Source organism: Lathamus discolor, chromosome 8 (assembly GCF_037157495.1).
Source record: "Lathamus discolor isolate bLatDis1 chromosome 8, bLatDis1.hap1, whole genome shotgun sequence".
Lineage (NCBI taxonomy): Eukaryota > Metazoa > Chordata > Aves > Psittaciformes > Psittacidae > Lathamus > Lathamus discolor.
The window spans coordinates 8836232-8973735 of NC_088891.1; the positions used below are offsets into that span (position 1 = coordinate 8836232).

The 137504-nt window shown below is 48.8% G+C and overlaps 7 protein-coding genes and 1 long non-coding RNA gene across 11 annotated transcripts; 4 read left to right on the forward strand and 4 right to left on the reverse strand.

Moving 5' to 3' along the window:
• Positions 1 to 5582: 5582 nt before the first annotated feature.
• On the reverse strand, positions 5583 to 14005 carry RHCG (Rh family C glycoprotein). Its single transcript, XM_065688637.1, has 10 exons — positions 13582 to 14005; positions 10117 to 10303; positions 9530 to 9680; positions 8636 to 8783; positions 8089 to 8255; positions 7303 to 7440; positions 6820 to 6956; positions 6184 to 6308; positions 5930 to 6003; positions 5583 to 5831 (listed from the first exon to the last, which is right to left on the reverse strand). Exons 1-10 carry the CDS (start codon positions 13790 to 13792, stop codon positions 5766 to 5768), a joined length of 1404 nt encoding a protein of 467 aa, XP_065544709.1. The 5' UTR covers positions 13793 to 14005; the 3' UTR covers positions 5583 to 5765.
• Positions 14006 to 19120: 5115 nt separating this feature from the next.
• Positions 19121 to 36492, forward strand: TICRR (TOPBP1 interacting checkpoint and replication regulator). Of its 2 annotated transcripts, XM_065688486.1 has the most exons (22): positions 19121 to 19821; positions 20303 to 20564; positions 21145 to 21386; positions 21610 to 21853; positions 22373 to 22505; positions 23227 to 23369; positions 24607 to 24819; positions 25424 to 25572; positions 26128 to 26222; positions 26587 to 26680; positions 26851 to 26930; positions 27240 to 27482; positions 28011 to 28107; positions 28346 to 28403; positions 29068 to 29208; positions 29717 to 29807; positions 30324 to 30385; positions 31094 to 31249; positions 31958 to 32115; positions 32311 to 34591; positions 35656 to 35769; positions 36024 to 36492. In XM_065688486.1, the coding sequence occupies exons 1-22, from the start codon at positions 19183 to 19185 to the stop codon at positions 36137 to 36139; spliced, it is 5811 nt and encodes a 1936-aa protein (XP_065544558.1). In that variant the 5' UTR covers positions 19121 to 19182; the 3' UTR covers positions 36140 to 36492. The 2 variants fall into 2 exon arrangements, with proteins under 2 accessions (XP_065544558.1, XP_065544559.1); XM_065688487.1 differs by lacking the exon at positions 35656 to 35769.
• Positions 36493 to 38147: 1655 nt separating this feature from the next.
• Positions 38148 to 47990, reverse strand: KIF7 (kinesin family member 7). Of its 3 annotated transcripts, none has more exons than XM_065688433.1 (19): positions 47681 to 47990; positions 46389 to 46589; positions 45747 to 46158; positions 44813 to 45344; positions 44275 to 44412; positions 43910 to 44137; positions 43454 to 43653; positions 43052 to 43158; positions 42639 to 42767; positions 42173 to 42375; positions 41861 to 42058; positions 41501 to 41626; positions 40855 to 41031; positions 40356 to 40571; positions 39873 to 40079; positions 39400 to 39598; positions 39169 to 39318; positions 38571 to 38950; positions 38148 to 38473 (listed from the first exon to the last, which is right to left on the reverse strand). In XM_065688433.1, the coding sequence occupies exons 1-18, from the start codon at positions 47979 to 47981 to the stop codon at positions 38571 to 38573; spliced, it is 4104 nt and encodes a 1367-aa protein (XP_065544505.1). In that variant the 5' UTR covers positions 47982 to 47990; the 3' UTR covers positions 38148 to 38473. The 3 variants fall into 3 exon arrangements, with proteins under 3 accessions (XP_065544505.1, XP_065544506.1, XP_065544504.1); XM_065688434.1 differs by having other exon boundaries at positions 38571 to 38947; positions 43454 to 43656; XM_065688432.1 differs by having other exon boundaries at positions 43454 to 43656.
• Positions 47991 to 48884: 894 nt separating this feature from the next.
• Positions 48885 to 51807, forward strand: LOC136018995 (ras-related and estrogen-regulated growth inhibitor-like protein). Its single transcript, XM_065688726.1, has 4 exons — positions 48885 to 49100; positions 49521 to 49574; positions 49996 to 50072; positions 50429 to 51807. The coding sequence occupies exons 1-4, from the start codon at positions 48962 to 48964 to the stop codon at positions 50852 to 50854; spliced, it is 696 nt and encodes a 231-aa protein (XP_065544798.1). The 5' UTR covers positions 48885 to 48961; the 3' UTR covers positions 50855 to 51807.
• On the reverse strand, positions 51770 to 58288 carry PLIN1 (perilipin 1). Its single transcript, XM_065688725.1, has 9 exons — positions 58146 to 58288; positions 57408 to 57466; positions 56191 to 56389; positions 55983 to 56065; positions 55375 to 55627; positions 55030 to 55229; positions 54383 to 54535; positions 53597 to 53830; positions 51770 to 53004 (listed from the first exon to the last, which is right to left on the reverse strand). The coding sequence occupies exons 2-9, from the start codon at positions 57450 to 57452 to the stop codon at positions 52627 to 52629; spliced, it is 1545 nt and encodes a 514-aa protein (XP_065544797.1). The 5' UTR covers positions 57453 to 57466; positions 58146 to 58288; the 3' UTR covers positions 51770 to 52626.
• Positions 58289 to 61132: 2844 nt separating this feature from the next.
• PEX11A (peroxisomal biogenesis factor 11 alpha) lies at positions 61133 to 66465 on the reverse strand. Its single transcript, XM_065688330.1, has 3 exons — positions 66294 to 66465; positions 65871 to 65986; positions 61133 to 64350 (listed from the first exon to the last, which is right to left on the reverse strand). Exons 1-3 carry the CDS (start codon positions 66347 to 66349, stop codon positions 63785 to 63787), a joined length of 738 nt encoding a protein of 245 aa, XP_065544402.1. The 5' UTR covers positions 66350 to 66465; the 3' UTR covers positions 61133 to 63784.
• A 27-nt stretch (positions 66466 to 66492) lies between these two features.
• Positions 66493 to 79654, forward strand: WDR93 (WD repeat domain 93). Its single transcript, XM_065688331.1, has 16 exons — positions 66493 to 67410; positions 68152 to 68347; positions 68966 to 69030; positions 69258 to 69336; positions 70204 to 70331; positions 70880 to 70918; positions 71809 to 71896; positions 74051 to 74234; positions 74494 to 74564; positions 74863 to 74949; positions 75286 to 75417; positions 75959 to 76172; positions 76865 to 76925; positions 77649 to 77805; positions 77932 to 78100; positions 79130 to 79654. The coding sequence occupies exons 1-16, from the start codon at positions 67147 to 67149 to the stop codon at positions 79245 to 79247; spliced, it is 2052 nt and encodes a 683-aa protein (XP_065544403.1). The 5' UTR covers positions 66493 to 67146; the 3' UTR covers positions 79248 to 79654.
• A 13761-nt stretch (positions 79655 to 93415) lies between these two features.
• LOC136019026 (uncharacterized) lies at positions 93416 to 103447 on the forward strand. The gene is made up of 3 exons (XR_010614711.1): positions 93416 to 93469; positions 94928 to 95082; positions 102931 to 103447. It is a non-coding gene; the product is annotated as an uncharacterized LOC136019026 (long non-coding RNA).
• The last annotated feature ends 34057 nt before the right edge of the window (positions 103448 to 137504 follow it).

Genomic DNA, 137504 nt, shown 5'->3' on the forward strand with positions numbered 1-137504 from the left:
GGCCAAATCAGGCTTTTTGCTGGCCATCAGCACTGAGCATCTTCCAAGGCCATGTCCCCAAGGTCCTGCTGCGCCCCAGCCCACCACGACATGGGGGCTGTGGTTGTGTGGGGTGCCAACTGCAGCCTGGCTGGGGACACCTCATGCAGCAAACCCCCTGCATTTAGGGCTGAGCCCCTGACCCCAACACCCCAATCCACCCTCCAAAGGCATCTTTCCTCCCAGGGTGAGCTGCCTCAGCAGGGCACCCCCAGGCCTCGCCAGCGAGCTGTTATCTGCCAGCCAAAGCGGGGTGTGTGTGAGAAAGGACCCCCCCCCCCCAAAAACCCCAAGATGTCCGGTGTGAATCTCCTGATCCCGCTAACCCGAGGGCTCCGCTGGAGCTGGCCGCGTGCAAGCAGCGGCCCCAGGTCTCGCTTAGCAACAGGGCACGGAGCAGCCTGTGGCTGGCGGGGAGAAAAAAGGGTCTTTTCTTGTCGGTGAAAGATTCATCGTTGGGCTGAAAGTGGCCCCTCCCCTCTTTCAAATACTTGTCAGCGGGGAGAATACAGCTTAGATACTGGGCTGATCAGATCATGGCTAATCTGTTATTCCTGGCCGCGAAAACTGCCAGAAGACTTTCAAACAACTTCACTGGGAGCGTGTGCGGCGGGAGCGAGCAGGAAGGAGATGCCGAGCCGCTGGCAGCCCCACTCCGGCATCCCGACGGCATCTCCTGCGCATGAGGTGCATGAAGCGGGTCCCCACTCTGCGCTGGCAGGGCTGGTGGCGTCCTCTGAGCCATGGGCAGGGATGGTGGAGGTGAAGGGGTCAGTGGAATGGAAGAGATAAGCTCACAAAAGTGTCCCCTGTGGTGAGAACCAGGCTCTCCTGGTTGAGTGGCTTTTCCTCCCAAACAAGGTGGTTTAGAGATGTTTGTCACTGTGAAAGGATGTTTGGCATTTGCAGAGAGTACTAAGAAAAAGGTGTCCAGCTTGGGGAAAGGTGTTTTCCTGGTTATTCCCTCCCTCTGGAATGAGATGTTTGCAAGGGAGAAAATAGACCAGACAAATCAAACAACTCATACCCAGTGGTCTGCAGGAATGTCATGTGATAGCCCAGATCCCACTCCTGTACATGGGGGTACATCAAAGAGATGAAGTTAGCAGAAGTAAGAACACACTCAGAAGTATGTCCTACATATTCTATGCCCAGCACTGGGGTCAGTGTGGCAGCCAGCCCAGGGAACAGAGGCAATGCACCCAAACTGCCAGGAGCATCTTTCTCCCTACAAAACCAGGGTAGATGGAGCTACTTCAACCATTGCCACTGCACACAGAGGTCAGACCTGACCCTAGGCCTGGCACACTCTGCTCTGCCTCTCCCCAGGTGCTCTGCATACCTATGCATCTTGCCCGTTTATCTCTAGTTCTTTTGCTGTCACTGCCTTGCCCTGTGGTAGATTGCTGCCAGCCTGCCTTTAGCCCTAGCTCTACCTCTTCTGAGCTCAGCACTAACTATGGTTATTATGTAGGATGTGCTGTGGCGATGGACCTTTGGTGGGACAGTTCTGTCTGAGTTGGAAAGGAAAACTGCCCCGAAGTGGCCCAAGCTGATGAGAGCCTGTGGGAGGAGGATGGATGTCCAGGAGCCTGGGGACTGGCCCACACCCCGGCAGGCTCCTCTTAGTCAGGAATAATTAATTACCTTCTTGAGGATCTCAGCTTCAGCCCTTCCCTGCTCATGCCCCAGCCCAGGAGAGGAGGGAGGGAGGAGACGGCAGCGAAGAGGGTAGAGAATTAATTGGACATTGTGCTGGGAATCGCCTCCTGGTCGCTGTCAATCTTGGGAGTGAACAGCCTCTTGTCTCACTCAATAGGAACTTTATATGCTCCTTTAATCCTTCAGTCTGTATTGTCAGAGCTTCCCCCCTCCTCCTGTCTCTCCTTCCCACCGCAGGACTTTTGATGACCCCAGCTGTCTGAGGCAATACAAAGAAGCCCCTTAACTAACACCCTGTGATCTATACAGGCAATAAAGAGGCTCCCCTTGACAAGGATTTGCAGGCAGAATATATGCAAATGCTGGGAGGTGTGTGGGTGGGGAGGTGTGCCCAAAAAGCCACCGTGCAGTGGGGCATGGCTCCCGGCCCTGCGGATGCCATGACCCAAGTGGGGATGTGGTGCAGGTGAGGAGTGGCCAGTTAAAACCAGGGCTGGACAGGGCTGGGTGGGCACTGTACACCCTGCCATGGCCTAAAGCAAACAGGAGTGCCCCATTCATCTGGGCTGTGAGGCCAAGACATCCATGGGCTCGTAAATGGGGGGCTCCCAGCCTGTGGCCCCCTTGTGCTTTGCTCCTTGACGGCCACCTCCAGAAGTTAGGAGGCCATGCTCCTTCCCACATTAGCACATGAATGGGGTTAGGGGTGGGGGGGAGGTGGGAAGGGGGGCAAGCCCCCACTGTCCACTCAAGCAAACAATTTGGCTAGCAAATTGACATAATTACAAGGGACAGAGAGAAAAGAAAGGCGAGCCCCCTCCCCTGCGCTCCAGAGGGCCCGACCCCTGCCGAGTTACTTAGACCCTTTGTGCGACTCAATGCTAGGTACTGATGAGGGGACGTATGCCCTTTTCAAGGGCTCTAAGCGACCGGCTGCCCTAATCTGATTACAATTTACAGCACTCCTTCAAGAAGGGGCTGGAGCGGCGCTCACACAGGCGTGGACACGCTGGGTCCGACATGCACACGCTTGCGCCAGCGCAAAGGTAGATGGACGTGCACAGCAGAGGTGGATGGACACAGTGGCACCATGGCACACGTGTGCGAGGGCACACTGACGCCATGAGCAACACAGACAATGTGGTTTTCAGTGTCAGTGTCGCATGGTCAAGAAGGCTGAAGGCACATCTGTAGGAACCCAGGGTTCTGCACACATGGACACACTGCCAGCAGGTGATCCACCACAACCAGTACATGGGGAATGCAGCAAGCTCATTTCAGCCCAGATCTGAGGCTTGGACTGTGTACCTGCAGCCAGACACACCAACACACGCATGGAAGCATGTGCACCCCTTCTCCTGGGCAGAGGCACAAGGTTCCCACCAGAAGTGGGGGACAACAGAGGCAAGCTTTCCCCAGATCCTTTGCAGCAGCTCCCAGGAGCAGGAGTACAAGCAAAGCCACCACCTGCCTATTAAAAGTGGGATTAAACGATGCTGTTCCCCCCGCTTCCCGCTCTCTCTACCATCATCCCCTTGTGGAAACCACCACCTTTACATGAGATTTTCCTCTTTATTTTCCAACTTCTTTTCTGCTCTGTGCCCATAGATCCCAGGGGATTAGCAGCCAGGCTGGGCCTTCCAGCCTCCTTGAAGGCAGGTTGTTTCAGCCACCCCCCCCCATGGGAACCTGCCCCAGGACAACTTTGGTCAATGCCTCCGGTGCTTCCCAGCCAATTTGTACCACCTAATCCCCGCGGGTATCGACAGCCCCTTTCTCACACATCCTCCTGCCTGCTGGAGCAGCCCAATCCTCTGCTCCCCGCGCTCCCCCGTTGAGAAACCCTCCGTCCACCGCTGGGGCCGCGACCGCACTTCAAACGCGCCAGCCCGACCCCGGCATTGTTTGCCAGGGAATTAAAAGTGCAAGGCCAGCCCCAGCGAGTGATTTAGGTACTGAGACCAGACTGAGCCCTGCAAGAGCACGGGCAATAAAACGCTTGGCTGCCCAGCAGCCTGGGCAATTTAAGGGTCTTCCCACGAGGAGGAGGCAGAGCCCAGAGGGACGGGGAGTGTGATCCGGGCTCCAGCACGTGCACATGGGGCAGGAGCATCTCCTGGTGCTCACAGGCCTGCCCCACCAGAGATACCGGCTGGCCACCTCGCTAACGCAATGAACGTCACTCAGTCATTGCCATTACTGATCCTCACGGCCCTGTGTAGGCTGCTGAGTGGAAAGACTAGAGACCATGGGGGCCAGATGCACAGCTGGATGCTGGCTCATCTGGAGCACGGCCAAAGCTCAACTGGTATGGGATAGCGAGATGCTGGTCCAGTGACACAGTAGGGAATGTGTGCCTGAAAGGCCTGCTTTGCTTTCAAGGTTTTGCAGACTTGGGGCAAAGAGTTCAGAACTCCGTTTTTGAAATGAGATCAACTAGAGTGCTTGTTAGTAAACATCCCGGGGGTGGTTTGTGATGGGGTCTCTGGATGAAGCTTTGAGCAGAAAAGGGCTGTTAAATCCTTCCTCAGTGCAAAGAGGCTGGGAGGAATTCTCCTTCCTTCAGCAGACCCCAGCACATGGAATCAGGAATCGTCCTTCATTTTCCCACCACTGCCCTGGCAAAAGGATGCAGCTCAACACACAGTCAGCCTCTGCAGGGACTGTTCTCGGGGGACCATTTCTAACACCTTTCAGACCTTCCTTTGCCACATAAAAGCATATACACTATACCATAAAAGCATATACACTATACCACCAGCTCGTGATGGCCCCAGCTACAGTATTTCCAAATTCCCCTTTAGCCAATAAGCCCTTTCCCTGCATCCCATAGTGCTGCTGTGCTCAGGACCACTCCTATAGCGGATTTTAGGCCTTATTATGTTATGATGTTTGTTACCCTTCTTTGTTCAACAGGGAGGTTATTTCAGGCCAAAGAGAGGCAACGCAGGTTCCGAAGAGCGCATCTCCTGCGCCTGCCTGTCCCCATCCCCGCGCCATGGCGGAGGAACAGAGTGTTTCAGTGCCTCCTCCTCTGTCACAATGTTTTTCAGCTCCACCAAGCAAAGTGTCCAATTAGAGCAGAGCCTCTTGCTTCCATCTTTGCCGACATTTAATTAACATGCTGCTGCTGGCAGCCGCTGACAAATTCCAGAAACATGTTGTAAAGGGTTTTTGTCTTTACCCAGCATGGAAAATGAGGGTGTCATATCCCAAGGGGATGTGAATAGCTACTTTTGACTCCCCCCCTCAGGTGTGAGAATTACAGCTAGACGCAGTGAAGAGACCTATCAGCCCTCCTACCTCCTTTTTATTCCTCCCCTTTTCCTTTCCTGCTCCTCACATCGTAACACCTTGGAAAACACACAGCTTTTAGGCCTGATTTCATTCCTGTTTCCTCCAACTCTGGTTGAATCCTGATGGCCCAGTTAAGAACCCAGGGCTGTGCTCTGCCTTTGGGCTCTTCCCATGAGGATAGCACCAGTGAGTAGAAGGAATGCTCTGATGAAGCAGTGGCTGAAACCAAAGCAGAGGACAGGGTCGTGCCAGCCCGCACTGCGTGCACAGACAGGGCTCCCAAGGAGCTCATGGAGGCCTCAGTAGAGTAGGTAAGGAGGAGGTGATGGCGGAGGCATGTAAGTGCAGCCAGACTCAAAGCTGGCCCTCACCCAGGCCTGTGCTTCCCACACGGGCTCAGCTACGGCCGTGGCAAGTCTGGCTGCTGCCGTTTATGCCGACACAAGCCAAGCCCCTCTGCCTGTGCTACCCTCGCAGTGCCACCGCCTGCGCACCCATACCCACGCGTCCCAGCACCTCCCCTTGACCACGAGCAGCCCAGATGCCGTCGGCATTTGGGTGACATCGCACCCTGCACCACTACCAACAGAACACGCTTCCATTTTATTCACAAAGCTCGTTACAAAAGCAGAGAGAAGGGCAGAGCCGGGCATGCTGTCCTCACGGGAAGAACACGAACCATCGCCCGCCACAGCAGGCCGCGGGTCCCTGTCATGGCGGGCAGCCCCGCTCCGCCCTGAGGGGGCAGCGGCCGCGTCTCAGGGGGCTCATGGCGAGGCGGGCTTGTCGGGGTTGTGCATGTGGTACACATCGCTCTCCTCGTCCTCCGGCACCTGCGGCGGACACAGCCCCCTCAGCGCCGCGGGGCGACAGCGCCATCTTGTGCCGCCCGCCCCACAGACCCCGCCGGGGCAGCGAGCCCCCGCCTCACCTCCCAGTAAATGTCGTCCTCGAAGCAGTTCTCGTCCGAGGCATCGCCCCAGATGGGCAGCTTCAGGATGGCCCCTGGAAGCACGATGGGGCCGTGGGGTGCAGTGCGGGGGCTGCCCCCCACCCGTGCCGGCAGCACAGGGGGCCCCGCGGGAGCACCGAGCCCCATTCCGTCCTTTTTGCCACGGTTTCCGTGGCTCCTCTGCGGTGGTCCCGCTGCTGGGTGCCCCCGGCCCGGGCTCCCCTCCTGCTTACCCACAAGGGCACCCCCGGCAAAGGCCATCAGCAGAGACACCACGATGCCGGCCGCCTGGAACCCGCCTTGGACACTGGGTGTGCGTGTCTGGTAGGGGCCCGTGAAGTCAAAGGCCTTGATGAACCTGCAGGAAGGGCCTGGCAGGAGAGCCCCCCGGGCTCCGGCCCCGAACCATCACGGACTCCTCCCGGCGCCCCATCCCTGTTCTGCCGCGGCCCGGGGGAGCGTCACAAGGACACCAGGCACTGCCCGCTTCCTTCTCCTCTGCCCCCTGGCAAAGTTTTACCCAGGAGGAGCCCAAGTAGAAACATTTCCTCTGTATTTCAGACCTTCAACTTCACCTGACCCCACAAAACAATGCAGGCACGGAGGGAGGAGGCTTCCCCCCCCCGCTGTGCTCCGGAATAATGCCAGGCAATAGCGTTGTGGCTCCTTTTTGAGGCCACCACAAGCCAGCTGCCAGAGCTGAGTCTTCTACACGTCAGAAAGCCCGACACGGTCAGCGCACCCCATGTTTTTGAGGGGGAAAGGGGCAAATACGGACAATTAACAAGGGCTGTTAATTGCTCCTTGCTCCCAGACCCAGGAGCCCCTGGTAACGTCTGTTCTCTGGGAAGGTTTCCAAGCTGCCTTACCCTTCCTTTCCATACACATCCTCTGTGGCCGCGGCTGCAGTGATGGCCCCCACGATGCCTCCAATAAGGCCTGGCATGGCGTGGAGGTTGTGGATGCCACACGTGTCCTGGATGCGCAACCTGGACTCCAAAAAGGGCTGAGGGGAAGGGAGGTACAGAGAGATGAGGGACACGAGCACAGCCCTGGAAGGGATTAGTTCATTCCATGGGGGACTGGGATAAGTAGAGAAGGAAGAGTGATACTGTGTCCCATTAAAGAGCTAGGGGCTTGTAGACATAGATGTGAGGCAAGCACAAGATAAAATAACAACATATCCTCCAAACACTCTCCTTTGGGGAGACTGAACCTTCCTGAGCACTTTGGGGGAGTAAATGAAGCCGGACGTGCATCTGCATAAGAGATGGTGTAAAGCAGTAACCCTCACAGGGAAGTGAATCCATTTCTGGCCTGCATAGCAGGCAGACCCCTAAAGCAGCACTCACCGTGAGGTAGACATACCCCACCGTGGACACAATCCCAGAGATGAACCCAACAATGAGGGCACCGTATGGAGTCAGCATCATCTCCGCACTGGTGCCCACGGCCACGCCGCCCGCCAGTGTTGCGTTCTGGATGTGGACCTGCAGAAGTAACCACCCTGTTTTGGCATCTCGGGGAGACTGCAATTGCTCAGGGATGGTGCAAATGGCAAAGTGGACGAATCAGCACTGAAAACGTTCCCAGAGGAAACCTCGGGGCCTGTTTTCCTGCTCACTGGTGAAAAACAAGAGGAGAAGACGCAGCTCTGTCTGCAGCATGGGCGCACAGACTCCCACTCCCCGTACCACACACGTTCTTTGCATCCACAAATCCGGGTGGGGAGTTGTGATCAGATGGAAATTGTCTCACCCATGTGTCACGCAAGCTCTGCTGTCACAGAGACATGTCACCCACACACATAACACGTACAAGTCAGCCCCCCGATTGCTCACGAGCTGCTGCGCAGGCCCTGCTCAGCTTGCTGGAGAGGGCTGATAAATATGGCTCTGCAACGTGCCCATCAGTAGCAAGTCCAATCCCTGCTGTGGCTTAGGTCCACCACATGCAGGCATCACCGTGCACCTCAAGCACTGCAGGACTCACTTCCCACTTGCTTATTCAGTGTAGCCTGAATGCTGGTTTCACCATCACACCCTAAAACCCAGCATCTGTTCAGCAAAGGACAAGTGCCAATCATTTCCTGGACCCTTGATCAACTTCATTATAAGTCCCCTGAGTTCCCAGCTTACCATGTCAAGCTTGCCTTTCTTCTGCAGCATGCTGGAGAAGGCCACTGTAGTGAGGACACAAGCAGCCAGTGAGCAGTATGTGTTAATGGCAGCCCGGTGCTGGGCGTCCCCATGCTCAGATACTGCTGAGTTAAAACTGGGCCAGTACATCCATAGATACAGGGTTCCTGATGGGATGGGGAGGAGGGGACAAAGAAGGGTAAAGAGATAATATGGGAATTGAAAAAAAAACCTCTAAAGAAGATCTTTCCTCCCAGTGGGAAGTTAAATCTTGTAGTTCTGCTGCACTAGAGTTTCATCCCTCATGATGGGACCATCGGGCAGAGAGGGGGACCCAGAATACATCCTTGTCTTCCCAGGTACCATCTCAGCCCAGCGACTGATGAAGGGAGCTGAGTAGCTTTGAGAGGCAGAAGACTGAGATACAGAGCTTCTCTGCCCCAGATCCTGGTTTCAGTTTGCTTTTCCCAGAGACACCTGAGGGACCAGCCCTCTGCAGCCAAATGGTCCACATGTACCAGCACCCCTGAGGCAGGGGCTGACTCACCGATCATAGCGAAGAGGTCAGAGTGGTACACAGAGCCCTGCTTGTCCTTACTCTGCTCCAAGTTGGGTCTGTACAGGATGCATGTCACTGTGAGGCCAAAGTAAGCTCCGAAGGTGTGAATGGTCATGGAGCCACCTGCATCCTTGACCTGCAGCCATGGGAGAACAGAGGTTTGCTTCTGCAGTCACTGCTCATTCTGGAGCTGAGGTCTGTTTTGCATCATGCCCAGATTGTCCTCCCACTCTTCCTTCCAGACTGCACTTAGTCATGGGGAGAGGTGCACAGAAATGCTCTGGTCTTGCTATCTATCCTGCTTTCTTGGTCCTGTGCATGACCATGACATTCCTTTTACCTTCCTCTTGCAAGGCATCAGGGCAGAAGGGAGTTTCTGATGTGTCCTAATGGCAAATGGATTGCAGCAATAGCCAGGTTGGCTTCTAGGTGCACTCAGTTCTTCTGACAACTTGTTCGCTTCTCAGCCCTCTAGGCCCTCTCTCAGAGAGCAGGAACCCTGCCTCTGTCAGCAGACACCTCATCCTCTTTGTCACTTAATTTCCTTCTACAACGCCCATATTCCAGCAGGGGAAACAGATGAGAGGGAAATCTCAGGCACAAAGAGAGTGACTGGTCCTTTGTACTAGGACTCGTCTGCTGCTGCAACAGTGGGACCCATTGCCCTTGAATTGCCAGGCTTGTGTGTAAAGCCCTAGAAGATCTCCCTTCTCAGGGAGGGATGACCCCCTCCTTCATAATCTGTTTACTTTTTCTGCCTGAATGCTTGCATTTCAAATGCTTATGAGGCAGTGGCTTGGTGGAGCCATGGCAAAGGGAGACCATTTGGTGAGATAAAGAGAGGAAGGAGCAGAACCAACCTGGTTCCGCCTAAAGGCTTACATGAAGCAGGTTGAGGAGGATGTATTCATTCACTGCGAAGAGCGTGACTTGAAACAGAGTCATGATAAGGAGCTGTATGGGGCTGGTTTTGCCCAGGATGGCCCCAAAGGCAATGCACACAGAGCCCACACAGAAATCAGCATTGATCAGGCTGGAAAAGGGGAAGGCAAATAGTGGTTTAACACAGAAATACTCTTGTGTAAATCACCCTCATCCACCCCAGCTCTAGAGATCTGTCATTTAGGAAGCAGCCCTGGATTTCCCATTGGCTTTCCTCCCATCCTTACATACTGTCCAGAAAAGGTGCTTTCCCATATTTCAATAACATGGATCATATGCGTTCCCAGCACTGGCGTCCATGGTGCCCAGTTTGGGATTAAGGGGTGATGCTCATCTCACATTTCCCTTTGAGCACCTTAATGGCAGGTACATTTGGGCTGAAAGGTGGAAAGCAAGTGGAGGTATGTGGAGGGAAGACAACATTTATAGAGACTTGATTGAACATCATAGAGGGACAGATGCTGGCAGCTGCTTGCCTCCCATCCCAGCTTTTCCACTGGCCGGCACCCCAGAACCCATCTCCTTACTTCTCCACTCCAATGAGTATCTTCCCATTCTCAAAAGAGTGGAACCAGCCTTGCATCAGGAGAGCCCACTGGATCCCAAAGGCAGCAAGGAGGAAATTGAAACCCACGGCTCCGAATCCATAACGCTTGAGGAACATCATGAGGAAGCCAAAGCCCACAAAGATCATCACATGGACGTCCTGGAAAGCTGTACAGAGTGAAGGGACCGTCAGCTCTGGGGTGACAGCAGGGCTGTGAGTGCCATTTGAAGTGATGAAAGGAAACTACCCGCATCAGAGGCAATAGGGGGGAAATTCAAGAGGGAAATGTGTGTTTGTCCCAAGTCCCCACATTTCTAAGTCTGAGAATGGCTCAGGTTTCGTAAACTGGATTCTGGTTGAAAGGCTTTGTCTTGAAAGTGTGCATGCAAGAGAAGATCAGAGACTAAGGGAGTGTACAGAAGAAAGCATTTTAAATTCAGCTTAGTTTTTCCCTTTACAAAACCCTCAGAAAATGCAAGTAAAATGAGCAATGAAGTTTTATTAAAAACACACGGATGGTCATTTTGGGTAGGCCCATCTCGTGCAGGGTCTGGGGAAATGGCTCAGAGCAAGAAGAGTCCAAGAACAAGGGAAGTTCACAAATACATTTTTCAATGTCGCTGAAATCAGTGGCAAAATACCCTTGAGACCAGGATCCTCTTTGTGAGATTTGGAGTGCTTAAACCAGAGAGACCCAGTTCTTCCCATAAATGCTCTGACCTACTAACTCGAGCCCCTCAGATGCCCTTCCCTGGGGGAAATCAAACCTGTGTGAGCCTCCTCAAAGACCTTCTCGGTGCAATAAACCTGCTGTATAAACCTGCTGTACTTTTAATGCTGCACGTTTCTAGCAGATAAGCATCGCTTTGCAATTAAGTGAGCTGAAACTCTGCAGAGGTACAACTGAACCATGCAAGCTCTCACAGTGGAGGCCTATGAAAAGAGCAGGAGACTCAAAGGTGGGATCTCCTGCTGGGAGACTCCCACCTGCACACCCTCACTTTACAACAGGTAAACATAGTGTTAACAGAGCTACTCCAGCTCTGTGTTATGCCGCACACAAACCATTATAGCCGTTAAAACTAGTAATGTTTGTGCACCTCAAAGAAGGTGTAAGCTCAGGACAAAGGTCGAGAACCTGCTATACCCCAAACCTGTGCTGAAATCCAGCAGCCCCAGATCCACTCCTGCAGGGACAATGGTGTTGTACCTGCTGCTTCCACTAAAGGCTGGGTGAGGATTTGGGTGAGGTGTTGCTCTACAGAAGCCGCGGCTTTTGTCCTTTGGTGCTTTACAAGATCTTGCAGCTTGTTTAAGGACAAGCGTTTGGACAGGCTCCAGCAATGCAGTGTCACATTGCAGGGACAGGTTAATCTGCTCCTTAGAAATGCACCCCATGCTCATGAAATCTCTCATAAAAAAAAAAAAACAGGAGACAAGACCTGGAGCTGGCACCATTCAGCACAGGTCACTTCAAACACACTTCTCCGAGTGGTGAAAGAACTAGTCTTCCTAACTCTGGTTTCATCATACAATCCTACAGACTCTCCCTCTGCAGCTGTATTTACTCTTCCCACCTCTCTCCTCCAGTGCAATCAGCACAATACACAGCCAGAATTATCTGCTGCCATTTGCATTATATATTCCCACTTTCATCCTTAGAAGCAGAAATACACAGGTCAAAGTTAGGGATTGTGTGCCCTCTGAAAACACAGAGGATCCCGATTGTGTGTTAGACCCTGTACAAACCCAGGAGGAAGAGCACGTCTTTCTTCAGGCTGCCCCCAGTCTAAAACCTTTTTCTAACCCTTGCAATTCTTTTCCCTGAAGAAGAACATCGGCATCACTCAGACACAATGAGTCTTCAGGTGCTGCCATGCCCTAAAGGTTTTGTGACCCTGCTTGTGTGGGAGGACAATTGGCATCACTACCAAGAGGAAGTGTTTGGGCTTTGGGAATGCTACCTGTACGAAAGAATCTGGTTTCTTTTCCCTAAAGAGCAAATGAGTCACCCATTAAGGAATATCAATGTGCGATTCAAAATGAGAAGGAATTGTCACACTGACAGGACCTGGCAATGGGCACCACAGTCGTGCATAGGCTCCCCTCTGCCTGCCTTCCCCATCATCTCTGGGCTTGGAGGACCTGCCAGTTCATCACTCCTATCCCACTGCCACTTGGGACAGGTCCTATGGACAGCAGAGGTTGCAGGTGCATTACTATAACTGGTCCTTGGGTGTTCCACCATCACACTCTCTCCTGAAGAGCGCTGGATGGACACGGAGATCAAAATGCCAGGGCTTGGCCACCTTACCATGTTTGTCCATCTTTGCAGAGAGAGAACATTTGTATTTAGATAATGGACAAAGACCAGTTGTGCTTTTGGGCATGTGAACCCTTCTTCAGGTCTGCAACAGAAACAATGCAAAGCTAAACTGAACTAAGCAGTTGTTCTTGGGTTCATTTAATTGTGTGAATCCATGCAGCCATCTGAAGGGGAATATTTGGCACTGCCAAGCAGGGGTGAGATAAGAGGACAGAAAAGAGATGTGATGTCCTTAGCTCCTACAAGCTCTTTCTTGGACCCCTGATGAGGACATCCCAGCACATCAGTGACAAAAGCATCCCTCAGCCACTGATGTTGCCTCTTGCCAACCAGCCTGAGGTTAGTCCTAAGATCACCCACTGCCATACCCTAACCCGGAGGCCAGCTAAGCAGAGGTTCTCCGTAAGCAAATCCTGTTCTGAAGTTGCTAATCCTCAGCAGCTACAGGTTGCTATAGCTCCTTTGATTTAGCAGGTGTTTTTAATGGAAATGTTCTAAATAGACGCATGACTCAGGCCTGTTGCTTCCTTGGAAACAATTGCCTACAGAAGCAGCCTGTTCTGAATGGCTCAAAGAGATGACCAGCCCTGAAGATCAAAGCAGGCCAAAGGCACTGCATGACCAGGAGGGCTTTAACCACCTGAATAATCCATGGGGCAACATGGTGCAGCGACCCAAGAGCCCTGGGAGCCTGGCAGGTTAGGAAGACTCCGGCATGGAAATGCCAATAGCTAAAGGGTAATTTACAAGCGAGGGGGAGGATGTAGGAAGGGGAGGAAGATGTCACAGGATCTCAACAGCCGTTCCTCCATATGCACGGAAAAGCTCACTCTGATCCAGAGCTGAGGGAGGGGGCAGCAAGCTGAAACTTGCTGGGTGCTGGGAACACGTCAGCCCTATTCCTGGAAAAAGGATATCATGGAACCCTGCTGACACAGCCCCAAGAGGGGCCACAAGGCTCTTCTCTTACTCTTTGGTGTATTCCAAACCAGCCTCAAGGCAAGAGCTTGACTTTCTGGCAATCAGTGGAGACACCGCTTCTGGCAGGCTCTACCATGGGATGGAATGGGATGGGATGGGGACCAGCCAGCACCAGGACTAGGCTTCCCAAATACTTACATGGGTATCGGAAGTAGAAATCGTTCTCTATGTCACTGGTTATGTTCTTCTTCTGCTTCTCTTCCTCCCAGTGTGCATCAGCTTCGGGGCCGAAGCGCACAAAGACCCCGAAGAGGACGATCATGGCCACCTCCCAGAGGAGGCACACGAGCGGGAGCCGCCAGCGCATGTACGTGTTCTTCGCCATGCCCTGGTGCCTCGGCCTCTCCATCCGCAGGGATCCTCGGGGGCTCTCGTCCCCTGTGCCTGGCCAAGGCCGGCGGCATATATAGGAGAGGGCGAGGTGGGGCCCAGGGAGGTGCCTGCGGCAGGATCACGTTTCAGAGTCCGGGAGCTTCAGCTCCTGTCGCTCTCCTTCCTCCGCGGGAGGAGGGACAGGTTCCCAACACCTTTCCTCCTCGCTGCTCAGGGCACCTCTGAGCCCTGCCTCCTCGGGGACCAGGAGATGTGGAGGGCAGCAGAGTGGGGAGTGGAGCCCGGGCGTCCTGCCCCCTGCTCTGCCTGGCCACACACCTCTTCCCTGCCCCTTGCAGGAGCACCCTGATCCTGAGCATCCTGCCTCCCTGCAGTGGGTGCTGCCCTCACCACCCCGCAGCGCTCCGCAGGCACCCTTCCCCAGTGAGCACCGAGGGTGAAGGCAGGGTGCCCCTTGCTGCAGCTCTCTGCTGTCCTCCATGTCTTGCAGGGCACTGCAACAGCCCCAAGAAACCCTTTGTCCCAGGATGAAACTGTTGGCTCCTTGCTTTGCAACATGCTTTAAGACGGCTGACTGCACTCTGCAAAACCGTCGTGGAGATGAGCAGGAGCAGGCTTGCCATCCCATGCAGGGCAACTCCCAGAGCCTCTTGGGCAACACCATTGTCACCAGGGTCTGTTTCCTCTCATGAGCCTCTGCCCTGGGTGTGGAGATGGGGGGTCACAGCCCTGCTGCAGCAGGGGTCTGCCTGCGGCTGCCCACCCCATGACCAGAGCAGTTAGCTCTCTTTGACCAAGAGCAAATGGGGCTGAGCCCAGGGATCACACTCCCTTGTGATGATCAGAAGATGGGGTGTGGGGCCACCCCACATCCCTGCAGAAGCAGCCTGAGTCACTGGGCTGGGTGCAAGCCCCACTGTTTGCTTTTGGGAAAGCAGTCTGTGGGGGAGTCCCAAGAGGAAGAGGAAGATACATGCTTCAAACCAAACACCAAGATCCTGCATTCATGCACAGACTTTCAGTGGCTCTGTTAAAGGCTCTGCCATGGATCTAGAAGGATTTAAGTGACATGTGCCATGAGTTCCTGAAGTGATTTACCCAGCACATCCTCCCAGCAAGACAAGCTGGGTGTGCATAAAACCAGGGCAGTGCTCTGAGGCATTGCTGGAGATGGAGCTGGAAACCTCAGTGCTCTAGCCTGAGCGTCCCATCCTCTGGTATGGGGCCTCCTTTAATTCATAAACATAAACACAATACTCCTTTTTTCCCCATGGTTTTGAACCATATGCTCTTTTCCTAAAGAGCCGGGCAAATCCTTCAAAGGGATCCCAGCTCCTTCCTCTGCCTGCAGATCTCAGAGATGCCTGTCAGTCAGTCTTCAAGAGATGAAAGACAGCAGCCCAGGCAAGCTGCCCAAATCTGCTGATGGCATCTAATTGTGTCCTGCAGGCTGAGCAAGCAGCACTGATTGCTGTGGTGATTAGGCAATAATTTGAGTTTATTGTTATTTTTTTTCCTTGTTTGCTTTCTTCTCCAAGTGACAGATGGCAGAAAAATGCTGTGGATGGTCTTGAAGAGAATGACGACCATACAAAATCATTCTCCAACCTCATCTGGGCCCCATGCTGGCTGTAGGACAGAAGCAGCATTGGGAATAGCTGGGGAGATGCAGCTCAGGAGCACTTCTGTATGGCAGAGGGACCAGCCAGTGGTCAGACACACACTGTGGAGGGGCAGCAGTAAGACAGCAAGTGAACCTGGACAGCAAATAAATACTAGACCATGGCAGAGCATCAGGGGTGCACTGATCGGGGCTGCAGATCAGTGCTCTGCTTCTCAGCAAGGGTCCAGACCAGCACCCGTCTCTTCCTGCCCACGATGTGGCTGAGGAAAAGAGGACCCCATCTACCTTGACCTTGCCCTGCATGAGCAGAGCTTCATGTGGCTGGGGTCACTTGGTGAGGACTCATAAAGCAAGTGGATGTTGCTGTTGTCCTGAGGACCGGCCCTCCCTTCAGCAATGCTGCTCAGGGCCCACACAGTGTATTTCTGGGTCTCCCATTACATGTGGTTTCTGCAGGACAGTTTCAGGTGTATGCACCAGGAAAGAAGAGATCTTCAGCTGGAAAGAAGCTGAAATCCCTAAACAATACCTGAGCCCTAATCGCTAGAAGCAGAGTTGATAGTTGCATGTTCTCCTGCCAGCTACGTGATAGGACCAGTCTTCAGCCCTGCCCTAGGGCAGTTCTTAGACACCTTGAGAAAGGCAAGACAGAGGCACAGAGGAACATTTTATAACAGAAGACATGTTGGTTAGGTAGTGTAGCCACCAGCAATTATAGTTTGTGATTCTTCTTTAGCAGAAGGAACCAAACTGCAGAGCTTCTCTAGTCCACGGTCTCACTGAAATGGCAGCGTCTCCAGAAAAGCAGCTTGTGAAACCCTTGCATGGCACAGGAGGCAGCAGCTTTGTCCCCATCCCCTCTCCCCTGTGTCTGGAGGCAGAGGACAAAGGCTAATGGCTTTTCCCCTGGCGCGATAGTCTCACCTTGCTGCACTGCCCCTTCTTATCAACCTGCAGATCAGCACTTCACCTCTGCTGTCCCATCAGAGCTGGCATGCTCCATTGCCTGCCCATGCTGTGACAGCCCATTAAAGGACCAGCTTCTCTCCAGGCTCTTTGCAGGGCCAGGCTAACACTGGAAAGGCTGACAGGGCCATGCCTACTTGGGTGCCTGCAGTGATGCTGGTGCAGAGCTTCCTGCACTGGGTTAGATCAAGTACTTTGCATCTGTCCTACAAGGCTCCTAACTGCCTGGTAGGATGCACGGGGCAGATTTCCAGGTGGTCCATCACATATACCAAGCCTGCTCCACCAAATTTAGACCACCATGTCCAGCACCTATAAGAGGGGCAAGGTTTCCCCAAAAACTTGGGGGAATAGGGGCAGGTACATTTGTCCTTCTGCTCTGGAGACATGGGACTAGATCTTGGCAGGGTTGTACAGGGCTGGTCCCACCTGGGTGTCTCCCAATTTTTCACCTTTATGAGCACTAAAACTATTTGAAAGATGTAAAAAACAAAATCTAGAAGCACACAGAAATCCCTTCCTCCTGTGGAGGCCTCGGGGCAGCTTCCCCCGAGAGGAGAGAATGCGGGCTCCTTGGGTCACTGTGAACTGTCCCAGCAGTGCCTGCCTGCTTACCCTCACCTTTCCCTTCTTTATCTCCTGGCAGCTCCAAGGATTCACTGGAATGAGGAGAACCAGGTAAAACCAGGTAATCCCAGGGAACAGACATGCCCACATGCAGCAGGCAGTGATCCTCGCTCCTGGCTGGATCCACCCCAGAGCACACACTGTCTTGCCTAGCTCACTGGGGAGCAGAACCCACCAGCATCAAAGGTGACTCACTGCTTGTGCAGGTCCTTGAGGAGTATCCCAAGGGTGAAGCACCTGAGTTAATCCAAACCCAAACCTTTTTTGGCTTCCTCAGCAGAATGGCAAACAAACTTCCCCTTGGGGAGGGACAGAGTGGTGGGATGGGGGGAGATCACAAACTCATTTAGGTCTGAGTTCTCTCAGGCCTTTTTTTAGCCTTCACCATCAAATACCAGTCAAAATAAAGCAGGACTTTTTCTAAGTTTAACAAAAATGAATCCCAACTGGACCAAAGAGCCAACCAAACGTGAGCCCCATTTACAAACAATGCTTCTTGTGCTCTCTCCTTCCTTCCAAGAAGCTGCATTTATCAGCAAATAAATGATTGTCCAGAAAGAAGCCAAAGGCTGTGTGCGAGAGAGAAGTCAGTGTCTTTGGGGAGCAGGCAGGAGGGCAAGCAGAGGCGTGAGCAACTCCAACTGTCACACAAGGAAACATGTAGGTCACTGGGGCTCAGCCACCATCTCTGATGGCTTTCCTCAGAGATGGATGGCCTTGGAGAGCAAGAAAGGAGCAGGGGACTGGGCAGCCGGCGGCAATTCCCATGTCAGGAGCTGCCAGGCTTTGCTGGGGAACTCCCCCTTGCCCCCAGTTTGTTTGTGGTCCCTGTTGGACAGTGATAAGGCAGGTTCTGGTCACACTCTGCTAACTGTCCTCAGCTGGTTGCTGGGACAGGCGCCAGTGGCTGGGCAATTCAAGCAGGAGCATGGTGGGGTGCTGCTCTTCAGAGCTCCCACAGGGGAGTGATGCATTGACAATGTCTTGTACAGCCAAGAGGAGCAGGGGCCCCCATCTCACAGGCTGCCCACCACCCTTCCACCAGGCAGCCCTGGTGCCCTTCCCTTGCTCTCGGTGTGCAGCCAAGCGGGTCAGCTCCTGGCTCCAGCTCATTACACCTGCCCAGTTCAGCAGCACAGTGAATGGTGCTTTGCTGCCCACTGGTCTTTGTTGCTTTATAAATACAAGTGCTGCTGGTGACACTGGTTTATGCTGGGGCATTCAGGCTCTGCAGAGAAGGGTGCTGTGGACATCTGGGTGGCTCTGGTCTGCGGGGTGTCCTCCTCCTGGGTCCCAGTGTGATGCATACACACATGGATCACTCTGTGACTGCTGCCACGCATGGGGTAAGCGGTGTGCCAGGAAATGGGGCTCAGGGGCAAGGGGGTCAGTGACAACCCAGGGACTTCATCCTCACCCCCCAGCCATGAGCTCCTGTTCATCCACAAGCCCCTGCCTTTGTACCCATAGGGGGTAGATTGGTCTGGACTGGGCTAAACTGGACTGGGTTGAGCTGAGCTGTATTAAGCTGGACTGTGCTGGGAGGATATGGGCTGGACAGAGCTGGGCTGGAGCAGCTCATCCCAGCCTAGTTCATCCCAGTTTATCGCAGTCCAGCTCAGCTCAGGCCTGGCCTATGCTGGGCAGGACTTGACTGGGCTAAACTGGGCTCGACTGTGCTGAGCTGGGCTGGGCTGGACAAAGCTGGGCTGTCCTGCACTGGGCTGGGCTGGGCTGGGCTAAACTGGGCTGGAATAGAGCCCAGTTCAGAGCTTTCACGGCGCTAACGTCATCGTGAGGTCATCGTCCTTACTGCCAATGAGGAGAGAGTAAGACAGTGACGTAACACCCAGGCGCGCCCCGCCGCCTTTAAAATTTAAACCTGAGCTCTCCGCTCTCTGGCCCCGCCCTCTCGTGTCGTCACGGACCCCTTAGCCAATCGAAATGCCGCGCTCTCCTTCTATCTGTCTACGCACGCCGCGGCAGCCAATCAGCGGAGAGCACTGCTTGAACAGCCGCGGTGGCCGCCAGCGCGCGCGCCGTGTTGCGCAAGCGCGTCACATCCCCGCCGTGGCCGCCGCCCAATAGCGAGCTGCGGGGCGCCCGGGTCCGGGTGGCGGCGGCGGCGGGGGGGGTGCTGGGCCATGGCGGCCGCGCTGTGACGGGCCGGGCGGCGCGCCGGGCCCGCCATGTCGTGCTCGCACAGCGTGGTGTTCCTGCTGGACGCGGCCAGCCCGGGCCCGCGGCTGCGGCTGCAGCGTGGGGCGCTGCGCCTCCTCACGCAGCTGTGCTGCCGGTTCGGCCTCCCGCGCCTCCGCTGGGCCTTCAGGTTCTTCGACTCGCTCGGCGGGCGCGGCGGGGCCTCGCGGGGCGGCGGCTTCCGCCCGCCCGATCCCCGCGCTTGGGCCCGCTTCGAGGAGGAGCTGGCGGAGCGGGTCGGGGCGCGGGGCCTCGGCGCCGTCCTGCCCGGCCCCGCGTCCCGCGCCGCGCTCACCCACCACGGCCTCAAGGAAACGCTGCTCGACTTCCAGTGGGACCGCCCCGAGATCGCGTCCCCCACCAAGCCGCTGCGCAGGAGCCGCAGGACGGGGCCGGCCGCCGCGGAGCCCCCCGAGGGCTTTGTGAACGCCGTCTTCCTGTTCTCCCCCTGCCCGCGCTCGCGGAGGGACCTGCGGCGGTTCGTGTCCGGGAGCGACGCCGCGGCCTCCGCTGCGGACCCCCCCGCGGCACAGGAGCTGGCGGAGAAGCTGCTCCCCAAGAGCGTGCAGGAGCTGATCGCGGAGCAGAGGATCGCGCTGTTCTGGGTGGACACCGCTGAGTGCGCGCAGGTAACGCGCTGGCACCGCACAGCCCCGGCCAGGAGCACCGGTGGGGTCTCTTCTGCGCTGCCTCCCGGATAAGAAGGGATCGTGTCCAGCAGGCGACTGCAGACTGATGGTGGTCACCCTCCTGGAGATGGGATGCGGCTGCAGCTGGCTGTGAAGTGTTCACTGGGGGATGTTTTGGGGTTTGAGTTAGGGGGCAGCTGCAGCTATTCGGAATTGCAGATAATCAGTCTGGGAGACTGGACTTGAAGCTGAACCCGTTTAAAGTGCTGGCAGCTCTTAATTTAGTGGGAATGGTATTTTCCCTGTTATATTCCTATGGAGGCTGATAAAGCCCATAAACCCAGTTGGGAAGCACTGGGTTTAGATGCTGCGTAGTCATTTCATATGTGAGTTGTTCTCAGTGCATCAGTACTGACTTGTTCGTGTGGATGTTCTCTCTCTACCAACACTAACTGGAAACGTCTCTGTTCCTTGATTTCAGGTGGTGGAATCCCCAGATCACGTTGGATACTGGACAGTGTTGGAACTGATCTGTCAGACCGGAGGAACCATTCTGCCAGCTGACACCTTGGTGCATTTTTTGAGTCCCCACAACTTTGACTTCAGTTCCCCAGTGCCACAGACTGTCCCTTGGACCACGCTGCTGCCCTTGGATGCGACTTTGAACTGCTTGTTCTTGAAGCCCTCTGTATTCCAAGCAGTTTTCCCCCAGCAAGAAGGAACATTGTTTCTCAGTATGCCTGGTAATAACACCCAGATAAGTGGCATAGTAACTGTGATGTGCCAGGGCCTGTACCAGCTTTCCTTGGGAACAGGAGGTGTAGAAGTAACTTCAGATATCTAAGGGCTTGAGTTTAAAGCGAAAGTCCTGCATGGGTTCTGGTTCCTTTGATATGAGAGCTATTAGCACATATTTCTGATTTAGTCTTTTCAGTTTTCCGTGCTTCCATAAGCCTGGATGTATGAACAACTGCTTGCTGGTCCCACCTCATATAGGTGTATATATGCTTTTATGCATGCTTTGCTTCAGCTTCAATTTAACTAAACTTAGAATACAAATAAAAAGCCCCATCAAAAGAAAGATGAGCTTCAAAGCAGCATGTGGTGTGCTTTGGCTCTTTTAGTGGTCCCTGGGTGCACTCAGCTTCTCAAGAGCCTGGGGAGGTCAGTTCTGCAGCCACTTACTGGAGAGCTGTTCCCTGTTTAGCCATGAAACTTGGGATTTTTTTGCATTGTAGTTCCTTCACCTCAATGAAAACTTTTTTTTTTTTTTACTTGTTTTAGAGTTTTTGCTTGATCTTATCCTTTGCTTATCTTATCCAGGAGGAAAGAAGCAAGAAAGCTGTCCTGTGATCCTGGAACCCCTTGCTATGAGCCAGTGGCAACTGCACTGTCCAGTCAATATCTTCCTGAAAGGCAGCTTGTCAGGTTGGAGCTTGGCACAGGCTGGGCACTTCCTCACAGAGAGCTGGATACTGCAGAGCTCACAGGTTGAGCAGGCAGAGCACAAGAGGTCACTGTTCCAGCAGCTGTTAAGGACTTTAGTGACTGAAGAACTGCACATGGTAACTTTTCCTTTGCTTTAAACTAACACCTATTCTAAAGTGAGCTGTAATAAAAGGGGTGACAGTTTATCATGTTGTGACACTGCACATTGCTCATTCAGAGATAAATTCAGAATGTTCTTTAGGAGATTGTGTAAGTTTACAACCTGCTTTTAAAGTGTCTGTAGCCCCAGGTCTCTGTATTTCTAGGTAATATAAACTTCTCCTCTCTCTTTTAATGCAGGTTGCCGAGGTATCGCTGTCTACAAGTTGGTGCTCCTGCACTGCTGTTTTGTCACCCCTCTCTGAGAGCACTGCAGTTCTGACTGTACTTGGTACTGAAAAGACTGCTGAAGCTCAGTGGTGCAACCTTGAAGGAGCTGTAGTGGAGAACTGTCCCCAGGACCATGATTTTCATCTCCCAGATATTGTAAATAGTGTGTTGAGTAAAATTGACACAGTGGTGGAAGATTCTTCGGCCAGTATGGGTAAGTGTCAGGAAATGCAGAACTTGCCATCTTTTGATCATCTCTAGATCTGTTTTGGAGTGGAAGGATTGAAAGTTAATGATTTGCTTTGTGAGGAGTCTCTCACTTTTTTGGGACTTGCTTATTTTGCCTTGTCCTCTGTGGCTCATGCCTTCTGATATTATGCAGAAATCTGCAGTGATGTATCTTTCTGTTTTATTACCATTAGCTTGTAGATAAAGTGCAGCTATGCTGTGCCTGGGGGTGAAATATTTGAGGTTTTCTGAAATGAGTCACAAGCCATCCCTGGCCAGTAGAGCCTTTGGGAGTGGCTTCAGGGGGGGTTGCTTCTAGCTCAACTCTTTTGTGTTAAGAGTGAATCTTCTGAGTCTCCACACCTGACGTATTGGCCATTAAATTGCCCTTCCAGGACTAAAGGTTTGGAAACCTCTGCTTTAGAGCCTCTCTGAAGGCAAGGGCCTTCTGCCGCTTCATTTAGCTCTTTCTAATAATTTTCTCTGTGTGTGTGTCTGCTCACAGAAGAAGCTCCTGTGCCAGAGTGGGTCCAAAGGGAACTGTCCTGTACAGGGGGCTGGCATCCTTCAGTGCTTGAAGCTTGGTATCCTACATCAAATGCTTGCGGAGCAAGCTCAGATCTGATGGAGTCATTCAGGTATGTTTCTGAAACATGTCTCTGAGTAGGAGACATTGAGGATTTCTGCTTCCTGATACATAGTATGGTTGTAGCGTTGCTCAGAATTCTGGAATTAAATGCTTCTCTTAGTACTTTTATTTCTGTACTCAGTTTTCTGGGTGCTTTTGCTTCATTATATCTTGGTGTATGGACAAAAGGATCTGGGAACAGGATATTAGAGTAGTACTTCGAGTGGATTAAGATTTTGACAGTTTCAGGAGGGATACAGGCAACTTAAAATGATCTAAGCTACTTGGGGAAATGTCAGGCTTTAGCTCTCCTTATGCTGTAGGATTCACTGCAAGGTACTGAAGATAGTGGTTGTATTATCACAGCTGGTATCTAGTAGGAATGAATAATCCTGCTTTCTTCAGAGAGTGGCTGAATGGAACAGTACCTAAAGCCTAATGCAAGATAGCTTAGCACAAAGCTGCTCATGTAGTTTTATGGCATGGGTCAGTGGCATATCCACTGTACTTCAGGCAACTCTTGTCACACTCGTTTCCAACTTTGTGTGACCCTTTTGAGGGGGCTGGTGGGGGTTTTTAGTATCTGAAGAGTTTTGGGGAGCAAGCATTGATAGTGTACTAGTATATGTTACTGGTGCTTAGAAGAATGTGATTCCTGTCCACTGGGAACAAGGAATAAGCTTCCCACCCCCTTCTTTTTGATAACTGTGTTGAATGGGTCTTTTATATAGGCTCCTGCAGGTTCCTTGTGCCAGCAGGAAGGATGATGTGGACCAAGCTGAAGTGGAACTCTTAGAAAGTCTATCTGAGCTGTACCAGAGAAAATCCAGTGAAACATCTGCTGCAGCTGGACCAGGAAATAGCAGAAAGAGGCGTATGTATGCTTTGGGCTTACGTGTGCCAATTGTCAGTTAAGGATGATAAAGACTTCTTAGCAGGCCTTTGTAATACATGAACCCTGGAGAGCTGTATTTTCCTGAGCAGTGGCATGCTTTAGATTTTCTTTTCAAATTTGGAGACGGCATAATTTACATATTGATGTTAGGATTGTCCTTTAAGAACAACCCAAATGCTGTGATGCAGGGCTGCTCAGTGACTTGACAAAGCTGTTCCAGAGCAGCATGCAGAGCTCTGCAGTTTCCCTAGTTGTTGAAATAGGGACTGCTCCAACTACTAGTAAATATTGCAACCTCTCAACTTTGTTCTAATTTGGAGAAATAAAACGCTTTCTTCTAGAAGAGAGTTTAATTGTTGCATTTCAGTACACTAACCACAGTTGATGTATTCCGAAATCTTCCTCTGATGGCTATTTCTGTGATGTAAGATTGCTTTCCTATAGGTGTATCTCGTATAGGTATAAGTTCTTATGCAGAACAAGTTTTCATCTGTATTTTACTTAGAGAAGTAGTGTCGTGGTTTAAACTGATCCACACAGCTCGTCTACTCACCCCCCCGACCCGACCCTCCCCGCTCCCGCAGGGATAGGGAGGAGAATTGAGAGAATGTAACTCCCATGGGTTGAGATAAGAACAGCCCAGTAACTAAGGTATAACACAAATCACTGCTGCTACCACCAATGATAATATTGATAAGAGAAAATAACAAGAGAATACGATACCACCGCCGAATGAGTTTGACCCCCACCGAAGGGAGAGTGTGCCCTTCCGGGTAACTCCCAGTTACCTCCTTGGGCATGACGTGCTGTGGTATGGAATACCTCTTTGGCTAGTTTGGGTCAGGTGTCCTGTCTCTGCTTCCTCCTGGCCTCCCTCGTCCCCAGCAGAGCATGAGACTCACAAAGTCCTTGGCCAGAATAAACATTACTTAGCAACAATTAAAAACAATCGGTGTTACCAGCTCTCTGCCCAGGCTGGAAGTCAAAACACAGAGCTTGCACCAGTTACTAAGAAGGAGCAAAACGGCTCCTGGTAAACCCAGGACAAGTAGCTACATGTACATTTATATAATGGAGAAGTACAAACCCTCTGTTCCACTAGAAGATTACTGACCTTACTTGACAGTAACACTAAATTCTGTATTGTGCTCTGCCTTGGGTGGAGTTCCTGGTCCAGTGTGTGTGACAGTAGCGCTCTCTTTCTGTGGTGTTGAAGGTGGGGTTCCCCGAACTCCAGTCAGGCAGAAGATGAAGACCATGTCCAGATCCCTACAGATGCTCAATGTAGCAAGACTAAATGTAAAAGCTCAGAAGCTTCAACCTGATGGTGAGCCACCAACAGTGAACGAGAAGGTTCCGTGGAAGCTTTCAGCAAAAAGATTGAATGAGAAGGTGGAAGAAAAGGAAAAGGTGCTTAAAACATCAACAGGTGTGTATTGAATTTCAGTCCTCATGTTTGTAGGAGCTTATATGGGATTTTTATGGAAGAGAGAGCAAAGGATAATAATTGGAGTATTAGGTGCTAGGGGGCAGATCAGTGTTTGGGTTTCTGTATCTTCAGCTTGGCACAGAGTGGTTATTCTTTTCCACCCTTCTCCAACTTAGTTTCTATGTATATTTACATTCTAGTGTTCCAACTAATCCTGGGGTTAATTTCCTGCCTTTTCTCCATCTGAAAAAAGCAATAAGGAACAATCTTTTTGCTTTTTATTGTTAACCAAAAGTAGTAGAGGGAAGCACCCATCAAGATGTAACTCTAAATGTCCTGTTTAATCATCATGCAGAAATAAAGGACATTTCTTGACTGCTGCAGTAGCCCAAAAACTTGCTGATCTACTTGGAGCTAAGCTTGCCATTTGTCTTGGGTCTGAACCTGGGAGTGTTTATGTTGTTGTGTGATCTGGATGCATCTTTGCTGGTGGAAACCTTTGGTGAGCTCCTCTGTTTTCCTCTTCAGCTGGAATGAGTATTTCATCAGTAAGATAATTCAAATCTTGTTCACCACCATTTAACTTTGACCATTTCCCTTGCAGACTTCAAAACTGAGGAGGAACTTCAGTCCCACTTAATTGCAAGCTACCAGAAGGCTGTTGCTGAGGGAGTTCTTTCATCTGTGTGTGCCCAGAATATGATCATGACCATTAAAAGGTTCTTGAGAATACAGGATGCCAAAGAGAAAGAGGTAGGTAAAGGCATATGGGTTGTTGCTGACCTAGAAATTAAAGTTTTTACTATTTCAGGCTACTTTTCCTTCATGTTACCTGAAGATTTTATGCACAGTTGCATGTAGTCAAAACCACTGCTAACTACTTCTACCTGTGCCACCTCAATAGTGAAAATACTGTGGGTAGCTGTAAAGAACACAGGAAAACCCAGTTCAGTTACTGGCTTACCCCTTTGGTAAAGATTTCAACAGCTGTCTTTCTGTGACCTCATTATGAATTCTGATTCTTAACAGTCTTTAACACTAGTTATAGACTTAAAGTAACTCATTGAAAAATTAGTAAACTTGTGAATAATTGTAAAAAATACTATGAAAACCAAATCCATAGGCCTGAAGTTGCAAGCAGGTGACCTCTGGTTTCAAGTTAGAAGTTGTTCCATGTCTCATGTCATTGTGACTTTGCTGCTGAAGGAAAAAGAATTCCTTCCCTTGAAGGAGAAGGAAAAAATGAAGCTACTCCCAAAAGGCAGAGAACTGATTTAAAGTTTTTGCTGTAATTATGTATATCTGCAGGTGGCCTGTGTGGAAAGAGTCAGAAACCATCTCCTGAAGACCAGCAAAGTGCTTAGACAACAGCATGGCTCACAGAAGGAGGCCAAAGTCAGAGAGTATGAGATGCTCTATTTACTTCAACTGCTGGGATACTGTGGAGTTGGTTAGCAATTTTTAATGGTGGCTTTCTTTTGTGCAAGTGGAAAAGTGTTTAGATGGGGTAAATATTCCAAGGACAGTCCCCAGTCACAGTAAAAACACCCCATTAAATTCAGATACACGTATGCTGTGTGCTAAGTATTGCAGCCTATATCTGAAATAAGGCATCTCCCCTGCCACCAAAATGAAATGCTAACCAAATTATGCTGTCAAAAGGAGCCACTTCCGTTCCCACTGCTTTCTTGAGCACAACTTTTGCAGTAAATACGCTGTTTCCACCAGAAAAAAGGCAGTGTATGATATCTTTTTTTTTTTTCTTAGGTGCCGACTTCAGGTATTTTTACGCCTCGAGTTATGTCTTCAGTGCTCTTCACTGCAAAGCAACACAGATGAAATGGAGCAGCTGTTAGAAGAGGCAAGTACATTATAGACCAGGTTGTGTTTCTGGATGGCACTAGATATACAGACCTGGAACCTGTAGTTTTATCTTCATTTTACTGTAACACTTAATATTGCTTGCTCAAAAAATTTGGTATTGCAACTATCACAACCTAATCCATTTTCCCCCTTAACTTTCTCTTTCAGATGACAGATATGCTGCGCATTTTGTGTCTCACTGAAGATTCGGGGTATCTTACAAAGTTTCTAGAGGAAATATTAGAATTGTAAGTTCTTCAGCATGGCTTAAGTGTTACTGGGGACTGGTTTTGGTTGGATATGTTCTTTGAGTAAACAGCAATCTGCAGCTTTGATATACTGCATCTTGTAATTGTCGAAAGTTCAAACATTTTCTGTTTGTTATACTTGATTAAAGAAAAAGTAGCTGATAAGTAAGCTAATGGAAAAAAAACCATTTGATTTTTCAGTTTGTTTTAATTGACATTTGAGAACAAAGATTTAGTTCAAACCTTGGGATTGAAACACTGCAAGTTTTGTGGGGGATTGTATTTGATGTGTGTTCTTTGATGCTCTAGGTATATGAATTCAATGCCAAAGACCCTTGGAGATATTTACTATGGCCTTGGTACAGAAATACCCGCGAAGCTGGCATCTGTTCTGCCTTCAGACTTCTTCAGTGATGACTCCATGACTCTGGATAGCAAATCTCCAGGTCTTCCACTGTCTTTATCATCTGCCTTAACTCCCACTGCTGTTTGTCCACGCACTGAGAGTGATCAGCTGGAGGAGCTGCGCACCAGATCTGCCAGAAAGAGGAGGTAATTCCAAATAGGAAGCAGTTTGTTGCAGCCTGGGCTGTGGCTGAAGAGTTATCTAAACGACAGCTCAGATATCTGTTGCTGGATGAATAGTTGGGGGAAGCCGCTGATGGCTCTGCATTAAGGGCTCCTGTTTTTCATTTTAACTTGCCATGGTTGGCTGTATGAAAGTGTAATATTGATTCTGTATGTGCAGCAGAGTTTGTGAGCATCTTCCATGAGAGGATGTTCTACTGTGCAGTAGGTGACCACTATATTGTTAAAACTGCAATTTCTGTAGATCTCGATGTTGGGGACCCTAAGCACGTTTTTGCAAATGGTGAAATGAGTTTTAATACCAATCTTAACTTTAGGTATAGCTCTTCAAATTGCAAATCATCTTTCAGTGTTGTAACATAAGTAAGGTGTAATCTGCAGTCTGAATTTAGGTAAAGACTTCATATCTCTAGAGTCAAACCTAAGTTGTTATTAGGTTGATAACTGTGCTTCTGATCTTATTTTAACTTAAGCTTTATATATTCTCTAAAGGAAAAACGTGTTAGCCAGACACAGGAGCATGACAGAAGCACCACAGAACTTGCGTCAAATTGAGATTCCCAAGACAGCCAAGATTCCCATCCGAAAGGTAAAACCCTTGTGTGTGGGTTGCTTCTGTCAGGGATGCAGCAACATTGTGAAGTGACACTTGAGTGCAAAAGCACTTGCTCTGCATCCGTTTAGCCAGTTGTCCTGTATCAGCTGTACAGAGATCAAAATTGTTTTGAAGGAAGAATTAGTGTGGTTCAGAGCTTACAGCTAATATTCATAATAAGTAAACATAATGTTACACTTCTGGTGAGGCTAATGTATACTTCTTGTTTCAGGAGAGCTTGCGTTCTTACCTTGCCTCTGAGAAGCCCCAGCAAAAAGAAGCTGTGCAAGGTATATTGACTTCTAGCTTTGCCATGGAAAGTTGCATCTTCAGCTTATGTTCTCCCTGTAAATTTTAGTGAGCCATGATGGAATTATGCTGAAGCATGCTGGAAATACGGACAAAGTTTTGCTCAATTCTGTAAAAACTTTGAGGAAGAATAATGGCTGTATTCTGTGTGCGTTCTCAATCATGTGTCCTGAAAGGAGAACCTTTCCATTCTTCCTTGGACCTTGCGATAACTTTAGTCTTCTCTGTCCTGTAAAGAAAACGAGGACAAGAGTGAACTTCTGTATCTGGGAAACAGGATATCTGTCTGGAAAATACTTAAAATTAAATCCCACATGTTCTCTGAACCAACATGTGCTTCAGTTGAGACTTTTGTAGCTCACTTAATGTTCCTCCATATGGACACTGACTGGCTGCTTTTCCTGCTATGGCATCTGCTTATTGCTGGAATAATGCAACTTTGTAAGACAAGTCCAGGATGGATTCAGAGGAATATGGGTTCCAGTAGCAGAAAAACAATTTTCAGTGCATTTTGGTCTCTGAGAACTTGTTTTTCTGTTTCCATCTCTAGTGGCCTGACAAAATTGTCCTCTGATTTCTTTTTCCTCTTTTTTCCTGTTTTTACCTTTTTAATCTGATCATTTCTTGCTTTGTCTTATGTCACAGAGGTTACGAAGGTAAGAAGGAACCTCTTCAATGAAGAGATACTTTCACCATCAAAAAGGTCTATGAAAAAGATGCCTAGAAGCCAGTCAGTATCTGCTGTGGAAGGCTTAAGATACAAATGCAGTGATGAAGGCACTAAAGGTAGGACATGACTGGCATGTGTAGGATTGTTCTGGAAGAGCTTTTCCTAAAATCCCTATTCTTGCATCCTCAGTTCTATGAAATAATTATGACATGTGTTTAATGAAGGAGAAAATATTCTATGTCATTGCTGTGATGGTTGGAAGGTGAATAGGATAGTTTGGAAACTGAAACCTATTTTTTTTTTACTGTGTTTCCTGTGCCTCAGAACTGATGTCAAAATGCTTGGTTATAAAAGGATCTGTGAATGAAAGGTGAAGAATGAAAACTATCTCAGTAGGTTAATTATGTCTGACACAAAGTACTGTTGATAATACTGTGGGGAGTGGGAAGGAAGTGTAGACACTGGACTCTGAAATAATAGCTTTTGAGTGCTGGGAGAGTGCTGCACGAGGATCCTATATTGGCTGTCATTTTTAAACTGAAACCTAGACAAAGCTATGTACTTATTTGTCCTAACTGCTTTATAACTGGGTGATGTTACAGCTCTTGCTTGATTTTTTTTTAGATTATCGCAAGCTCTTGACCAAAAGAGTTGCAGAAACACCACTACATAAGCAGGTCTCCAGGAGACTACTACAGAGGCAGATAAAAGGCCGGTGAGTAAGCTCCTCCTGAATTTCTTCAAGTATTGGATGTATAAGTAATGGCTGTCAGCACAGGGACCAGGTATCTTCTTTGTGATCAAAGTGTCACCTTCACCTCAGGTAGTAAGAGAACAAGTGGAGGCTAAGTTCTGTTGTCTGAGTGGGGAGAAATACTGCTTGACTCATCATGTAAGTCGGGCTGCTTTAATTCCTGCAGCTAACTTCTGTTTAGACTCAGTTGCTGTTTCAAGGGCTTCTGAAGAAAAGGCCTGTGCTGTGTTTTGTGGACTCTGGGCTGAAATTCAGCCTTTGCTTCCATGTGGTGCTCTTCCCTATACAGCTGTTAAGTTGCCCATACTCAATCCTGTGTAAACAGGAGGCAAAGTGCTTACTAATTGCTCACTTAGAGTAGCCCACAGAGCAATACGTCAATGTAGAATAGAATGTGCTGCTTTTTGGCCTGTGTGAAGTTCTGGTTTTGTGAGTGTGAACAATATGCCAACTCCAAAATGTTTGCTGTTTCTCAAGGTCATCTGATCCAGGTTGTGACACTGGTGTCGTAGAAGAATCTCCAGAGAAGGCCATAAATGGTAAACGCCATTTTTTTAATTTAGGTGGCTTTGCTGTGTTGTAGTGTGTAAGTTATAAAGGGATAGTGACTCTTTAAAAGGGAAACACATGAAGGAATTTGAGGGTGAACAAGATTCTGAGCTACTGTACTTACTGTCAAACCAGCACACATTGGGTTTTTCTTGATTTGTCGTCTTCAATGTGGTCTGCTGTGACCCTAACACTGCTCTGATTTCTACTGTAATAGCCACTTGGCTCTCTGGAGTGATTGTTATGTCGGCTACTGCTGTTTTGTGTCTCCAGAAAGGAAGAAAAGAGCATGGCTGAGCAGGCAGGAAGATGAAACCACTAGTAAAAAGAAACACGAGAATCAACTAGTCATTTAACCTGAATGTAACTTGCATTGAACATGGCTTTTCTAGCATTGCTTTCCATATAATTGCTAGAGAGGAATGAGAGTTACCATGACTTAAAGGAGGAAGCATTATGATGTGAAAGATTATATGCATTAATATTCCAAATCTCCAGGAAAGCTAAATCTTTCTTTGCAATGCTTGCCTGCAAGTGTGGTATTTGAAATGCATTTCTTTGAAATGCTTGCCCTGCATGTGATACTTGAGCTGTATGGAAGCTTCTTTGTGGTGTGTTCAGTTACAAGCTGTTCCTGAAGATGTCCTCATTGTTGAGGGAAACAGAAGTCTCCATCTCCAATCTCCTTACCTTTGCAGAAGCAGGGTTGAGAAGAAGCCCACGCATCAAACAGCTCTCTTTGAATAAGACCTGCTCTGGAGTTTTCTATTCCACTACACAGCCCAGCTCACAAAATTCACAGCTTGTCCATCAAGGACAAGAAGAGGAGAGCTCTACACTGCGGGATGTAGAAGGTACTGAATGGGATTTGAGCAGGCTGGTGTTGCTGATCTGAAAAGCTGGCATGGCTAGCTCTGATTTTTATTTGATTTGGCTCTACAAGAGATTGCAAGAAGCTAAGATTTATCATGTAGTATCTTGTGTAGACAGAAATTAATCCCTAGTAATTTCTTCTAATTAGAAATCTGAATTTGGAGGATGGTGAGGCAGCTATTCCTACACTGCCAACTTAAGAAACCAGTCAGGCCCATCTACCCAAACACTGCTGATTGTCAGTCTGCATTCCTCAAATGCAGTGAAATCCATGTAAAATGTGGGACAGAAATCCTAAAGCTTTCTTTCAGTCTACTCTGGTAACATAAAGCAATGACTGGTGGGGTCTTCTTTGCTGGCTTTCTCAGTAGGATTATCAGCTATAAATGGTGACATTAGTTCTTTATATTGTACTAGAATCCTTAGTCACAAACCAGAACTTTAAGGTACAAGCTATAAATACTATTAAGGAGCTGAGCTATTTTGGACTTACTTTTTCCTGTTAGAGCACTTTTTCTGCAGGTGGACATTAGTTTCATATTGGGAAATAACGAATTCTGGAGGAGCTTTAACACGTGGCTAGAAAAGAGCATGCCAGGGCTATAGGCTTTGTACATCTGAGGTGATTGTGACAGTTGTTTGTGGCAGGTTACTTGGTGTTAGTTGAATTGTACCATTCTACTTTCTAGGCACAAAGCAGCATTCACAGAGTGCCCCTGTCCAGACCCCCAAGAGGCTTTTCTTTGGTGCTGTGATTGACACATGTAGTCCTGCAGCGAATCCTTCACCTGGAAGGAGAAGAACAAGAAAAGATTCCTTACACTCAGAGGAGCTGACTGCTTGTCAGGTAGAAACATGTACCTCTCTTTCTATCCCTTTTCTCTATTCATGTTTGGTGAGACCTGCATAGCTTCAATTTAGTGTTTGTTAAGTCTAAATGTTTTTTGTTTTAAATCTTGAAGTAAATATCAGGAGGGGTAGATAATACTGCTGGCATAGAACAAGCCTGATTCTTCATTTATTTATTTATTGTCCCCTGCAGACTCCTAGAAAAACACCTCATAAACCTGCCCAGAAGCCAGTGAATTCTGCCAGTAAGCTGCCAAGGAGATCACCTCGCATCCTTCTCAGGGCACCACAGAGGATGGAGAAGACTCCTGGCAAAAGCCCAGCTGCAAAGAAGACTGCAGTTAAGTGTTTGGGAAAGTACTTTTCTCATCCTGCACAAAACGTCAGGTCACCATCTGCATTAGCTGAAAGCAAGAGCGTTCACTTACTGCAAGGAACTTCTGAGGACTTTTCTTCAGCAGAAAGACTTTCCCCTCCTTGCAAAGAGGCTGGCTTACACAGGCCGGAACAGGAAGGATTCACAGGGCTCAGTGCCTCACTGTTACCTCTGACAGATTCAAATCCAGCTGCTTCTCCCTCTTCTGCCATGCAGGAAAGATGTTCTACAGAACTACAAACTCCAAGACGTTCCTTGAGGTACCTCTCAAAATTAGCATCTCCAGTTGGTACTCAGAGGCAAATCCTCCCAAAGGAAATTCAGGTGCAGTCAGATCCATTATCTCGAGCAACTAAAAGTACTCCCAGAAAACCTGAAGATCCAGGTTCAGAATTACGTACCAGCCCACCAAGTACAGAGATAGCACAGCTTGCTGTGAGGTTAGAGCCTCCCTTCAGTTCTCTCAGTGAGCGCTCCATGGACACTGTAATAACATGCTCTCCTTCCCATGTGGAGGCTAGGGAATCTGACTGGGAACTCTGTGCATCCAAACCAGACTCTCAAAGATCTCCAGGAATTGCTGGCACTCCACTGAGGTCTCTGCTTCACACATCCAAGCAGGCCAAATGTGAACTGAACACTGGAGGAGAGAATTTCACAGTTGCGTGTGCAACAGCTGAAAATAAGGACAACTGTCATGACAGTGGTGGTAACGCTTCTGTAGAAAGCCTTCAGCTCTGTCAGTTCCAAGCTACTCAAAATACCCCTGTATTAGAGACAAATAAACAGATGGAGGTAGTGTCTCAAAAGTTTTCTCCCAGAGAGGACTCTGAAAACTTGGAGAAGAATCTGTCTCCAAAGCCGTCTGCTGGAGAGCAGTTCCATGCACAGAATGCTGAGAGAGAGGGTGAGCAATGGTTTAAGGAAGGGAACTCCAGTGCAAACACCCACGAGTCGTTCCTAAATGGTTCTCAAACCGTTAGTGAAGACTTGGAACCAAAAACCTTGAAGGAAGAATACACGGGGCTGAAGGCTCCAAGACTTAAGAGACACTCTAGGTTTGCCTTGAATACTTCACCTCCTATGCCAAAGTCTCCTCCTGCCTATTCTTTGCGCTGCACTGCAGACCGGAGGCAGCGGGAAGCTGCAGCACGGATGGGAAATCCTCAACTTCTAGCCAAGTTCTCCACTCCTAAAAGTCATTGCAAGCTGCCTTCTGCTAGCCCACCAACCTACGAAGTTGAACTTGAAATGCAAGCTTCAGGCCTGCCCAAACTTCGCATCAAGAAAATCGGTTCTTGCTCATCGTTAGAAGTTCAGCCTGAAGCAAGTGCCAGCAAACCCAAGGCAGGAGGAAGCCCCTTTGGTGAACTGGGTGGGACCTGGTGTAGCAAGCACCCAGGAAAACTAGCAGCTGCTTGTGTTTCACCGTCCTGCTTCCGCTCTTTCCACAGTACACCTGGGAAAGGTGCAGGACAGACCTACATATGCCAGTCATACACCCCAACAAGCTGTGCCTCTAACACCTCTCCATCCCCCTTGGAAGCAGGGATTCCCTGGACACCTTCTCCAAAGCAGAAGGGGAAGACTACCCCTGATGCTATCAATGACTGGCCTCGGAGAAAGAGAGCAGTAGGCAGCACTGCTAATGTTAGCTGTGCTCAAAGCGAGAGGAATGCTGATGAGTGGAAAATGATGTCAGCAGGCAGAGAGGTGAAGATCTCGGAGCACTGCAGCAGCAAAGGAACAAATACTCTTGAGGAATTTGAGGTGGAAGGGGTTTGCAGGCTCCAGGACCTGGCATCTCCTGGTGACTCTGAACCCAAGGCTGATGAGGACTCTCCCAAGGGAACCTTTGGCCTGAAAACGCGGAAGCGGGTCTTAATGTATCTGTCGCCAGAGAAGGAGGAGAGTCATAATGCCAAGAGACCTTGCCCTGATAGGTGCAGTGTGGATCTCACTGGCTTTCCCTCAGATGATGGCAACAGAAACAAATCGAGGGTAGACTCTGTGCTTCCTGAGAAACCAGGAGCATGCGTGTTCATGACCCTTGAGCAGCACAGTTGCGTAGGGGATGACGATGTCTTCCTTTTGTCAGGTAATTCAGTGGCATGAGTGACCCTCTATTAGAGTTGATATGGTTAAAAATAGGAGGTAGACAAAAACAAGAGCACGGTTATTCTCTGACTACCTGAGGGAGAAGGTGGTGGAGAGGCAGAGTGGCTTGTAAATGACATGGAAGTTAATGATGTGGAGAGGCAGACTGTATGTGATGGAGTATTAATGATGGGAGACAGATCAGAGAAATAAGAAGGAGCAGGAGGCTGGAGGGGTGAAAAGGAAACTGGAAACTTGGGGAGGGAGGATCCCAATTGCATTCAACTGGCAATTTATGTGGGTTTATGTTGATGCTGCTAGCTGTTTCTGCCCAGCATCCAGCACTGAAACTGTCTTAAGCCTAAAGTTTGGCTGCTTCAGTATAGATCGGAGCCTTGGTGGGTGAGTCCTGTGGATGTTGGTATTTATTGGTGCTTTCTGTCTGTGCATGGTGGCAGGCCCATTGGAAATGGGTATCAGAAAGGATTGCCTTGCTAGGAGTTGTGTTGCATTGGTTGGTATTTAAGCTTAAGGTACCCCCTTGCTTTTGCTGTGGGTACAGATGATGCAGCTGACCATGGTGAAACGGGCTGTCTCTGCTCTCTAAGCAAGGCCCTGTGAATTTCAAATACTTAGCCCAGTATTGTTCTATAACTAAATGTTATAAGGGACTACAGCAGATACTGTTCTACAGTCGCTGCATGCCCCGAAGCTTTAGTCTTTGTTTCCTTTTTCAAGGAAAGGTTTGTATAGAGGCAGTCTTAGTCATTCAGCAGATATCCCTGAGAAAAAATGGGCAAATGTTAAAGCAACGTTGGTGCATATTCAGGACAGGAAATGAGTGGTATTTAGCCTCAAGCTAGTCCTGTATGAGATAATTCCAGGCTGCTCTTAACCTTTCTTCATGCAGAAACCCACTCTGCCAGCCTAGATTTTCTTTCACATAAACTGAGTATCACTCGTAGTGATGGTAGTTCTGAGGTAGAACTATGTCTGTGCGTGAGACTGATCTGACAGTACCCTTAAGTTGTCAGTTTGCTGCAGCATGTCCCTGTGCTTCTCCAGGCTCAACCCCACCAGTGAAGAGCATGCTCTCTGCTAGCAGCCTTGTAGCACTGACCCAGTCTCCACTGCTTTGCCAGGGACAGACACCGCCGCCTCGGAGGAAGGATGTTCAAGGTAACCCCTGTGCCATGAGGAAAGGCAGTGCTCTCTGCCTGCAGCTAAATGACAGTGTCATTTCAGTGTCTCCATCTTGCATGCTTCCAAGAAGCTTGGCATGAACTGGGAAGTGTGGGAAGGAGGTAGCAGTGAAGAAAGAGTAGCTTAGTAAGAAGCGCATCTTACTGTTCCTTGTATCCAGTTGGTATTTCTTGGAGCCACCAGTAAACTTAGGCAAAGTGTAACTTTAATTTCTTCTTTCTATTTTGTAGAAGAATCTGATGCCTTCCAAATTGCTGCCAATCAGGAGCTGTCTCCATTCCACATCCCGGCTTTCAGGAAGCGTCCCCTTAGCAGGACTTACTCACGGAAAAAGCTGCTCAGCTGAAGTTTGGAGCCAGAACAGTATGGGAAACTTTGCATTATCCCTGCTGTACAATGTGCTTTATAACAAGGATCTTGTATTTGGTGCTGGGCTTGGAGCTGTCTTGTGTTGGTAGGAACTGGATGCAAGCATATGGCATATGACAGTGGAAATAAGGACCACTAAAGAAGTGTGGTGTGCTTGAATTAGTTTTTACCTCAATTACAGCATCTCTCCATCCAGTCAAAGCCTAGCTAGGCCTTTTTGGCATTTATGCATGTGGTAGCTGAGTTTTGCAGTGAAGGTTCAATTCTGCCAAAGAGGGAGAACTATCACTTTTCTACAACTTCCTTGTGAAATAAACTGATGTGAATTTGCATTGTGTCACTTAATCAGAAATCTGTCTTTAGCCCAAGTGATGGGTGAAGGATTGGGGCTGCAGGAAGGATGGTGGTGGTGAGTGGGTACACAACAAGCTGCATGCTTCTGCTCTGTATCTTGTCCTGACACTTACTGGATCTCTCTGTTGCTGAGAGCTTAGTGGGAAAAATAACAAGCAGATGAACTGCATTAATGAGTAAATTACTCAGAAATACTTGACAAATGCCAGAAGAGTACAGAGGAGGGGAAAGATAACAGCTGGGAATAGGGAAGAGGAGGAGGAGTTTGAATTTTCCCTCTTTGTAGATCATGCATGGTTTGGTGTATGAGCTCCTGGCCACAGCCGGGTAAGCTGGTGCTGATGGAGTTAACTGCATTGTCCTTTTCTGCATATTGCAGTGGGCCAGAATTGGATGGAATAACAGGAGATGACACGTCAAAGACTGTTCTTTACCAAACTCTGTCACTGATTAAATAGTGACTCAATTGTGCTAAACTGTGACTTGTGCTTGTGTTCTAACCCCATGAAGACAGCAGGAGCTGTGACTGTGCTCAAGATGCAGCCTAAAAGGGGCTGAAATTTTGCATTACTTTCCAAGGGCTGATTTTATTTTTTTTTTTTTTCCCTTGGGATAGTGACCTGTTTGTGCCCAGCAGGATATAGGGGAAGTCACCCCACTCTCTAGTGGATGCACAGGAAGCAGAGAGCTATGAAGATAGTGTGAGGTCACCCTAAAACCTAAGGTCACCATGGCAATGCAGAAGTTTGTTACCTGACCTTGAGGGGCTTAGATGGTATTGGTTGGAATTTGTTTCCTGGAAATACTATTTCTGCAGGAAAACTAACTTTGCTGATGGGGAGGAATGGTGTGATTACCAGTGATTGTTTTGCTTGTGGGAGAGATGCACTTGCTTCAGGGATGAGGATGGATACACAAGTATAGAGCTCCAAGATTACTACTTACAAGTAGGATGGATTCTTCTTTTACCTACTGGAGATCTTTGTTCTCAACAGCAGGAAATAAAGTCTCTCAGCAACACACAGAGCCCTCAGTAATGTCCACCCTCAAAGCAAGATCAAGTATGTAAGAGGAAGATCAGGTGGGTCCTACTTGTGATGTTGGCTTTGAACTTTGTGTGTGCTACTCCTCAAATAGTGGTTGTGGTTTGGGCTGAAGGAAGAAGCTGGCTGTTTTGGGATCAGATAGCCAAGCTGCTGTTTCCCCCCTTAAAGTGGGAACCTTGGCTTTCATTCCTTGCTCTGCAAGGGTTAAACTTAAGTCCCCCTTCCTGAGGTAGATGGTGTCAGTATTAAGTTGCAAGATTGTATTTAATCTCCCTTACATTCAGCCAGGAATTTTTCCTCAAAATAGTCAACATGGCTTGAAGTAGCTTATAGGCTGCAGCACTAAGACACAACCAAAGACACTTTTATCCTTGATGCTTCAGACAATGCTGCTGCTGCCTGGAGATGCTTTTGCTGCAGCAACATGATATAGAGAGCTGACCAGCTCTGGCTGTGAGCATCTACAAAGCTGGTATTTAAGAAAACAGGGACAGCAAGCTAGTTCCCTTAAAATCCTTTCCTACATACCTGGAGTAAGTGACCAGTTAGGACCATTAAGGACCCTCTGACAAGTGGCTGCTTCATAACACTCTGCTTTATTAGAAAAGTTACAGTAAAAATGTAAAAAAAAAAAAAAAACCCCAAATTTGCTACAAAAGTGTATGTACAAGTTCTGCAGGAGTGCAGAGTATCTCTGAGGCCGCAGAGGTTTCCAAGCTGTAAACATGTTTTAGTGTTAGAGGCCAGAGTGGAAGGTGTCCATCTCCCACTTCCCAGTGTTTAAGCTGCTGAGGGTGCAGGAGAGGTGTCCAGGCAGTGCTGTCTTGGATGGGCAGCAAGGTAGGCTGATGGGCCCACACCTTCTATGCTTCCCTCCTGATAACAAGTCACCTCTTCTCTTCCTCAGGCCTCTGAAATGTAACAGGTCTGTAGCCAGGGTGGCTGGAAGCTCAAGTCAGCCACATCCCCTCCTCCTTGCCCCAAGCCAGGTAAGTGTTAAGGCTGTACCTAGAGGGGGTTTTTCCTCACGTCGATCATGGCTGGGTGGTGAGGCGCTGCAGTCAGGCTGGCTCTGCGCAGCTCCCGCCGGGGCTTGGAGGCAGGAGGGAGGCTGCGGGGAGGGTGCACCTCATGGGGCTGCCCTGCTCTCGGCAAGTGCTCCACATCCCTTTGCCGAAGGTCCCCAGGGCCGTCGCTGGGCAGGGAGGAACGTCTCCATGTCGCTGGCAAAGGCGCATGCACAAGGTCCCTGCTCTCATCCCTGACCCGATGGCTTTCTTCAGTGATAGCCAGAGGCATGGGCTGTTCCCCGAGGCTGGATTCCTCACAGGTCCCGAGTGCAGGGGGAGCTCTGTCCCCAGCTCCATGAATGCTTCTCTCCATCCCTGCTGGGAGATAGTACGGGTACACTGAGAGGAGTATCCACATCTCTACTCTTCTCATCAAAGTACCTCCAGAGTGCTTGCTCAAGGCCAGCAATAATCTGCACTGCTCCTGATTCTGCTACAAGCTCTTGCTGCCAGGGGAATGAATTTAAACTCCATTTAAACTCCCTTCATTTTAACTTGGTAGGAACAGCAAAGCCCCAGCCTGGCTTTCCTCTCACCTTTGGTCTGTCCAGGATGGACACTCATGCTGTTCAGCCTCTGGTTCAGCTCCTGGTTTGCCCACATATAACGGCTCAGCTCTTTCTCCAGCACCTGGATCCTTGCCTCATACTGCAGCTTGCTGCTGGCCAGCCCTTCATCCATGTGCTCTACAAGGGAAAACAAGGTCATTGCAAGCCCTGTGAAAGACAGAAGCAGCGTCACTGCTGTGTCAGGAGCTGGGTGGTTACCACGGCTCTGCTGGAGCAGTAACTGCATGTTCTGCTCGTGCTCCTTCTGCTGCAGGGTGAGCTGCCGGTCCATCTCCAGGCGCTGCCGCTCCACCGCCGCCTCCAGCCAGTACACGAGCTGCTGCTGCTCCTCCAGCTGCATCTCCAGCTCCGAGAAGGCAATGTGCTGCCTGTGCTGGTCCTCTCGCAGTGTCACCACCTGGCCAGGGCCAACAGCAAGGGACACCTCAGCTCCTTTAGAGCCTGGGAAGGGTTCCTGCCCCATTGAGCCTCATCTAGTACAGGAATGAAGGTTAGTAGTTCTGGGATATCACAGCTGCCCCAGGAGGGAACAAAAATGCATGGCCACCGCAGGGATCCATGACTCCTAAGAGTAGTTCAGCCCCTCTCCCAGGGGGTGGGCCATGTGGGGATCACAGTGCTATGGCTTTGTGGCCTGACTTTACAGGCAAAAGAGGGCAGTTGCGTCCTACCTTGTCAAAGTACTTGCAGAGCAGAGCTCGGGTCTCGGAGGAGGAGAGATAGCTGAGCTTGGCCATGAGGTTCATCTCACACTGGGACAGCAGACTGGCTGAGGCCCGCAGGACTCGCTGCCTGCATGTGATGGACTCATTTTTGTATTCAATGGCTGCATCCAGAGCCTCAATTGCCTCGTCCAACTGGAACAAGATCCGTTCTTCCTGCCAGGGCAGAGCTGCAGTTACTAGTGAGCAAAGGGTTTGCTCTGTCTCATAGAATCATAGAATAATTAAGATTGGAAAGGACCTTAAGATCATCTGCTTCGAAGCCCTAACCTCACCATGCCCTAATCTCACTTGTCATGTCAACAGTGCTGGCAAGAAGTTGGGATATGCACAGTCTGGGGATGTGCAGGAGCATCTGCTAATGACCCCATGCTCAGGTCTTTCCTTCTCTTGCTACCTCATGCTCCTGCATGACAGCCCAAGCAGAGTTACCTCTTGGGACAGCAGGGTGCCGTGGCGCAGCTTGTTGTCGAGCTCCAACCTCTGTTTGAGCAGCTGGTCCTTCTCCTGGCGCAGGCTGTTGATCTCCTGTCGGATCTGCTGCTGGTTGTGGGCACTGCCATGACGCAGCTGCCCGTTCTTCTCTGTCAGCTCCTTTTCCAGGTGTTCCAGGCGGCTGGACACACGCACTATGTCATCTGTCAGGGCCTGCAGCAGAATATGCTCAAGGAATCTGCTCTGGAGGCAAGTCAGGCCCTCAGCCCCTTTCTACTCCCTCCATAGGTCGAGTGACTCCACAGGCACACATAAGCTAAAGGCTATCAAACCAACTAGCTCAGAGGCCTCTTCTGTAGAGGCAGATTTCTTCCCCACTTCCCACCACCTCATCCTGACCTGAAGCCCCTTGCCAGACCCAGAGTGACACCCAGGGCTTCCAGCCTCCCAGCTCTGCTGGAAATCAAGGGGTTGAGGTGTCACACTCTTGTCCTACCTGGCTGGAGCGCAGTCGTTTGCTCTCCAGGCCATTCTTCTCCTGCAGCAGGGCTTCCTTTTTGGCCACAATAGCTTCCCGCTTCCTCAGCTCATCTTCCAGCTCATCCAGGGCCCGGCGCTGCTCGAGAACTTTGTCCATCTCTGTGTCCAGCCACTTCTTCTGTTCCTCAATTTTCTGACGGAGGGAGAGCAAAGGGCATGCGTGTGAATGCAGACAGCGGGAGCAATGCCAAGGACTGCTGGACTACAGAGCAGTGGGGTCTAGATCAGAGCAAGAGTCTTGATTCCATCTCTGCTATCCCTGTAGTCCAGACTTCATTGGTTTTATCTTTCCAGCTCCTCCAAGAGGCAGAGCTAAGCTAAATCCCCCAGGAGTCACTGGGGCTGCATCTCCTACCACCCTTCTGCAAACAGACAAGACTTCGCACTTTCTTTACCAATGCTGAGATTTAGAAGAGGTCCTGGTGGTAAGACAAGTCCTCTGCTACTAGATACAAGTGACATTACACTGTCCTCCTCAAGGGCAGGATGGGCTATGTCTCATCTCAAGCTGAGCTTCTTGCTTCCAGACTCTCCTGTCAGCCTGCAGTGTGCCACAGGCCCTTTTGCACAGGAAGGAGGAGGCCGGGTCACTGTGTCTGTACCTGCTGCTGCTCCAGGCTGATCACGGAGCCATTGCTGCCGCTCCGCCGCTTCCTCTGGAAAGCCGCGATTTCCTCTGTCTTGATGCGCAGGATCTTCTGGTGCTGCTCGTGCTTAAGTTCCAGCTCCTATGTTGGGAAGGGCAGCTGTGAGCACTGACGGGGAAGAACCTGTTTGCCCTACAGGCTGAGGGACAGGTTATATTCTCTACTAGCTCTTTTGATACTCTTAAGGGCCTATGCTCTCCAAGACAGCCACAGACCCCATCAGAGCTACCCCGGCCTGCCCAGCAGCCTGCAGAGCCCACCCATCACCATCCTCACAAATACCACAGCGGCAGAGCTGCTCCTGCCTGTTCCTACCTTGACTTGGTGCTGCCGCTTATTCACCTCCGTCTCCAGGCGCCGCTTCTGCTCGCTCTCCTCCCGCAGCCGGCGCTGCAGCAGCCCCTGCTGCCGCCGCATCAGCTCGATGTTCCTCTCCAGCTCCTGCACTCGCTTCTCGCTCTGGGCCGACAGCGACACCAGCCTCTCCGTCGCCTGCTTCTTCTTGCCGAGAACCTGGTGGAGGCAGAAGCTGCCCTTGGGCTGTTGTCTCCCCCATGCCCTTTGTAGGGATGCCCCCAGCACTGCCCCTGCTCACCTCCCCGGGTGGACAGATCCCTTCCCACTCACCCGTGCCTTGCTCTGCGCAGCTGCCACTCGTGTGCGGTACTCCTGCAGCTTCTGCTTCTCCCTCGGGTCCCAGGGTTCTTTGTCCTCCAGCTCCTGGAGCTGCTTCTGGCTGTCACTCAGCTCTGCCCTCACTTGCTCTGCTTCCTGCTCCAGCTCCCCAATCTTCTGGCAGTACTGTCTGTTCAGAGCCTGGGCATCCTTGCCTGCAACACATCCCCTCTGCTGTGACCTCCAGGCTCCTGCCCTTGCAGCCAGCATCCTGCTGAGGAATGGACCTTTCCTCTCCCCACTGGCCTACTGAGATGAATGTTCCCTTTCCCTTAACTACTCCACAGAGGGATGGAGAAAGAGGGCTCTGCTGCCTACAGGTGAAGGAACTGAGCATAAGCAATATACGATGGGAATATGAACCAAGCATCATGACTAGCAGATATCATGGGTGTGCATTCCCACCAGCAGCTCTCACCTGTCTTAATGAGCTCTGTGATCAGCTCCTCCTTCATGCGGATGTTGATGGCCAGCTCTCGGATCTTCTGCTGCGCTTGCACCAGCCTCCATTCGGAGTCCTTCCCTGGCAGCCGCCTCCTACAGACCTCTGCAACACAGAGGCCTGGGTAAGGAACGTCCTGCCTTAGCAGCCAGGTGATAGAAGGACAAATCCCATCTCTGATCTGTAGCCAGGACCTGGCACAGCATTGCCAAAGTCACCCGCAGCTTCCACCAACGCATGCAACTCTTGCCAGACCCCAGCAGTTCAAGCTTCTCCTTAACAAAAGCAGCTACTGTCATCCGCTGCATTCATGTCCTCTGGGCTCACATCAACAGCACTCAACAATGCACCCCCAGCCGGAGGAAGAGACTGTCCAACCTTTCACTTGCCTTTTGACAGCTCCAGCTGCTCCTCCTGAATGGAATGAGCATTGCCTCCGCTCAGCTCCTCGCTCAGCTTGCAAATCTCTTTCTTGCTCCAGCTTTGGATCCCATTTCTAAAAGGAGCAGAGGATTTATCAGCTGGGTCTGGGCACTGCTGGAGCTGTTCCCAGTAAGGACTCTTCATGAACCACAGGCTTCAGAAGGAGACAGGAACAGTAGTGGGTGTTGGGAAAGATGGTAATTGGCTCCCCAGCGACCAGGCAGCTGTCAGCAGCAAAATCACTGACCCCAGAAGCAGCATTTAGCATTTGCGCCTACATCCTGCATGAGAACTGTGCTGCAGAGGTGGGACAGGCAGGTCTCAGGACTGCCAGGGCACTGCACAGTGCTAGGGTAATCCCAACTCACCGGCGCTGCAACAGGGACCGTTTCTGTTCCCACTGCTCCTCCTCCTCTCCCGAGGACAGCTCTGATGGTTTCTCTGGGTCCTGGACGAGCTCTCTCCTCAGCACCACATCTTTGAGCTCTGGATTGCCAGCTGGACACTGTGCGTGGTTGGAGTTCAAGGCCATTGGGTCCCCCTCCTGCAAGGAGGGTTTGCTGTCGAGCTGCTGGGGCAGAGAGGAAACATGCTGTGTGAGAGCCGGTGTTAGAAAATGCGGCTCTCAGCTGGGCACTGCTGCTACACACAAAGAGAAGCAATACAATGGAGTAAGTATATTGTCAGGATAGCTGGTGTGCTGCTAGACCCTGCCTTCTGTTGCTCAGACACTGAGCAAATCTGGGACCCACGCATAAAATCAAAGTAAAAGCCTCAGTTTTGAAGCTGTGATGTTCCTTAACAGCACAGACTTGTGCCCTCACCTTCCTGCCATGGGCTTTTCCACTCTGCTTAGCAGGAAAGGGCACCGAGGGAAGCCCGTTGAGGCTGTGGGAGGGGGCAGCATCCAGTGGGGCTGTGTGAGGTCTCTGGCCGGCAGTCACCAGGTGAAGGTTTTCCAGCAGCCCTGGCACGCACAGGTTTGGCATTGCCATCTCCAAGTGTATGTGCAGCTCTGAGATCTTATCCTGCTGCTCCTGCAGCTTGTCACTCTAAGAAGCAATGAGAAAAACTCAGTTACATACACATGGATCCCACTGCAAAGAAACCCAAAAGCTGGGCTGTGCTCTCTTGAGAAGGAAGGGGAAGACTGGGGCAGGTCCCTGCCAAGAGCAGAGCCCAGGAATACCTGCAGCTTGTACTGCTCCATGGCATCCTCCAGTGCAGCCAGGAAGTCACGGTTCTCCTCCTCCAGACGCTCCACTTGCCTCTGCAGCTTGGCCACCTGCTCATCTTTGATGGACTCGCACCTCTTCTCTGTGTTCACCTGCTCCCCATGAAATATAAGAGAGGCAACATCAGCATCCACCTTTGTCCTTACCTTCCTTTCCCATGCTGGACTCTGCAAGGGCACAGCAGCTCTGCAGACCCAGATTCTTCCTGTGAAATAGATCTCTCAACCACAGCTAAATCCATGTTCTCCCTGCCTGCTGCGAGGACATCTTTCTGCCTCTCTATGGCCTTTTGGCCAGGTTGCTTCTCTCCTTCTCCTGACCTTTCTACCATGCTGTGCTGAGGCTGTTGCCTTCAGTGGCCATCAGATTGTAAAATCACAGAACAGCCTGGGTTGGAAGGGACCTCAGAGCTCATCTAGTTCCACAGGCAGGGACACCTTCCACTAGACCAGGTACAACCCAACCTCAGAGCTACAACATCCCAACCATTACCTGGGCTTTTGCCACCTTTGAGCCTTGTGCCTCGGGGCTCTGGTCTTCTGCAGAGGTGCTCTCGATGCCGCTATCCAGCCCGGCCGAGGTCAGCTCGCTCCTCTCACCCTCCACCGTGCACAGCCACTCCTTGACCCGCAGGATCTGCTCCACGGTGAGGTTACTGTCCTCCTGCAGCTCCATCAGCAGCCGGTACGCGGCATCGGTGCAGGTGCGGTAATGGGCACACTCAGCCAGCAGCCGAGCCGTGGGGTCTGGCGCGCATCGTTTGGCGGTGGATGAGCGGTTGATGATCCGAGTCTCGGAGCGGTGCCGCTGCTCCAGCGCCTTCTGCAAGCTCTTTATCTGCCGGTGCAGCTCCTCCACGTGCTCCGTCTCCTTGTGGCAGTTCACCACGGCCTTGTTCTGGATGTTTTGAGCCCGGTTGGCGTAATTCAGGGTGTTGAGGCTCTCGTCGAAGTCGGAGGAGGATGGGCTGACACAGGCTATCATCACAGTCTGGGCATTCCCCCCCAGGGAGTCCTTCAGGATCCTGGAGAAGAGCACAGTGATTAATATAGCTGAAAGACACAATAATGCAGGAACCAGGTTTCCAACCCTTTTCAGAGGTTGAGTCCAAGGAAAACGATGTTCTTGCTCTGTGTCTGGTTTGGCACCAGCAAAGTGAGCAGAATCACAGTTCCTAATAATAATTATAACTTGCAGTGTGGCAAGTTTTCAGCTGAATAATTCCTGAGGTTGGGAGCTCCCTGAGCAGTCAACCTGAGAGCCCTGGTGTGAGAGCAGAAAGGAAAACTGCAAGCTCCTCCCAGCTAGCCTGGGGACAGTGAACCAAGCCTGGTGAGCTGGGCATAAGAAAGGTAGGGAGAAATATCACCTCCTTCCTGCTGGCACAACAACCCGTGACACATGGGGGTCCCGCTCCCAGCTGTACCTGGTGATTTTGGAGTCCCTGTACGGGATGTGGCTGCTCTTCCTCCGCGGGTCTCCCAAGGCACTGATGACGTTGCCCAGGGCCAGGAGGCCGCTGTTGATCTGGATGCTCTCCTTCAGCCTCTCCCCTGTGTTTCCTGTCTTCACAATGCGTTCTGAGCCCGCCAGGTCCACGAAGTGAAACTTGGAAACCAGGACCTGTCCTGAGGCGGGGACGGAGGGCGGGTGGCGGTGCAGGGGGATGCGGCCGGCCCCGCGCCGCTGCTCCATGGTCACTGTGAAGATGGTGTGCGAGCGGCTCGACTGCTTGTTGATGTGGGTAGCTCCCGTGTGCTTGGCTGTGTTCCCCATCTCCAGCAGGCTCAGCACCTCGTCCAGCCCTTCCACTTCTGACTCCTTCACTCCACAGAGCACTGCAACAGCAAAGGGAGTTGTGGCTGGGAGGGACGGGCTGCCTGAGGATACAGCTCCTCCCCACAGCCTCATGTCACCACAGACTAGCTTTCCACACCAAACAGGACTAAGCACAGCAGTCTGCTGAAGGAGAGGGATGGAGGGAGAAGACTTGGATCTGCCTTTACAGGCAGATAACCCAACCCTGGCCTCGGCCCTGAAAAGTGAGCCCATGCACAGCTACACATACCGATGTTCCCCTTGTCATCCTCCCGGATCTGGATGTCTTTGCTGGCTGTATCCACCTGCAGCAAGTCCCGAAACTCCTCCTTGTACACTTCCAGGTAGGACACTCGGACGGTGTAGTCAATGAGGTCATTCTCGTCGATGAGCCTGAAGGTCTCAGCCATGGCTCGCGGGATGATGCCCTGCTCATCTTCATTGATGGAAGCTGGCATAGAGATGCAGATGGTCATGGGGAGCCCATGGTGGCCAGGGACAGAGCCACGGGCAGGAGCCTGCCTGCAGCATCTGTTATTTGGAAAGGAGCAGCCTCACAACCATCCCACAGCCTGGATTAAACATCCCTCTGAGTGTTTCCAAGACACAGGACCTTGGGGCAAATCCTATCCCACTGCGGTGCTGGATTCCAGCAATGCTGCTTGTTTCCAGTCCTTCCTCAAGAAGGAAAAGTCCCATTAGTGTTTCAGCAGGTAGCAAACACCATGCCTACAGCATGCTGTCCTTTGAAGCTAGCCTGACTCCACAACCTTTCCCAGCTCGGAGAAGTTGGGGTATTTCGTGCTTGCAGCCTACTCGTGCTTGCAGCACTCTGAAAGTTAAATGGTTTTGCTTTTGTCTCTAACAAAATGTGATAAAACAGCAATCCCCAAATCTGGTGCAGTATAGCCGCAGCTGGGAAACTGGCAGTAGACTGGAAGTATGGAAACAATTTAGTGTTTACAAACTGTGCAGTTAACTAAAGCTGGCTGAAGGACTTACAGCACATTCTCTCTAAGGTATCATAATGCCATTCAACTTCTAGGAGGGAAGGGTTTCCTCTTCCTCCAGCCCCTTCCCATGAACAACCTATAGCATTAACCCCTGCAAACCTCCCTCTCCTTACAGCTAATTCTGGGACAAAGCTGATGGATTCAACCCAGCTGAAGATAGCGGTGCCCAGGGAAGATCACCACCACCTCCAGCGGAGACATGGTCCTCTCACATGTCCTACAGTGGTGGAGGAGAAAACCTACACGCGGTGCTCCCGAAGGTGGTGCTGTCCATGGGACAGGTGGTTACAACAGTGGGGGAAGTGGGAAGGCTGGGGATGGGCTTGGAGGGCTGGCAGGGCGAAGAGGGAGGGCAGGGGGGAAGGCCGGGTTGGGGTGGTGATGGTGGAAGTGATGGTGGGGAGCGCAAAGGTGATGATGAGATGGGTGGGGATGCGGGGCTGGTGGGCTGGGAGGGAGCGAGGCGGTGGCTGGCTCGGGGGGGGGGTTGCCGGTGGGGCAGCGGCGCCGCGGGCCGGGCGTTACTCACCGACGCTGGCCTCCCCGATGGTGTAGGTCTTGCCGGAGCCGGTCTGCCCGTAGGCGAAGACGGTGGCGTTGAAGCCGCGGAAGAAGGCGCGCAGCAGCGGCTGGACGCAGGCGCGGTACACGGCCGCCTGCCCCGCGGCCTCGGGCAGCACGGCGGCGAAGCGGAAGCGGCGGCGGCCCAGCGCCACCTCCCCGGTGCCCGCGTCCCCGCGCAGGCAGGGCCGGAGCCCCCGCAGCGCCTCGCGGGGCAGCAGCGGCCGCACGCGCACCGCCACCCGCACCGCCGCCCGCTCCGCAGCCATGGCCCGGGGGGCGCGGGGCCCGGCGCGCAGCGATGGCGTCAGGCGGCGGCGCAACGGGGAGCGGCCAGCGCGGGGCGGGGCGGGCACGGGGCGGGGGCGGAGGTCGGGGTGAGCAGCGAGGGGAGCCCGGGGTGCTCCGGCGCGTGTGCGGGTTCGCTCGTGGGGTGCTCACTGGGGCTCCATCGCTTGTGGGGTGCTCACTGCTCACTTGTGCTCCATTGCTCGTGAGGTGCTCACTGCTCACTGGGGCTCCATCGCTCGTGAGGTGCTCACTGCTCACTGAGGCTCCATCGCTCGTGGGGTGCTCACTGGGGCTCCATCGCTCGTGGGGTGCTCACTGAGGCTCCATCGCTCGTGAGGTGCTCACTGCTCACTGGGGCTCCATCGCTCATGAGATGCTCACTGCTCACTGGGGCTCCATCGCTCATGAGATGCTCACTGCTCACTTGTGCTCCATCACTCGTGAGATGCTCCGTCACTTGTCAGACTACTCTCCACCACTCATGAGATGCTCCCCATCACTCATGAGGAAACACTTCACCACTCGTGAGCTGCTCCATCACTTGCGAGACAACATTCAACTCACAGGATGCTCCACCACTCCTCACAGCCATTCCCATGTGGGATCACAGTGGGGAAGGGACAATGGGCTGCGTGCCGCTGCCGAGGGACAGTGTGCTGGATGCTCAGGCGTGGGCAGCCTCCTGGGATGCAGTTTGCGGAGCAGCTGGCGCAGACAGACGGTGCTTCCCATGCGCCTGCTGTGCCGGGGGCTGGCAGGACACTGACGCTCGCTGGGGATGATCTGAGCAATAGCGAACTTTTCCATCCGGCCTCCCGCAGCTCCCGCTGCACCGCCCCTGCGGCGGTGGGGAGGGGACGGCCCTCGCGGGTCCCCTGGGTGCTGTGGGACGCGCTGGCTCCTCGGCTGCGCACAGAGGAGTCGCACACGGTGCTGGGATTGCTGGCGAGGCACGGCCATGGGGCTGCGGCTCCCGCTGCGCCGGAGCACCAGCTTCACCCCCGACCACCCTGCCCTCATGGAGATGGCCGGCCCCACTGCCCTGAAGATGGAAACAAACGTCCTCATCATGGGAGCAGATAACGTGGGGAAATCAGGTAAGAAGTGTCCGTGATCTGGGAGCAGGGGGTCCAGGCAGAGAGACCCCCCAAGAAAGGCTTAAAACTGCAGCAGCATCTGGAGAACAAAGCTGCAGAGAGAAGCCCTGTGGAACAAGCTGGGGAGATGGGGCTGAGTACAGTTGTGTTTTGGGTACAGCCGTGATCTGAGGGGGGAAACTGAGCACAGCCTTGTAGGGTGAGCGGTGGGGAAGGTGTTTTCCACTGAGCTGCAGTTTGCTGATGCTCTGGTTTGTGCTGTGCCTCCGCTCACAGACCTGCTGGTGGCTGGGGGAAAGCCAGGGGTCGTTCCTGCTAGTGGGAGTTTGCAGGGGAACGGTGCGTGACTGCTCTGGATTTGAAAAGGAAAATCCTTCAGGTTTAGGGTCATTCTGATGGTTGTTATCCTTCCCTCTGCAGCTCTGACTGTGCGCTTCCTGACCCGGCGCTTTATCGGGGAGTACGGAGACATGGGTGAGTGCCAGGGCATGGCCAGGCTGTTTCCCGTTAGGGATGGGGATGAGGTTCTGCCCGCAGGATTTCATTGTTTCCCATCCCCTCCTGCCTTTCTCCATTGCCTTTGCCTGCTCCCTAGGAGTTCTCAATGGTTGTCTCTGTTCAGTGACCCATCTCCTTGCTCCGCAACTGCTCCTCTGGGGTGCAGAAGGGGCTGGCTGGCAGCTGGTGGCACCAGTGTGCCGGGGCTGAGCGCTGGGGGCAGGCTGATGTGAAGGCCACCGTGCTCCCTGGCGCTATTGCTGCACAAAAAGAGCCCCGGGACGTGTCCTTGTGGAGCACGGTCTCCCGGTGTGGACGTGACAGGCTTTCCCCAGAAGACCTGGGTTGAGGGAGCCTCTCCTGGGTCCATGAAAATGACTGCTCTTTTCTTTGGCAGAATTCCTCTACAGCCACAACCTGACCATGGATGGCCGAGAGATTCTCTTCCACATCTGGGACGTCCCCAATTCCCAGGTGAGAGGACCCTGCTCCCGTCACCCATTTTCATCCCAGGGGCAAAACCCCTCTACTGAAAGTTACCTACGAGGAACCACAGGCTGGGAGCTAGCACTGAGCGAAGCTGCTGTGTCAGAAGGTTTGTAGGCAACTGCAGAGCACAAGTCTGCATTGTTGCTGGCAGGGTAACAATCATCACCATAGCCCATGGTCCTCTGGCTGAGGGCTTTAGAGTTGATACACTAGTATTACCAGCCGAGACTGAGCACAGGAACGAAGTGAAAGTGCTGCTGTGAGATTCCCCATGGTGTTATCACCTGCAGCCTGCAGTGCTTTGCAGCTGGAAAACCCCCCTTCCTTTCCTCTTTCCCCAGGAGCAGGCAGAGGAGGGCTCCTCGGAGGAGAAGCGAATCCAGTGGGCAGACAGCTTTGTCCTGGTCTACAGCATCTGTGACCGTGCCAGCTTCAACATCCTGCCCCTCAAAATCCAGTTCATCAAAGCGGCCAAGGAGGGGCAGAGCCAGGAGAAGGTGCCCATCGTCATCGTGGGCAACAAGCGGGACCTGCACCACCAGCGGGTGGTGTCCAGCGAGGAGGGCCGGCTCCTGGCCCTCTCCTTAGACTGTGGTTTCTATGAGGTCTCTGCAGCCGAGGCTTATCACGGGGCCCTCATGGTCTTCCATGGACTGGCCGAGCGCATCCCTGACACCAAACTGGCACTGAAGAAGGGTACAGGGATCCGTGGCATCGTCAAGACCATGTCGGCTGTGTTTGCCCGTAAGCGAACAGACTCCCTCTGAGCTACGGCATGGATGTTGCTTCTCTCTGTGCTGGACCAAGCCTCCTCCCTTGGTGCCCATGGAGATGGTCTGTGTGCTTGCATAAGTATGATGGGTTCCTTACTGTCCTCCTAATGCCAGGATCTGGATGACCTGCCATACACAGCAGTGCAGCTGAGAACTGTAGTGCCTTAGTGTTGGCTCTGTGATGGGGCAGTCTCTACCCTTTGCTGTACCGGCTTTTCAGGCACCTCCTGCTTTGTCCTTCCATCCTCCAACACTGGAAACCATGAGGTGATTTTGACACAACTCCAGGCAGCATCATTCCCAGCTCCTTCAGCAGGAGCTGTCAGTGAGCAGGGAGTGCATGCTGCTTCTGCCCGGCTGCCCGGCTCCTGGTCCCCCCCGCTCCTACTCTGGGATCCTTATTCCTGTTTAATGTTTGTCAGGGACCTCTCTGGTACCCCTGGAGCACCCATGAGGTGGCCAGGTGGGGGTTCTCCATCAGGGAGCCACTGGCAGTTCTCACATGTGCATCCCTGCGTTGGGATGTCCCCATCACTGGCTGACCCCAGAGGACCTCAGTGGGACCCCATCCCACCCGCCTTGCTTCAGAACCATCCTGCTCATGGCCCTCTCTCCCACAGCCTTTCAGTGCTCGCAGCCATTTCCCCTGTGCAAGCACCGTACGGGCTGTGCCTGGGAAAAGCCAGGCGTGTGGCTTGTTCCCAGGACCGGGGTCGCACCGTGTGCCTCCCAAGCTGCTCCATCTGTAAGTCTGCCTGTCCCTGGGGAGGAAGGGAGGTGGGGAAAGGGGTCGCTGGGCTCATCGCCGAGCCCTTCTGCTGCTGGGAGGCTTTTCCCTGCCTCTCCCCGAGCCCCTTCCCCTGGGAAGGCAGCGTGTCGGGACAGGGTCTGTGTGTGCAGTACACTGGTGTCTGCTGTGAGATGCAATAAATTGGTTTTGGCAGGAAGCCTCCGGCTCCTTGAGGCTGTGAATTTGTACTTGGAGCATGGGAAGAGACACGTAGTGTGCTGGGCATGAGCACCCGCCATCGCTGCTGCTGTGAGGATGAGTTTCCCTTGGCCCTGGGTTGGGTGTCTCACCCCACTCTGCTCCCTCAGTTTGGTGGCTCATGCTATTAAAGCGGGCGAGCGGCAGGTCGGGAAGGTTTATTATTGCAGCGGATACAATGATGTGTTGTGGGAAGCCAGGCGGTCCTGTGGGAGAGAGGGGCTCCGTTTGTTCTCGCTGATCTTTCTGACCCCACCATTTCTGGGGGTGGGTGCACAGGGCTTTCTGACTCATGAGGCTTGCTGGTCCATGGGGTCCCTCATGGAGGAGCAATCTGTGGCCAAGGGATGAGCCCTGCAAAGGGTGATGGAGGGAGGAGGGATGGGACCCAGGTTTGTATGGTGATGTTTGGTGGCTTTGCTGTTCTTGCTCTGTTTCAGTTTCAACACGTAGACCATCTGAAGTCCACACCATCTGCTTCACCAGCCGAGGGTAGAGCAGTGCGAGACCTGACTGGTCCCTTTTTTACGCTCTCACCGCTCTTTTTGCACCTCCTTCACCTTTCTGATCCCACCTCCCCCTTCTCCTTCCATCAACAGGGCTTTTGGCTGCCTTTATTCCCCCACCCTCGCCCCAATATACTCCATGGCACATCTACCACTTCGAGCTCCCATCCCAGTGCAGGGGAGCGTGCAGGAGGCTGGCAGGGGCCGGCAAAGCGTGCTGGGGAGGAGGGTGGGTTAGCGCAGGGCTGGAATGTGCTCATCCTCCCCATGGCTCAGTCCTTCTTGAAGACAGGACTGTAGAGGCCGGTGTAGTAGGGCCGGCTGTACATGGGCTCGGGGCTGAAGCGGTAGGAGCCCTCGCTCACGCGCCTGCTGTAGGGGGAGAAGGCGGATTTCCGCGGGAGGGGACACTCGGGCTCAAAGGCAGGGCTGCGGTAGAAGTTGTGCCGCAGGAACAGGGGGTCCTCCAGCCCCAGGAATGAGAGGGGGTGATGGCCGCGGTACAGCCGCCAGTCCCCCCTCAGCTGGGCTTTCTCCTCAGCAGGGGGGGTGGCAGGCTTGGCCTCCTCCTCCTCCTCCTTCTGCTCCTTCTCTGCGCTGGGCTTGCTGCTCCCGGCTGCATCCTCTTCCTTCGCTGACTGCCTGCGGAGCTGAGAGATGGGGTGAGCACACAGCGAGGCTGCGCCTGCCAGCCCTGCTCTGCCTGGGCTACACAGCCCTCTGGAACCGGGGAGCCTCAGGACAAGCCAGTTTGCCCCCAGAGGGGTCTGCAGTGGAGGGGAGCAGGCAGCTGCGGTGGAGAGATGGTCCCAAGGGGAGCAGTGGGGTGGAGGAATCATAGAACGATCTGGGTTGGAAAGGACCATCCAGTTCCAACCCCCTGCCATGGGCAGGGACACCTCACACTAGACCATGCTCCCCAAGGCTCCGTGCAACCTGATTTTGAGCACTGCCAGGGATGGAGGAGGAAAGGAAAGGGGACACAGTCTTAGCCTGAACTTCCCGGGAATCTGTGGTTGCACCCTGGCTTGGGCATGAGCCATGTGAAGGTGCCACCATAGGCCAACCTGCTGGCTCTATGGGAGACTCACGGTCACAGCCTGGGGGATGCTCAGGAGGAGGCTGGGACTGAGGTGTCCTGGCAGCAACCTGCTCTGGTACCTCCTGGAGCTCTGGGGTGCTCATGGGAAGGAAGAGGTTGGACAAGATGGGGTTTGCTGGAGATGGATGGTTCAGACTCACCGGCACGTAGCTGTACAGGGTGCCCAGCAGATGCTTGGGGGCACTGATGAGGGTCCCCCCAAGAGCATCCACCGTCTCCATGGCCTTGGACAGCCTGCGGGGGGTGAAGAGGATCAACCCCTCTGCTGCATCCCAGGCCACCGCCGGGACCTTCTTCACGCTGGAGATGCCGGAGGCGCAGGCGGTTTGCAGGTTGTGAGCCACGCTGCCCACCAGCCCGGGCTCATCCCCTGCCTGCGGGAGGAGCCAGCTCAGACACCGGCCCCTCCGGGCGCGCAGGGGTGTCCCTGTGCTCCCATCCCCTCTGCAGCAGGGTCACCCCATGTATCCGGCGCTCCCGCCCCCCCAGGGACCCTCTGCCCCGGGCTGCGCTTCCGCTGCAGGCAGAGGTGAAGGGCAGTGACCCCAGCCTGCTGCTTCCTGTCCCCATGTCCCAGCGGAGCTGCTGCTGGAGACCGTTCCCAGCCCCGCTGGCTCACACCACCCCTTGCTGTAGGGATGTTGGAGGGGGAGTCTCGAGTGCAGCAGGGAGCTCGGTGCTGACACCCTACAGCAGCAAAGGAGTCTTGAATATACAAGCCGGGATGCCCTTAGCCTTGAGGACTCAGCGAAGGGGAAGCTGCTGGGGCTGTCCCAACTTCCCTTCACCTCCTCCAAGCTGCAGTTCAGCAGGGATGAGGGCCTTCTCCCAAGGGTATGGTGGGAACATCCCCCTTGCTGGCATGGTCCACGGGCGCGAGGATGCTTTGGAGCACGCCTGCCTCACTGCTCCCCCTTTCTCCATACCTCCTTGCTGTGGTGGTTGTCTTTCTTCCCTGCCTTCTCCTGCTTCTGCTCTGGAACCTTGCTTTGCCGCTGGCTCAGCCGGCCGGTTGTGGTGCTGCGCCCATCGCTATGGACCTGCGGTGCCTCGGGTACACTTGGCTTGGCCAGGCTGCCCTGGAAGAGGAGCAAAACTCCACTGCTCAGAGGGAGCTGGTAGGTCCCATCCTGCTCATCCTGAGAGTTTCAGGGCGGCCTGGGGTGTTCAGGGAGCAGGAGGGTCACTGGTGCACATGGGAAGAGATCCTGAGGGCAACAGGGAGCGCTGGGATATTGGCACAGGCCAGGGAAGGGGATCCCATGGCAGCACTCGGTGTGAGAGGAGAAGCGCCTCTCTGGGTCCTTGCAGGGGCTTTCTGCTTTAGGAAGGATGCGATGGCAAGGCCATAAATCAACAATGTACACTGGGAGCTGGCTAAAAATAGCTTGTCCTGCTAACACAGCACAGTGTGTGTGAATGCACTGCCGGAACCGCCGGCCCCGGCTCCTCCTGCTGAAACAGCAGCATCCACCCCCCTGCTCTAGGATGTGCTCCAAGCAGCTTAAATGTCCCATCTGAAACCAGAATCAGCCCAAAAGAGGGCACGGGGGAGCAGGAGCCTGGCACTCACCACGATGGGGATCCACGTGGCCAGCTCCTGCCCTTTGGCTTTGGCACGCTGGAGGCCATGGGTGGTTTGCTGGTAAGCACGGTGGGAGGCAGTGCTAACCAAGGTGCCAATCCGGCCCAGGGTGCTGGGAGCACTGGGAGCGCTGGGCTGCTGCTGGGACACCTTTGCTGCTGACTCATGTGGATCTTTGGGCTTCTGATCTAAAGGCAGAAGAGTACTGGATGGGGTTACATCCTGGTGGAAAACGCTCCTAAGCAGCCCTATGACAAAACCCAGGGACTTCCTCCTGCCACACGGACCCAGCCCTTGCCACACTCTCAGGGCGGATTAGGGCATCAGGTCTACCTGCTTCTTCATCCTCCTCCGGCAGCAGGTACTCCATCAGCTTCTCCAGCCCTCCCAGGGCCGTGTCCACCCCGGCGGCTGCCATCTGGCTCACCGAGTTCCTCCTCGTGTACTTGGCTGTTGTCTCCACCGTGCTCTTGGTGGCCTCGTACCCCTCTGCTGCCAGCTCCATGATCTTATCCATGGAGTTACCAATGGTGCTTTTGGCGCTTTGGAGCGGGGTGGAGATGGTGCCCTTCAGTTCAGATGCGAGCTGTGGGTGGAGAGATGGACAACAGCCCTACTGAGGTGTGCCTGGGGTGGCATGGGACAGCTGGAGGGACCACAGGGACCTCAGCCATGGCCATGCCAGTGGATAGCTCTGAGAGGGGCATTAACAGCTCTCTCCAGTCAGGGCTGGAGGTAGCGGGCAGGAATGGGACATAAAATGCTGTTGATGCATATTTGGGAGTACCCCAACTGGTTGGAGCATCCCCTGTGCTGCAGGAGCCCTTGCTTGGAGGTGCTGCCTTGTTTCCTGCTCCATCGCCATTCAGAAACAAGCCTAGAGCAGACATGCCATGGGCTGAGTAGAGGGCTGGTGGGTCCCAGGCTGTCCTATGCCCTACCTTGTCAACGGGGTAGTGGAGGGCAGGGATCTTCTCCTCCAGGTGGTCCAAGCCCCGGCACGCCAGGTTGTTCGCCACAGCAACTGCCTTGGGCGAAAGCATGGGGTGTGTTGGTGAGGAAAGCACCGGCGCCATGCCGGGCACACGCCAGTGCCAGCGCAGTCCCATCACGGCGGGTTCATCCCTGCCGTGTGCCCCCCGCACTCACACTGGGGCTCCAGCCTGCGCACCACCGGCTCCATGCTCCACACGGCCAAGGCGCTGGCGCCCTGCACACCCCGCTCATAGACCTGGCACACGGAGGCCATGAGCGGATGGGCCTCCTTGGTGGTGGCGTAGGTCCGCTGCAGGCTTTCGCAGGTTGAGCTCACCACCGGCAGCTGCAGCACCCTCTGCAGCACGTTCTCCTGTCGATGGTAGATAAGCACCGGTCACCAACAGCCCTGCCCTGAGGAGCACCCCATCGTCCACGCACCGGGGACACTGCTGTGGTGCAGTGACCACAGAGGATGCTGGAGGAGGAGGAGGGCATTTCTTGAACCACACCGAGGGTCCCGGCACAGCCATGAACAAGCGGGCTGGCTGCTGCTGCTGAAGGAGCAGGGATGCCACAGGCAGTGTCCCCGCAGCTCGTGCTCCCTCTGGCTTTCTGCTTCTTCTTCCATCTGACCCATCCCTTGCTCCTGTCCTTGGGCCAGCAAAGGCCAGTGCCTATGGGGTACCTCTGTCCTGTCTGCCTCATCACCGCTTGACAAGTAAGGTAAATGGACCTCAAAAGGAGAATGGAAGAGGAAAAGGTCTATTCTTGAGGGCTTGTGTGTTTATAGGGTGTTCATCAGAGCCATTCATGTGAGAAGAGGGCACCAGAGCTCCCCGAGGAAGCCAGGCACTGCATCCTGCTAGCAAGGGTGATGGGGGATGCCCCGTGTGCTGCCAGTGCCAGGGCATGGCTGGAGGTCGGTCCCTCTTAGCTGGGTGAGCAGGATAAACCTGCAGCTCCCACCCTCTGCTCCTGCTCTCACCCAGTGCCCGCTTGGTGACATGAGACAATGGAGGGAGATGCTGCAGCCCCAAGGGAGGACCGGGGTGAACACTGGCCCATGGCAAGAGCTCTCTTGGTTGCACAGGACAGAGCAGGAAGCTCAGCTGGCTTTGCTGGAGGCTTGGGGTCCACAGTGGGGACACAGATGAGGGACAGGCAGTGCTGCCAGGCACCACCAAGGGTTAACTTCCTTGATTCTGAGCTATTTAATTCCAAGCAAGTGAAATGTTTTATCCTTTCCCTTTGCTGATGCTCGATGTTACTGCAGGTCTATATAAAGAGGTGGGCACATGGGACAGCGCGAGACGTGACTTGCATTCATCTGGCCAAGCTGGTACGTGCTACCCAGCACCCTCTGCCCTCCCCTCTCTTCCCGCACCCACCTTGGCACTTCCATTCTGCAGAGTCTGGTTCTTCTTGGCTGTCATCCTGACTCACCCACCTGCAAAGCAAAGCCGGGAGCCTCAGACCCTGCTGTGAGGGCAGAACTGGGCTTGGGCTTCCCCCAGTCACTCCTGCACCCCCCCAAGCATGGCAGGGCCGGGAGCTGGGCCGAGGCATCTCCCATGGGTGCAATGGATGCGGCATTGCCTAATGTTTGACTTGTTACCAGTTCAGCTGCAAAACCAATGTCTCCACACAGCCCTGCCCTGCTTGTGTGTCTTAACACCCAAAAGATGCAAAGTATTAGTTGAGAGGCATCTAGTGTGGAGGAGCTACAGGCAGGATATATGTCACTGCTGTAAAGCAAGCTTGCAGCAACTGGAATGCTAACACATGTGCATGGAGGCTGGGAGATGCAGGCTGGGAAGGGGCAAGGCAGCAGGATGGGAGCAGAGAGAGGAGCTGCAGGCAGGGATGTGGTGATGTGATGTACATCTGCAGCTCTGCCACTCGCAATGCCAGTGCTTATCCCTGTGCAGCCCCAGCTCCACTCAGTGGGCAAAATCATTGCAAAACACCCATCTCCAATGCTGCCGGTGGGTGCCAGTACAAAGCACAGCTCCAGCTCCCAGGCGTGGATTCCCTTTCCTTAGCAGCAGATGACATTCAGGAGGTTTAGGGATAGCAGCTGACCCCCCCATCCCACTGAAGCTGTCCCGGTGGGACACACTACTCACCGAGGGGCAGCCCTTCCCCAGCAGAGCAGTAGCAGAAGGTGCTGGCTGCACCGTCCCTTCACCCTGGTCCTCTGAGAGTGATGCACCGTGCCCCAGCCACTACCACCACCAGGCCCCACCTCCTGGTTGCGTGGGGTTTGGGAGCTGGAGCATTGAGGTGGAAAGTGGCCAAAGAGCTCCATGAAATCACTGTGATTCGGAACAAATGATGGCAGAAAATCCCCTTCGTTGTCTTCCCTGCAACGCTGGGGCCCAGCTGGCATGCACCAGGGTTTAATGTGGCTCCATCAAGAGAAGATGAGAAGAAGCTGCCCTTGGACCTCACCACCTCAAAAGCAACAGGTGAGCACGCAGGGAGAAGGTGAAGAGTCAGGCAGGGTTTCCACAGAGGTTAAACCCTTCCTGTGTTTCTGTAGCCCCTGTTATGCCCCGTGGTGGACCAGGATCCTACCCTGTTGGGAAATGCAACACAGACCAGGAATACGGTTTCTCCCCAGGAGAGTTCACTAAGCACAAGGAGCAGAAGGTGGACATGGGGGACACATCCTGCATAGACCAGTCTGGTATGGGTAAGTCCGAGGAAGGGAATTCATTGAGGGTTTTGGTGAGGAGGCTTTCAGCTGGGTGCTAGGTCAGACACTGCATTAGGAAAACTCCAGGTGTTTGGAGTAGACAGACATGGAGGAAAAAATCAGGTTGGAAGTGGAGGCCACCTCATCCAGCTCTTGTTCAAAGCTAGACCAGGCTGCTCAAGGTCTTGTCCAGTCTTGAAGTGTCCAAGGATAAGATCCCCATCTCTCTGGGGCCCAGTTCCTGTTCTAACCATACTCATTTTTCCTTATATCCAGATGGAACTTCCTCTGTTGCAGTTTGTGCCTGCCATCTCTTACCTTGGCTCTGTGCACCCCTGAGCAGAGCTTGGGCTCCAGTCTGTGCTGGTTCAGCATGTGCTGTGTGCCTAATGCCTTACCCTCACAGTGATCCTCTGCTGGAGTCAAAATCTCCCCTGTGCTGATGGGGCCAAAACAGGAGATGGATCCCCAGATGTGCTTCAAAGAGAGGAACAACCGCTCCCCCTGACCTGCTGTAATGCTCCCACTGCTGCTGCTCCCTGCCAAGGGGGTCAGTGCAGAAGACCCAAGGCTGACACAAGGCTGCTCTGTGTCCTGGACCAGCCGCCGTGAGGCAGGGAGACCCTTGGCATGCTGCTCAGCATCAGGGAGGCCCAGGCAGCAGAGCCAAGTCCTTGAAGACCTCCTGTGCAGGACACAGAGGCATGCATCCGACACAGCTCCATGGCTCCCTTGTACATGAAGGTGGGACATTTCCAATGCATGGGAGGAAAATACCGCTTTTCCTCCCAAAGAGCCTCAAGTTTGCCTCCAGCCCAGGGCTCTGCCAAGCTGGGCACAGAGGTGAGTGGGTGTCCTGGGCTGTCTCCAGCTCAGCAGTCACTGCTCTCCAGACAGCGGGACAAAGGGCAGCCAACGTTTGCTCTCTTGGCACTGGGACATTTTCCATCCCTGCTGGCCATGCTCACAGTGCAGGCGGCATGTCAACCTTCCCTCTGCCTTGGCTGGAGCCGGGATTGAAGCAGCCTTTGCCCTACTAACGCCTTTGCTCATCCCCCCCCCCCCCCCCCCACTTCCTCCAGGGCAAAGGCTGTGCCAGCCCCGGCTCTGCAGTGCAAAGGTACCACCACCTCCACCTCGGAACACGTTGTGTTTCTGCAGGCCAGAGCGAGAGCTCACCACGTCAGCTGGGTGCAGGGAAGCTGTTTTATACCCTGGTCTCTGCAGTCTGCTCCATACCCATTTATACGCTATGGCCGGATCCCCACAGACTTGCAAGGTATCTTTACACTTGGGTCTGGAGGGGTAACTAATTCATTTCCATGCCCTGTGGCAGGACTGGCACCCTCTAAGCCACCGCTGGCAGATGTCTGTCCAGTTTCTTCTTCAGGACTGCCTTCCTGGGCTGTCCATTTAGTCTTTTATTGTATTTTCAGTTCAAAAAGAAGTGTGACTTAATTCTCCCTTGCTGCAATACGAATGTATTGCCTCCTGGATGGATTTAAAGACCAATTTATTGCCTTGTTCTTGACACCCTTTTAGACACTTGAAGACTTCTCACACCCTCCCACAGTCACCTTTCCTCTACAGAACTGGTTCATTTGGTCCCTCCCTGGAGATGTTGGTTTTTAGACCTTTGATCATTCTTGGCACTCATCTGGGAATCCCAAAAGACCCATGTCTTGAGATACCACACTAAGCATGGTATTAACATTAGGAAGGCCTTGTCTGTAAGTAGTCCACTTTGCACATCTCACAAAGGCCACTCTCCTGTCAACTGTTTCCATTACACAATGTGTAAGAGATCAGTAATTCAGAAGGAAACGCTTGCTTAAACACTGCTGAATGCCATGCTTTGTGCATTGTTCAGGAACTGACATTTTGGAGCTTCCAAGTCTGCAAGACTCTTACTGCAGGGAATAGGAGCTAACAGTACACTTCGTTTTAATGTTATCCTGGCTCCATCCCTCACCACCTCATCTGGAGATGTCACCCTTCCCTCCCTGCCCTGAACAGGCATTTGGTGTCAAACAACTGCAGATCCACCCCAATGGAAAGCTGTTTATAAGATACTAAAATGCAGGTGCAGCCGTTCCTTTCACTGTAGCTGGGCACAAGGCTCCAGCTCTCACTGCTGGTACTCAAGGGCAACTGATGGCACTTTGTTTCAGGGCATTTCATATATGCAGTTTTACCTGGTACTCCTGTAGTTACTGCTTCATGTTTCTGCAGCTGAAGTGGGGATTGTGAATTAGTCTGAAGAATCTGGCTGCCACCTTGCTATGGCAAAAAGAGCTCTATAACCCAGGTGAAACTATAGGCAGTATCAGCCCCCATAAAGTTCAGAGATGGGAGGGAGGATTCCTCTTTCCATCACTTTACATCACCATACAAGTTACACATACAGACACAGTGTCAGGCTCATCTCAGTTTATTGCTTGTGTTCAAGCAGCTGTCCTTATTCCAACTGCTGTATTAGGTACAAAAATAAGGCACTAAAAGGATTTTCTCCACATGATTGTGATTCTATGGCTTCAGTCACATTATGTTAAAGTACATCAAATTGCTACCCTCCAGCTAGGGAGCAGAAGGCAACTATTAGTGCTTAACATCCAGTAAAGAGAGTTACTCCTGCATGTTGCAACACACATCATGAAGAATGGGACAGGTAAGGCTGAGAGAGGCTGAAAACTCCCTGCCCCATCTCCTACATTAAGTCTGTACTTGCCAGCGCAAGCCAGCCCCTACAGGAGAAACATCAAAGCCTGGCTCAGAGCTCTGCACAGTGTTTGCCTGGCACAGGGGAAAAAACACCCTTCTCCCTCTGTAAGGCACAGGGAGGTGTAGCTGCCATGGGGCCACAGCACTGTTCAGTACCAATTTCCCTTCACCTACAGGTAAAGTACAAGAGAAAAAGAGAAATGAGTTCACAAACCAGTGAAAGAAGTGGTTTGTATCTGAGAGCTCCCTGAGAAGAATTCAAAATACATTATTTTTTTGCAAGAAGATGAAATTCTGTAGACGAAAGGTGGCCAAACCTCCGCTTCCAGATCATCAAAACTCCTTTTCCTTCCTCACAGGGGTTGCTACTCACTGGGATAACAATCAAATCTGACCAAGGGAGGGATGGGCTCCACGCTGCTGGGAGCTGAAAGGCAAAGGGAGCAAAGAAGCAAAAAATATTCCATTGTTATAAAGGAGAGGAAGCCCTTGAAGACAACATATCCCATACACAATGCTCCACTACAGTCTGAACTGCCAGCAAGCTCTACTTTTAATGGTATTCATTTCCATACTAAAAAGAAGAGCTGCTGCAGGCCACATCTGGTCTTCAGGCACACTTATCCTGCCCAGCAACCTGCATTTTTAAAACACTTCACTGGCAGGCTAACACTTCGGATTCAAACTGGAAGTAACTCCAAGTCTGACCACAGTGATTTAACTGGGCTCTGCCCTACTGCGCCTACTCAATTCCAGAGCTTTTGCTTTTTAATAAATGGGACCAGTACCTTTTAATTTCTGTTTTCAGACAGCATCAGAAATAATAAGAAAGTACCTTGGTCCAGGTTAGAGTAGCCTCTGTGCACGTCTCCTGACAGGTTAAACAAGGAGTTCTCGTACCAGAAAGCAGCAGAACACACAGACCTAACTCTGATGAAGAATAATGATCATTTTATCTGCTAGATAATGTGCAGATTTTCCTCATGGTGTCAGAGCTGGTATCTGCAAAGTCAGGAGCAACAAACACTTCATGCCACATTAGACAGCTGGACACAGCATTTCTCTTTTAACCCAGATGATGCTGCGAGGCAACCATTCCCAGTGAGGGAATTACTGAATAATAATGCAGTTGCAGGGCAAACATAAGGCATTTCAAATGGTAGAACCCATTCAACCAGGGGGGTAACACACAAGAAACCTTGTGGTCATGAGAGAAGGGGAGGGAGGGCCAGATAGGAAAATCTAACCCATGAATGCCCAAATCCAGTTATAAGCTTCAGGTTTCACAGGGGATTTTGGTTTTATCACGACCAACTCCACTCCCTTCCCTCTGGGAGCTTACACAACTAGAAACACTCCCTTGCAGTTTTCCTGACTCAACAAGCTCTAAGCCAGGCTCAACTCAATTCCAAAGCTCCTCATTACACTGGGACTTTTCACATAAAATTAAAACAGCAAAACAAGCTCCTTATCACAATATGATTAATGGAAAACTGTTGCACTTGCAAGCACAGGGGTTTGGGAGTTAAGGTGCGTGTATTAGGATATTTAGTGCTTGTGAGTGGTTTCAGATTCACAGCTTTGGAAACCCAGTTCCTGACAAATCACAGCACTGTCAGCACTCAGACAAGCTTCTCTCATGGGTCCTTCACCAAAACCCACAGCCATGGGCTGCTGGAGAAGTCAGAGCCGGTGGCCAGTGGTCCTTGGCTCACATCACTGAAGGAGAAGAACACAGTGCTAATTTCTTGGGACACTGGCACTCACTAGACTACAGATGCAGTGTCATCAGTGCATGTGACAGAGATCATATCACTCTTGAGTTACCATCACACTGCATTCAAACCACTATCTACAGACGGCAAGATCCATCAACCCAAACCCATGAGAACACATGTACTTGAGTTCAGGCCATTTTAACAACAGCTCCTAACTTGCCTGAGCCCACTATAGAAAATCTGACTGTAGGGACCTTTGATCAGGGAATTCCAGCTTTCCAGTGTAAACATGATTAGTTATGAGTCATATACCGATTGCAGCTGCCTAAGCAGCTATTTCACAACCCTGTATTAAAATATAGGAACATCAATATTTCCTTATCTAGCAGCCATGTTCCAAGTCCTGTTTATGCCTTCTCCCATCTCCACTTCATCAGGGAGTGTGTCATGGCACCAAACTCATCTGCAAAGACACAGGGAAGAATAAAGGGTAGAAATCACTTATTCAGAGAACAAAATTAATCTTGAGGTTACTGTGAGACATGTCCATTTTGAAAGTGCCATATGAAGGATAAAAACCTATCAGAGGACCAATTGGCTTGCTGCATACTATACAGCTCCTTTTATGTCACTGTTTCAGCTTCAGATGTGGGCTTGCTAATGTGAGGATCCCCACCAGGGAGGAGAGGACACCACAAAAACCAATCACTCCTGGGTTGGTCTTGTAGATCCCTAGCGTATCCAAAGGACCTGAGAGATCACAGAGATTCTTCACCAAGTCCAGCAGCAAAGGAGGATGTTTCTTCAATATCTGAAACAGCAGGAGGAGAAAACCATGCACACCATCACTTTTCACACCATTAAGTTCCTGATTGTGTTTGTCCCAGCACGAGTTCTCCTTTATCTTTTCTTCCTGTATAGCTTGTTCCAGCCTCCAGGAGATCTCATACCAGTCCCTGCCTAGATTCATCAACAGCGAAATGTAGTAGCACTTGGTAGCCCAATTCCGCCACTTTGGCTTATCAATATCAGGTTGGAGCCCGACGCTGTTCAACCACAGCACCGCATCGCAGATGAAGTAGAGGGCTCGGGTCAGGTTGGAGGCTGTAAGGCAGAAGCGAGGAACCACATCTGGCAGGTGTGTAGTTCTTCTGGCTGCTACCAAGGCATGCACCATGTTTCCCAGTCTGAACACTGCAAGAAACCCCACAAAGATTAGCACGGCATGGTCTTTACTGCAGAGACACAGCGCTGCACAGGTCAACCTGTTACTGTCCATGTGTACTTTTAAGTAAGTTAGTGGCCTTTGCGTATTTGTATCCTTAAGCATTTTCTTCTCACAGCGTGAATAGCTACTATCAGCAAAAAAAGGGGTGTACACACCCCAATTCTGTCCTGCACTAGCCCAGGACTTGCAGCCTTCTCCTACTGCTCCTTTCTCAGAGCCTGGGTGCCCTCTGGACCAGTATGACCCACAGCTCTGCACCGGCCAGTGTCAACAAATAGGACACAAATAGAGCCTCCAATTTCAGCTGTTTCACTGGATCCCACCTAACTTTGTGGACAGGACATGTTACTGCACTAACCCTGCTGCAACCATGAGCTACAACATTCCTAAGCTTCTATGAAAGCCGTTGATTCACATGCTTAGCACACTAAGACCCAAATCTCTCCTCAGCCACGAACTTGTCAGAGTCCTGCACAAACAGGAACAGTGTATCCCATTTTAAGCTGTAACATATGACAAGCCTGATTTCATCCACTGTACAGCTTGGGGTTTGCCTTGTGAATGTTAGTGCAATATTATGCAAAATGCTTTTCATAACCTGCTGCAGTGTCACAGTAACAGATGTTGGCAGCACCCAAGCTCAGTGGAACTGCAAGAGTCCTGAATTCAGGACTGCCATTTATTAGCTATTTCTTTAGCAGAAGCAAGAGAATTACGGCTATGCTGATAAACCAGCTGGCTGATAAACCAGCTGGCCTCTCTGCTAGAAATTGCCATACACTGGAGCTAAGTGGAATAACAAAACACATCCACGGTAACACATTAAACTGGAATATTTGCCTCAGATATTGAAGTTGTTCCAAGATCGAGCAATTGCTAAGTAGGTGTAAGGTCAACTGGAAAGCAAGCAATGCAACCACGGCAACAGGCTAATCATAATGGGTGCACAGAATAAAGTGATGTAAACAGTGAGACTATGAGAAACGCATGGAAGGGGGTATGATTTAGTAGAGAAAAATGGCTAAGGACAACTACTATGTGAAGTAGGATATAAAAGGCATATTGAAAGATAGACCTTCAGAGATGATTTTATTGGGATGATGATCCTTCACCTCAGGCTGTCTCAACCCATTAGCTGGAAGGACTAATGAGACCGCAGCAAGCCAGCCCTGCATTGTAACTCTGGGGTCTGTCCTTGGCCAGAGTTGACAACTTGATCTCTGCAGCTGACTTATTTCTCTAGTTCTCCCAGCAGTAATTCAGATTGCTTGATGGGAGAAGAGGCTGAGGGGGTTATAAGTGCTCATTTGGCCCTATCTAGCCTGGCAAGCTGAGGCAGGATAAGGCCCATTGACCACTTTGTGAACATACTAAAGAGGTTTTGTGGCCTAAGGTAAGTTAAGTACAGGAAAAGCAAGGCCAGGAGCTGTTTTGCTGGAAGGAGCAAGCGAAGAAGGACGTATCCCCCTAGACACCAGGTACTTACTTTTGCGGCCAGAGCTCATGCTAGACTCCAACTGCTTGAGTTTCATTACCAGCTTCTCTTTATCAGCCTTACGCTCTATTAAATAGCTAAGCAACATGCATGTGTACTGAGTGGCTCTGGAACGGAAAAAACGAGGAGAACGGTACAGAGGTGAAACACGGACAATTCACAGCACGGCAGCAGCAGGGCAGCGCTTATGCCCGAGCTCCAGGACACCCCTCTCGCACCTCGCAGCGCCAGGGCGAGGTCCAGCCCGGGGCCGGGACACAAGGCCCAGCGGGCCCAGGCAGCTCCCGTGCCCGAGGCAGGGCGCCCTAACGCGGCTGAGGGCCCCGTCACCCGCAGCGCCACTGGAGATGCTGCTCCCCAGGGCGCCGCTGGCCCACGGAGGGCCCGAGAAGCCGGCCCCGAGGCCGCACTCACCGGAAGAGCTGGTCGCGGCCCTGGCTGCGGTTGGTGAACTCCACGAAGCCCTCCATGGCGGCAGCGGCGGAGGGGCGGCAGCCGCGGGAGGCGTGCGGGGACCGCAGCCGCTCCGCCCAGGTCCCGCCCCGCCGGGGGAACCTTCCGCTGCGGAGCGCGTTCCCGGCCGGGCCGCGCAGCGCCGCCGCGTTGCCACGGCAACCGCCAACGGCGGGGCAGGTGTCCCCGCTAAAGGGTCCCTCCGACGCCGCGGCTGCTCGGTGGTCGCTGCCGGCGGCTCCGCCGGTTCCGCTGCGGCCCGGCCCGTCGGGTCCCGGCTCTCGCTCCGAGGTCAGGGCACGGCGGCAGCCCGGCCGCGCCGCACAGGGGGAGGCTCAGAAAGCACCCGAAATGAAGTTTGTAACTTCCAGCGTAACCACCTGCGCTCCGAATTAAGCGGTGGGGTTTGATCCGGGCCGAATAAGTCATTTAATGAAGAGCGAACTTACAGTTTTTAGTGCTTTAGCGTAATTCTAATGCAGACCGGTGCCAAAGCTGTTATACTGCCTTTCCCTGCAGTCGGTGTGGCTGATATTCCTGGAGCATGACAAAGCCCCTGGGTCACAGGGGTGGTACAGCCAGTTGAAAGAAGGGTTATCTATGTCTATATCTATATCTGTATATCTATACCTAATCTATATCTATCTAGAACAGGGTTATCTATACTGAAATGATCGCCTTTCCCGCTTAGAAATCGTTAATCACCTTTTCCCCCATTACCTCATGAAAGCAGATATTGCCCGATTCTTAGTTCTTCTGCATCCGCTGTGCTTCCTGCATCTCTGGTGTGGTTTGCATCTGGAAGGGCACCACCATGGCTGTGTATATCCGGAAGCATCCCCTGGAGATTCCGCCGCCATCTGAGAAGGACTGGCTAAAGGATGACGAGGAAGACTTCTTCCTGCAGGATCCCGAGCGAGAGCGCGATGCGCTGCCTCAGCCCGTCAGGATGGTCACCAAACTGGTGATGCTGGTTTTTGATGATGCGATGGAAATCATTGAAAGAAGGGAAAAGCTCCGAGAAGCAGAAAAACTAAAGGTCAAGCCCACAGAATGCTTTGCTACAGCTGAATTCCAGGTACAGAGCCCCTCGCAGCAAAGACAGCATTAATCACTGTAGCAGTTTTTCTAGAGATACCCATTCAGTTGATTTCACGTTCTTCTGTTCATCGCCTTCCTCAGAATCCAGCACCAGTTCACTGATCCACTTCAAAAGGTTGCAACTTCTGAGCTTGCCTGACAGGTTCTGCTTCCCTCCCATCTATCACACCTCTCTGAAAACAGAGAAGCAGACATTAAACTAAATTCACCTTCTGCTCCTCAGGCTGGCTCCACCCTTGCTGGCTGGGAAGAAGATGATTAGTCAGTAGCATATAAATGGGCAAACTCAGGCCTGTGTTATGGTGAACACCCTAATGGAAGCACTGTGAGCAGAAGGGCAGCACTGCCTTCCCCATCGTTATGTGGAGGTATTCCAGGAGGATATGATGCTGTCTGCTGGAGTTCTGTGGTTGCCCAGAGGAGTTCAGCATCCCATCCCAGCTCTGCATTAGCAGTGGCAGGACTGAGCTCTTGGCATTTGAAGCCCCTTCTGTTTATTGGAAGGGGAAATGTGGGAGCGAACTTTTTCATTGCCAACACTTGACAATCTCTGGGACAGAGATGAGAGCCCCTTCCCTGCTCTTCTGATGGAAGTTCAGGCAAAAATTTCCCCTTGTAGAATAAATCAGCATTTTCTCTTGGTGAAAGATTAGGAGAATTGATGTATCCTCCATTGGGGAAGCAGTCGGGTACTCTCCTCTTTTCCCTTTCTTGGTAGGTAACTGGAACAGCCACTTGCCTTGCAGTGTCTGGGAAATACATCTTTGTTGGCTCGTTCGTGGGCCTGGCTGCCTTCAAGGTGTCTGACTATACAGAGGTCTGTGCTTGGGACGCAGTCAACACAGAGATTTGTGTTATCCATGCCTTGGATTTGGGAAATGAGGTCCACATCTTGTTTGCTGTGGATGAAATGGGTGAGTGTGATGTGGATTTCCTTGACCTAGCTTGGGATAGCTGTGCTCTGGAGCTGGCAGCTGCATTATGGAAGAGTGCTAAATCAGGAGGAACACTGAAGGGCTGACAGGTTTCCTGGAAAGCCCTGCAAAGAGAGTGTTAGATAGCAGTTGTAGGGTGGCAGAGTGGCCCTGGGGCCTCGTGATTAGTAGAGGGTGTGGGTTTGGTGTCCTGTGTGGAGTAGCAGAGGCACTTGCAGAGCTGAAGGTGGTGTACAGTAAATTTTAGGAACACTTTGGACAGAAAGAACAACTGCTTGGTATGGTCTCCTGCACCTGTAATTGCACAGCCCTGTGGTTAGTTTGTTGATCCATCTCAAGCCTATAAATTCTGGTGGAGATACTTTTCAAATTGGCTTGGCCGTCTCTATGTACAATCAAATGTTTGCTGGTGCTGGCTTAAGGAAGCCAGCAAAAGTTTCGTGCTGGAAGCAGTGAGATATTCTTCCCTCAGCCCATGAAAAAAATGTAGTCCTATTCACTGTCCTGCACATGTTGTCACAGCCATCTCAAAGAGCATGGCTACCATCTGTTCACTTTTCTCCTCCTCCTAATGCTACTTCTCTATTCCTATTCCAGGGCTTGTCTGTCTCTTCTGTTTTCACAAGGAAAGCTTCCTACTCATTAAAATCCTAAATGAAGTGGTAAGTACTGAGTTAATTCCATAGACACTGGGCGCAGGCTGGTAAGTAATCAATCATGGAGAGGACTAATTGCCCTCAGTCATTTCTGTCATGAGCAGCAGCAGCTGCCCAATATTTATTCCTGTTCTTCAACAGTCTTTCTGGCCTTCACCCCACTGAGGGCTGTGTAAGGCCATGGAGCTCTCTGAATCGGTGACCTTCCTTTAATGCCTGTTTTTCCCTGGCAGGAGGATATCAGCAAGAGAAGTACTTGTGCGGAGGTGGTGCTGTCCCCACGAGGTGATTATGCAGGAGTCCTGCTGCAAGGCAAGTGCACATGGTGTGATGAATTGAAGGCTGTTGTGTTGTAGCAGAGGGGCCAGCAGCAGTGCTTTTAAAATGCTCCAAGTGTTCTAGATTCACAGGGATTCTGTTCCTAATGCTTCCAGTCGCTCTTCCAGCTTAGAGAGCTGCTCCTGCCACACCCTGTCCTCTCCAAATGGCCTGGTGTGAGTCAAGACTGATCCCAAAAGTGAGGTCTCTGGAACTGGTGGTCAGTGTAGTTCCCACCTCCCAGAAGGCTCAGTGAAAGCAGGTTTCCCTCTCCTCTCCAGAAGTACCAGACTCAGTTCCTCCTCTGATTTACTGTGGCTCACTTTTACACTGGAAATATGTAGACCTGAAAAATTTTCTCTGCAGACACAAGCCAGACAGCACAGGCAGTGTCTGAAAACACTACAACAAACTCCTTGCTGCAACATTCTTCTGTTGGCAACTGCCTTTGTCAGCCCATTTGCTGCCAGCAGGTTTTCTGGACCCAGGTTTGGTGGAATCTGCCTGAATATATGCTGAGAACGAGATAAGTAGCATCCACAGAGAACCAGTGTGTGACCACATGCCACTTTCTACTTTACCTCAGAGGGTACAGTTCATATTATTTGATTGAGTCACCCCATGGAATTTTTTTGGTGGATGTGGGACCTTGAGGACTTGAACTAGAGGCTGAGATGTCAGTCTTAGTCAAGCATGTTAAGCCAGAAGTGAGGGGAGAGCTGCGCTGCATGGAGCTCACAGGGATTTTATATTTCCAAAAATATCCAAATCTTCTTTTAAGGATATAAGAAAACAGGGGCTGATTGCTTGAAAGACCTTTTTCTCTCATTTCCAATTGCTCAACATGGTTTCCCAATGCAGACAGCACGAAAGCTTGGCTGGAGATCTACCGATTGCCTAAGGATTCCTGGCTGAAGGAGATGGAGGAGAGCCCAGGAGCTGCATTAGGGCTGACTAGTGGGGAGAGGAGGTCAAGCCAGGCATCTGTGGTACAAACAAGTTCCATCTCCTACTGTGCTGTTTTTTCTTATAGCCCTTTGCCTATAGGTCTCTCCTCAGGCCTTTCTCCTGCAGACAGTGACAGCAAGATACAAGCTGAACAAGTCTGTTGGCCCAGGGGGATGGAGTATGTGTCTCTACAGCTGCCCATCCCACATTTCATAAGGCCTTTGTATTACTGGGACATGTTTACTCTCCCAAAACAGGCTTCCCAACAAGGTTCCCTTAGTCCCAAGGGCTAGTGCTCCTGCTGCCCCTCCCTGAAACTGGCAGCTCCTTTCCCAACAGTATTGCCCCATCTGAGGAGGCCATATGTAAGGGTATTCCCAAAGGGCTTTTCACTTATGTTACTGGGGAAAGGTGAGGAAGAATGGAAACAGGGCCTGATACCTCCACCTGGGAGTCTGCTCCTGAACCAGGGTTTGTGCTTTAGACTAACAACAAAAGGACCCTGGCACGATCATGGATGAACCTGCCTGAGCAGGGCAGGGGCTTTGCCTGATTGCGCTAACTACTGTCATCTCTGGTTCTTTGGCAGAAAAGTCTGGAGCTGCATAAAGATGGTTCTGCATGGATGGTAACTGCCCTCAATGAATGTCCTGAGCTGTTATGGGGAATTTAAAATGCTGAGTCAGTGCTCGACCCTCTCCTGCGTCACTTTCACCCTGCTGGATTTCACCTCTCAACACAGTCGCCTTCTGCCCAGCACCTCCAGCTATAACCCTCTGTGATACCTGCCTTGTGACTCTTCCCTCTTCCTTCAGCAAAGACTTTCCTGGCCGTTTAAGAGGGAGCTGCTTCTCAGCCCTATCTTCAGGACAAACATCTCTTTAACTTAGCCGAGCCAAAAGCAAACACCCAGGCTTTCCCTCTGCTGATTCCTTGTAAACTACTGAAGTTCCTGCCTCTTCCTTCCCAGACATGATTGATTATTTAGCCAGACCTTTTCTGTTTAGCTAAGTGTCAGTGTATGTGGGATGGGGGGTGGTGGGGACACACTGGTGCTGGTCCCCTGTTAGGACTTTCTGTTCCCAGCCAAGCAAATATGTGACTTCCTCCAGTCTCTCTGGAGTAAAATCTGGTTCTTGTATTCAGCAGCACTCTGCAACCTTTAGTCCTGCTTCTTTTTTTTCCCTTCTGTATTTTTCTGAGCCTTGCTGTGCCCACAGGAGGCCTGTGCTGCAACAAGAGTAATTTAGAGAGATCAGGAAGATCAGAAGAGGAGGTTATTTAGGACACAAAGATAGGAGGTGTTTGGGCAGGATATCTTTTGTAATGTTGTTGGGAAAATAGTGACCTCCCTCAAGCTTCTGGCCTGAAGAATGAGCCTAAACCCAGTATCTCCTAGGGCAGTGTCAGCCAACCTTTGCATACACTTTCTTTAGAAAGCATTTTATTCCATGAACAGGTGAAAACTTAGCAGTGTAGGGCACAACACAGTTCTCAGGCTGACATTTTCTGTTGCAGGAGTCTCCTGCGGCTGCAAATAAAGTTGATCTAAAGTTGAGTCTCCCAGTGCTGCTGCTGACAGTGAAGCCGCCCAAACCCATTACAGGTCAGGACTGATTCTGTACTTGCAACTTGCAGCCTCCTTCAGGTGGCAAAGGAATCGTGGCCTTTATGGCTGCAGAACAAGTCAGAAAGTTCCAGTAACGTGCTCCCTGGTCCCTTCATGACCTGTTTCTGTACTTACGTGTAATCCTGTAGCAGGAGTTGTTTCTTACCTGACCATTGCATGTGTCACCTTTGTAGCACAGTGTGCTTTGAAGTGGGTGTCATATACCCTTGGCTTCATTGTCACTGGAGGGGGAGGAGGTTGGTTCCTAGCACCCCCAGTTCATCTCTGAGTCCTGGATTTATAGGTAAATGCTGAGGATGAGAAGGGAACAGACCTTATGTTGGGACACTGTCAGGGAGAGTGCCACAGAAATGCAAGGTGAGCTGTGTCCTCATATGACTTGCTCTAGTCCCTGCCTTCAAATACTGGAAGAACCTGAACGTACACAAGTCCATGGGACCTGATGAAATCCATCCGTGGGTCCTGAAGGAGTTGGCGAATGAAATTGCTAAGCCACTGGCCATCATATTTGAAAAATTGTAGCAGTCAGGTGAAGTTCCTGACGACTGGAAAAAAGGGAAATATAACCCCCATTTTCAAGAAGAGGAAAATGGATGACTCGGGAAATACAGACCAGTCAGTCTCACCTCTGCGCCTGGCAAAATCTTGGAGCAGATTCTCCTGGAAGGCATGCTAAGACACATGAAAAACAACAAGGTGGTTGGTGACAGCCAGCATGGCTTCACTAAGGGGAAATCCTGCCTGACCAATTTGGTGGCCTTCGTGATGGGGCTACGGAATTGATGAACAGGAGTAGAGCAGTTGATGTCATCTACCTCAGCTTGTGCAAAGCATTCGACACTGTCCCACACGATATCCTTGTCTCTAATTTGGAGAGACATCAATTTGATAGATGGGCCACTTGGTGGATAAAGAACTGGCTGGATGGCCGCATGCAGAGTTGTGGTCAATGGCTCAATGTCTGGCTGGAGACCAGTAACGAGTGATGTCCCTTGCGGATCAATGTTGGGACTGGTCTTGTTCAACATCTTTGTTGGCGACATGGACAGTGGGATTGAGTGCGCCCTCAGCAAGTCTGTCGATGACACCAAGCTGTGTGGTTCGGTTGATACGCTGGAGGGAAGGGATGCCATCCAGAGGGACCTTGACACGCTTGTGAGGTGGGCTGATGCCAACCTTATGAACTTCAACCATGACAAGTGCAAGGTCCTACACCTGGGTCAGAGCAATCCCAGGCGCAGCTACAGACTGGGCAAAGAAGAGATTCAGAGTGGCCCTGCCCAGAAGGACTTGGGGGTGTTGATTGATGAGAAAATGAACATGAGCTGGCTTCAGTGTGCGCTCGCAGCCCAGAAAGCCAACTGTATCCTGGGCTGCATCAAAAGGAGCGTGACCAGCAGGTCGAAGGAGGTGATCCTGCCCCTCTACTCTGCTCTTGTGAGACCTCACCTGGAGCATTGTGTGCAGTTCTGGTATCCTCAACATAAAAAGGACATGGAACTGTTGGAACAAGTCCAGAGGAGGGCTATGAGGATGATCAGGGGACTGGAGCACCTCCCGTATGAAGACAGGCTGAGGAAGTTGGGGCTGTTCAACCTGGAGAAGAGAAGGCTGTGTGGGGACCTCAGAGCAGCCTTCCAGTATCTGAAGGGGGCCTATAAGGATGGTGGGGAGGGACGATTCATTAGGGACTGTAGTGACAGGACAAGGGGTAATGGGTTAAAACTTAAACAGGGGGAGTTTAGATTGGATATAAGGAAGAAATTCTTTCCTGTTATGGTGGTGAGGCACTGGAATCGGTTGCCCAGGGAGGCTGTGAATGCTCCATCCCTGGCAGCGTTCAAGGCCAGGTTGGACAGAGCCTTGGGTTGCATGGTTTAGTGTGAGGTGTCCCTGCCCATGGCAGGGGGGTTGGAACTGGATGATCTTAAGGTTCTTTCCAACCATAACTATTCTGTGATTCTATGATTCTAAGATGGACTAGTGATATGAAAAGTCCCACGAGAGAGGCAGTGTGTCCCTCTTCAAGATAATGCCAGCCTGAAGGAGGGATGGTCGAAGTGTCTCTGAGCACTCTATGGTGTCTGCTTCTCCAGGGCTGTGCATTTCCCCTTTGTGTTCCCAATGCAGGCAGTAGTTTTAAAACCCCTTTGGATGCCTTGAAGAAAGTGGATGATGACAGCGTGCTTGGCTTGGGCTACAATCACCTAATTAAAGATTCCCAGTGGAAGCAGCAGGAAGCAATCTTCCGCAGCACGTATCGGGAGTACCTGGAGGTTGAGGATGACAGCGAGAGTAGAGAGGAGATGCCCAGGTCAGTGGGAGCCCCAACCAGGATTTCAGTCCATGAGACACCAACACAGGGCACTTTTGAAGTGTAGATGGAAGCCCCTGTATTAGCATTGCCTCCTTGGAACTGAATGATCTTAAGATCCTTTCCAACCCTAAGCATTCTATGATTCTTTATCCCAAGGCTTCAGGGCAGGCACTAGAGCCATTCCAGGTCTTGTTGCAGTGCTACCTGTTTAGCAAAGCCTTTATTATAGATACATTTCTTCCTTTCTTTTTTTCAGACATGCTACTTTTCACTTTCTCCTGCCTAGCCAGATCCTACAGGTTCGGCCGGGAATGAAAGTGCAGCCAGGTAATCCATAGGTTAACAGCTTTTCACTCATTTGAAGCACGTCATTGCATGACTTTGAGCTCCAGTTAGAGCTCAGTGGCTCTGGCTTGGGTTCAGTATAACAATTCCACCTCCAAGGATGTAAGCCTAGATAAATATTTTGTTCTGACTTAGTTTCTGTGTGAGCAGAGTTTCTGTCCCACCAGAGAAAGTGTGAGTGCTCAATGAGAGCTTTCTTATGCTGGTTTGGTGTCCTGGATTGTTCCTTTCTTTGTCTCCAGGCTCTTTCTCTCTTTTGTCATCTCCTTCTCTGTACCAGATGTTCCAGCTGGCATCAGTGTGCACTGGGATGGAAGCCACAATATCTGCTTCTACTTACTTAACCATTCACTTAAGGAGAAAGGTGGTAAGGACATCTTGCTTTCTTTAACAGAGCACTCTGTGGGGAGTGGGAGTAGTCAGTGGACAGTGCCTGTCATTCAGCCAGATTGCCATGGTTCGGGGAAATGAGGAATGGGCAGGTGAGCTGCCTCATATCGTGTGGGTTAGGCTGCTGTTTGGATTTGGGGCTCCATGTTGCGCAGGCTGGCAGTAATTTTAGTGAAGCCACACTGGCAGGAAACCACAGAATGGTGCATGTTTTATTGAGAAACTAGATGCTTGAGAAACTAGATGCTAATACCATTAGAGAGATTGCTCTGCACCTTCTTAGAGTTGGCTCTCTTCATGTCCTTCTGTTTAGACTCTGATCCAAATCCTGATGTTGTGTGGCCATGTGCAGCTCCAATTGTGTGCTCAGCTGTCAGTTCCTGCTCCAGGTACCTGGCACTGGCATGTGAAGATGCAGCAATAACTGTGTGGGATAAGCAGCTAGGTGAGCTTACCCTTTGAAACTGTGTATTGGGTTCACTGTGGATAAGCTGCTCTTTTCCCTAGGAGTTTAAGGCTCTGGTTTGGTGGGAACAAGGGACTACCAGTGACTTTACAAGCAAATCTGAAAGCAGTTTGGACTCATTTGTTCACTGGATGCTTGTCCAGAAGCTGCCAATTCAGCATCACTGCCCTGGCCTTTGCAGAGACATTCCTATCCACAGTAAGGGGCTGTGAACTGCTGCAGCAAGGACTGAGCTGTCTTGCCCCCGAGGCTGTGAGACAGTGACAGTCACTGCTTTGCCACTGCACCCACAGATCGTCTTTGAGGTTGTGCTGGAATCGCGGTCCAGGCTGCCATCCCTGCCAGTGTTATTCTGCCATGATGCAGGGATTCTTCTGGCAGAAGAATTTTCTTCCATCAGGATTTTCTGGTGGCTGCTGCCCCTGAGCAGGCCATACCTGTGCTTAAGCTTTCCTTGAATAAATTGTCAGTTCCTTTTTCTTCCTAAACTGCTGTCCCTTCTTTTCCCTTGCTTCCCCAGGATACCCCCTGTCTGTGACTGCTATTCCAGAGGGACGCCTCATCCGTAGTATCCACTTCCTACGGAGTTCTGCAGTTGCCAGTGATGAGACATGTCCTGGTACAGATCCTGCCTGTTCCATCGTGCAGCTTCTAGTGCTATGTACAGACAGTGCTCTCTACTTGGTGAAAGCACCCAGGGCTGAGAAGTCCAGCATCATGCTCCTGGCAAACAGGTGAGGTTGATTCTGACAGAGCTCACTCCAGCCAAAGAAACCATGTGGAGCAGTGGTGAGGTCCAGCAGGGAGCCCCACATTTCTATGGAATAGAGAACTTTCTACTGCTTTTGTCCAGATAGCTCTGCCATACTGCTGTCAGCAGCAAGTGTGGTTTTTCTAGGAATCAGTTCCAGTGCTAAAACCTGATGGTTATGACAGAATTAGGGGGTTTCTGGATTCTTCTATGCACCAGAACACAAGTGCTTTTAGCAGTACTCCAGGGCTGATGTTCAGCTAGCTGGGCCTCTGCCAGGTACTCAGGTGAATTTTTACTTCTCTTTTGTGCGCTTGCCAGAAGTCAGAATAAGCATTTCTTGCCATCTTTCTGTCAATTTTATGTTCATTTGTCCCCTTGGTTTGTGAAGAAAGGTCAACTTGGAGGGAGGTGCTGCTCTAAAGGCTATGGTTTCATGCCTCCATGGCAGGCAGAGGATTTGTATCTCCAACATAGTTCCTAGGCAGGCTTGCACAGGAATGGGCCTCAGGGTTAGGAGAGAGGCTTTGGAAGGAGACAGGCTTTGTCTCCATAGGGAAGGGGCTTGGCTGGAACTTAAAGCCAGTGTGCCACAAACTGCCCTTGTCATTATCACAGCCTCTCAGTACACGTCAAGTACATGGATAGCGGCAAAAGTCTGAATCTGTTTTACAGGCCTCAAGATCCAAATCTTGCTGTCAGTGCGGTGGTGCCTGTCCTGGCATTCCCCAGTGCAGTGAGTATTACTGCCAGCTCTCTTACAAACTGGGTGGGAACACAAGTCCATCTGCCCTGGCATCCTGTTTTCAGTAATGTCTGTAACTGGGTGCCAAGAAGAAAAAGAACAGGGCAATCAGATATGGTGCTGCCCTCACATCCTTTCCCAACTATTTTTAGATAGGGACTTCCTGCACCATATACAGGTCTGTATGTAACTGGTCACACTCAAAGGATTTCTCTTCCGTGATCTTACTTAGCATCCACTTGCACCAGTGTCTTCTAATTGACCACTGAGGTGAGAAGCTCATGAGACAGGTCCTACTGCAAAGATGAGAGGGGTCAGCTTTGAAGCTTCGGGTGTCAGGGTCAGATATGGGAAGGCGTCATGGCAAAGAAGTTACAAGCAGAAGTCCAGCCAGACCTTTCAAATGGCCTCAAAAAGCTTTCAGACATGGGGAGAAAAGGACTTAAAGCTGCTCACCAGAGCCAGCCATACAAGAGGCTGGATCTAATTAATTTCTAACCTGCTCTGCTGCCCTTTTCCAATCCCAGCCTACAGCAATTCCAGTTCAAGTTCCCTGCACAGCCTCTTTTTTGATCTGCTGTGGCCTGGTGACAAGGGCAAGCAAAAAACCCCAGCATCATAATTGGGGATATGAAGTCCTGAATATCATTCCATATTCTTTCCAGGAAATGTTTTTCACTTGTTTTACATCCAAGTGTCAACTTGCTGTTTCAGGTGCTGGTCTTCTCCTGGGATGGCAAAGTGTCCCTGATGAACACTGACACATCACAGATTGTTTACTGCTTCATTATTCCACCTTCTCATTCTGTAGCATCCCCCTGGCAGCCAGTGTTTGCGGTGGATAGTGTGAATTGGTGCTTGCTGGTTCGAGGTGGGTAGCCCCCTGTGGTGGTCTTAGATACACGGTCACTGGATGCATTCTGCTGTGTACTGGTCCTTGATAATTCTTCCTGGATGACTCCTGATGCAATAGCTCACTGTTCTCATTTTTGTCTAGGAGATAAGCAGCAGCAGCCAGATGCATTGGCCAGTCGCAGCACCATCTTCCTTTTTGACTTCAACTCCTACCCATTGAAGGAGGCTTTCCCACAGGAACCAGATTTGCCTCTCAAATCGTCACAGAACCTGACATGGTTTGAGAGATGTAACATTTTCTTACGTGATAGGTAAGGTTCTCCTTCTGCCTGATAGGTAGGTGCACTTGCATTACTGTAAGCCGTGGTGTTGCTCAGGTCCATGCAAGATCTCACCCTGGATCTTCTGGGTATTTCTGTGTGCCGTGACAGATTTATGTCTGGGTAAGGTTGATGTTCAGGGAACATTGTCAGGGAATATGATCCTCATTTAAGAGTCTGCATCTTCCTTTTGACCCCACAGCCAGGCAGAACTGGGAACAATTTGTACCTTGCTCCTCCCCTCCATTCATAGCTTCATTTGATGCTTAAGTAAATTTGTGTTGGAGGTTTTGCGATTTGGGAAGGTCCCCAGGACCCTCGGTGCCGAGGTTGTAGTTTAGCTGCTGCATTGGGTCCATGCCGTCACTAGATGGCAATGTGACATCTCTTATTGAGCGACTTTTCCTTGAATTCTTTTGCGAACGTGGAGCCAGATCCGTGTCAATGATATTCTTGTTTGTTCTTTTCATTATGCCTTAATTCTCCAACTTGAAATGGAACAGGCGGGTGCAGGTATGACCTTACAGCAGATATTACGTGGTAGTCTTCCCTAATTCCTTGTCTCTGGGGTGAATCCTGTGGTGCTGTCTGGCTAATTAAATGCAGAAAAGTTTTATTCTATGCTACCAGCCACCAGTTCTGTCCCTTCTTCTAATAAAGCTGGAGAGGAGAATCTTGCCTGCCTCATAGCAGAAAAACTAGGGAGACATCACAACCAGGGGTATGTTGCTGCCTGGATACTGAGAGCTGATGCCAGAGCAGAGCAAATACATCTGCAGTGAGACTTGTGTTTACAGAAGCTAAGAGGCAGAGAGGAATGTGGAGGTTGTTGCTGTCAAGAGCAGCAAACTTGAGTGCTGAGTGGCATGAGGGAATCACAGAGGGGTTTTTGGATACAAAAAGTCTGAGCTGCTTAATTTGTAGTGAGCCCCAGGGCCCCTCGGGGGAACCAGCTAAGATTGTCCGAGCACCGGGACAATGACAGGCACTGTTTTAACCACTCTCTTCTTCCCTCACTAGGCAGCAGAGCCTGTTGGGACTCAGGGAGCAGTTGCCTGAATTCTGGAGCCGGCTGCAGGCACAAGCAGCTGCCATGGATAAGGAGAGAGAGAAAAAGAAGGGACAGAAGAAGCCGTAGTGAGCCTTTCATCCTGAGGGCAAGGCTCTGCACTATCACAGTCCTGCAACCCCACAATCCAGCACTGATAGTTTGACAGCAACTCTATTCAAATCTATCCTGCTGTTTTTCAGCCTAGGGCAATTTGTCATCCCAAATAGCTGCTTGCCTGCCACTGCTCAGCCACAAAAATCTGCACCCTGCCTCTTTCCTTACCTAACCCTCAGCCTAAGCCCCTCTTAATCAGACACAAACGCTACTGATGGAAGAGTCTAGAAGTAGAAAGGCCTCTCATTGAAGTGGCAGGCCCAACCTCTGTGTGGCTCAACTAAGTTTTTGGGCTGGATATCCTCCCAGAGGCATGGAGCATCACAGATATATGGTGTGTTACAATGTTCCTCTTTAATAAAGCTTTTTCTCCAGTAAAAGTCTCTTGCTCTTCATGGGGCTGTTATTTTGTCACTGATGCTCTGTCCTGCTGTTGCCAGGGCTCACCAATGTATGTCATCTTCCGCTCTGACCCAGATGGGCAGCAACATGCTTGTGCTTAGCAAGAGACCTGCTCTTTGCAAATCAGCCAACAAATCAGCCTTGAACGTGTCATGCCCCAGAGCACAGCAGCACCGAGCAGTAGGGACACACTCTGCAGTGTGAGCTACGCTGGTATGGAATTTAGGTGTTTCTTTTGACTTCAAAGCAGGCAGTTTTGGGATAAGGCTGCTATGGAACTGCAGCCTGGAAAAGTGCAGATGAGCTCTCTGGGCTGAGGTCAAGCTAGGACTGGTGTCTGAGCCAAGGACCAAAGCTGGGGTGTCCACTGAAGTTAGGGCTGTGCTAAGCCAAAGACAGGCCAGGAGCATGGTCAGGTCAAAGGCCATAAAAAGCTGAAGCATCCCTCCTACACACAACAAAAGGCAAAGAACTAGCAGGGACAATGCAAGGCCAAGCGTCCATGTGTTTTTTTCTTACTCCAGAAGTATATTGTTAGCAGCTTGCCCTGTGTACCTGATAGATTGGGCAAAAAAGGATGAGGGCTCCCTGGGCAGTCTTTCACTTATCAGTATTTTCAGGCCTGTAGTCCCGTGGGAAGCTGACAGCATCTAAACATTAACTGCAGAGTCTGACTGCTCAGCTGGGGGTTCTCAGCCTGCCTGCATCTTGTACTGGGTATCTTCCAAAATACCCATTCTCAAGCAGACCAGACGTATGATTTCTTGGGCATAAAAACCAGGAGGAAGCCTCTGTCCTTTTACAGCTGATCTTGCTTCCAGGATGTCTGCCTAATCCACAAGGAATCTGACAAATCTGCCAGCAGCTCCTCCAATCCGTGTGCATGGATGAGCTGTGTGTTCTCCAAGTCTCATTCTAGTGATGCCCCCAAAGGTTTGGTAAAGCATCAATGCAGGGAGCCAGGGATCCAGAAGGCTCAGCTCTGCAGACACTCTAGTGTCAAAGTCCCATTTAATTTTATCATAGCAAGTTGTCTTGTTTTGGATTGGGTTTTGATGAGAGGCCTCAGCTCATCCTCTGGACATGAAGTCACCCAGTGTGTGCTGGAGGTAGGAAAGGGGAGAATCATCCTGCTTGTTTCAGTCCCAGATGCCTGGTTTTGCTCTGGAGAATGAAAAACTATCATCTGAATTAAACCTTCCTGTTTGCTACCTTTGTGAAAGGCTTTGAGGGCCATAGTAAAACCTTTTGTGCTGGCATTTTCCATCTGCCACAGATTACAGCTTCACAGCTCATCTGATTGTTACGGATATTGATACTGGGTTGTGTGAGCGCTTGCCATCTGCTTCAGTGCAAAGTCAAGAGGGTTAGCTCAAACCACCCCCAGTGCCTGTTTAAACTGAGCCACCTGGCTCAGCACTGGAGTGAACAAGGAACAATCCTTGATCCTTTCCTCTGTTCTCACTGCAGTGGCAGTAACTATGTGTTTCTGTGGTTCTTTAAGAAACAATGGGCCTTCTGCCACAACTGGGCACAGGGAGTTATTCAAGGCAGGAATTCCTGTTCCTACAATCCTTCCCATGCTGCACAGAGCCAGCACAACTAATTTGTGGCCCCTCAAACAGCACTGGGTCTAGTTCTTGCTATTTGTGCAAATGTAAAGGGCTTGGGGATCCGTGCCCTTAATCCTACCCTATCTGCTTTCCATCCAGAAGAGGAGCAGGGCTTGCCTAGCATCAGAAGAAGCAGGACAAGGTCTGCTAATCAGTTTGACATACTGTGCATCCACCAGTTTGTGTGTATTCATCCCAAGATGTGCTTGTTTGTTTGCAGTTTGAATTTGCTCTAGAACTCTAATCATGTGCTTGGCCAAGATAACCAGGAGCTGGCAGGCTCCACAGAGAAAGGAAAACAACAAGCAGCTGCAGGAGGCTGATGAAGAGCCTTTGTTTTTGCTCATGACTTCAGCAGGGGACCATTTGTTTCCTGCTTCTTTGAAGGGATGCATAAAAATTGCTATGATCAGTGTGTTGACACGTGTGTTGATGATGGAGCTGTGTGCTGAGCTCCACAGCATGTTCTGGAGAGGACCAGAGGCACCTGACTGCTCCTAAGAAGATGCCCTTGCCAGCTCTTGTATTCCCAGTCACTCCATGAGTGCTTGGCAGCTGTAAGTCTGAACCAGTTTGAGCTATTCTGCTGCTGGAAACTACAGAAAGGCCTTGAGAGGTATCATATATATCACCATCAAAGGATGAAACCGTAAGAGTTCTGGCCGCGCCAACTCCTAGCTCAGTGCCAAGCTCAGTGAACTCCGAGGTGCTACCTGGGTATATATAATAGGAGCAGTTTGGCTCTGTATTTTAGGAGTAAAATAAAGCTTAAAGCTCGGTTTGTGAATTGGGGCTTGTGAGAGCTTGAGGAGAAAAGCTCCGATCCACAGAGAGGCGCTCGAGCCGCATCCTTCCAGCAGAGCAGTGTCAGGCCAAGCAGAGATGGTTCCTGTGTGAGAGGAGGCTGTACTTTAATCTCAATGAATTATCTGCTGTTCTCTGCAAGAAGCCAAATGTCATCTTACTTCTTTGCATACTTGCTTGTGCTGTGCTTGTGCTGTGGAAACAGAGGAAATCAGAGGCTGATCTGATAAGATTCCCCCACTCCTGAGGGCCAACAAAAGGGTAAGCCACGTCTGTGCTGCTGGAAGAAGTGCGGTCCTTAGGAAGAGCGGAAGCGTTGTGTGCTCCAGGACCTTACCCCTTACACCCGTGTTGCCAACTTTAATGCAACAACCCACATATCCCTCAGTACCTCGCCACATACAACCTGAAGCCACCCTAAGGAGGAATCTGCAAGGATCTCTGTGTCCTATCTGGGGCAAATAATGTCCCTGCAAGACACTGGGACATGCAGTGGTGCCTGGGGCAGGGCAGTCCCAGCAAGTGTTTGCTCTTGAAGTAGGGGCTGCACAAGGTCAAGCTTCCTCTCCGGCTCTACAGGTTTGTGTCTAGACATAGGTGAACCAGGTACCGCATCCTGTTCCTAATTGCTCAAATAGCTCTCATTGTCCAAACTAGTGTTGCTTCATTACCTCTAATGCCAGTTCCCTGGACCAGGATGCAGTTTCTCATCTTCCTTTGAGGCCAGGCTATAGCTGTCGAGTTGTGCTGCTCAGCCAGGCTATGCAGATTAAGTCTTCTAATCTTCCCTAATGCATTGTGCCGGCCATCTCAGTCTGGTTTAATTTGGAGTTTCTGCAAATGCCTTCCAGTTTGTCCCCATTTCTGTTCCAGTTTGTTGTCCAGTGTTTCTGGTATTGCTCTGTCTAGGCCCCAGTACAATTCAAGGCATGGGGAGCCATTTTGTTGGCCTTTATACCTGATTTTGCAAGAGCAGAACCATTGACTGGGATAAGACATGAGCTGTGTTTTCGAGGCCAAAGTACAGGAGGAAGTTGGCTAAGCCTAGCTGAGCGTTCTAGAGAGATAAGAGATTTGCATGATGACTAGGGTGATGCTGTGTTTTGGCTATCGCCCTGTGGATTTACAGGCACTTCACACAGCTGAAGACAGACAAGGGCTTGTGCTACCAATAACTCACACCCTACATAAGCCAAGTGCCGGGGCACAGCAGACTGGTCATGCAGTAGGGGAGGATGTGTCATTGCAAGAGCCGTGTCTTCACATGGCACACCTCTGTGCAGTGCCATGTGTCGGCTCGGCCCCGGAAAAGCCCGTGCTTTAAGAGGAAAGGAAGGTGATTGACTCATGTCACTGCAGGGGTGCTGATTACGGAGGAGGGAGATGTACAGTATCTGGATGGCAAATTGGCCTCTGCTGCCAAGTTTGCAACACTTGAACTGTGTCAAGCTCATTTTATTACAGACTTCGCATCAGCCCAAACACTGCTCTTCTGTGCCAGGGTTTGTTGCAGGGGGAAGAGGGAATAAGTTTGTGTTGTGAGGGGTGTGCACAAGACATGGAGATCTGTAAGGGGTAAAAACCAAATCCTGCACTGAGTGATGTGGAAGAAACACTAATTAGACAAGGAAGAGGAACCTGCTGGGTTACAATCCTGACCTAACAACCGGTCATAGGGTAATGCAGCACGGTAATGCAGGTTAAACACTAGGTAGAGGATGTCTGAATTAATTCCTTTTTGAAACACAGTGATCGTTTAAAAACATCCGGTATCCTCATTTTAAGCTTTCCATCACAGATGCCAGCACAACCTGTGGTAAATTATCCCAGTTGTTAAACTACTTGTGCTGTTGGAATTTGTACACTGTTTCTGATCCAGATAGGTCACGTTCCAGCTTCTAGTCGCTGGATCTTGCTGGATCTCTGGGAGATGGGAAAGCCCACCAGCAAAAGGTGAGGTTTGTGTGGAGAGAGCTACAAGCCATCTGTGTGTGCAAAGCAGATGTAGGGAGGCTGAACTTAGATCCTTGCTCTCCATGGGTGTTATAACATATTCCTATTGTGGTGGAAGAAAATGCGAAAGGCATTTCACCTGGTTCCTGGGGCAGTGCAACAGCAGAGGAGAGACAAACCTGGAGGAGGATTTGCCGTTGCCCAAATGGGAATTGAATGCTCTATTCCGTTACTAGTAGCTTTTGCCCTTTATGGATCTTGTCCATGACAGAATCCTGGCAGAGATAGTGGCAGTGATGGTGGATGAGACAGGGCTAAACAGATCTGCCAGGTTGTGCTTCCCTACTGCTTCAATAGCTCCTACCCTTTTCAGTGCTACTTTGCAGTGAGTAGGCAGTGGATACTACAGTTTTGCCATCTCCGTTGTTAATCCTAGTGCTGTCTCTGTGCAAGTTCATGTTTTAGCAATTAATTTCCTTAAAATTATTCCTGCTAAAAGCATTCCCAGAAGATCCCTTGGCACTGGTAAATGTTTGCAAAGGCTGATTGGGTAGATCAGCATTGCAGACAAGCACCCTTCCTGCGGGTTAAATTGGAGCCAGTGCTTGCTGAGCGGAGTAACAAGGGGTAAAGCAGGTATGAATGATAAAAGGAGGAAGCCCTGAGTTGTTTGGCTTTACTATGATCACTTTAATCAGCTGTTTTCAGTAGCAAGTTGTATTTTTCTTCAGTGCACATCACTAGTGTTGTAAATCATTGTTCCTCAGGGATCTGAGAGGCTGAGGTTATTTACTTGTTAGAACTAGAGTGAACAGAAGAGACTTATACATTTCCTTTACAAAATGAATCTGAATCGAAAGCTTTCCTCTGTATATTCTCCACCTCTTGAGGGAAAACCTGAAATCCAGATCTGGATTTTACACTTGCTTCTCTGTATGACCACACTGATCCTTATCTTCCAGATTGGGGAAAACAATACAGAGCCTAACTGTCATTTAGGCTATGTATTCTGCTTGTGCACTTCCGTTTGAGTCAGTCTTCACAACTGTTTCTCTTTCTGAATGCGTTAGGGCAGTCTCATTATAACATAATGATTCTGCTGGAAGACATGCATCTTGTTGCCTCATTCCAGAGCTTCCGGAGGAAAAATGCTGAAAGAGTCTGCAGTGTGATTATCATTGTGGTGACAGTTGTTTTCCCATTTAACTTTGATTTTGCTTTCATTCTTCGGGAACAGAGCAATGGCCAGAGCTCCTCTTCCAAAGATGCCATCCTGCAGCTAGGAAATATTTAGCAAGGCACTGGGGCAGCAGAACAGACCCATAAAAGGCACATAATGAAATACAATGGGTTATCAGTGAAAGATCAACCAGTTAATGCTTTTAGCTGTTGCAGTGCAAAAAAGATGTATTCCCTCCCCTAAAGGTAGATCAAAAATGGTAATGAATTCCTAAAGCCTCTTTAGAGAATTTAAATGCATCTTCCAGCTCTAAGCTGTGGACTCACTTGGCATTCCAGCAATAATATTTTCCCAAGGATGAACTGTTCCTGAACAGAATGGCCACTGAAGTGCATTTCATATGTGAGGGATTTCAAGTTAGCAGGAGCTTATAGTTCTATAAGTAAGGAATGTATGGAAAGTAAGGAATGTTGGAAAGCAGAGTGTTTCCCCAAGTTTAGAAAAAGCCTGTGAAGTCATTTTCAGCTTTTGAGAGCAAACGCAGTATTTTTCCATTTGTCTTTATTATCTAATGGGAGGCACAGGGTGAAGAAGAAATCAGGACTCTAAGGAAGAAGGTTTTATTATTTATTTTTTCTCAAAGGGGAAATATTGTCAGATTTTGTTTCGTTAGTTTAAAAAACGACATCCCTTTTCACTGATACGGTCTTCTGAGCAAAGACTTGTTTCAATGAGTTCCGTGCACATGCTCAGTATTTTGGGAAGCATAGAAGTGTGGTTTGCAAAAGAAAGGAGTGATCTTGGACGACTTTGCCTTGTGATACTCAGCTGGAGTTCCTTCAGATGGTCTGTTTTCATCATCCCCAAAAGGCCTCCTTTAAATCAAATCAGAGTCTCTCGAGGTTTTTCAGATGCCTTGAAAATGCACTGGAGATTTGGCTGTCATTCATGTGAAGAAGCAACTCAATTTTCTATTACCCATTAAATTGCAGTGGGCTAATGCCGCAAGGGCCATTTGACTTGGGCAGTTTCCATGACCACCCATGAAACGAATTTACCTGGGTCACATCCACTCCTCATGTGGTTTCCTTGTGGATTTACACCAGGTAAAAATCATTTCTGTTTAAATCAACAGGAGGGAGCAGGAGGTGTTACTTGCGTCCACACCATGGATTTATAAGTGAGCAGAGGGTGGGTGTTACTGACGTACTCTCTGTATGTCCCTTAGGCATTGCATCAGGGGTACATCTGCAGAGCCATTGGACTTCACTGCTTCAGAGCAAGGATTTGCTAATCTGCAGTGGCTCTCTGCATCTCCAGGCCAAGACAGAGCCTCATGGGCGTCCAACTAAAGCCCTTCTACAGCAACAGTGTGGCCATCTCAGATCTGAAATACAGCAAAGCAGCGGTTATATTTGTCAGCCTACTTGAACATTAAGCTCTGGGTAAACTGAGCTGAGCCTTGTGTTTGCTGCAACCCCTTGGACAGAAGCAAGGGCCTAGAATGGGAAAAGCTGAGCAGGGCTGAAACTGTGGACTCATCTGCAATTGCTGTGCCTCCGGCTCTGTGCCAGTGACAAATGGCTCATGCGAACGAGATCCTCCAGAAAAGGCAAAGCAGCCTTTGCCCAGGCAGGGGCAGGAACCTGGAAACTGCCTTCCCTCTGGCAGCACCTTGCTGAGAGTAAAGGGAGTTTGAATTCAATCTGCTGGAGACTCTAGGAAGGATGCTGAAGAGGGCAGGGAGCTTTGCAATACCTCTTTTTCAGGAGCAAATGCCTTTAATGCAATCATTTTTGGCTTCAGTGCCCTCCCCACGACAGCGAGGCTGATTTTTTGTGCTAACGTCCTCGGCTCTGGTGAACAATATTGCTGCTATATTTAATATGAGAGAGGGTTATTACAGTGCTATCTAGAATGAGCCATAACTATTATAGGTTGCTCTGTATCTCCAAGCTAATTTTAATTGAAGCTGCCAATAACCTTTGAGGTCTTTGACTTCTGGAGTTGAGGCAAAGGAACAAGATGCTCAGGTGGTTTCATCTGATTGTACAACTCATTATTAGAAGGGTAGGATCAGGTTCACTGGAACCTGAGCATGTTTCCATGCTAGTTGTGAGGATCCATCAGAGCCTTCCTAACACACGTGTGTATTTGGGAGTAGGTTATCATTTCCATAAGGCCATGGGAGTTATCTTGCCTCACTTCACCCAAATTGATTTTATTATGAGCCAAAACTGTGGAGCTTCATCTTGCCTGGGATGCTATGTGATCCAACACCCCACCAGCCAGAAATGGGTCCTTAGCAATTGCTTGGTCTGAAGTAAATGCAGAGAGTTTTCCTGCTTCCTCCCAGGCTTCCACAAGCCTGGACATCACATCTGCCGCTCCACCAACACATGTGACAGAATATGAGGACACAGCTCCCTTTACCTGCAGGAAGCAGAAAAAAGCCTCGCAAGCACGATATTAAAAGACCAAAATGAACATGCAATTAGAGATCAGAGGAGCTTTTCTTGCAGGAAAGTGCTAATTAGTCCAATCAGAGATTTCTCTGTCTCTTTACCTGTGCATATCAGAGTTCAAGCTTTTGATAGTCACAGTAAACTTGGAAAATCCATTTATATCGAGCACCTTATGGCTGGTATAAGCTATGTAATTGATCTTCTTTACTTAGACCTTTGCCTATGACCTACATGCGATCAATATACACACACAGCAGAGGTGAGCTTGGGGCTGTTGCTGACACTGAAGGCAGTTTGTGGTCAGATACACTCATTGGTTTGAAGTGATTCCCCTTTTTACCACGTCCCTCCTCCACCTTCTGCCCCTACACGGGGCAGATTTCTATCAAGGAGCAGGGAAAAGGATTGAGATTTCATGCACGTTAATGCAGCTTTGTGAGGAGGGGGCCACTTCAACCCCAGCATTGAAGGGACAGAAGGAAGAATTAAATGACTTTTTCCTCCCATTTCCTTTGCCTGTGCTTTGTCTCCTGAATATCACCATGGCAAGTTTTCTTCCCTGATGTCAGTCAATGGGCAATTTCCCCACCTCAGGTACTGATGGGTTTCCACTATTCGCTATCACCTTCCATGTTCCAGTACACTTAGTACCATAATCACTACCTCCAGGAGAAAAGTCATCCCAGGTTTATCCTTATAGGAGATTTACACACAGATTCACAGCTTGTTCCTCTCCTCAGAGTGTAAAGACAATCCTACACCATTACATGGTTTGAATAACCTGGAATCCCACCAAGTCATTCTTCCCATTGCTGCAATGATACGATTAAGAGCCTTTGTGAGAAACTGGGTGTACTTTGGCTTTATTTTGGTATCTAATCAGTTCACATTGAATCAGAATTAGCACTGTAATATGAGGAAATAAGACAGCACGTTTGTCTGGGAAAACAAAGACAGGCAATGATGCTATGTGTGAGTGATAGTCCTTCTTAACTATGCAGTGAAACCATTTTTTTCTCAGCCTGAAACCTCAGTCTTGATTAACCAGTTCTTTCATTTTCTTCTCCTTGTTCAGCCTTAAAAGTTATTTACAAGGTACTTGTAGAAGAGGGTGATTCAGGCTGCTCTAATGCTTGGTTTGTTTTTGTCTCAGCAAATTGCCTGCTGACCTGCAAGCAGTGGCCAAATCAGACTGAAATTAAAAAGGTGGTGGAATATGCCCCAGTTGCTCCTCAATCAATACCAGTCTAAATTACTGCAAACCTGGAGCCATGGTGCATGTAATACATCATTTTGTAACCCCATAAATTGCTTTTAGCCTGTCTCTTCTGATTTCCTTTTAATGGCCTTTCAGCTAAGATCAAGTGTAGCATCAGTTTCACATCAGCTGTGTACCCTGCCCAGGGACCATCTCACACTGGCACTGGGATGAGCTCAGCCAATTTGCTGTAGCTCCTCGATGCTGGTCATTTGGAAGTTGCTCTGAGATGCCTCCCCTTTGCCACTCACGTTCAGAGAGGCATTACTGCGAGGTCCTGCCTAGGGACTTATCCTGTTTTAAGAAAGGAAGGGAGGTGGAGAGAGGACATTTGAGTTTGGGATTTAACCCCTGGGTTACACAGCTCCAAGGCACTGTCCCTGTGGTTTCTTTCAGCCAAACAGAGCAGTTTCAGTCCCCAGAAGCTGTGGTCCTGCAGACGTCTTCCCATGGCCTCCAGAGACCGCAGCTGGGGAGCTGAGGCTCTAGGTAGTGCCCCTCCTGCTCCTGGACCAGCCCTTTGCCTGCTGGGACCTGTGTGAAACTCAAAGAGCAGGTGTTGAGCCTCCCCTCCTCCTGAGATGGCCCTGCGGCTTGTGCTGAGATGGAAGATGCTCACCATCTGCTAATGCTGCTGGCCTGGCCATGCCGCTCTCCTCCCAGCACGTATGTGCCTGTATCACAAAACGCATGCAAGAGAGGCCCCGACCTGCCTTTAGACCAGCCACTGCAGCTGAACTGGAAACATGATGGGCATTGAAAGAGCAGCTTGATCCCCTCCACTGGTCCTTTCCAGAGGCTGTGTCCATGGAGTTATTTTCACACAGTTTTTAAGAGAGGAGTCAAGCCCAACCAACCAGAAGCAGGACCAGCACTGCATCCCTTCAAACAGGACTTTTGCTTTTTGATGCCTTTCCCCATCCTCAAGCTCCTTTTGCGTGGCTGTTTGCTCCTGGTTTCAGGAGATACCTTCTCATTTCCCATGAGATGTGCAACAGAGAGATGTCTACTCTGGGTGCAGCGCCTTCACTTGCCTTTCCAGCACTTCCTACTTAGGATACCTACTCCTCTGTAAAGTATGTTCTTTCCTGGCCTTAATTTCAAGGGAGGTGTTGGGAGGATAAATAATAGTATGGCTTTTGAGTTAAGCAAATCCCACTATCCCAGACCTTCCTGCACATGTGTAGCTGGGAAGAGAAGTCAACTGGAAGTTGGCTACTCTGCTTGCTCTGAGCATTAGTTGTAAGTGAAAACTTTTCCTCTCATTTCAGTGACATTTATCCAAGTTTTAAGCAGAGGGGTGGGGGCAAGGCAACAAAACCCCCCATTTTTACTGTGAATTTTCTTTGCTGGTTATGCATGTAAAGCCAGTCATAGAGCTGGATGGGGCTTCTCATCTGTATCCAGCAGCAGATGTTTCCTGGGGGTCGCTTTGGAGATGCCAACAATCTCCCCCCTTTTTACCTTTGCTGAGAACCAGTAAATATAACCATGCCACAAGAAACCAAACTGTGCTCAACAGCAAACAAGAAGTGAATTCATGGTGAAAGATAAGGGGATGAAGGACTCATATGGGAATGGACCCACTCACCCACCCACCCTCCCTGCAACCCCTATGTGCTCCCACTTGCTTCTGTTTCACTATTCCCTGGTGACTGGCTTAAAGAGCTGTTAGGAAATCTTGGGAGAACGATGGAATTAGCTGTAATTAAAGCACAGCCTTGGTCTGTGTTGGTGCCATGTGCAAGTGAAGCGATTCCCTGGGCTGGGAAGAGACACAATGAACAGAATTACCCATAAGATGCTTACAGTTTGTTGACTTGGTCTGCGCAACTTGCAGCACCCAGAAATGATAATGTAGGCTGTGTTACAAAGAGCTCAAAACACTTTCAGATGTTCAGAGATGGCCAGAGATCAGATTTTCCTATCAGAAGTATCAAACACCTCCTCCTTCCACCAAAACACAACCTTTTAAAGAACGTCTGAAGAGGAAAGCTATGCCTGCTGTTGGGGGGCACAAATGCAAATGCTGTATTTCAAGCTGGCGTTTTAAGAAGAAAACTTCCCTTTTGGCTTGTTTCCAGTTTTCCCAAAGGAATGCCAGCATTTTCCCACTGGAACTGCTGGCTTCCTTTCAAATGATGTTTAGTTCAGAAGAAAATTAATTTTTCTCTGGGGAGAGTTACAGGGTCAATATTGAGAGCAATAAACCCCTTCTGAGACTCTGGAAGGAAATGCTCTGTTTGCCCCTCTGTGCCAATGCCCCCTCACTGCATAAGCCTCTTGTATCCCTTTACATAAAAGAAGGATGCAAAGGGGAGCAGGTGTGCTGGGGGAAGACACACGCACACAGTGATGGAACAGCCCATGAGTAACTGGCCTTTATTTTCCTAGGACCTTACAATCAGATGGCAACTTAGGGAAACAAAGGAAGCCAGGGCAGGATTTCCCAGCTCTGGCTGCTAAGGGAGAGAGCAACTTAAATGCTTTGAGGCTACTTTGTTGTTCTTCTGCTGCCTTTCATTAGGAGTTGACAGAAGCGTCAAGGTGACACGGAGAGGCCATTGCTGCGGCCTTTTCCTCTTGGTGGGCTTCAGGTGGATTAACAGAAGCCACCACACTTCACAAGTGATGCAGTCCTGCCCGTGCAACCAGGATGTTGATAGCAGCTTTGGAAGAGGGTACCACTTAGCACTGTTATTCTCCACAGGGAGTCTTAAAGCTCCTCAGATCTTCTGTAACTGAGTAAAATGAACATCCAGCTGCAAACTTAATTCCTTTTCTCTCTGAATATCAGGAGCAGCATGCTATTGGCTATAAGCCCCGATGCCTTTTACCTATCTTTATTTGAGACTGAAGTATTTAAAACTTTCTGTTCATAACAGTAAGAAGCCCTCTTAATTAATAGTTTGTAACAGCGACGCTTGCACACAGAGCAGTTTGACAAGAGAAATTACTTCTGTAGAAACATAATGAACTTGTGTGCAGATCACAATGCTGATAGCCATAAAGCACTGCCTCCGGTTTCAATCTGCGGGTTTGACCTTTCACCAAAAATGAATTTTAATAGGCAATTGACTTAAATAATTGGTGTGTGTTCAGATTGATGCTGGAATGTGATGTCTTGGTGGTTAAGATAATTGAGGTGTATGAAAGGCTTTTCAAAAGATTTTCAGATTCAGATCAGGAGGATGATGCTTGGGGAGATGGGAGCTCAGTTCTACGGCTGAGTTACCACTGTATGGCCACCACTTTGGCAAAAAGACCTTTTCACCTCCTCGTACCTCTCCCAGCCCCCCTGCAGTACTCACTCCTGCTTTGTACAAAGGTTATGAAGACGAGGAGGATGTTGTGCTCTCAGGATTGTTATGGGGAGGAAAACCTGGGTGCACATCCACCCCGGTGTAAGTTAGAACTGCCTCGGGATGCTGTAGCACATCTCAGCCCCTGTGCCTGCCCTGAGCTGGCCACACACAGGGCCTTCAGAGCTCTTGCATGTAATGCCTGTGTGATCTCTGTGAGCTCGCGTTTGCACATGCAGAGTAAACCCATGTGTTTGCAGGGCATGATTTCTGCAATGGCACACAAGAAGGTTCCCTTTGCTTGTAAAGCACATCTGCCACTCTGGCTTTCACTCGTCATGCATGGGTAAGAATAGGGGATGCCTCAAAGCACCCCAGCATCAAGCACTGACAGGTCTGTGGTGCAGGAGACTGCTGAGGACCTGTTCTCTCTTCTGAAACAAATGTAAGATCTGCACATTAAAAACAGGCTGAACAGTGAAGGGCAAGGCAGCACACCATGGTCTGAGACCTCATTCTGACAGGTCAAGGCTGCCAGCCAGCCCTGCTGGCCACCACAGCCGGGTGGCAATGCCAGGCTTTGCTCTTTCTGCCTCTTCCAGTGAGGTCTTTCCTCACCGGGTAATTTCTTCAGTGACTCATGAGGCAGAGTAGACTCCATGTTGTTCTTCCATCACTGACCTGGCTCTGCAGACAGAGCAGCAGTACTGGCTGTCATCAATGGCATGGGCAGACACGTCTGCACTGGTACTGAAGTGCAGAGTGAGATGCAGATGCTTGTGTTCATCACATGTACTAATTTTTGTGCTTTGCTGCTGAATCTCCCCCTCACCTTTTTACATTTTTACCATATAGAAAAGTTTGATTCTTTGCTCAGAAAGAAAGTAAAAACACCATAAAACACCAAAAGTATTTCAACTTGGATTCTCTATCAGCTCTTTTCTCTGGGCTGGCCTCTCCGTATGTGTTCTCCATGAAGGACCACAAATGATTTGTCATGAAGCCACACATTTCCTCCCTGGGTAATCCAGGGGACTGGGGGAAGAGCTCTCAGGTGCAGCACATAGGCTTGTTTTTGGCGCCTTGAATGCAGACCACCTGATAATCATTAAGCACCATGAGTTTATAAAAGGGGTCCTCCCCAGCTCAGGTGGGTTGTGGTGCGTGAGGAGCTCACTTTGGAGGTTAGCAGGATGAAGAGCCTTTCCAGAGGAGGAGGTAGCTGGGCAAAGAGGAGCGGCTTAGGGACTGGGGTGGTAGGTCAGGGTGGTGATTGCTTTGGTTTTGCTTCTGCTTGAAATAGCTTGCTTGCCTTTGGGGCTTAGTCTCTAGCTGTGGAATGCTGAGAAGCAGGAGAGGGCTTGTACCTGGGCAAAGCCTGCTTAAATATGAAGAGGTCTTCTGGTCTTTCAGGGAATATACCTGGGGAGAAGGGGCTGTGCTTGAATTCCTGCAGTTGAAGCAGCTTTCAGTAGAGCTGCTCCATGTGATGCCCGGGTGGTCAGATACTGACCTGAGTTTGTAATGATCACCCAGAAGGGATTTACAAGTATAAAGTGCAGCACTGACTCTGTTGGTAGGTGGCAATGTGGTGCGTGTCCTGGTGTGCTTGCTTTATATTGGGAAGAGGAGGCTGAGCTGCAGTTCTGGTTCATGTGCTTGACTTGGCAGAGGGGGGCTGGAAGGGGAAGGGCTGTGTACTCTGGCTGTCATATTTATAACTTCTTCCTTCTTTGTGTTTTGCCTGTCTGATGCTTTTCGGCTGCAGAGAGATAACTTTTGGGGAATGTATAATCGCGTGCTTCAGCTGATCAGGAAAGCTGATACGAAATAGCAAACCCCAACATCTAGGGTCTTCTGCTGTTAGCTAAGACTGTGATAAAGCCACCAGGTACTCTTGGAGCAGGTCAGATGAGGTGTCTTGCGATGCTTTGCGTCTGCCTGGTGAGGCGGGCTGTGCCTGTGATGGGGTGGCCCAGGGGAGGACCATGGTGTCCCTGGGCACACTTAGCTCTGCAGTACGTGATGCTGATGTGCACACGGGCACTACAGAGAAACCCCATGTCTCCTGGGAGGAGCCGAGCCTGCCATGGTGGGCACAGTCTGCCAGGATGCATCTTGCTCCTAACAGACCAGCTTCATTCAAACAGAGTTTTGCTGCATCTTCTGAAGCTAAATTTAAGAGACTATTTGCAAAGAGTTGCCTCTATTTTTAGCCCAGAACAGTTCCTTGTCTGCTCTTGTTGCGCAGCTGCATGTGCAGCTGTACTGGGGTGATAGAGGGAGCAGCATGGGGCTGGGTGTTACTATGGCTGTGCCCAGTTCACGTGGGGGTTCTGAGCTCTCCATGGGCTTGAAGTGGGGGATGCCTTTAAGACTCTTCATTGAATAACTTAGCAGGGGCTGAAGGGAAACATGGTTTGCACACGGGGCTTTTTTAAGAAGTTGTAAATTCCACGGAATAGAAAACATTTTTCCTGTATTTGCTCTCAAAATGGAACGGCCGTCAGCTCAAATGTTTTTGTGATGCTTCTGTAAATAAGGTTCACAGGTATGACTGATACAGCAATCTATCATCATGCCAAGCGGCTGCTCCACTCTGTGACTGTAATTTGATCCTGATGCGAAATAACTCTTTTAATATATAGGGGAAATAATCACAGCTTCTTTTCCCAGAATATTCCTTCTCTGGAAAGATAAAGAAACGGAATCCTTCCACCAAGCCGTGTTTCTCCTTAATTGATGCATGCTGCAGGCCCTTTGGTGGAGTTGCGGTTCCCAGGCGTGACAAAGATGAACGCAGCAGTGGATGGCAGATGGGTCTGACACAGGTAGAAAAGCATTTTCTCTTTGAGTAACTGGCCATCCTCAGCAGTGCCTCTGCCATGATGCTGCTGAGATAATCTATCTTTGACAGTCTGAAACCTGGTAGGATTTGAGACTGACAGTGTGGAAAATAGGAACTGTCTTGGCATTGAGCGGGCTGGCAGGGAAACCTCTTCCTGGGGGTGGGATTGACAGGGCAGTAAAACCGATTACCATGGACCCCGGCCTCGGTTTGCCAGGGCTGTGCTTGTGCAGACAACACTTCTGATTGCAATGGCTCTGCTTGCGCTCAGGTGAGCGGTTCTCATATGTTGAGGCTGCAGCTTTCGGGGCTGCTGCAATATTGCTGTATGGAGGTCACTTTGAAGTAATGCGTCTTGCTGCTACGCATTATGTACTTGAGCTGTATTCCAGTGCTGAAGCGATGCCTGGAGGAGCAGTGCCTTCTGGAAACATCATTCCACTCCTCTGTCTTCTGGAAAGTTCATTGCTGCCTTGACAAAATTCAGGTTTTATTAAAAATGATTAATGTCTATGCATTTAATCAAGGAGTATTCACACAGCGATGGCTTTACTATAATAGCTTGATTTTAAACAGCTTGTGTCCTGATGCGTGAGGTGCGTTATGTTATTTGACAGCAGTGACATTTATATTTGTAATTACTAAATGGTGGTAATCCATTGGAAAGCCTGCCCCACTTGAGGGAACAAAACGGATGGAAATGCACAGCACTGAAAAAGCACAAAGTGCCACGATACATCAGCGCATCCCGAGATTAAAAAAGCCACGGATGACATTTTCCCCCCAAACAAAAGCACATCCATGTTGCCAAATACATTGCTGACTTTTAACTATTTCTTTTGTATTCATGAAATATTCTAGTCCTGCTTATTGCCTGACACAGTTACTTCTTCATTTCAGAGCACAGGAGCATCTCGAAAGCAGATGATGTCATGTGCAGGAGTCATGGGCCTCCTGGGGTTTGATTACAGAATGCTGAAAAATTGGGCAAGTCAAGCTGGAATAGAGAACCCAAATCTGATATAAATCTTGATTAATTGGTGGGGGAAAAATGTTTGGAGCTGCTGTTTTTAAAGTGCTGAGAGGTAGGATAAACTTAGCTGGCACAAGCTATTTTGAAAGTGGCATTAGACTATTAACACTTTGCAGATATGATCTCTCCTCCTGCAAGAGGGTGCTTTATCAATGCATCTTCCATTGGGGTAGTAGGGAAAGGAGATGTTGTTAGGCCTGCTGGTAAGCAGTGATACTTATCGCCCAGTTAACAAGAGCTGTTGGAGGAGATTGGTACCTGAATTGTGTACATGTACAGGGAGATCTAAATGAAATCCATAGCTTGGATGATTTGTGTCGCTCACTAGGATGCTTGGTGACACTGGGCTGCTCTTATCCCTGTCACCAGTCTCCTTTTCTCCATGGGTTATTAGAGCATTTTCAGTCCAGTTTGGGTCTCAGTCCTGGCTGCACAACAGTCCATAGGAGAAAAACAGATCTTGCTGGACCTGCACAAGATGCAGAAACCTCCTGCAAGAGCTGCTCCTCTGGGATATTTAACCCTTTTTATTTCAGTTTGCCCTCCAACAACCTCTGAGTTGGGTGCCGAGCATCTGGCTTTGATGCAAGAGGTGTGGACAGGACCTGGGGACCAGGCAAACCCAGTAGCATGTGGGAGAGGCTTTTCCATATTAGCTGGATTATTAAGGCAAGACAAAGTTCTAATGCTATCCCCAGCCATTGCAGGGTCTCATAAGGTGGCCTTCAGAGCAGGGGGCCAGCACACAGGCAATACAGAACCTATGCTGTCCTATGGTGCTAGAGCCAGCTCTTGCCCTTAGCAGTTGGCATAGGTGCTGCTCAGGACTTGGATACATCCATCTACTGTGGGTGTGTGATTCTGCAAGAAAGAGTCTGTAAATACAGATTAAAGCCAGCTTGGTGCACAAGGGAGCTGGGCTTGCCTAGCTGTGATGGTGTACACCCATCTTGATGGTGTCTAGACATGAGCAGAGTCTTGTGTTATTGCAAAGCTCCAGTTGCTGTAAATAACAATCTTGTGACTTCAAGTTCGTGTTGCACCTGGATTTTTTCCGATAGTCATAATAGATATTTTCTCTTTCCTTGTATATTGGATATATCTCCTTTTCAGGTGGTAATTTATGCTGATTGCAGCTCATCAGTCTTGTATCTTGCCTGCCACAGGGTTTCTTATGCTTTCTAATTTACTGAAGGAATTGTGTACTGACAGCTCTCGATGAATCCCCCAGTACAGGAGGTGCATGTGGTGCTGAATCCTTGCAGAACAGTGAGTCCCAGAGAGTCCCTGACAATTTGTAATGGTTTTATACTCACATAAATGCTTCATTATAATAATCCAGCAATGGCAAAAGTAGCAAAAGGCTTATGATAGTCCTCTTGTTCAAAATAAAAACACTACCAAAAATTAACGACCTATCTATCATCTTGCAATGGGTTCTTTGGTTGACAGCAAAATCTGTCCTTTAGATAACACTGAAGTCCTCTTCCCCAGTGGTTTTCTAATCAAACTTTGCTTTCAGGAATGGTCTATAAGCTCTATCAGTATTTATGTAAAAAGAGGTTGATGATTCAAGAAGAAATAAAATATTTAGGTAAGAGTAATCCTATAAGCATAGCTGCTTTAGCTGTAATCATTCATCTTATGACATGGATGTATTTGGCTACAAACTTTTCCTTAGGAAAAATCTAGTTCCATTACAGTTTAAAATATTAAAGGGAAGAAAAAAAGAGCAGTTTTTGGATAGGAACGATCTGGCAATAGAAGTTAATGGCATTTAAAAGAAAGGTAAAATGCCACATGTCTGGCATGGGAACAAAAATAAAGCTGTTTTGAAAGTAGTCCCTGGCCATATGTGCATACTTAGTGCAGCTCTACAGTTGCTGTCCGAGGTGTCCCTGTAGAGCAGCAAGACAGTGCAGTCACATTGTCTTTCTCGGTCTTGGGGGGATGCTCTGATGGTCCTTTTCATCCTGGGATAGATTTAAGCTTTAAAGGCAAGAACTGCCTATAGGGCTTCTTTACAGCAAAGAAAGTACTGATCTCTCTAAGGTGCCCTTTGGAACCTGGTGGATCCCCTCCATCCCATGGGTGATAAATCCCTGTGTTCTTGTGTCATTCTGGGCTAAGGCTGCTGCGGAGCTCTACTGCTCTAGCAAGCATCAGCATGTACCTTGCTCTGCCCGTGATGCAGAGTCCTGAGGCTGGCAAGTTTTGCTTGTCTATAGTATTTCCATACCTGAAGCCTGATCACTGTTGTGGTAACCTTGACCTTTTGTGGTTTGTCATCTTCCAGATGAAATGATTCAGTCTGGCACAAGGCTGGTGAGGTACTGAGCTGATTATGAATGTGTAGCTTGTATCTACAAGGGAAATTAAATACTTCCTCAAAACCATGCAATGTGTCAGTTCTGCTGCAGTTCAGTCAGCTCTTCATTTTCTTGTTGGCTTTTTATAGTGGAAATTTCCTTAAAGTGCATTGTGGAAAGCATATTCTGTTCAGTTTGGGGTGACTGTGCACAGGCTGAGCTTGGGGCTTGAGTGGGGTGAGTGACTGGAAGGGATCAGTAGTCCTTCAAGTGCAAGATCCTGTGAATCTTGCTGGGGAATATTGAGATATTGAGTAGAAAGGTTTTAGTGAGCAACTTAATGTATGAAATTAAAATCTACCCAGGTCTCAGGCACACAGATCCTTGAGAACACATTGAATTCCTATCTTGCGACAGCTCAGAACAGGGTTTCAAAGGAGTACAGGGACATGAGGCTAATGGCACACTGAACTCAGGTACAATAAATCTGTGGTCTGGAAGATGCACAAAATATCTGTCCTATCCCTACAGATCTGGGGATTAAAGTACAGCAGGTCTTGCAGGTTATGAGAGCTCCAGCATGAGCTGCTCTATCTCCTGGGGTCAGATGTCCTGCTGGCAATTATTTGGTACCCAGCCCTGCCCTTTCACAGGCAGTCTGGGACTGGACTGAGCAGGCTGGGTAAATCTTGAGGATGGCAGCTTCCCTGGCTTAAACACCTTACAGTGCACCTGACCTCTGCTCCTTGGCCAGACCCTTTTGTGATGCAGGATGGTGCTGGAGTGGAAATAAAGGCCTGAGGGTTTTATTAGACTAAATAGGAATGATAAAATAGCATTAGCATCCCTGCAGTTGTATAATTTAATGTAAGATTCTATCAGTTTTATCCTGCCCCTCTAAATTTTTAATTTTTCAATATGTTAAAGGAGCTTCTCCCCTTTTTCTTAAAAACTTGTAATTGCTTCATGGAAATAGTGAGAAGGTGACTGAAAAATATCAATGGCTTTGCAGATGTTACTGGGGCTTTTGGTATCCACACAAATTGCTGTGTTAGGGGCAAAAGGGAGGTAGCTGAAAGTTCAACTGTCTTGGTTCAAAGAAGATTCCCAGTCCTGCTCAGGGAACTTCCAGGCAGGTGCTGCTGCTGGGATGTGCTTGGGCAGCATTCCAGGGGAAAGATGGACATCAGTGAAAAAACAAGATGCTGTTGAAGCAAGAGCAAACAAAGTCCAGGCCAGGCTGCTACTGGCAGTGGCACTGTGTCATCCTCTCTACAAGACAAGACGGCCTTGAATGAGGGATGCCTACTTCTCCTTGTTCTCCTGTAGGAAAACTTTTCCAGACTTACCCTCATCTAACACTTAGACACTTAACTAACAACTGAGTTTGTGCTGGAAATTAAATACAGAATTCCTCTTGTGCTAGTACTGGTTTTTGTCTTCTACATTGTTGGTGGAAGCAGGGGTCACTCCAGCTCTGTGTAAAAATAGGCAGGGTCTGATGCTAGTAATCTCCTTGATCTGTTAAGACTGTAATTGTATGCCTGGTCTTTCATTTTTCAAACCAAAATGAACTATTTTTAGTCTCTTTTTGTGAGATTAACTAAACAACATGTTTTTTTTGTACCTGTTCCAGTTTGAATTAGAGTTTTACTGAATTGGAATGCCTGGGCTCATCCTGTGTTTCAGATCCCCTACTGCTACCTGAGCAATGACACTAATCTCCAGCTTCTCCTGGGCACACCTTCTGTAATAATCACAGAAACTCATTAGCCTCTCTTGTGGCCCAGCCGTATCATCGGCTTATTCTACCAACAAATACACAGAGGTTGTCATCTTCCCAGGGGCTATCTGTTACACTTAAATAGAAACTATTTTTTCCTGTGGGTTATATTTTATTCCTGTCCCTGTTCCAGTAATTTCCTTGAAATGAATGCATGGTGGTTTCAGGATCTCTGCAGGCACTTGGCAGACTTGCAGCCATCGGTACAGTGTGTCTGAGAAGCATCTCTTGCAACTGAGAGGGTGAAGGATACCAGTCTGAACATGTTGATAGTGTCCAGCAAATCTGATGCCTTGATAGCAAGTCAAAGCAGCTGTGTTAAGGTTAGTGTCTGGCTGCTCTGAACGGCAAGATGTTGAATGATTACTGTATAGATGCTGGGGAGATGCCTCCATGGTGATGCTCGCTCTCTCCCCATGTGGGTATTTCTACAGACCTTGCAGGTGTTTGGTGGGAAGGTTGGTGTGGGCTTCCTGGCCTTTTCCTTTGCCTGATTTAGGAAATGGCTGTTTACCTGACATGGGAATTTGAATACATGAAGGTGGATCCGGGTTTAATCGCAGTTAACTGCCCTTCACTGCTTGGAGATCGTGCTGTTGTCTCTTTTTGAGACGTAAAATCAGAAGGTTCTTCTGTCTCTTGTCAGGAAGGCTTAGAGGAGGCATTGTCACAATCGTAGGGAGCTGCTTGGGTTTGCATGGTCCAGTCTGGCCTGCTGCATTTCACCTGTCACAGTTTGAAGCTGTTTAATAACTGACAGTTCTGCAAAACCAAATGCAAAGCAAATACATTGTACAGTCATTCTTAGTGGTACCAAGGGATGCTTACTAGGTGAGTTTGCTTCAAGCACCCAAATTGGTCACTTGTAGCAAGCTCCAGTTTTTTTTCTTCTTTCAGTAGATGAAGTAACACACAGAGCATTGTCTCTAATCATCAGGTCAATTCCTGTGAAAGAAAATCTGATCAAACCCTTAATTTCTCTTCAATTGATTAGATAGCACAGGCATGTTGAGAAGATACTTATAAAGACCACTTCAACCTTAATAAATCCTAGAGAAAAAGCAACAGTTCTTAATTTTCCAGTTGGCTACGTAGAATTTGTTAAAGCTATATTCTATGAAAATTGGCTCACCCTAGAGAGCTTCCAGTCAATCACATGCCTTAACAAAGGGCCTCAGTAAAGCAGCAGATAAGCACTGAAGACATGAATGGCTGAGTGTGGTACGTGGTTTAAAAATTACTTATTAGAAGAATTTAGTGCCCTTGTGAGTGATACAGCTGCTTTGGAGCATTTGGTGCTCTGCAGAAAGGAGACCTTGGTATTGGCAGCAAGAAATACTAATTGATTCAGCCAGGATGGGTATGTTTTGCATCACAAATTACCTGGGGCTTATTCAGGGGCTTAAGAGCAATTTCTTGCTTTCATTTTTCTGTATTGGTACCTAGCCATTCAAAAAGGCAGTGGGGCCTGTGCAGACTGCATGGTGCTTGTCAATAATGTGAGGACCCATGGATGTCCAAGTCTGTTCACATCCTCCAAAGAGTCAATCCGTGCAAAATGAAGCTGCTCGGAGCACAGTACAAGGCGCAGCTATTGTGGTCTCTCATTTGTAAATAAAGACCTTTTCCACTGACTTCAGTGAATGGTCTCGTTCCTTCCTGGAGCAATTACCTTATCAGCAGTATGAATGCACAGTTCTTCACAGTTTTCTTTTGTGGATGTCTTGCTATAAATCTGCTTTGTATTGCTATTGACCAAGCTGATACCCATATAGAGGGGACTATTGCAGAGCAAGTGTATTGTGGAAGGAAAATGGGATGCTTTATGTATGGGGATGATGCATTCACCTTCCAGCTGCTGTTAGTGATTCCAGTGCTGTGCAGCGCTGTGGTATTTGTAGAACAGTCTTTTCAATATTTGTTAAACCTATCTGCAGTATTGGGTAGGGTTTCCTTTTCTGTTGAAATAGCTACTGAATGTATGCACAGAGATGTTTCCAATAGGATTATTTTATAAAGCAGAAAATAAACTGAAGTGCTGTTCAGCTTGAAAAACATACTGGATTTTTCTTGAATTCCTACTGAATATAGAAATTTAGGTTATTCTTAAAGGATTTTTCCCCTTACAAGGTCAAGTCTGGTTGTCTGATCTCGGTGCCTTTTTTTTCACTGACTTCAAGGAGCACTGAATCTAGTTTGTAACCACAAACTTTCTACTATGTGAATTAGAAGTAGTAATTAAAATCTAAATGGGCTATTTCTGGCTGAGGTTGGTGGACTTCAGACCCTGTAACTGCTGAAAGGAGCATCCTTTAATAGGCTGTAGCTGGGCTTTATTCCTCTTTGGGACTCTGGGGAAATGGGAGTCCAGTAAAGAGGATCATTTGGGGCAAATATTCTTTTCTTCCCCACATTTGTTACCATTCCTGTTGCTCTTGGTGAAAGCAGGTGAACGAAGGCTGTTCTCTGTGAAGAGCAGGGTGAGTCCATCAGAACATGTCAGGAAACTGAAGGTGTGGTTTCCTTTCCAATTCACTTCTCATGGCTTGAAAATGAGTCCAAGTGGAAAAGTTAAGGGAAAAAAAGTTCCTCTTGATCTCGTGTTTTGGTTTATATCACTAGGAGTGCAGGCAAACACCTGTGAAAGTCACTAAAATCACTGTCTTGATATAAACTGTAACAGAGTCTTAACTTTGTCTTCCGCAGGGGTGTGTGAACAAATGGTGCCCTATGAGCTGTGGCCGGATCCTGGATTTTCGTTCTTTCCCACCTTGAGCAATATGCTCCCAAGGGCGGGTTGGAAGCACTGGAGAGTTTTCCCTCTGCTGCAAATATCACAATAATGAAAACTTCAAATCTTTGCTTAACTCCAGCACAATTGGAATTTTTTTAATGAAAAGCAAGTATATTTCTAGCTCTTGTCGACAGAAACCTTGAGCTAAGTATAGTCTAAAGCATTTAAACAGACGGTAGATGAAAATAATGCAGTGGTTGGAGCTCTTTTAATAATGACTCTTAGGGCTTAATTCATGACTTTAAAGCTCTTGGGGTGGGAAGTCTGAGGACTCCTGGGGTCTAAGGCACATCAATAACAGTAATAGCCTCTCTATGGATTGATGAGCTTAACTGAGAAATGAAGGAAACCAGCTGTGTTCAGTAATGATGGCAGATACATCACAACTCTTGAGTAACGCCCTGTCTGCACGTACCTGGGATGGTTTTACCCGGCAGACCTGGACCTGAGCAGCTCAGCAGGGAATCCTGATGTTGTGTATGTAGGCTGCAATTCCCAGTCAAGTTGGAGACTTATACATCTCCAGCATGTGCTTGTCCTTAAGGAAGGCAAGTATCAAAGATGTTGTCCAGGCTGTCACAGTGCCCCCCACTTGTATTGTGGTCCTGTGTCTAAATGGAAATGTGGTCCTGGTTGGTGCTCTTGACACCTCTGTGTTGGAGACATCACATAGGGTTGAGCAATCTTTTGCATATCAAAGAGCTCTGCTGGAGATGCACAGAAGTCAGATCTCTGGACCTCTATGATTAATGGTAGGGGCTGGAGCTGCGAATCTGTGACTTTTGTTGTTAGAGTAGTAAGGCAATATATCCTGGCTGTCAGGACAGTGGTAGTTCAGGCACTGCCGCTATTGCTAGATAGGAAAGCTGTTCCTTTCCAGTGAGCAGCTGTATGATATTTCTACTCCCTCCTCATCTGAATGGAGTTAAAAACACAGCCCACCCTGTTTAGCAGGCAAGTCAGCTCTCCTGCAGCCTGACAAATACTCCAGGCTTGATAGTCTTGCTTCCTCCACAGGAGCGCTAGTAGCCATTTGCCAGCTGTTTGCTCTGACCTACAGTCATCAGTGTCTGTCAACACACTTTTTCAGAGGGGGCAATGTGAGATCTAGCAGCAATAAAGTAATTGGCAGCATTGCCTCAAGATCAATTGGGCAAAGTGAGTGAGGTGAGAGCCAGCATGGGAGATTGCCTTATGCTCCCAGTCTCAACTGCAAGAGATGTTTAAACAAAGACTTTCAAATCGGATAAAACAGTCATAAGCTGGGCTGCCTGGAAACAGCTTATATGAGAGCATCTATTTGCACTAATGTTGATTGGGTTTAAAATATAGGAGAGAAACAGAGCTGTTAAGTGGGCTTTTATGTGCCTTGTGCACAAGAGCAGGACAACTGTGGTTGCTCTGGCTAAACTAAACTTCAGCTCAGTTTCCTAGGTGAGACTTATTTGAAGGCTTTGCTGTATATCGGATAAAGTAATGATGAGCTGGAGGGCTCTGGCTGGTGCTGCTGTGCCTGGACTGAGGCTCTGTGAGGAACTAGGGTGAACCTAGGGCCTTTGAAGCAGCAGTAGCCCTGTTAGCTGATGTCCCTTTGGAAGGTCCTCTGCCTCCTCGACTTTAGCCTGCAGGGACTGTTGAACCCCCAGCTAACAGGATTGGATGGATGTGGATGAGTACATGTCTTGTGCAGCTCCTACCTGCACTGTCTAATGCCCCTGGGCAGTCCTGGTCCCCTGGAGAACAGGGGAGCTGGCCCATGTGTGCAGCAGAAGTGCCAGTCTGGATCTCTGGGAGGTAACATCTATACTTTGTCCAGGCAAAACATCTGACTGGGAAAAGACCTATCAGGGGTAAAAGCTTGAGCTGTGCTGAGTGTACAGGGGCTTGTACATCCCATAAATAGTCTGCAGCAAATAGCAGTGGCTATGAAACAAATGTGTATTATTGTTATCAGCACAACACTTGCGCCGTCACCGGAATCCTCAGAAACTTTGCGAAACCAGCATTTTGGTTTTTTGTATTGTTGCAGCTGACAAAGTTTCTTGGGGAAAAAAAACAAATCCCACACTCAGGAATTCATAAACGCTGATCCCAAAGTTCCCTTTCTAGGGGGTGATTTGCTGGGCAGGAATTCAAGTTCTCTTGTTTGTCTGAGGCAGCTTGTTCTCAAGTGCTACGTGTGTCACTATGCTGCTGTGAGGCAGCGCCTGTGTTGCCATCATGGCCTGGGACATGAGGTGCCACCAAGACTGGGATGGCAATACATGGCTTCGTCCAGCTCTGCAAAGCAGCTGGTGCCCTCAGTGCTCTCGCTGCCTGGCACAGTTTGCTGTTTGTTCAGCATCTCCTGCAAGGAGGCGGCTCCTGTTCTCCCTTTGTCTTTGCCAACGGCTTTGATACAGGAAAGTGCCTTTTTCTCCACCTTTTGCAATGTTACATAGTGTGAAGATGATAGTGGAAGCCCAGTGTGTTTCTGGATCTCAATGCCTCACTGAACTCTCTATTTCTGCCTTACACTGTTCCCACTAACACATCAGGTAGGGTTGGCCAGCACAAAGTCAATGGATGCTGTGGGCTGAAAACAGCAGTTTTCTTTCTGAGTGTAGAGCTGGTGGCACAAGGCAGTGTGACATGGCAGGAGGCAGGGCATTTCCTAGCTTTTCAAGGCAAGGGATGCCCTTAATGTGGTCCCCTTTGCTCTTAAATGGTTTTGGTGGCCCAGAAGTAGGTACAATGTGAATATCATTGTCCCAGTGCTTGTGGACCATGCTTGCAGGAGATAGGAAGAAGACTCTGCTTCAGGAAGAGTGCAGCACTGTACAAAGCTGGCGTAATAAGCTGGAGCTGCTGCATGGAGAGGCATCTCCCAGCAGCAGCGAAGCTAAGACAGAGGTTTGTGACTGCGGGTTCCTGCCATGAGTGCCTTGGCTGCGCTCCTGGTTTTCCCTGGTCTCTCCAGATGAGTTTATAGAAAAACCTTCTTGCTCATTTCCCCTTCCCAGCTGCTCCTAAGCTGCTCTGTTGAGATCCTGATATGCAAAACAAACTGGTATCGAACCTGAAGAGCTAATTTCCACTCTAGTGCTGCTGCTTGAGGTCATTGGCCATCCTGTGTTAGACCCTTAATGAACTTAAGTTAAATTACCTCTAAGCCAGCTAGGTGTCTGCTGGTAATTACATGGTCTGCATCTCTAGCACGCTTACTTTCCTTACTCATTTTCTCAGTTCACTTCCAGCCTTTTGCTCTGTGTTCCTGGGGGCCCTGGGTAAGATCAGCAGTCCCTGTAAACCAGAGCAGTTTGGCTTGAGCTGTCTGCTGTGCTGGGTCTTAGACTGGTTGTCCCTCTTTTGCCCCTAGCCTGTGGTCCTAATTTGTGTTACCCTATTGTAATGACAAACCTGTCTGCCTTTAACCCTTCCTGCTCCCTATCACCTAACAGCTCACCTGATGCTCTTGCAAAATATATTCATTCTGGCCATATGGACAAGACAGTCCTGCACCCTTATTCCTCAGCTGCCAGCTACTGTCACTCAGGTCACTGCACTGGTACAGTACAAAATGGGAAAGAATTGAGAGGCCAGCCAGCATAGCTGTCCCCAAAGACCTGCCCCACCTGCTCCCATCTCAAGTTGATGTCAAGCACCTTGGCTAACCCAGAGATGTGAGACTCCATCCTTGTGATCCATTAACCTCAGCATGAAGAGACATTGCAGTGCAGGAGATGGAAAGCTGCTCAGCAGTGCCACTGGGCTTTAAGTGTCTCATCTTCTGAGCTACAAGAGCTTGTTCAACAGCCATGAGTAATTTCTTTGCTTAAGCATGCTTTGTAAATCGTTTTTCTGCTTATGACTTAGAGAGCTCTCAAGGTTGCTGACTTAACTCTTGTACTCTGAAGTGCAGAAGGAAGCATCTTTGATTTCCTACTTTCCCTGATGTCTCCTGTCCCTGTTACTTTTGACGGCAGATAGCAGGATTAGCTGAATGTAGGCTGCTAGGGTCAAATTAAATACCTGATGGAGAAGTCTGTTTTCATATAGCAGCTGACTGCATGCAGCTCAATGGGCTTGTGTGCTCTGTACAGCATGAAGGTGCCTCATCTTGCAGCTCTTACTTGTGCCTTCAAGGTTAAGCAAGTTCAAGCTGAGAATACCACACTGGTGTTGCTGCTACTCTGAGCTCCCTTATATGACTGCAATGATGGGCACAGAGGTCCCACCTCGAGGCTGGCATCTGGGGAAACACGCAGTGCACTATGGACTTGGTGCAGGTAGAAACCATTGTATGTGTGCAGGGACCTGAACTGTGGCAGGAGTGCTCAGTGGGTCTCAAAACACTTGCCCTTTGTCAACTATATATCAATAATTCAATAACACTCCCACTCTCTCAGCATGCAGAGCAAGTGAATTCAGGCTCAAAGTGCCTCATTTCGTAGGGCAATACAGCAAAACCCAAGCTGAACAGCTATTGCCATTTAATTCTTGGCTGATGAATGAGCTGGCAGTTTCCTTGAGAGCAAATGCAGGTTTATTTTCTTTGGGTTACGCTCGTTTTTCCTCCTGTTGTATTGTTTCTAAACCCATAGCCTACAGCAGTAGGTTAAGAAAACAACTCCACTTGGTAAGACACTCAAAGCCTCTGGAAAACACACCACATGGAGCTGGTAAGCTGATGCCTGTATTCTGCAGAGTAATCTACACCTACTGCTTTGGGAGCGCTCTTGGCACTGGCTGTTTGTGTTAATTGGGCATCACTGCTGGAGCCCTAAAATGCCTCAAAGACCTAATCCAGCCTCACTGCTCCGTTGTCTCCCTGTCTTACAGCAGAAGCCTGTAACAGTGATGTTTTACATGTGTTGTATTTCCATGTCACGTTGCAAAGCCTTTAACTCTGCATGCCAAGTCACTGGCACTGAATAAGTTTCTGTCCTTGGGGTGATGAAGTGGGTATATTCCACCTCTCCACCCAGGCAAAGACACAACTGAAGTATTGCTGAGGAGGCCGGGGGATGTGGGGGGTTTATAGGGCTTCCTAAAGCTGCTGCTCCTGCTTGGGACCACTTTTCCTGCTGTTAGAGACTCTTTCCTCCCTTAGGTAAGAACAGATGAGCCAAAGTGGCCGTTAATCTGCATCTTGTTAGTGCTTCTCTGCCTTTTGCTGAGACTGAGTGGCACTGGCTAGGATAATATTGCTCCATTTTAAGATCTGATCTAGCTGATGGCATCCAACCGTGATTCCTCTTTGTCCAGCTTTGCCTTAGGGAAATAATGCCAGGGCAGAGCTTCACAGTAGCTGACAGACTGCCATTGCCATTTGCTGTGTGCTGCTACTGACTCCCAAAGAGGTCTGTGCAGAGATGTTTCTTAACAGTTGAGCATCAGGATGCTTTCAAGTGCCTGCATAAATCAGGGCACAGGCTTTGGCCAAGCACCCTCCAGCTGTGAAGAGCAACCCAACCAGTGATCATGTGGAATGCGCACATTGAAGGCAGATTTAGCAAAAGGACTTTGACTTGGCCAGTTTGTGGCTATGCAGTGAGCCCTGACCCACTGTGAAGCAGGGAGGTGAATGTGGACGTGTGTGTGCTCCACAGCTATGCCTGTTTTGTGTGGGGATGAGAGGGCAGCAAGGAGACCCCGTTAGGTGCCCCGCAAGGGAAGATGAACCCTGCACCCCTGCATATATAACTTATTTCCCATCATTTAAGAGCTCTTTGGAATAATAAGGCTGCTCAACAAATCTTTCTAATGTTGGCATTAATCTGAAGGAAATACTAGATTGCATTTCCCAACAGTGGATTTTAATTTGAAGGGATCCTGTATTTCAACCTATCAGCAGTGTTTAGAAAAACAAATTAATTTCAGCGAAACTTACTGAATAAGCATTAACTGTTTTAAGTTCACTAAATGTAATACAGGCTATCTTCAAGAAAGCCTTAATTGAAAAAGGAACTGGAGACTTTTAACTGCTTATCTGCCAGTCTTTCCCAATTACTTTCTGTAGCCAGAGTTAAAAGGGATTAGGTTAAATATCTTTCCACTGAAATAGGATCAACTTGTAGAAGATGGAAAGCCTTCGGAGTATCCTTGCCTAAGACTTCAAAGAAGCTTCTCATCTGATAAGGCAGATCTTGGTGATACTCCTGGAATGCGATAGCCTCATCCAAAGCCTTGGATGTCAGGAGGGCTGGGCTGGGTTGTGAGAACATCTGTAAAGTACTACCATGATCTGCCTCATTTGTCTGAAGCATTTGCTTGAGCATCAAAATCCACATCTGATCAAGGAAGAATTCTGCTGTCCTGTCTTGTGCAGGACCTCTCTGCCAACACTGACAAGACCTTGTGCCACCCTGCTGGTGATGCTCAACTGAGGAGCCATTTTAACTGCTCTTGGGCTGAGCCCGGGGATCAGTTGGACTTGAGGGCACCGAGTAATAACTTCTTCCAACTTAATCTCCAAGGCTTCAGGGATGATTTCCAAATGAACGTCTCAAATCCATAAAACCCTTCCTGAAAACTCTCTTCCAATTTAAAGAGCTGTGAAGCATTTTAAGGACAAACATCTTCTAAATATTACAGCGGTTTAAATCCTCCCCCGCTCATTCCTTGTATTTTCTGCAAAGCAATTACCAGCCTTTGCTAATTTTATCAGCATTATTAAATGCTCACAGTCTTAAGTAGATCTTACATTCACCTGACTAGTGAACACTCAGTATTTAAACCTTTTCGCAGCTTTGAACTCTGGTCCTGCTGTACACTCAGAACGTCTGTGCCTCTTTGATTGCGGATTTAGCACCAGGGATGATTTGCTGGTACCTCTGTAGGGCTATCAGCTGAGCTATTTCGTAGTGCCACAGAGACCCAGCCCTCAGGAGTGGTACCATGGGCTTTCTTCAGGACTCAGCACGGCTCTGATGCCTGGGGCAAGGCAGTCGCAGTGAGTGTAGCTCTTGGTGAGGGAACAGAACAGCTCCTGGGTGGGAGAAGCATGGACCATGCCAGCCGAAGCTGTCTGCTCTCTGTGGGAAGCAGTGTTAACAGAAATTGAAGTTGACAAAACCAGCTACACAACTGTTTAAGTGTATGTTTTTCTCTCCCCTTTTCTGTCTCTTGTGGGTTGATGCAGATCCTGCTCTGCTCGGACTCCAGGGGAACCAGATGGCCACTACTGTCTGTAATAACTCTAGGAGCAGTAACAGGAGCAACTGCAGCTTAGCAATTGTTAACTATGCTCTTTATGGAATTTTGTTATAGCTGTTCAATTAAGCTCTGCATAGTACGTTACAGCCAATGTGTTTATTAAGAAATCTAGTGAACCAAAACAAGCATATCCATACCTGATCTGACAAACTTATTTTCCACTAGAGTTAATTAAAGAGGTTTCCTCCTGACTTAAGTACCTTCTTGCCTTGCACCTTAAAACTAGCTAATGGGATTGTTAACCATTCTCAACAGAGAGCAATTCTGACTGCAGGAGTTTCTCAGACACATGGGGACATGGCGGGCACCATGCAGATTAAGCAGGGCTTGAGCCTGGTGCAGGGCAGCAGGACAGGGTATGTTTTGATGTATAGATCAGGCAGCAAGGGGAAGGCTGCTTCTCTGAAGTCAGGAGCTGAGATGCCCAAAGAAACCCCTGGAGGGACGTTGGCTTGTGTGAGCCCAGCACTGTGGACTACTGCATTTTGTCTTCATCTTGAAGGAGTTTTGCAGTCTCTGTGATACCATTCAGTTTAGCAGGCATGCTGCTCTTTGACAGCAATGTCTCTTTCAGGTGGATGTCATTGCAGGATGGTTATACTGTGAGAACTGTCGTGTTGAGGTGGAGCTATTTTCGTCGTGTTCAGCAAATCCTGTAAACTTTAAATGTTCATATGTCTAGGGAAGAAGGTTTTCAATATCTGTATTAAGGTGAAAGCAGCAGTGAGGAAGGCTTCCAGGCAAATATGTTCTTTCTTATCTTGCTTTTTCTCCTGACTATATCACGGTTCTAATAAAATAAAATGCTGCTTCCTAGAAGCCTTGTGTTTTGCTTATAGACCAGAGGATATAGATTTCTTTAAAGCCTCGGAAGGGCAGATGTGCCCAAGAAGGTGGTAAGTAGAGGCAGCACTGGTCACCAGCACCTGAGCTGCCCTGGCTTTCCCAGTGCTGATCAGCTTAGCAGGAGGACAAGCGCAGGGGAAGCAATGGCTGTGTCAAAGTGGGGATAAACCAAAAGCTAGGGAGGGTAACACTCTTGTGCAGCATTTTGAGTGCTGCTGTTGTGATGGTTGCAGTGGGTCTGGGGTAGCTGAGCCCTCGAAGGTGCCAGGGCTGTGTTACCCTGCAGCTCAGCAGCACAGATATCCTTCCCCTGTGACAGTGCTGCAGCCTGTCCTCCCCCTGCACGGTGGGCACAGGAGCCTGCAGGCAGCAAATCACTTGGTGACAGGCAGGGTACGAAGAAAAGCAGAGTTTTAATTGCGGGTGTTTTGTTAATGATCCTATGAGTTTCACTAAGGCCTGTGGCTGTGTGCTCAGGACTGTGAGGTTCCAGCTGGACTGGACTCTGGAGAAGGCATCTGGAGGACTGGGGAGCAGCTGAGCAAGCTGCCCTTGGGTCAAAACAAAGTGCTCTCATAATCTCCTTAAGGCTTTTCATGGAAGCTGTTGCGGTTTTTCAATGGAAATATTTCAAGGTATCTCTTTATAGGGATGATCAGAAATAAAGAAACTGCTTGCCAAGCTGATGGATTGCTTTTTCCCACAATTATTTAAGTTAACTCAGAATGAGATGCTCACATTAGCTTTTGGAGAGAATAGTAGTATAAGAAATAATAGGAGATAGGTTTATAAATTGCATTAGGCTTTTTTTGTGTCTTTTTGAAATCTTTTATTTAACTTTCTGCAAATAGAACTTAATTGTCTTCTATAAATTTCTGTCCGTCTCCATGTATAGCCAACCTTTCCCAGAGACCTGCTGAGACAGTGAATTAAACATTTGCAAGTAATCTTTGTTTTCTAACAACCACTGAAGAGGTACTGTCAGCTCTGTCATTTCATTCAGCTTAACACTGCAATCTCTTTACAAGCTATCATTGTGTCCGCTGCCTGCTAAGTAAGAATGATGCTTTTTTAATAGTGATAAAACTGTTTACTTACGTTTGAATGTTCTCTGAGATTAAAAACTTTATTCAATTACCTTCTGAATGGTGCCTCAGCATGGCCTGATGATATACAGGTAGTAATGTGAGCTGGTTTGATTTTTCTCCGCCTGAGATACTCATCACAGGAGGTGAAGAACCAAAATATGCTTCAGCAGTAAATTAATATTCTTTTACCTCTCATAAAAGATCAAATGCTTGTGGTATTCATATATTATATGCTTGTTAAGAATCAAATTGTGGATGGTCTTGTAAAGTTTTCTATTGCCCTTTGTGAGGAGTAGCTGTTTATTCATTATTTCTGTAATGAAAAGTGAGCTCTGGCTCATCAACATTGATTTCCATTCCATGATGTCTGAACCCCTGGTTTCAGGGAGGGCAGAGCCGTGAGTCAGTGTGTAGCTGAGCCTCTTTGAAGCAGTTAAACCATAAATTACATCAGGACTGGACCTTCTGTCTCCTGTTGGAAAGCCAGCTTCTAATTTTAAGTGCTTTTGCTCTTTGCAGGTGCTTTCCAGGCTATTGAGCACCTTCCCACCCTGATCTCAACCCCTTCCTTGCTTTCTTCCGCATACCTAGAAGCTGCAAGACACACTGCAGAAAGTGCAATTAAACCGAGTTATCTTTAGCATCCTTGAGTGAGTGATGCTCTGGAAAGCCTGGTTTGACCATACTGATCGCATCTTGTCTGTATTGCTTGTGCCTGGTCTGTGCAGCAGTGTATGGGGATATTAAAGCACAAAGGCACATGTTTCGGGAGGGCAGGAGGGAGGCTGCTGGATGCGGGACTTCTCTATTCTGTAATCTCTTGTTGCTTGCACGCTGCTGGCTGTTCCCGCAAATAGCTGCTGAACCTGAGGTTTGGATGCTTTTGATTAGAGCATGCTGGGATGGAGACAGGATGTGCCTGCCTGATGTTTCCAAAATAGGAAACCTTCCTAGAACTGCCACATTATGGCCTTGAGATGGGAAAATTATACATTGGCTTTCTTAGGAGTTTTGATGTTATTTTTCCTCTGCAGCACTTAAGTCACTTCCATTTAATGACTTTACTTGGGGTGCATTTGGGGGGAAGCTTGTGCAATCTAACGCAGCCTGATTTGAATTTTATAGCAGTTTAGTACCACTTGGTGTGTGCAGCCTTTCCTGATTTTTATTTCTTCAACAGGATGAAAGTGTGTGTATGGCTATTAAAATATCGTCCACTTTGCTAATATAGGGAAAATTGTGCCTTATGCACACTGGCTTGTGATTGTAGAGCTGAAGAGCTGCTGTGCCTGGGGAAAACTCGGGATAGGAGCTTGCCAGGCAAGGAGAAGGTGCCTTTGTGGAAAGGTCTCCCAGGTGGAAATGCAACAATCTATGGCCCAGACCAATGTCATTCCTGTTTGATATTGGACTTGACTGGCGTAGCCCAGGGAAGCTGTGCTGGACTTTTCCACAGTAGATTGGTGTTGGGTTTGACTGGTGCCAGCATGGCATTAATTAATAGCCATAAATAACCAGTAACTTTCCCTGTGTGATGTCACGAGAATGGTTCAAGTCCTTTCCTTTGCCAGTGGTTGTCTTTTTCTAAACAACACTCGTAGCAGATTTCAAGGGGTTCCTCCTGTTACGGAGAACAGCCTTAAATGCTGCAAAAGGTCACTGAAGGGAGTCCAGTTGTGGTGGGGGCAGATGTTGTGTCACATGCTTGGTATCCCCCACTGGTGCCCCAGCAGTAGCCATAGCTCAGAGATGGGGACAGAGTAACTGGATCTCCTTTTTGTGAATGTGAAGCAAACTTTACATCTTCGCATTTGCAGTGATGTGACTGAGCTTGCCAGACAAGAGGCAAAGGATGGACTGAAACCGTGCGACAGCCCAAAGCTGCTCTGCAGCTGTGGGGAGAACTGCATGTTAGGGTGCATCAGAAACTGGATATTTTAGGACAAGAAACTTCTGCAAAACTTTCCTAAAACTGTCCTTGTCTACTTCAAAGGACAATAAATTGTAATGTTCTCTGAAAAAAACCTCATTCTGCACGTAGGTTTATCAAGTACCTGAGATGTGAGAATTGGATTTCATCAACCACAGAAATCCAGCAGTGGTTGTCATTTTTTAAGGTTAGTCTAAGATAAAAGATGGGAGGGCAAGAAGGTAACATGGAGGAAACGTTTTGCTGGCCATCAGTCTGTGCCAGGTGGGATGCACCTCTCAGTTATTGAATGCTGGGCTGGGGGTTGTGTGTCACCAGGGAGGATTTGGCTCTTTTCAGGTGAACAAAAGCTGAGGGGACTTTGGGTTGGTGATTTTTCATTTATTTATGTATTTAACAGGATCAATGACCTCCAGGTGGTGGTTTTATGGCAGTGTGTGTGTCTGAGGGATGGCTGGCATCCAAACTTTCCAAAATGCGAGCGATAAGCTGTGCATGCATCCTTAATGGGCACCTCACTGCTTTCTTCTGTAACACTGTGCAAAAGGTTTGGGTAACTTCTAGCATAAATCCCTGACTTGCTATATTTTAGGACTGAATTTCTCTTTTTCATGGCTGCCTCTCGTTTGGTGTCTTGTGTTTACTGTGAGATGGGCTCATGTTCTCGCTTTCTGACCGATGAGCCTTGGTGTCAGACCACAAATGTTCATTAATGCTGAAGTGCGTGACTGAATTCAGAGGTTTTGCTTTTTAATTCTGCTTTATTAATGCAGTCCTGGAGCTCACTGTGGCCTCGTTGGAGCTGGTCTGTGCCACCCAGCTTCCCATCAGTTTGCAGTTGTTCTGCCTGAGCCAATGCTGGCACTCCAAGTGCCAGAGAAAGCTGCTCTCAAGCTCAGCCTAGGAAAGCCAAGACTCCTCTGGGACTAATAACCTTGCTGTGTGTATCCTGGTCACCTCCCGGGTGAGTTACCTGCTACTAATTCTTGTAGCACCTCCTCTTTTCTAGTTCCAGCTAGCGATTTCCTGTGCTCTTTTATTAGCAAGTTCCTTACAGATGTCCAAATAGATTAGACCTGCCGTATTTTCCCCATTGAAAACCCAGTTATCTCCTTAAGGAAAGACATTGGATTCAGTCTGGCATGAGCTTCCTTTTGTAAACCCGTGCTATGTTCTATACCACTTTCCATTAACCACCGTATCTTTTAATTATTGTTCCCTTCATAACTTACTCAGGAAATCTTGCGCACTATTGCAGTCAGATTAATGGGCTTCTCTTAAACAGTTTTATGTTTGCTGTTCCCTAGCACATGCTGCCATTTACTCCTTGATAGATTTATTTTTTTAATTATCATTATCCTCAGGAATTACCCAGTCCCTCTAACTTGAGCACGTTAAGCTCTGGGTTTTACTTCCACTTCAGATGGGGTAATTTCCATTTCTATTACCCCATTCATATTAGTCATCCTATTTGTGTTCCAGAGCTCAAAATCCGCCTTGCTGAGTGCAAATTGAAGCTGTTTGCTTGGTTTTGGGACTGTACTAAGTTATACTTTTTTTTATTTTATTCCATTCCTACTATGTAAGAGCATGGTTGATGCTGCACTGAGGACAGCTTGGTCTGAGATGGAAGCCCACAGAGGCTGTGTGGAAAAGAGTACAAGAGAAGCAGGGCATGCAGTGACTCTTCCCTGGTGTAGTACTCCAGTCTTTACTGATTTGCTTTGAGCCTGCCTGCTGCTGCAATGAGCTCTGTGCCTTTTCTGCTGTCTGCTTTGTACACACAGCAGCATCTCACTGCTTGCTCTAGTTTGTTTGGGCAGCGGTGTTTCTGTTACCCTAGGGATGGTTTTAGATTCTGCCAAAGTCCTCTGGATCCTGAAGGCTCTTGATCAGCATCTTTGTATTATCACACATTCCCTGGTTGTTTTTCCCTTCACAAGCTGAACTTTGGTTAACTCCATCACCACCCTGAACATGCTGCTTGTAACATCTCTGGGGCTTTTCTTCACTTCCCCTCCCTATGCTGGGGGACCTTATCCCTGCTTTGAGTGGGGAAAAGCAGTGCTCTGGGAATCCACCTGCCCCTTGGATAATGATGTTTTTGATGCATCAGTTTCCCAAGTCTGCTGTGACATTAGTATCACTTTGTCTTGCACTTGCTTTCTCCCTTGTGTTTTGATGTCCTGCCTTATTTGCCCATGCAGGGCACATCAAACCTCTGCAAGCAGCACTCTCCACCCACTTCTACTGATTAGACCAAATGGAAAAATGACACTGTATACTGCATTCCTTCTGATGAATGGTTTTCAAGAGCTTCCTTAGGTTCCCTTTACCACACACACAGTGTGCTTTCACGCTCCTTCATATGAACCATTACTTACATGATGAAGCAGGAGATGCTGGATGGGAGTGATAAGTTCAGGACAGGAACAGGATGGAAGTGTCCCTGAGGAAGGCTGGTAAATGGGATATGCTCAGGGAAGGGGACTGGTGTCTGAGCTTGGGGAGGAGGGAAAGATGGCTGTAATTGGGGAAAAGAAAGGGAAAACAGTGCTCCTGCCAGAACTTTATGTAAGTTGCTGTCAGGGCAAGTAAAGAAGTTTAGAAAAACCCAGAACCCACTGGAGTATTGTGAGCAGGACATTCTGTGATTAACCACAGTTTGCCAGTCCCCACGCTTGGCCAGAGAACAAGTTTGTGTTAAAAGATGTACTGGCATTGTGCCTCAAAGCTGAGTAAGAAATGCCTTGGGGTTTCACCAGGGAGAAGAAAAGGAAGAAAAAAGCCATCTTTCCTGATCTGATATTCAGTGCAGTTGCTCTGTGTTTAACACTGCCTTAACAAGCTCCAGGAGACACCGTTCCCTCCACGCTGCTGTTATTTGCTTTATAGTTATGTATTTCTATTTATGCCATCTAAACTGCTCCTGCCTTGGGCACAAGTACAAGACATCTTAGAAAGGGTGAAGGATAAGCTAAACTGTCTGGGTGTTTCTGAGCAGTGAATGGCATTGAGGTGACAGCAGAGGTTTGCTGGCTCAGGTCAGCCACAAGGAGCCAGATGAATCCAGAGGCAGGAGCTGAGCCCTGGGGCTAGAGATCATCTCTTGTGCTTGCCCTTTTCTGAGGACCAGGGGAATCCTGGCCCTGATGGGAACAAATAGCTTTGTGACGTCTCCTTGCAAATAACAATTGTGGCGTTCCTTGATGTTACTGCATATGTTAAAATTATTTAGGTTAAGGGACAGCACCGAGTTTCATACCAATATTGAATAGAAGAGGAAAGAAAACTGCAGTAAGTAGAAAATCATGCTAGTGGTCTCCAGGAGATGGATCTGTGCTTAGTCACAGCAGTATATGCTGGGGCAGTGAGAGGGTTGAAGAGCCAAAATAACTAGCACTGTAGGTCTTTCTGTGCTCAACAGGGTTATAGTAAATAATGATAGCAGAACACTAGCTTGAAACTGCTTATAGTTGTTAACAACAGTTTGTCTGTGCATGGAGGGTTTTCCTGTTATAGCTGGGGGGTGTGTTATGATAAAAGGAGACTTTTTATTTAAAAAATAACTCTAGTCTAGCTCAGAATTTTATTATTTATTTTTTTTTTACATTAAAAAAGCACTGCTTGCTGGATCTGCTGAATTGAGGCTGCAGGGGGAGCTGTACACGAGGAGGGTGGCTGTTCAAATAGCCTTGATGAGATTGTTTGGCATTGAGCAGAATAACATTGAAACAAGTCCCTGAGCAAAATATCGCTCAAAACCACACAAACAAAACCTGCAGAGGCTGCGAACTGAATGCTACTCTGATGTTGGCACCAGGCTGGAGTAACTATGGGCTGCGATGCTTCCTGAGCACTCCCCTCTGGATCGACCTGCCTGGAAACACCGCTATCTTTTTACTGCTGCAAGTGGAGGGGTAACTCATCAGTGTGTTTTTCATTCGGTTTTCTTAACCATCACTAACTTTGCAAATTAAAAAGGATCCATAAGTAATTAGGTTTTTCTTTTGCCTTTGTTAAATGAGTAAGTGATGGTGACAGCTGAAAAATGCACGTTTTTTCTGTGTCTACGGACCTTGAAGGTCCCTGAGTGCAGGATTAAAAGCTTCGAGATACAGATTTTCTTGGATTCCCCACAAAATATTTTTCTCTGGCTTTTCCATTGTCTGTCTAAACAGGTTATAAATCTAGTTCAGTAGAAGCAAGGCAATTTTTAATGGAAGTTTTTGTTAAAACTAATTAAACATCTGCCTCCCTCATCACCACAAATGGACAGAAGATTAACTACAAAATAATGGCCAACTTGGAATCTGAACAAGGGGTTTTGGAAGACTTACTAAGTAGGATTCACCTTCTGCTTTATCAGTTACTGTGTTTTTGGGCTGTTAGAGGAAATTACTGGCAACTCGGGTTTCTTTGGTCACTTGCAAATGGCCTGCAGATCGCACTTTACGTTGGCAAGCATTCAAGAAACAGAAACTAATTAAGATCACCATCTCCAAGAGTAATTCTTATTCCCTTAATCATGTCTTCATCATCTGTAGTTTTGCAGATGAGTCTTGACTTCACGCATCGCGGTTCTGTCAAAAATCACACTGTTACGGAGATGCTGGAAGACACTTGGCAAATCTGGATCAGACACCTTTATTTCACTCTGGTTTGACGTGGACAAGGCCTAATTAGGTTTTGAGAGTGATTGCTGACCTGTGGATAATGTCTTCCTGCAAGAGATGGTCACAGATAGCTCTGCCTCGTTAGGCCGTTACTATGGACAGCAAAAAGCTCTTGTGTTTCACTGCTCCTTCTTGGCTGTTTCTGCTGTTTGCTTCCACATCTGTTACTTGTCTCCAGTGTTCTTGACTTGGAACTTGGTGTTGAGTCATCTTCAAAGCAAGCTGAGCTGCAAATGGGTATGCTTTTCTGGCAGATGCATGGACTTAATGCTGGCACTGTTTGCACCTCTATGCTTTCATGCTTCTCATCCTCATTTGCTCCTGGGAAGGAGTTGCTGACTGGTCCCTGAGCCCTGTCTCTGAACTGTTCTGCATGTGCTTGTTTAACTCCTGACTAGCACCACGCTTGTCCCTTCACCTGCTTTTAGACATCTGCAGAAGATGCTGTTCCCGTATTGCCTGGTACCTGGGGTTTATGATTTGTGGCTGGATCTGAAATACTGGTAGCGTTAATGGCGAAAAGTCATACCAACACACAATGGAAAATCAGGCTCCTCATTCAGCAGTGCTAGGACACCCAGCTGACAGGAAACCTCTGCTCCTGGGCTGACACAGTTGTGCAGGCAGCCTTGTTTTATGAAGAAGGTCAGGCTGTTGTCTTCCACAGTGAGCAGGATAAATAACTGTAAAAACATCCTCCTTGGCTGTGAGAAGAGCTGATGGCTGGGGAGCAGGAATTCCCCATAGTGTTTCCCTGAAGGACAGTGCTTTGCAGCTGGCCCTGGGGTTGGAAAGGCTGTGAATTAACTGTTGCTTGGTGGCTTGTGGGCGATACGAGTTTCACTCTCCCAGACCCAGGTTTTGATTAAAACCTATTCCTTCTGATTCAGCTTCAGTTTTTGTCTGCTATCTGCTAACCTCCCTGCATGCCCTTGGTCAAGCACCAGCAAATCCTCTTCTGCTGAACTTCAAGTGATGTTTGTGCACTTGGGACACTCCTTTCCTCCTAGTTACTGCATGTTTTGGGATGACATTCATTGGCTGTCCTTTCTCAGGAGAAGCTTCTGTTCCCATCTGGTGTCACAGCAGCAAGGGCTGGATGGAGAGGTCAATGGTTTTGCTCTTGGGGACCCACTGCCCAGCTGCAGAGCCAATGGAGAGATCCTTCTCTGTCAGAAGCTGTGGGATTTGGTGCCTTTTTTAACTTCCACTACTACCCCATGGTCTTGGAAGTAGGGAAAAAGCTGCTTTGCTTTCACTCCTGTCTGCTCACCCTGTCACAGTGCTGGGGACAGAGAAGAAGGCTTGGCCACCCCAATCAGTTCCTGTGACCCAAACAGGACACCTGTCTTCATGCTGCCCAACAAGGGAAGGGGAGCTCAAGTCCTTGGAAAGTTCTTTGATGGATACTGGGAATGCCTTGGGATCACAGCTGAGTTTCCCAGTGTTTCTGTTCACCTTTTGTTTTGGTTTTAATCGTTCAACGTGTTCATATCATATTTTCAGTCTTTTTATTCTGTCCTGGTTTCAGCTGTGGAAGTCTTTCAAGCGATTTTTGGCAAGGAATCCATGAGTGCATTTGCTTGATATTCTCCCACGTTTAATATTTTGATGTAGCTTTTTTATTTCTGTGTTCATAGAATCATAGAATGGTTTCTTTGTCATTTTTAGTACCTCCACCTTCATTTGTTACAGAAACCTTCAAAACCAAAGAATATTTCTTGTCCATAATGGCGAGAATAAATGAACGTGAGCTCTGTGATTAATGTACCTTTATAGAGCATATCATTGTAGAAGGGGAGAAAAATGCTTTATACTTGTTTTCTAGGAAGCATGCAGGGAGCTGGAGACTGTGCCCAGTGTTTTTGGGAAAAGGATGATGATGCTCCTAATGCAAAAGGTTATTACAGAAAAATCATTTAATGAGCCTGGGGTTTGTGCAGGGCAGAGGCTGTTCCCTCTCATTTGACAGCGCTGTCATCTTTCAGACTGGAATTGTGGTTACAAGCCAGGATGGTTGGGATGTGAGTCCTGTTGCCTCACCACTGACATTGACTGGTCCCACTGTGCTGATGGATGGGGACCCAATGGCAGTGATAGTGATGTCCGTAGTCATTTCAGTACAGAAGCAAGGCAGTGAATTCATGAGGAGATTTTCCCATCTCTTTGGTACCTCTGTGTCCCCTGGAAGCACCAAGAGGGGTGACAGACTTGGGGACAAGAGGGGTGTCTCCTTTTTATTTAATTTAGCTGCCCTAGGTACTTCGGGCACTTGCCCTCGAAAGGGCTGGTCTCTGTAAGCAAGCAAAAACAAATCAGAAAGTGGCACTTTGACACTAATAGAAAACAGTAATGTGGTGTCAAAACAGAGTAGATCCAAACCCTATAAAAACAAAGGTTCAACCAAGATCAGTGTCTCTGACATTCAGCTGCTTTTAGCACAGAAATCACATAAGCTATTCACTTAGGAGAAAACAAGGTTAAAACTGTTAGCTGAGAGAATAATTAGGCAATCTCCACTTCTTTTTTTCCTTTTTTAAACAAAAGCAAATTCAATTTTCCGGCTGTGCAGTCTCTCTTCCATTGTTTGTGTCTGAGTGAGTGCGTGGGATCAAATCTCTCACAGAGTCTCCATGCATGTGGCAAGCAGGAGGAAGACTCAGTAGGGGATGGGGCATTGAGGTCCTGCTTGTGGGTCCCTGGGCAGGGCTGCCCTTGGTGCAGGAGACCTCATGGGCAGGAAGTATGGTGCTCACTTGAGCTTGCTTTATTTCTAGGTTCACCTGCTATTTGTCCATAGAGGATATGTCAAGCTGCTAGGGCCATTGGGACTGGATCTCCTCTTGTAGCAGAGAGACTTTGGAGGGGGGCTAGAAGTGTAATTTCTTAGTGTGTTTCTCTGCTGTGTAAATGCCTCTCACTCTATGTGGTTGGAACATGTTTCACTGCAGAGATGAGCTGGGTATGAATTATACATGTGAGGCCTAAAAACCAGGGCAATTTGCTGAGCTCTGGCTGCAGACTGTGATCTTGAGACTGGATGGATTTCCTCTTCCTCCCCACCTCCCACCATTAAATCTAAGCTATTATGACACTTCAAGAGACTTTTGAATAAAGCATGGCGTGGATATATTTTATGTCGTACCATTCACTTGCTATCCTGAGGGATGGTGTAGCTTTTGTACTCATTTCCTTGGCATTGTCTGTGATGGATATAACTGCCTTCATCTTAGTGAGGTCTCTGAATCTAGCAAGTCTTGACATCTAATGCAATTTGAATAATCAACAGAAGCAGATAATGAAATGCCAGTGTAGAGAGGAAAATTCCCAGATCTTCATGTCCCAGTGCAGAGCATGGTGTACCAACAGTTTTGTAACCTGCTAAATTAATAATGGAGCCAACTAAGCCGCACATATAAAGTATCTTCCAATGTGCCTAGAAATTAACCTTTAAAAGCCGGTAGATTTTGGCTCTCAACGCCTGTGACTTGAGGCTGATGGGTTTTCTGTAAGGTTTGGAGGTTTTGGGTACATTAGGTGAGATGGAGCTGGGTGAAGCTTTGGGTTGCTTTGTCTAGGAAGCCTCAAGGTTTCAGAGAGGGTTTCTTGATGGGGTTTTATTGTTGGGCTGTTTCGCCCAGCACTGAGTAGTGTGGATCAGGCTGTGTCCCTACTAAATCCCCATAGCCTTATCTGTGTCTGTAAGCATTCAGTGAGGAATGTGGTAATATATGGAGAGAGGCACATCTCTGCTTTAATAAAATCCCTTTGTTTTGCCTAGCAGCACTTCAGATAACTTTAAGTCAAAGTTTACCAAGTTATCCAGACCCTCAGCTTCCTTTATCTTTTTTTTTGTCTCCCAGAAGAAACAAACTTCCAGAAGAGCAATGAAATTGCTGCAGTCCCTTTGGCCTTTCTCTTTCTGAGCTCAGAGAAAGCACAGGCATTTGGTGGAAAGCCAGGCCAAGTTGCTTTACCAAAAATCCCAGCAGTTCCCTTGCTGTCTCTATCCTGCTGTGACTGTCCAACGCTGAACAGGATTTGCATTTGCTGTTTGCTGTCATGAAGCCAAATCCAACTTGATCTGAACATTTTTCAGGGATTTCCAGATGTTTGAAGTCCTGGTGCAAGCTCGCGTGTTGCTTGTACAAGTGGCTGCAGATGCAGGATGGAAGAAAACTCGTTCCTTAGAGAACTGGCTGGGGGCAAGTGAAGGGACTGATTTCATTATGCTTATGTGGCTTTCCTTAGTCCATTTGAGTTTTTAATATGTTTAAATTAATGTATGGCATCATTAACAAGACTAACTTTGATTGCTGACCTTCGTGATAACTGCTTACACTGTTTCCGGTTGTTTTTCAGTATTTTCTTTTGCTGTGCTCTTCTATTGGCAACTAATCTCTTTCATGCTCTGTATAAACACATCCTTCTCCAAAATAACATGTTTCTCTTTGGAGGCATTTCAGGCACATTTAAGTCACTGGAGCAAGTTTCTTCTTATTGCAAGCCCAGAGGAGCTCTCCAGTGCTGCTTCCATACGGCATCTTTTCTCTCTCTTTAGCAGCTGTTTTCTCTGTTTTTCTGTCCATGAAAGACAGTTTGTGTGAGACAGTCCCACATGGGAGCTGTCATTTGATTAACCCTTCCACTACCATGGGCACCTTGTGTACACCATGAGGGAGTGATGCATGTCCTTTTAAGCTCTGCCTTCTGCAGCACCAGCTTCCATCACTCATCTTTTCCTACTTGCTTGCTGCCTGTGTCACCTCTTCACCTGGTTTATGTCTGGAGTTGTCCATCAGATCCAATGGACCTAGGCTGCTTTGGGCAGCTGAAGATCGGGAACCAGGCCGCCTTCAAGATGTAAAACACTGGCTGTGCATAAAGGGCTTTGAAAATTTGCTGTCTCTTGATCTGTGACCTCCTGGTATGCACTCCTGAAGGATGGGGATGTTTTGCCAAAGTCTGTGTAACAGGGCTAGCTGCTGTGAACATTCTGCCAGAAGGGCTTGGGAGACTAAGGAGCCCAAAGTCCAGTAAGAATTGTCCCTGGCTGTGTTGAAATGAGGTGGAAGGGTTGTAACTGCTACCAAACATCACCCTGTAATTACCTGTTCAGGAGCCCAGGGTTTGTTGGAGAGATAATTAAGCATTTTGGCTTTGTTAATGAGTCTGCCAGCACCAATCCCACACAGTGCAGGGTCCCCCTGGGGAAAATGGTGATTCTTCTGATGCTGGGTGCCCCTCTGCCCAGTGTTGTGTCCTACTGGCACAAGGAGAGCGGTCAGTTGAGAAGAGCATGGAAAACCATCCCACGGGACTAGGGATGCTCCTGACTGCAGTAACTGTGGGTCTGGGAAAGAGCTGTGCTGCTGCTGCTGCTCATGTTAGCTAAAAATCAGTGAGATTGCAATAAAGACAAGTTTAATCACATCAAGAAAAGCGGTAATAACCTACTTTTGGGCAGGCTCTGGGCTCATTTTCAGTCTTTTCTGGAGTCATTGCCTTATGAGAGAGAGGATGGGGGAGAGAAAAACAGATGTCCCAGATACAGCCGGCATTTCTGATAACTTGACTGCTAAAATAATCTTGCTTTATAAAAGTTGATTCTTTTTCTTTTACAAAGAGCAACACAGAGTGACTTTTTGCTTCCCTAGTTCCTCTCTGAAGGAATGGTACTATACAAATCAAGCTCTGGTTCAGGGGCTTTATTATTTTGTAATATTTAATATTTAAGCCGTCACTTTGGACTGACATGAACCCTTTTTGAAAGAGCATCATTACTTTTTTTCTTTAAGAAACTGATATTTTTGCTTTTAATAGAATCTTTATATCATGCTTGGAAGAGGAAGAAGCTACACTATCACCCCAAACAGTATTGCACTCGTGAAACCTTGTTCCCTCTGCTGTGGATTCAGATTAAAATAAGGTCCTTTATGTTTTCCTTCTTCTAGAGCCCTGGCACATTAGGAAAATTTATAGTCTGCAAGAATAAAAAGTTCTGGGTGTTCGAGGCTGCCTTTGCTGTCATATTGCCTTAGTCTTGGTGACCATTGCACCAGTTGGGGTTTCTGGGTTGATGCTTAGAAAAGGATGGGGTGTAAGTATGGGGTACCCACTTATACAGAGTGCTCTGAAGTCCTGGGACCCCTGTACCCCATGTCATGCAGCATCTTTCAGTGGCTGCATTTGCAGCCCCCCAGTGACTGTAAGTGACTCAGCTGCATGAGCTATGTCATATTTCAGAGAGAAACTTCCCAGAGCAGAAGAGCCTATAAGTAAATACCATCTTTTGCTGAATGTTTTGTGACTACGGAAGTGTGTTAAGATCCAGCAATAGGTATTAAAATGAATGTGTTTCTCTTCCAGGAGTTTGTTCAATGTGCAAATAAAATCAGCCTTCATGCACCGAGAATCTGGAAGGTTTCAATTTAAAATTCATTGGGTTTTCTAAAGAGGTATATGTTGGGGTGGTTTTTGTATGTGTAGAAATATATTAAGAAAGATCCTCATCTGCATAAATGATCAAAGTAAATGCCAATTATGGATTCATAGACTAGCAAAAAATGTTGCTCTTGATTTATCCTTGTGATAAGATTTATAAAGAACAGTGATAGTCTCTGCTAAAAAGAATGACTCCATCTGGTATAAATAAAAACAATAAACTTAAGGGCAAAAATGATAGCAGCCTGCAATATGATCTGAACAGTAAGCAGCAAAGCGGCGGTTGATGTCCAGAGGAGACGACTGCATTTCCTATTCACATTTGAGGGATATATGAGCTCATTTGGGTCTGCAGGAGAGGTCTTAAATGTGACTCTAAGCAAGAGTAATGAGAATTATGGTGCTATTGCCCTACCCATTGAAATATCAGTATGCGTTTGTCTGCTTCTGTGTTTGACTCATTCATTGCTAGATAGTTTGGCACTTACCAGTGTGATGTGCAAGTGTAAAACGCATATGTCTCGGGAGCCCTCCATCTAATTTCACCGCAGACTGCAACGTAATGTAAAAGCAAAGTCCCGTATTAGTTGTGTGTCATCAGATCAGCTCTGTTGTGATAATGCGAAAACACTTGAGAAAATGATGTATTCACCCTGGCAAAAAAACCTGGTTGGTGAAGATGCTAAAATGCATTGCTTGGTGGAGAAAGACCAACCAATGAGCGTGAATGTGCCGCACCGAAAGCTTCAGCGTGACAAAATGGCTTCCTGGGCTGCTGTGCCTCCCTGCAGGGAGGGAGGTCATGGCTGTGGATTGAGAAAGGCACTACAGAACGGGGGATCTCCTCTCTGATCTTGACAGTAATGACTTTTAGGTGTCCTGCTAGGAAGGCTAGAGCAGGATAATTCAGCTGAGAAGGGATCATCAAAGTGCTGAAGAGTTGTGGCATTGACTTTCTATGCCTCAGTTTCCCATATACTGTTAGTATCATGGTATATTGACTATGAATAGGCATGGTATTTTGTGAGTTTCATAATGCTGTAAGTATGGATAATGACTTTTTTCTGTGATTTAAAAGCCTGCTCTCCCACTAGCATAAGGACTAAGTCAATTGTGGTCACTGAGCTCCATTAATGTTAAACATCCCATGATTCTGAGCTCTCCTTTCTATGAACTCTTCTTGCTAAGCCTTGTTGCTGGTGGGTACTCACCTCTGTCAGCAGCGGCACAGGGCAGCAAGCATCAGGTTGGTCCTGCAGTGATGAAGGGGACCCTGTGTCCGTGTGGCTGTCGTTAGGTCTCTTGGTAACCTCCACGTTGCAGGGTGTAGAGGAGGAGGTGGCCCTGCTGGTCCATTGGGTTTCTCTGGGGATCCCAGAAAGAGGCAGCACTGGGCCATGTGTCCCCTCTGTGGTCCCACAGCAAGGCTGTGGGCAGTGTAACTGAGTTGGCCTTGACCATTCGCTGACCTAGTGTGGGATCTGCTAAGCCCCACTGAGCTCTGCAGGATATGCCTGGTAGTGTTAGCTTTGTTACTGTGGTTCTTGGCCACCTCCTCGCACCCGTTTCATTTGGCATCTGGACTTCCAGTCTCTCTCAGAGCTGCAACAAGGGAGAAATGCATTGCCCACAATGAAAAAAGGGCTGGAGGTTTGTTTTCAAGCAGCCCAGCTGCTGGCTCTGCCTGGGAGGTGCTGCATTTTCTTTGCCACTGGCCTTGCTGTTCCATCAGCCTGAACAACAAACAGACATCTGGTGACTGGCCTGGCTAGAAATCAGCTGTATCTGCCTGCCTGCAGCACATATAGGTTCAATTGTATCCATGCCACTTCTCTGCATGGCCATGTGGATGCCAGCGTACAGGGCAGGATGCTCCATGGTCTCCTGGTCACTGGCCCATGACAAGGAAACCGCAACCTTGGTAAAAACCTCACCGCTTAAACTATGAAACTTTTGGAAACTTTGCAGATGGTGTGGATTGAATGGAGGCTTGAAGGATCTCCATAACTGCACAGATACCAGTTAGTGGTCTTGTGTCTGCTTGACCTGAGAGCTTAGACATGGGAGGATGGCTTGAGAGCAGAGTGCTGTCATCCCACCCAAAGTTGTCATGCAAACCTGCTCAGTAACTGAGCAAGGCTGGGGGTAGAAAGTTTATTCTCCCTGTGTGGCTATTCTAAAATTCACTTTTCTGAAGATTCTTTTTTTTCTCAGTCTAAATATATTCTTCATCAATTTACATTTATTTGTTCTTGTGCCAATATTCTTCCTCAGCTTAAATAGCTCTTCTCTCTCCCTTGTGTTTACCCCCTTGATGTATTTATAGAAAATAATCACAGCCCCTCTCAGGCTTCATTTTGCAAGGCTAAATGAAGCAGCTTGTACGGTTTCCTCTTTACAACTCTGGCTCATCTCAGTCACTTCTTGCTCTGAATCAGACATTACTGAGCACAGGGGACCCCATGGGGCAGGGCGTTCCCAACAATGTGGTGCTCATCCTTGCCAGTGATTCTCGTCCTGGTCTGTGTCCTGTAAAATGTGACAAGACCCCTCCACAATATCTGTGTGCAGAGCTACTCACCACGTTACCTTTGCTTTTTTACAGCCACAGAATGTCAAACACTCCTAAGTGTTCTGTGCTAGACTAACCCTTCTCTTTCTCCCTTGCTCCCAACTGGTACGTTTCCAGGTGCTCACAGATATTCCTGGTGGTCCTTAAGTCCAGAATTGTAAATGTCTTTGTGTTAGACCCATCCCTCTGCCTCTTTCTGTGCAGTATCCAGGTTTCCTCTAAGAATGCTTCTCAGCTTTCTCTCTAATGCTGCTGAAGGCTTTAGTGCTCTTCCAGGGGTTATTAATGGAAATAGTAACCAGAATGGGTCCCAGTCCTGGAAGAATTCCTCCCGTAACCTCCAGTCTCAGCCTACTCACCCTCCTTTAGAAGCAGTATGTCAGCATCTCTCCTACAGGGTGTTTGGGGAACTAGCTAAGACTTGTGAATGAATCCAAATAATTTCCAATGAACTTTATTTTCCGTGTCAGTTGTTTGCTGAAGTCCAGATAGGTTATATGTGCTGCTTTGAAAAATGAGGATTCTTATCAGAGAAAGATAATGGCATAGCTGGGTATGATTTATCTCAGTGCATGTTCTCCTGATGCTATTTGCTTCCAGAGCCCTTTCCTTCAATGTGTATTAGAAAGCCTGGCTTGCTTGTGAAATCAGACTAAAGAGCCTGTACTTGTCCAGGTTGCTTGTTTATACTTCAAATAAAAACTGGAATATCATATTTTCTTATTCTATCTGATTGTACAGATTTATTTAATAAATCCTTGCCTTGTAGCTATCTCACATCCAGGTTTCCAAACCTGTGAGGAGAGGGTGCTGGTTCTTTCTTTAATGAAATCTATGGAAAAAAGGCCAATAAATGAATCCTGGTCACTATGTCTTTAATAACAAATGCAGACAAATAAAACATCCTTGAGGGCTCTCGTTTTTCAAGCTTTGTATAGGTAGCACGGCTTCAGGCTGTAACACTGTCTCTCAATGCATTTGACCGTACTACCACTGCAAAAACTAGTAGTTCAGGTATTATACAAAGCATTTGGCAAAGAACAGCCACAGAAAAGTTTGCAATGAGCTCTGTAATCACTAAGAGGTTTGTCGTTAAAGTGGAATATCGTGTATGGACACTCCGATATTTATCATTCTCCAAAAACTCCAAGCTAACATCGTGTTAACTGAACAAGTATGACAGATGGCTACGTTATAATTGAATTAGTTGGGAAGCACTGACCTTTTTGATGTATGTCTCTGAATGTGAACAACAAATACAAACTGATGCTTTTATGAGTTTGCTGGGTGAGTTTAGCCATCAATTGACTTGTGATAAATAAGACGTTGTACGCTCCAGTCAATGGAAAACATGTTTTTCAGCTCCTGTGCTTGTATTTCTGTGCTCTGTGAAATCAGCTTTGCAGGCACACGTTACTCAGTTGTGCTTTCTATATTGTGAGCAGAACCCTAATGAGAATTCAAGTCCTCAGAGGACCTTATACTTGCTGGATAATGATAAGCCCAGCAGCTAGTGCTTGGTGTTAATTGTTTGCTCCCTTACTGCGTGGCCAGATTAGCTGGCAACGACCTGATGAGATTTCTGCTGTTTCTGCAGCACCTCTCCTTGTCAAAATGGTTGTAGATCAATAGCTGTTACCTCCACAAGCCATACTGAAAGTGAAGTTAGATGGGAAATGCAATTAGAAGAGAGGAAGCTATTTGCAAAGAATTCGTGTTGTTTGTCCTTGTGTTTTTATACCTCGGTCCTTGCAGCTCCAGAGCAGACAATGAAATTTTGCAGTTTATCTTTTATTGCTTGGGTTTGACAAAAAAATCACTATTGCTCTAACCTGGGACACCTCGTAAGTGTTTATCTGACCATGACAAATTAATGCATTGCTACTTGCCACTGCAGCCAAAAAAATGGTCTCCAGATGCACAGGGTGCTCGGGGACCTGGTGGGTGTCTGATCTGCCTCTTCAAACCCAGCCTAGGTCAGGAAAGCTTGTCCAAGTCTGTTTGCTATCTGTGAAATGAGCTGAGGGGTCACAGCCTATGGACTGACACCTCCAAAATGGCATGTATTCAGAGCAGGAAGGTAGCCCACTACACTTTGTGCCTATTTACAAGTATGGCTAATTCCTTTTGGCTTTGGTTTTCTCCACCTCGCCCCCCCTTTCATGCACAGTTTGCGGGTGCTTTCCTGCACATAGAATCGCCAAATCCCTCTCCAGATCTGAGACTCACCCACAGTCTAAGAGCCCGCAGCTACAGCAGCTTCTCATAGTTACTATTGATTTAGGTAAAAGCATAAATGTTGCATTCTTCCAGTGTGTGTGCGTGCGTATCGCCTCAGGCTCTTTCTTTTCCTCTGTGGGATCAATTACCTCCATATCCTTCAACGCAGAGTCTGGCACGCCGTGCTGGAGCACAGATGCAGGGGACGCTGCCGTAACAGTTTGGATCAAAAGGATTCCTCCAGTGCAAGACCTTGTCACCAGCAGGGCCAAAAGCAGATGTTTTAGGAGCACTGCAGAACTGCATTGTTATGGCTTAATTTTCATCTAAGGAAAAACCCCAATGTAGTGGCTCCAGAGCAAAGTCAGAGTAAGCCATGAAAAAGCAAGCCCAAACTAACCAGTTACAAGCAGAAATTAAACTTCTCATCACCTCTTTTGGACATTTGTGCCCCCCTCTCTATCTTTGGGTGCTTCTGATCATTATCATCCAAGTGTAGGTAGTGTCATTGTCTATAAGACAATTAAGGGACAAGTTCTGGCTGGGCTATATGCAAATGTTCAGGGGTGGCAATGGGAGAAATCACCTCAAACTGCATACGCTGCAGTGCTGTGTCTTCTCTGGGATGCTGCTCCTTGGACTTCCCTCTGTATCTCCTGGTGAGACTTTCCTGAGTCCTGGATTCGATGTGCACAAGCAGGTCAGATACAACACACCTCATGGATGTCCTCTGTTAGGAACCAGAAGAGCAATCCCTTTTCCATGTGCTGAGCAAACTGTGTCAGAATTGCCATGTAAAATGTGGTTCTACATGTTCCCCATTGATAAAGCAATTATGGAAGAGCTGGGCTGTAACGTGCATATAATCCCTCAGACAACACAGGGAAAGAGTAGAGACTAAGAATAACTTGCCCAGGGAGCAAACCTTGCAAACCTAATTAAATTCAATTCAGAGATAAAAAGAAGAGAGATTTTTTTCCTCTACAACCTGTCCATAGTCAATGGGAGAAAAGATTAAGTGCTAGGAAGGTTTCAATCTATTTGTTGTGGTTAAAGAGCCTTGTACAAGATGTGTCACAAACAATTCAGTGTCTGCATAATGCAATTTAAGCCATTGGGATCAACAAACAGTTGATCCCAAACAGTTCACTGTCTCCATAATGCAATTTAAGTTGTTGGGATCCATATGGGTCATCTGTCTTTCATCTGCTATTTTTCCCAGCATGGGGGAACATGAGTTTCTGGCTAATAAAGACATCTTGCGATGATGCATCTTATTATCATGCACTACGTCATACCAATAATCTGGTGACCTGTAACAGGGCTGTGACACAGGGGTAAGAAATGCTGAAGAATGGGAATACCTGAAGCCACTGTTCACTTATTCTCTACCAGCAGATAGATGGTGTCACAGCAACTGCTCCAGCCTTTCCAGCTACCGGAGAAATCCCAGGATGCTGAGATTGATAGGCTTTTTGCTGACTATCAAATGAAGTGATTTAACCCCAGCCAAGCCTGAAGACAAAACCTGATGTGTGCTGCTGCCTGGATCCTTGGGTTGTAGCCAGTGAATCTTGCGCCAGATCAAGGCACAAAGTGGCCTGAAGAAGCCAGCAAGAAATGACTTATCCACAGAGATGTTCTGACCTACTCTCCACTCCCAGAGCACAAAAACATACATTGCTTCAAAGAATTTTAAGGCAGACAAATACAGCTCAGAGGAAAGGATAAAATGAGCAGTGAATAACTTACAGATTGGGGACAAAACATGTACAAGAGCTCCTTTAGTGCTTCCAACAATCACCCCACACAAGCCTGGTATGTGTGAGGTCAGGAGAAGGTCTCCTCTCAGGGAAGCTGACCTTGGATCCCGCACAGCAGTTGCCTTCCCTTTTGGAGCTCCACTTTGTATGGGTTCAGCCAGAACATATTGCTTAATCCATGGAAGTGTTTGGGCATCTGGCTGATACATGATCCTTATTCCCACAGCGAAGATCTAGGAAATGGATATAAATAAAAGCAGGGCCAACGAAGCCCAAGGTTAAATGGAAGTGCATTTCTGCTCACCAGCAGACATGAACAAGATGGACCTGGTACTGCTCCCGCAATGAGATGCCGTTTTCTGGAGCAAAACTGTCAGAGGAGATGGGAAACTGTAGCTTAGAAGAAGCAAAAAAGCAATACTGACAGAGCAAGAGGCAAAAAGGTGTGACTTTAGATTAGCTGGAAAAGAGGCAAAATTAAACCTCCCCATCACAGTGATGGCTGCTTTCCTTAGGCGCACCTGGCAGAAATTAGAATTTGTTCTTTCACCCAACAATGATTGCAAAAAGACTCTTCCTTGATTTTTCCAGACAGCGATGCTGAAATTAGGGTGAATAGCTCTATCCTGTAGGATAGTGCCTGGCATTTCTCTCCATGGCATGCCATGTGGGTGTTGTGGGGGATGCGAACCTGAGACGATGCCGATTGTGGACAGGGGCTTCAGATGCTGGTTCTCCCCTGCTCAGTGTCCAGAGGTGTTCAAAGGCATGGGGATATTTTGCAATAAGTATGTTTCACTTCTAAACCCAAAAGGGGATCAGGCACCAGACAAACCACTGAAGGCAATGACAGTGTCTTTATTCCCTGAGGTCCTAAGTGGAGTCTGCAGGCTTTTCTGGAAGATACTTTTTAATCAAATGCTAACTGCTGAGCTAAACACAGCAGTTATTGAGTGAAATGCTATGGGCTATGTTATTCCACAGACTGATGAGCTAATAGACTCTGCTGGCCTTAAAACCTGGATGGACGTTTTAAGGGGATTCTATAAAAAGGCCATCCCAATAAATAATTACTTAGGGAGGTAAAAGCAAAGGCATTTGTGAGTTCCTCAGTGACCACAAGGAACTTGAAGACTGTTTAACATGCCAGTGGGTGCAATCCGACATCCATCGATATGACTGGCAAGTCTCCACTGTCTTCAGTGGGCATTTGGTCAGGTCATAGCTGTGGAACTGGTGTGAGGGCTGAGGACAGCGTCATTGGAGGTGAAGTATCTTCCTTCAGGTTTTAACTCTCATCGGAAGGTTGTTTTGATTTTCCTTTAGTAAACCTTGATGGACAAGACTTGAGGATGAGCCAGTAGCAAACAGAGAGACAGATTGCACTGTGAACTCACCTGAATGTGCAAGAAGCCAGCACAGCTTGGAAATACCTTCTCCGCTCTGGAACTCGGTATGGAAGGTAGCACCTTCCCAAGAGCTCACATGGAACAAATACGTCTCCAGCCCTGACCAGAGATCCTACACAGCCTGTTGTTGAGCTGTGGTCGAGGAAATCTTGCAAAGCAGACGGGTGGTTACCTGTCACACCAGCTGCTGCCTTCACCCGTCAGAGCAAGAGCAACTGGTGCCTCAACCGGTGGGGCACTGGCTGAGCACAGCTACACTGAGCTGCACTGATTCCACCGGTGCAGCCTTCCAGCACTCTGCAAGACTCCCACTCCCTCCTAGGGGCTGTAATCAAAAAGCAGCCACTCATTACTCTTTTTTCCCCGCTTTTGATATAACATCAGTTGTACTTATGCTTTTGTGCATGTTTGCTCCAGGAAAAGAGCTACTCCCTGGGAAGTGTCTGAATCTTGCCCAAATACATATGATGCACTCAGAAAGACCTGAACTGAAAAGCCCAAGTGAAGGCTCATTTATAAAGAATAGTGGTGGCGAATATAAATAACCGAGTTGCTGCTTCAGTTGGTTAAACAAGCTTAACTATAAAGTTTCTTATCACAGATGGATTAGCCTGTGATCACTTCAGTCATCAATGGTTTTGTACATGGTCTTTAAAGCTTATTTTACAAATGCTTGAACATTGCAATGTGGGGGTTTATTACTCACAGGCATTTGTGCCAGCAAAAAACAGCTGTTCCCACTCCCACTGGAAAGAAATTTGACATAGCAGAGGGAAACTCATTAAAAAATTTAGACCAATATTCACAAAAATATTTTATCCATCCCACTCACAGTTAGTTCTGTCTTTGTCTGTAAATATATTGGGGGGAAAAAATATCTCTTTGCCTAGGACTGCTGTCAAGTGTACTGCTTTGAAGAATTTCTCCCCTCAGCACATCTGGTATGGGTGGATGTTATTCAACAGGCTGTTTTTTTTTGGTTGTTGTTATATTTCAAGTGATCCTCTGCCAAAATCCATTTAGCTGAACAAGAAGTTTGCCCATTATCAATCACTCACTGGTAATCACTGCCAACTCAGAGATGCATCTTTCCAGGCGTAGCCTACATGCATGCTGGCCACAGGAGCCAACTTCAGCAATATTGGTGCCCTACTGAGATTTCAGAGGAAGTGCAAATGTGGAGTACTTGATAAAAATAGCAATCTGCATGCTGCAAAGTGCTATTTAATGACTCAGAAACTTTTGGTGTGTCTTTAATCTAAGAGAGAATCCAGTGTTTCACCCAGACTGTGGCAGGAACGGGAAGAAAGCAGTGCCCCGCGTTGTCCAGCCATTCCCCCTGAGCTTGCCCTGCACTCCCAAATCGCAGTCCAACACTTCGAGGAGCACAACAGGCTCAGAGAGTCTTGTCTCACTGAGTGTAGCTACTGGTACCCTTAGCATGGGGCTGTGTTTTGGGCTCTAGATTTTTCTCTTTCTGTTAAAAGCAAACATTGAACAGACCAAGGGTTTGCTATTGGCACACTGATAAATGTACACCAGTCTCTGTAGTATAAGCTACATTGGTGAAGGATTGGGTTTTCTGCATTTTAATACCATCTGACTGTTGCTTGCTCTTTAAGAGACAAGTGCTGAAGAAGATGATAGGTATAGTCATGTCCCAGTTAAAATAGACTTGGTTTTCTTGTACCTCTCAGTAAAAGAAGCTCATTAGGAAATTATTTGGGGGTTCCTGAGAGCAGCTAAACCACCAAGTTGGTTGAGGGGTTTGGGTATGTTTAGCTCTTGTTTTTCTAATAGCACAAATTTGCCCATAGGTTGCAATAAGGGAGGTAAAGAAAAGGCTGCTAAAGACCTCTTTGTGCTTTAAAATAAGCCCTTGGGCCAGTCCCTTTATATCAACGCGATAAAGAGTTTGGTTTAAATTAATCACTTGTTTAAGGCTTTGCAAGGCAAAGCCTGTAACAGCTGTGTGGTGCTACAGCCAGATTGCATGAGATAAGGCAAAGCAAGTGCCCTGAGCCCAGGCTTGCTGCACTTTATGCCAGTTTGCTGGATACACACTGCTCTGGAGGGGTTGCAACTGAAAGAAAACACTCAGCAAGAGAGTGTGGACAACATGTGAGTGGAAAAAACCTGCCCCCCCCCCCCCCATGGGAGTTATAACATGGAGAGGAAGCCAAAAGTGTCAGAGAAATAGCTACCGAGTGTTGCAGTGATGAAAAATTTTCTTTCTTAGACCTCACTCAACATGAGCTCCTCCTTCAGCATCCATCAGCTTCAGTGTAACCAGCCCTGTGGGGTTATCCTGTGTGCCGACAGACAGCTGTTGATGCTATGAAAGAGAACAAGACAGTGGGAATGTGTTTATTTTTGTGTAGCTGATATTAGCATCACATATGAATGAAGACCGTGCTCTGGCCCTGGGAAGCAAATTGGGCTGAAATATCCTTATATTAGGGCTACACTACCCAGGCTATATACTCTCTTCCCTATGTAGCATAGTTTCTGCTTTGCTGTGATGCCAGACAAACCAGGAAAGGCAAGTGTGCAGTCCTGGACACCCCTGGCTCAAGGAGGCATCTCCTACACCCGGTGGGTAGCCTGGATAATTTGGAAGAAGCTGCTGGAGAGGAAGGCAGGGAAGATGGGAGGCCTGGGGGAAAGGTGGAGGCTATGGGGGAGCCAGACAAGGTAAATGTGCCAGCCACTGAAGGAAAGACTAGATGAAAGGGAAGAGTGGAGAACAAAGCAGAGACATCAAGGAAAGGTGGGGAGGGGAAATGGGAGAGGATGGTGCTAAAATTAGATGGGGAACGGGGACAGGGAGAGCTCATCTGGTGCTCTCACCTCAGACGAAATTCCCACTGCAGTTTCTGTGAAACCTGGCTTGGGGAGGGGGGGAACAACTGGAGTCTGAATGGGAAAGCAAGAGGAGGGGAAATCACTGCAGACCTGCACAGCCCAAGCTGCTCAGATTGGTTTCCCTGGCCCCAACGCACCACATACATACATCCTTACCTTCAGCCGGGGACACGTCACCCAGTGTCTTTTTGTAGAATCAACGTCTTGTGTTTATGAGTCTGCACCATGTTTAACTGTTTCAAACCAATTTCTGCAGGTGATTCCTAATTACATGCTCCTGGTCACAGCACACAAAGAGCTAATGAAATCCTTGCCGTCAATTAAGTGTAATTTCTGAGCGCTGAGGGAGAAGTGAGGAAGGCAAAAGACAGTCACCAACCTTTTGCTGTGGCTGCAGCCTGGCTTTGGGGCATGGCTTTCCCGTTGGGGCTGAGGGAATAATGCTGTGCACGAAGTATGCTGCATGCAGTGCAGGAGCAAAAGATGTGTGTTGAAGAGCAGCCCTTCCACTGAAGCCTTGAGCTTTTTAGTCACTGCATTCTCACCAGGCTTTTACAGGAGGCAGTTACATATCACAGCTACAACTTGGGCCAGTGTGCACACACCAGGACCGCATGCCAAGGGAGCACTGGCTGATACATGACCATTTCAGCTGCATTCATCCCTTTTCCTCCCACGAGGAGTTCAGGATTATGTGGCTGGGGACTTCCTGTCAATCGGGGGTTGTTGATCAAACACCATCTTTCATAATCGGGAATGCATTATCGATCTGATTGTTATTATGCTTTTCTAGCTGGATCAGCTTTTGCTATGGGAGCCAGCTCTGGAAATCTATCAGAACCTGAGCGAAACCAAGAAAACCCAGCCTTGGACTAGTGGTAGGAGGTGTTTCCTACTTATTCTCTGGAGTTTGCAATTCTGAAAGGTACAGAGATCTTTTCTACCTACTTTGATGACCTGAAGGCTCTATAGGAAGGGCCATAGGGTTGAAAGCATCCAGCCGTGCAATTTGCAAGTAAATGGCTACTTATAGCCACAAAACAATCTGACAAAAGTGTGGAAAATGGGGCCCAAGGACACTGCCTCTTCAATGCTCTAAAGTAGTGGCAAGAATAAGGATAGTATGAATAGGGTTTTCTTCTGTTTGCAAAGATGTTTATCTTTTTCTTTTGTATTAACTGCTATGTGCATTGTGTCTTTACAGATATTATACATACACACACAGTATTCTTCAAAGTCAGTGGAAGGACTTGCACATCAGTGGGTTTCAGGCAAAACCCCCTCCTGGCTCCTTGTTTTTCCCAGGAAAGCAGAGAGGTCTGTTCCCAAGGTTGTCACAGTAAAACACATAGTTTTATGCCGGTTTGTCCACAGTGTTCCGATGGCCATGACTTGTTTGTGCATACAACCCTTCGAATTAGTTCGTCTAGGAAAGAAAAGCTGATGGTCCACTTCCCAAACAATACTAATGAGACG

What these genes read in the sequence shown, in the direction of transcription:
- RHCG (XM_065688637.1), bottom strand. Translation starts at nt 13,792, where the DNA reads ATGGAGAGGCCGAGGCACCAGGGCATGGCGAAGAACACGTACATGCGC. An exon ending in TGCCGGGGGTGCCCTTGTGG is followed by an intron (nt 6,004 to 6,183) that starts GTAAGCAGGAGG and finishes TCGTGCTTCCAG; the next exon opens with GGGCCATCCTGAAGCTGCCC. An exon ending in AGGACGACATTTACTGGGAG is followed by an intron (nt 5,832 to 5,929) that starts GTGAGGCGGGGG and finishes TGTCCGCCGCAG; the next exon opens with GTGCCGGAGGACGAGGAGAG.
- TICRR (XM_065688486.1), top strand. Translation starts at nt 19,183, where the DNA reads ATGTCGTGCTCGCACAGCGTGGTGTTCCTGCTGGACGCGGCCAGCCCG. An exon ending in TACACTGCGGGATGTAGAAG is followed by an intron (nt 31,250 to 31,957) that starts GTACTGAATGGG and finishes TCTACTTTCTAG; the next exon opens with GCACAAAGCAGCATTCACAG. An exon ending in AGGAGCTGACTGCTTGTCAG is followed by an intron (nt 32,116 to 32,310) that starts GTAGAAACATGT and finishes TGTCCCCTGCAG; the next exon opens with ACTCCTAGAAAAACACCTCA.
- KIF7 (XM_065688432.1), bottom strand. Translation starts at nt 47,981, where the DNA reads ATGGCTGCGGAGCGGGCGGCGGTGCGGGTGGCGGTGCGCGTGCGGCCG. An exon ending in GGATGACAAGGGGAACATCG is followed by an intron (nt 46,159 to 46,388) that starts GTATGTGTAGCT and finishes TTGCTGTTGCAG; the next exon opens with TGCTCTGTGGAGTGAAGGAG. An exon ending in CCATCCTGGACAGACCAAAG is followed by an intron (nt 38,951 to 39,168) that starts GTGAGAGGAAAG and finishes ACTATCTCCCAG; the next exon opens with CAGGGATGGAGAGAAGCATT.
- LOC136018995 (XM_065688726.1), top strand. Translation starts at nt 48,962, where the DNA reads ATGGGGCTGCGGCTCCCGCTGCGCCGGAGCACCAGCTTCACCCCCGAC. An exon ending in AGATAACGTGGGGAAATCAG is followed by an intron (nt 49,101 to 49,520) that starts GTAAGAAGTGTC and finishes TTCCCTCTGCAG; the next exon opens with CTCTGACTGTGCGCTTCCTG. An exon ending in GGGACGTCCCCAATTCCCAG is followed by an intron (nt 50,073 to 50,428) that starts GTGAGAGGACCC and finishes CTCTTTCCCCAG; the next exon opens with GAGCAGGCAGAGGAGGGCTC.
- PLIN1 (XM_065688725.1), bottom strand. Translation starts at nt 57,452, where the DNA reads ATGACAGCCAAGAAGAACCAGACTCTGCAGAATGGAAGTGCCAAG. An exon ending in TGCAGAATGGAAGTGCCAAG is followed by an intron (nt 56,390 to 57,407) that starts GTGGGTGCGGGA and finishes TACCATCGACAG; the next exon opens with GAGAACGTGCTGCAGAGGGT. An exon ending in CCACGTGGATCCCCATCGTG is followed by an intron (nt 54,536 to 55,029) that starts GTGAGTGCCAGG and finishes CTCCTCTTCCAG; the next exon opens with GGCAGCCTGGCCAAGCCAAG.
- PEX11A (XM_065688330.1), bottom strand. Translation starts at nt 66,349, where the DNA reads ATGGAGGGCTTCGTGGAGTTCACCAACCGCAGCCAGGGCCGCGACCAG. An exon ending in GGCCGCGACCAGCTCTTCCG is followed by an intron (nt 65,987 to 66,293) that starts GTGAGTGCGGCC and finishes TTTCCGTTCCAG; the next exon opens with AGCCACTCAGTACACATGCA. An exon ending in CATGAGCTCTGGCCGCAAAA is followed by an intron (nt 64,351 to 65,870) that starts GTAAGTACCTGG and finishes GGTTTCTTGCAG; the next exon opens with TGTTCAGACTGGGAAACATG.
- WDR93 (XM_065688331.1), top strand. Translation starts at nt 67,147, where the DNA reads ATGGCTGTGTATATCCGGAAGCATCCCCTGGAGATTCCGCCGCCATCT. An exon ending in GTTTGCTGTGGATGAAATGG is followed by an intron (nt 68,348 to 68,965) that starts GTGAGTGTGATG and finishes TTCCTATTCCAG; the next exon opens with GGCTTGTCTGTCTCTTCTGT. An exon ending in TTGGTGCTTGCTGGTTCGAG is followed by an intron (nt 77,806 to 77,931) that starts GTGGGTAGCCCC and finishes ATTTTTGTCTAG; the next exon opens with GAGATAAGCAGCAGCAGCCA.